Source organism: Dama dama, chromosome 15 (assembly GCF_033118175.1).
Source record: "Dama dama isolate Ldn47 chromosome 15, ASM3311817v1, whole genome shotgun sequence".
In the NCBI taxonomy this organism is placed as follows: Eukaryota; Metazoa; Chordata; class Mammalia; order Artiodactyla; family Cervidae; genus Dama; species Dama dama.
In genome coordinates, this window is record NC_083695.1 from 13,968,626 (window position 1) to 14,110,424 (window position 141,799).

General features: G+C 42.0%; 3 protein-coding genes and 1 pseudogene across 8 annotated transcripts in view; 3 read left to right on the top strand and 1 right to left on the bottom strand.

Annotated features, from left to right (window-relative positions):
• FAM89A (family with sequence similarity 89 member A) overlaps nt 1-1,592 on the top strand; it is a 19,700-nt gene extending 18,108 nt beyond the window's left edge. Inside the window, exon 2 of the mRNA XM_061161507.1 lies at nt 500-1,592. Within this exon, the coding sequence (XP_061017490.1) occupies nt 500-763 (264 nt within the window). The 3' untranslated portion in view covers nt 764-1,592. The remainder of the gene's footprint in view (nt 1-499) is intronic.
• Nucleotides 1,593-14,816: 13,224 nt separating this feature from the next.
• On the bottom strand, nt 14,817-35,161 carry ARV1 (ARV1 homolog, fatty acid homeostasis modulator). Its single transcript, XM_061161508.1, has 6 exons — nt 34,912-35,161; nt 29,120-29,239; nt 26,690-26,843; nt 19,223-19,447; nt 18,048-18,194; nt 14,817-15,262 (listed from the first exon to the last, which is right to left on the bottom strand). The coding sequence occupies exons 1-5, from the start codon at nt 35,116-35,118 to the stop codon at nt 18,052-18,054; spliced, it is 849 nt and encodes a 282-aa protein (XP_061017491.1). The 5' UTR covers nt 35,119-35,161; the 3' UTR covers nt 14,817-15,262; nt 18,048-18,051.
• Nucleotides 35,162-35,390: 229 nt separating this feature from the next.
• TTC13 (tetratricopeptide repeat domain 13) lies at nt 35,391-111,337 on the top strand. Of its 6 annotated transcripts, none has more exons than XM_061161509.1 (23): nt 35,391-35,667; nt 51,617-51,711; nt 55,063-55,138; nt 58,467-58,537; nt 68,113-68,178; nt 69,683-69,775; nt 72,448-72,564; nt 73,506-73,616; nt 78,932-79,014; nt 80,184-80,325; nt 80,632-80,806; nt 82,426-82,582; nt 93,983-94,113; nt 94,634-94,766; nt 95,278-95,370; nt 98,190-98,273; nt 99,098-99,182; nt 102,600-102,709; nt 105,250-105,385; nt 106,478-106,557; nt 108,637-108,715; nt 108,856-108,935; nt 110,564-111,337. In XM_061161509.1, exons 1-23 carry the CDS (start codon nt 35,400-35,402, stop codon nt 110,676-110,678), a joined length of 2,580 nt encoding a protein of 859 aa, XP_061017492.1. In that variant the 5' UTR covers nt 35,391-35,399; the 3' UTR covers nt 110,679-111,337. The 6 variants fall into 6 exon arrangements, with proteins under 6 accessions (XP_061017492.1, XP_061017493.1, XP_061017494.1 ...); XM_061161510.1 differs by having other exon boundaries at nt 102,603-102,709; XM_061161511.1 differs by lacking the exons at nt 68,113-68,178; nt 69,683-69,775.
• On the top strand, nt 87,427-87,694 carry LOC133070602 (ATP synthase membrane subunit K, mitochondrial-like; annotated as a pseudogene).
• Nucleotides 111,338-141,799: the final 30,462 nt, after the last annotated feature.

The following is a 141,799-nucleotide window of genomic DNA, read 5'->3' on the forward strand; positions in this document are numbered from 1 at the left end:
AGTCTGGAGACCCAGGTGATTGGAGGGTGGGTGCTCCAGGGGGCAGCGTATGACACTTAACTGCTGAGCTCCTGGTCCTGGCACACAGACTGTTGCCCCAGGAAGGAGAGACCACATGGGGGTCTTCTCTGAATCTGATCGTAGCAGGAAGAGATGACACCCTTGCATCTTGGTGTCCAAAGTGAAGCTGGCTGGGGCTTTCAAAATGTGCAAGGCTGTTTCGGCAGGGCGGGACAGATCGCCAGGTGATGTTCTATAGGCTGGGCCCGCTGCCTGACAGGTGTGATCGTTCCCTGACATGTTGGGTAACGTCTGAGGTGTGGGCATTGCATAATTAAGGTTTTCTCAAAACTGAAGAGCCAGAGCATTCGAGGGATGCTCTGAGTCGCTGGCCATGTGGAAAGAACATGCTGGCACGGGCAGATTGCTGACAGAGCACCGCTAAGATGCCCTTCCATTGCTGACTTCTCGCTTTTTCCTCCCCACCCCTCCCCTCAAGGTTGGCCTCCGACAGCTGGACATGTCCTTGCTCTGCCAGTTGTATAGCCTCTATGAGTCCATCCAGGAGTACAAGGGAGCCTGCCAGGCAGCGGCCAGCCCAGACGGCACTTACGCTCTGGAGAATGGCTTCTTCGACGAAGAGGACGAATATTTCCAGGAGCAGAACTCCCTCCAGGATGGGAGGGAGCGAGGCTCCCCGAGGGACCTGACGCTGCCTGTCTCCCCACTCCCCGGTGGTGACTGGATCCTGGAGTCCCTCTAAAGGATGACATCCACTGTCAGCACGGGCTTCTCCTCTGTGGACTGTCCTCAGGCCTGTGGGACTGGTGCTGCCAGCTTAATTTGCAGGCGGGGAGATGTGCCTGGGCGTGGGGGCTGTGGTCTGTTTGGAGGGCCACTTTCTGCTGAGTGATCTGGAGGTGCTCAGCCGTCTCCTCACGCCCTGGTCCTGAGACCCTGTGGCCAAGGGTTTATACTGAGAGAGTAACGAGAGGATCGGTGGAGAAGACCTCCCGTATTCTGGGCAAGATGAAACAACTTGTATGTAGCTAGTTACTTTTATACTGGTGGGGTTTGCCTCGAGTTTGCAGTGTGTGAGAGCTCATATTTCACTGATGCCCTTCCTCAGGACCTTCTGCTGCCTTTCTTGCTGTTTCATGAGCTTCGAAGCCACTTGGTTGAGCTTTATTTATTTGTGAGCTGCATTACTAATTGTCCAGGGGACTCAGTAAAAACACTGTACTGAGAAAGTAAACCTTTCAGGCCACACCAATCAAGAGACTTGCGTTCTCTGAACCCATCCAAATAGTTTGTGTCATTCTCTGTGCATCAGAGATGAATGGAAGACAGTACAGAGATACCTCGAGCTGGGGAACAAAACTGGGGCAAGCGATGTGTTGTATCTGTCACTGTAAGGTGGTGAATGTTTTTGGTTTTAAAGATTCTGGGTGTATGTTAGCTATATAGTATGTTAGAAAGCAAACTCTTCCACTCAGAACAGTGATCACCTGAAGCCTTACTATATTTATTAAAATCTTTTATGAACAACTTTACACTTTGTAGGTTAAAAGTAAAGATAAAAGGCTAAACTATCTGTGGTTGTATATTATTTTGGTCTGAGTTCCAACTCATCAACTTTCATAACTCAAACACATTGAATCCAATCAATGACTGAAAGAAAACTGCAGTTTCTTCACTTGCCATTAAGAATTTTGAAAGAAGCTTTGTTCCTCTGTTGGCCCATCCTTAAGGTTGTTTTATCAATAGACTGCAACATACTTAGGTCTCAGTGCTGTTCAGTCATTGCATACTCTGGACCCCTTGCTCCTCTTCTCTTTGGTGCAATAATTGCTTATTAGCACCTTTTTTTGGGTCAGAGAGAGGAAGGAAAACTCACCATTGTTAATTAGCCTGTTGACAGCCTGTTATGCACACAGCTCTGTGTCGGGAATTGGGGTGAGGGGCAGAGGAGGAAGAGTTCTCCCGCTCGTGTTTCTATGTTGAAAATAGTCCTTGAAATGAGGGGTGGCAGTAAATTGCCTTTAGCATGTGGCCCCCTGGTGGGGAAAATTGAAAGCGGTAAAGCCAGGTGAAGGAGAAGGGGGCGACAGAGGATGAGGTGGTTGGATGGCATCACTGACTCAATGGTCATGAGTTTGAGCAGTCCCTGGGAGATGATGAAGGACAGGGAAGCCTGGTGTGCTGCAGTCCATGGGGTTGCAGAGTGGGACACAACTTAGCGACTGAACAACAGCAACAAAACCAGGACATCTGGTTGTCTGCTGGAACCTCTTTCTTTGAGGCTGGTCCCTGCTTCACAACGAGTTGAGCCCGAGACCAGCTGACCTCAACCTTGACCACACTTGGGGGAACTTTTAGAACAATATTGTTTGTTGTCGTTGTTTAGTTTCTGAGGCGTGTCTGACTCTTTTGTGACCCCATGGACTGTAGCCCACCAGGCTCCTCTATCCATGGGATTTCTCAGGCAAGAATACTGGAGTGGGTTGCCATTTCCTTCTCCAGGGGCTCTTCCCCACCCAGAGATCGAACCCGTGTCTCTTGCACTGATAGGCAGATTCTTTACCACTGAGCCACCAGGGAAGCCCAGAACAATGTTGAGCCTGTATCAAGACTCCCCCTTGGCCTTGTCCCCTCTCCAGCATCGTTTTGATTTAATTAGTAAGGAGTGAGGCCTGGGCATCCCTATGGTTATAAAAGTCACCCAGGTGATTCTCATGTAGATCTAGTTGTGATCTAGAGTTTTAAGTGTAGTCTAGGGAACAGGCATCACCAGCAATGTGGTACAGAATCTCATCCCACCCGGCCTTCTGCCCCAGGTCCTGCATGCAGCTTGAGAAGATTCCTCCTGTGTAGATGATTCTTCTGCACAGAGTTCCAGAAGAATGCTGCTTTAAGTCAGCCCAGCACCAACACCGCTGCTCCGAGAGGGCTGTGGTGCCCCACTGCAGCACTAAAGAATTGGCTTGCCTGTCCCAAACCCCGGGCCACTGTCCTCTCAGAGAGCCAGGCTTGCAGGGCTGGGAGCCCTCTGATGCAGAATGCAGGTGTTCCTTTGTCTGCTGCCTCTGGCTCCTTCTAGACCTGTGGTGACTCATGGTGCCTGAGTTTCTGAAGGCAGGATAGTATGTCAGAGTTCAAGGTAGAGTGAATCAAGGTGAGCAAGGGGCCCTTCCCTTCCTGTTGGGCTCACGTGTTCCTTGCTCCTGTAGTGAAGTGGTGTATACACGTAAACCACTGCGGTGGTTAATGCTCTGCTTGAAATATATTAATATATAAACCACCCCAAACTTTCTCTTACTCCACAGGTAGTGTACTGCTGTAAGTATTGCTCAGCAAGGAGTATTAAAATTCCCCAGATCGTAAAATGTTTTCTAATAGACCCTTCTACAAAGGTGCCTTAGATGATTAGAAAATAAATTCCTTCAGTGTCCTTTTTTGCTACCTGACATAAATCATTACCTGTAAGTTCAGAGTGGGTCTGTCTTGGTACTCAGTGACCAGCGGAGAAATGTAGGTGATAAGGCTGTCCAATGTTACCTGATGAAGGCTGAAGAAATTGTGAATTACTTTGAAGGCAACATCCATAGTAGTTAAACACCTTTAGCTTTCTAGGCATAAGTGCAGCAAACTCAGAATTGTTGCTAGTGTAAGTCTTGGAATTCACAGATAATACAGTTCTTGTTAAGTGCCCAGTGGAATTCACAGTTAACCAACCTGGCTCCTTGCTTTCAGTTCTCTGTAACCTAGAGTGATGTCACTCATTCACCCAACATTTATCTAGCATTTTTCTGGATCACATTGATCCAGGTGCCAAGAGCAGATGAATAACGAAGAGCGTCTAGCAGTTGTTGCACTTCCACAAATAGCCTAGTACGTGATGGTTAAGTATTGTGACAGGACAAGTATCATGGACCGCTGAGTCCCAGAAGACTCAGCCACCACTTGAGGATGTTGGTGAAGATAACATCTAAGCTGGCTTCGGAGAGTGAGTGAGTTCTTCAAGAGGCAAAGAGTAAGAAGGAAGGTGTAAACAAATTCTCCGAAAACATTTATGTGCAGTACTGTGTGTGTTCATAAAACATTTTCATTTCTATAATTTAAATGGATTAAGCCACTTACTTAAGACCATGGCTAAATAACAGCAGAGCTGGAGTTCTCAGATACAGTTTGTGCTTTATGTTTAAGGCACAAACAGGTGCAGGTATAATGTGAAACCTAAGGAGATTGTCTGGTATAGCCCCTTCACCTTCATCACAGTCTTTATTATTTAATGATTTGTTGTGTAGTGCTTTCTGCAGGATCTTGGTCTAACTTCTACATGCACAGGCCATATTTCTTTCAGAGTCTGGTAATAAGTATATGCCAAGTGTATGTGTGACTGAAAGACTCTAGCAACCAGCTTCACTTCGCTGTAAGTAAGTTGGCAATTGAGTCCCTTTTTTTTTTTTTTTTTTGCAAATTAGAATTCTTTATATGTGTGTGTGTGTGTGTTACAAGGCAAAGACAAATGCTACTTCAATGTTTGTAACCTTGTGTGTGTGTATGTGTGTGTGCTCAGTCATGTCTGACTCTTTGCGGCCCCACGGACTGTAGCCCGTCAGGCTCTTCTGTCTGTGGAATTTTTCAGGCAAGAATACTAGAGTGGGGTGCTGTTTCTTCCTCCAGGGGATCTTCCCAACTCAGGGAACCTGTGTCTCGCGTCTTCTGCATTGGCAGGCAGATTCTTTACCACTGAGCCACCTGGGAAGCCCATATGTATATAAAATATACTAAAGTATATTTTATTTATAGTATTTTACTAAAATACTATATACTATAACACCCATGTGGTTCTGCCATGTTATTTGCTCTCAAGAAAGGGGCAAAGTGAAGAATCCTAGTGCAACTCGGTGGGCCCAAATGTGGACCTTCCCACAGACAATGGTGCGCTTGCCCCCACCCCCAGAGCACCATCCCTTTTGCTGTTCCCAACTCCCCGTTCCTGCAGCAGGAAACCCCAGTGGTCTGGCCTGGGCACTGGGGGAGTCGAAGGCACCTGAAGGGCCGACTGGGCGAAGGACACACGACCTTTAAAACGTAACAACACTGCAGCATGGGGAGTGGGCTGTGTGGCTCGGCAGCTGCCAGGACCCTGTCCTCTGGTACACATGGGTGTGGGATGGTCACTCCTCCAGAAGAGCGTGTTCCATCAGAGTACTTCTCAACATAGTTTTTGGTACAAAATAAATGCAAAGGAGCTGCGGGGTGGGGAGTGGCGCAGGCTGGGCCAGCACCCTCCACAGACCTCAGATCATGGCAGCGCTGTTGGGTTCAGTTGAGGGGGGTGGAGGTGCTGCTGCTCCGGAGGATTTGCAGGCCCAGCAAGTAAAAGCCCAAGCCTGTCCCATCTTGTCCTCATGGACTGTGCTTTCAGTTCACAGACATGTATCCGAGCCAGTTATATATGGAGGTAGTGGAACTCACGTTGGAAGATACCATCTGGAGGTTACGCCTGAAGAACAGCTGACACCTGCTGCGTTGGTGTCATGGGTGAAAATGCTCTGGGGCCTTGTGGGCCTCCCGAGCACCTAGTGGGGACTTTGGAGAGGGTGTCAACAGCCTGCCTGATGCCTTTGTGCTAATCAACTGTGATGAGGATGCCTGATTTTCCACCCCACTTCTCTGGCCACCAGTTAACTGAAAGACAGTTCCCTGGATACCCAGCTTCCAACCTGGTTCTCTTGACTCCTTGAAGAACTTGCACAAGCAAGTTAAGTATCTACGGAATGCTGAGCAAAAACCCTTATTAAATACATGAGCAAAGCAAAATTAACAAAGTAAAAGCAGGAAGCAGTCACAGGTAAGGAGGAGTTGTGATCCTAGAGAGGCAGGTGCCTGTAAGAGGAGAGGGCAGGTGGATGAGAGAATTACACACTGCCAACCTCAGGCAGAAACTCAGAGACCCTTCTCCCTGCTCTCCATTCCATCCCCAAGGAGGAAGCACTAATGAGAGTCAATGACCATTGAGGTCCCAGGAACACAGAATGCATTGATGATGGGAAGGCCGCTTTTGGTGGGAGGAGTACTTGTGTGAGACATACGCATGATTGTATAGGCTCTTAAAGCCTGTTGTACACAGTGAAGTGAGTCAGAAATAGAAAAATATTGTGGAATCTAGAAAAATGGTACTGACGAACCTATTTGCACAGCAGAAATTAGAGACGCAGACAGAGAGAACAAACTTGTGGATGCAAAGAGGAAAGGAGAGAGTGGGACAAATGGAAAAAGTAGTATTGAAACATATATATTACCATACGTAAAATAGATAGCTAGTGGGAAGCTGCTGCATAACAGGGAGATCAAACTGGTACTCTGACAACGTAGAGGGGTGGGATGGTGTTGGGGGTGGGAGGGAGGTTCAAGATGGAGGGGACATATGTATGCTTATGGCTGATTCACATTGTTGGATGGCAGAAAGCAACACAACAATGTAAAGCAATTATGCTCCAATTAAAAATAAAGAAAGAAATAGACATGGTTAAAGCACAGTCACCATATGACCTGAGAGCACTTCCCTGTCTTACAAGGGCACAGAGTCAGAGAAGAATTTGGACTTTGCTTTGGGGTTTAGGGGAGAGAGCAGCTTACCTTTCATCCTGTCTGTCCTGTCCTCAGGGTGATAAGAGGCCAGGGTGGGCGCAGGGAGAAGAGGCAAAGAGGAGACCACTTAAGATGGCCTCTAGAACATCATCTGTGTTAGAGAAAAGGACGCCCTGAAATTCCCAAGTCCAGCACAATGGTAGGAAAACCGTGGGGATCTGAGGTTGAAGGGCAGGCTGGGAAGAGCGCTCATTTATCTGATGTGTCCTGTGCAGGGATGCCCCAGGAATCTAGATGGAGGTGAATTTGCGGGATGAGGAGGGTGCTCACTCACGAGACTCCACCTGCAGCTACTGTGTGTCCCTAGCATGCCCACTGAGCACTGGTACTCTGGGCTGATCCCCATCCGCCTTCCTGGCAGAAATACTGAGTTGGCCAAAAGATTTGTTATTGGTTACCCTCCCCCTGCCCCCCACCCGCCCCATAGGCTGTTGTGGGGAAAACCAAAGGACCTTTCTGTCCAACCCAGTACTAGCGAAGATGTATTCAACTCATTTCCCCTGGGGTCATACACCATGTGACTTTTCTCAACAAGCTAGTATCAAGACACATCCTAAATGACCATGTCATTGAGCAGTAATTTACACCAGCTCAAGAACCCGGACCAGAGCACTTCCAGTGTGCTGGGACCTTGAGTTGGAAGGAGCCCAGTAGATGTGCAAGTTGAACTTCTCTCCCCCAGCTGTGGAAGGAGGAGAGGGAACATGCCCCCAGGGCAGAAGGCACACTAGTGCAGACACGTGCCACACACATTGATCATTTTCAATGGATTGATATGATTTATATATCACCTTCGTTTAAAGAACTCCTCTTAAGGTCTTCCCTGGTGGCTCAGTGGTACAGAATCTGCCTTTTGATGCAGGAGACATGGGTTCGATCCCTGATCTGGGAAGATCCCACATGCAGCAGAGCGACTAAGCCCGTGCACAAACTATTGAGCCTATGCTCTAGAACCTGAGAGCCGCAACTACTGAAGCCCAGCCTGAAGCCCATGCTGAGCCAGTGCTCAGCAACAAGAGGAGCCCATGTACCCACCACAACAGAGTAGCCCCTGCTTGCTGCAAGTAGAGGAAAGCCCTTGTGCAATGAAGACCCAGTGCAACCAAAAATGTGTACATGCTGAGTTGCTCAGTCGTGTCCAACTCTTTGTGACCCTATGGATTGTACCCACCAGGCTCCTCTGTCCAGGGATTCTCCAGACAAGAATATCGGAGTGGGTTGCCATTTCCTACTCCAGGGGATCTTCTTTACCCAGGGATCAAACCCACGTCTCTTGTGTCTCCTGCTTGGCAGGTGGATTCTTTACCACTAGCGCCATCTGGGAAGCCCAACCAAAAATAAAATAAGTAAAATTATATTTTAAAAAACTCTTTAAGACTGCTTTATAAAAATTCACACAACACAATACAAGCAATTTTTTTGAAAAGTGGGTTTAGAAATCAGTACAAGGGCAGGGAAGAGAAGATGAAGCCAGGAGTAGAATTGCACAATAAGCACCTGCTGTTAGACACATCCTTCTATTTGCCTGCAGCACATAAATGCAGGCGTTTCTGACCTTGAATTCAAATTGAGGCCATGGATCGATGGTGAATGCTCAACTCCAGAGCAGGTGTTTGCCTGGATATTTCCCTGCCAAATGTGTTCGAGCAAGGTGACTTCTGGAAAATACAGGGAGGAGTTAGAAGACATTCTCTATATGTCCTGAGAGAACTTCAGAGCTGCATGGAGTCCACTCCCAGCCAATGCAGGAAGTCCCTTGCAATACCCCGAAGACATGGGTTTGATCCCTGTGTCAGGAAGATCCTCTGGAGGAGGGCATGGCAACCCACTCCAGTATTTTTTTTTCCTTTGTTATTTTTAATTGAAGGATAACTGCTTTACAGAATTTTGTTGTTTTGGATAGAGGAGCCTGGCAGTCCATAGGGTAGCAAAGAGTCGGACATGACTGAGGTGACTTAGCATGCACATGTGTGAGTATGTGTGTTGGGTGTGGAGCTGTTATTAGCCAGATAATTTTGTGGTAGGCTGAAAAATGACCCCCCCCCCAAAGATATCTGGGCTAAAGATATAGTCTCTGGAACTTATAAATGTTACCTTATTTGAACAAAAAGTTCTTTACAGATGTGATTAAAGATCTTGAGATGATCAGATCATTCTGCATCACCCGAGTGAGTTCTCAGGCTACAGAGGCAGAGGGATGACTTCCCTGGTGGTGCGGTGGATGGGAGTCTGCCTGCCAACGCAGGAGACACAGGTTTGATCCCTGGTCTGGGCAACTAAGCCCATGTGCCACAATTACTGAGTCCGCGCTCTAGAGTCCAAGAGCCTCAACTACTGAGCCCCTGCGTCTAGAACCCGTGCTCCACAGCAAGAGCAGCAGCCGTGATGAGAAGCCCGCACACGGCAATGAAGAGTAGCCCCTGCACCACAGTGGGGACCCAACACGACCAAAAGTAAATAAATAAAACTGAAAGACGATCCTATTTAAAAAGAGAGAGGTAGAGGAGAATTTGACTCATGGAGGAGGAGGTGATGTGAAGACGGAGGGTGGACTGGAGTGATGTGCCCACAGGCCAAGAACTGGCAGAGTCAGCAAAAACCGGAAGTGGGGGGGGGTGTATTCTCCCTTAGAGCCTCTGGGGGGAGGGAGGTGGCTGGCTGTCCACCCTGCCTTTGGCCCAGTGAGACTGACTGACGGAGCACAGACTCAGTGGTTGTGGTACATGGGCTTAGCTGCCCGTGGCATGGGGAATCCTCCTGGACCAAGGATCAAACCTGTGTCCTCTGCATTGGCAGGCAGATGCCCATCCACCGCAGCACATGGGAAGTCGTCCTTCTGCCTCTGTCTTCTGAGGACATTTGTGATAGCATTTAGGACTCACTCGGGTACGCAAAGTGATCTGGTCACCTCAAGATCCTTAATCACATCTGCAAAGAACTTTTTATCCAAATAAGGTAACATTTACAAGTTCCGGGCTTCCCAGGTGGCCCTAGTGGTAAAGAACCTGCTTACCAGTGCAGAAGACATAAGAGACTCATGTTCAATCCCTGGGTCAGGAAGGTACCCTGGAGGAGGGCATGGCAGCCCACTCCAGTATTCTTGCCTGGAGAATCCCATGGACAGAGGAGCCTGGTAGCCCATAAGGTCACAAAGACATGACTGAAGCGGCTTAACATACATACATATAAGTTCCAGAGACTATCTTTGGCCTTCCTGCCTCTAGAATTGTGAGAGAATAAATTTAAGCCATAAGCTTGCTGTAATTGTTACAGCAGCCACAGGAAATTGACACAGATTTTCTGGGCACTCTTGTGTTCTTCCCATTTAGCTATTTATCTGTGTTGCAACAGGACAGCAGCATTTGATCTGCCGGCCAATACACTGTGCCCTCTTCCCTTTCAAAATACCCAGAAACATTTCCTGGTGGGCTCTTAGAGGCAGCTCCTAGGGTTATCACGAGGATTAAGTGAGTTAATGATTATAAAACCCCTGAAATAGTGCCTGGCACAAGATAAATAATAAGTATATATAAAACTTCTTAAATAGGAATGAACGAACAAATATAATCCTCTTTTGGGTACCGAGGTTCCTGCTTTTGCAGTGTTTCCTCTACTGGCTTCTCAGCCAGAGAACATTTTAACTTCATCTTGGGTTACTAACTTTCCCTTCAGAATGAACCACCAACTTTGTATTGTATGTTCAGTTCAGTTCAGTCGCTCAGTTGTGTCCGACTCTTTGCAACCTCATGAACCACAGCACGCCAGGCCTCCCTGTCCATCACCAACTCCCGGAGTTTACCCAAACTCATGTCCATTGAGTCAGTGATGCCATCCAACCATCTCATCCTCTGTTGTCCCTTCTCCTGCCCTCAATCTTTCCCAGCATCAGGGTCTTTTCAAATGAGTCAACTCTTCACATCAGGTGGTCAAAGTATTGGAGTTTCAGCTTCAACATCAGTCCTTCCAATGAACACCCAGGACTGATTTCCTTTAGGATGGACTGGTTGGATCTCCTTGCAGTCCAGGGGACTCTCAAGAGTCTTCACCAACACCACAGTTCAAAAGCATCAATTCTTCGGCTCTCAGCTTTCTTTATAGTCCAACTCTCATCCACACATGACTACTGGAAAAAACATAGCCTTGACTAGACGGACCTTTGTTGACAAAGCAATGTCTCTGCTTTTTAATATGCCGTCTAGGTTGGTCATAACTTTCCTTCCAAGGAGTAAGCGTCTTTAAATTTCATGGCTGCAGTCACCATCTGCAGTGATTTTGGAACCCAAAAAAATAAAGTCAGCCACTGTTTCCACTGTTTCCCCATCTATTTGCCATGAAGTGATGGGACTGGATGCCATGATCTTAGTTTTCTGAATGTTGAGCCTTTAAGCCAGCTTTTTCACTCTCCTCTTTCACTTTCATCAAGAGACTCTAGTTCTTCTTCACTTTCTGCCATAAGGGTGGTGTCATCTGCGTATCTGAGGTTACTGGTATTTCTCCTGGCAATCTTGATTCCAGCTTGTGCTTCATCCAGCCCAGCGTTTCTCATGATGTACTCTGCATGTAAGTTAAATAAGCAGGGTGACAATATACAGCCTTGACGTACTCCTCTTCCTATTTGGAACCAGTCTGTTGTTCCATGTCCAGTTCTAACTGTTGCTTCCTACCTGCATACAGGTTTCCAAAGTGGCAGGTAAGGTGGTCTGCTATTCCCATCTCTTTCAGAATTTTCCACAGTTTGCTGTGATCCACACAGTCAAAGGCTTTGGCATAGTCAGTAAAACAGAAATGGATGTTTTTCTGGAACTCTCTTACTTTTTTGATGATCCAGCGGATATTGGGAATTTGATATCTGGTTCCTATGCCTTTTCTAAAACGAGCTTGAACATCTGGTAGTTCACGGTTCACGTATTGCTGAAGACCTGGCTTGGAGAATTTTGAGCATTACTTTACTAGCATGTGAGATGAGTGCAATTGTGCAGTAGTTTGAGCATTCTTTGGCATTACCTTTCTTTGGGATTGGAATGAAAACGGACCTTTTCCAGTCCTGTGGCCACTGCTGACTTTTCTTAATTAGCTGACATATTGAGTGTAGCAGTTTCACAGCATCATCTTTAAGGTTAGGGTTAGATGTGTTCAATATCAGAAAGTAATGACACAACTCTTAAGGATCACAGCAATTCTGAGGAAAGAATACAATAAAATGCTCATCTTCTACAGCTTCTTCCTTGTAGCCAGAGGACCAATATTTAATCTGGTCCTAGGCATTTGAGTTCCTTATTTAAAACTCTCTTTTCTGTGTCCCTAACTGTATTTGAAGTACATTACCTTTTTTCTTAGCAAAGAAAGAATGACCTGGTTGCCCACCCCCATCCCCATCATTAGGTGAGGGGTGGAGACTAATATAGATCCAGGGACCCACCATTAGACTGAAAATGGAAACTAATATATATACCCAGGAATCCTTCATTAGACTATGTAGCAGAGACCAAGACAGACCCAAGGATCCCCCAGGGATCCTCCACTAGACTGCAAGTGGAGGCCAAGAGAGACCCATGGATCCTCTACTAAACTAGAAGTAGAGACCTAGGTTTTAGTCCCAGTTCTATCACTGTATGCTTGTGTGACCATAAGCATATCCCTGAACCATTCTAAGCTTCAATTTCTTCATGTAAGACTGATTTCTAAAGTATCTTCCACTTTTCGATTGATGTTTGCCTTGTCTTGTTGTAAACAGCTAAAAACATGCTTTCTTTGGCTCTCATGGACACTATGATGTTTTCTTCCTAATTTAGTTCGAAGGAATTCAAACACTCTGATAGAAAATCTTTTAACAGAAGACCACTTGTCTATTTTCTTTGTGCCTTATTCATCTATATTGTGCTCTCATAAACTGAGAATTTTTTTCTTCTCTGGTACTTGGTGTGTTGAAAACTCGTCATCAATGGGCTGGGTAGCCACTGTGACCATAACTGATCCATGATTGTGATTATAAGGCAATTTTCTAGAATGGCTTGGGTGCATATGCTTTTTCTTTAAAATTGTGGATATCTAAAAGTAATTTAACTTTTATACCTTCATAAGAATTTTCACATAAATACCTTTTTTGTTGTTGTCAGACCATGTTTCAGTGACTGGGAGAGAGGAATGGCTTGGAAAATAAACATCATTCTAAAGCACCAAGCATCACCCCTACCAGTATAACTACCCAGTATAACTACCCAGTATAACTCTTAAGTTCTGCCATCTCAGAAATTAGAGGGCAAAATTTAACAACTGTAAAATCTAGGTGGTGAATAGATGTTTTCACTGTACAATTCTTTCAATGTTTTTGTATCTTTGAAATTTTTCATAAAACATGTGGAAAAAGCATAAAGAAAGGATGAATTCCTGGGCTGGGCAGTGGGGCCTGGCCTGGGGATGGGAGAACTGATCACTCTCAACATGACCTGGAAGGCAGCCTCTCTGCCTTCTTCCTGGAGACTTGCCCTTTCTTTCCTCACTCCAACGAGTGATGTGATAAATTCACTGAGTGTGGAGAAGGAAATGGCAACCCACTCCAGTACTCTTGCCTAGAAAATCCCATGGCCGGAGGAGCCTGGTGCAGGCTACTGTCCATGGGGTCGCAAAGAGTACTCTACTCAATATTCTGTAATGGCTATCTAGGAAAATAATCAAAGAGTGGATAGACTTGTGTGTGTGTGTGTGTGTATTTGTGTATAACTGATTCACGCTGCTGTATACCTGAGACTCAAACAACATTGAAAATCAACTATACTCCAATAAAACATTAAAAAAATAAGTAAATACACTGAGTGGAGTCTAGGATCATAGCTGATGAGATGGGTCTGACAGTCCCTCCCACCCACCCATTCTGCAGCACTTAGCTATCTACTGCTCATGGACACCTCACTGGCACCCAGGAAAGGGCTTTTGAACACTTGTTTGTCTTTAAAACTTAACAAATACCTTTACGGTGATCAAGGCAGACTGGGGTGTATGGAATATAAATTCATAAATAGATGATGTAGTCTCTTTATTTATCTTAGCCAAAGATTTGAGAAGCTACGAACAGTGTATTTTTTAGGTCATCTCCCCTCATACTTGTTTTAGAGTTGATTTTTTCCCTTTTGGTTGTGTCTTTGAACCATGTTTTCTCCTCTGCTCCTTAAACTGACAGGCTCCATCTGGTGGTCAACAGTCCTCTTCATGCTGTGACTACTCTGATGTTATTCCCATTGATTTTGTCCTGTTTTTTGCTTTGCTGAGCTGTGTGTGCTAAGTCGCTCCAGTTGTGTCTGATTCTTTGTGACCCATCACCAGGCTCCTCTGTCCATGGAATTCTCCAGGCAAGAATACTGGAGAGGGTTGCCATACTCTTCTCTAGGAGATTTTCCTGACCCAGTGATCAAACCTGTCTCCTGCATTGGCAGGCAGGTTCTTTACCACTAGCACCACATGGGAAGCCCATTTTACTTTGGATTCTTCAACTTTGGTTTCTTCATCCTTGTGATAAATTACAACTCATGAGGCCCTTCTTAATCCGAACTGTACACATCTTCCATGTATCATTTGTGGAACTCCCACTGCTCACACTCTACCCAGTTGGACCATTTGCTTTCAGCCCCAGCCTATGCCCATTGGCACTCTGCCCTCCACGAGTCTGTGTGCATTGTCTTCTCTTCCAGGCTACTGGAAAGCTCTGTCCCTTCCCCTTTCCTTGGAAGACCTTTTCGACTTCTGACTGGAACAGCTGTTCCCACCCTGCCCTTCCCAAATAGCTTATACTCACTGCTTGATAAAAAGACACTGCTGCAGTTACCTACTCCTATTTCTAAATCCATCACTACTCAGTAAATGTCAAGAGGGCCAGGTCCCACGTCTTTTTTACTACTGTATCCATAGTGTCTGACCGTAACAGACTAGGAGCTAAGTATCTATGGAATGAATAAGTGAAAGAACAAATGAGTGAAGCAGGCAGAGAGAAAAGGAGAGAAGCGATGTTTATTTATTTAGTAACAGCTCTACTGAGATGTAATTAACTCTCAAGATGTTAGATGTACAATTCAGTTGTTTTTAGTTATTTATTTTTGGATCAGCTGATTTTAAAGAGTAACTTAGTTACAGGGGAAGATTCTGAATTAAAAATTCACAAAAGCTCAGTTTATTGTGACTTTATTGAGAGAAACGTATTTCTCTTGTAAGAACACAAAGTATTATTTTAACCATTAACATTTAAATAAAAAGATATAAATATGTCAAAGCCATGAACAAAGATCTTTTCTTATGTGTGACTCATGAATTCATGTTCCTTCAATTCCAGGGCTTACCTGAACTGTCTATAATGTATAAATCTTCACTAGTTGCATACATTAGTTCCTGCAGCAACATCCCTTGTGTTTGTGTGAGTGTTTCTGTATGTGGTTTAGCTATTTCCTACATGGGTTAGCAGTTCCCAATGCAATAACCGTTGCTTTCTTTTTCAGGAAGTATATCCAAATCTTTGCTTCATTTTACACAACAGTAATGAGAAGATTGGTTTGTATTTTTATGTCTTCTATTTTACAGATGCAACCAGTCATGCCACAGACAGTAAAAAATGAAACTGTGGATAATAAAAAAAAAGTATTTAGAGTGGCACATTCCACTAAAAATCAAATCAACAAATACTTATTAGGGCAGGCTCTGTACTACAGGGACACCGTTACCTCGGGCCTGGTCTGTCCTGGCACCAAACCAGGTTGAGGGAGTCAGACATAAATACACGGCATTTTAATGTAAAGTGTAAACAAGTATACAACATGAAGAGGATAATGGTTTTCAAATGGCTGTTAAAGACAGGGGACCTTCTCTTCACAGAAATTATACTGGAAAGCTCAAAAGGCAGAAGCACTAAAAAGAGTGGGGGCAAGGCCTTCAGCACTGGGGCAGTCTCAGGAGCTCTGGGAATGTGACTGAGCTGGGCCCTGGGGGCTCAATGGAAGGAGCGAGCGTGACAGACTCAAGTTTTTGGCAAGTCTTCATTCCACAGAGAAGCAGGGGTGACTGAATCTGGTTAGTGGAGAAGAGTGTGATATATCTGGAGATGAGGAAAGGGCAGTAGAGAACGTGGGCAGAAACCTGCCCGCAGAGGAGAAATGAGCACTAACGCTCAGAGAAAACTCAGGAAGAGAGTTGTTGCTCAGGAAGAGACTGAAACTCTGGCCAACAATAAGAAGTGGTGGAAAATCCAGAGGGGCACCAGAAGTGGTGCTCTGTGAAGATAGGCTGAAGGCTGCTGAGGAGGTTGTTACAAACTTTGAAGCAGGAGATGATGAAGGTTGAGCTGGGGGCTGAGTGACAAGATGAAAAGCTCGCAGAGGACTTCCCTGGTGGTGCAGTGGATAAGAATCTGTCTACCAAAGCAGAGGACACAGGTTTGATCCCTGGTCCATGAAGATTCCACATGCTATGGGGCAACCAAGCCTGTGTGCCACTACTTCTGAGCCTGAGTGCTACCACTACTGAAGCCCATGCACCTAGAGCCTGAGCTCTCAACAAGAGAAGCGGCCGCAGTGAGAGGCTCAAGCACTGCAACCATGAGTAGCTCCTCGCTGCAATCAGAGAAAGCTGTACACACAGCAGAAGACCCAGTGCAACCAAAAATAAATAAATATTAAAAAAGCAAAACAAAACCAAGAACAACAAAAAAAGCTATCAGGAAGATTCTGTTTTGGTGAGGGCTGGGGATATTGAGTTCAATTTTAGAGGTAACAGCCAGGCCATCCTGGAATGATCTTGAAGGCAGTGGAAGGGCATGAGTGACCTGGCAGAGGGGGAAGACTGGAGGTATTGGGTCTGGAAAGATCTGGAAGCAATCTGCCCTAGATGGATCAAGCCATGCTGTTGCCAAAGCCAAGTGTCTGCACAGCAGGAGAGAAAAGTGGAGGGCTGAGGCAAGACATGGGAGACAGACAGGGTCGGTGGACAAGGAAGGTCTGATGCCAGGAAGGGCAGAGGCAGCCTGTCTGGGAAGGCAGCAGCTTCCAGAGCAGAGCAGCGAGCAGGGCCCTGGCAGAGCTGGGGGCTGGCTGCCTTCTGTTTTCAGGAGCACCAGCTTGGGAAACTGGGCAGAAAGTGTGTTTTACAAAGAGGAGAGGCAGTGAAGAAATGGGCTCAGAGCAGCCTGTCTAAAGTAAAGAGCTGCCCATGTGTGCTGGCAGAGGGGAAGGAGTCACTGCAGAGGAGAGAGGGTGAGGAAGGAGCGGTGTCTCTGAGGACCCGGAGAGGAAGAGGGTGAGCTGAGCGTGGAGGGCAGGAGGGCTGCTGAGGCGCCAGGAGAGGCAGAGAAGGCTCAGAGCTGTGCCTGTGGGATGAGGAGGGTGCCCGAGAGCTGCTTCAGCTTACCCTGCCTGCTCCCTCCCCTCCTCACCAGCTGCCACTCCTTCAAGTCTACCCGATCACGCATCCCAACACAGACTGTGGGGGGCTGGCGGTGGTCTACAGGCAGTGACTACAGGCAGGAGGATACCTTCAGGCTGTACTCAGCTCTGGTGAGGAACAGAAGGGAGGGAAGGAAGAAAGAAAGCAGATGACCAAGCAAGTGCTGAAGTGGAAAAGGAAACTCAGGGAGTTTGTGGTAAGTCTCCATTCTCAGCAAAGTGAGAGCAGACACAGGGGGAAGTAAGGCGGGGAAGACTTCGGAACAACTGCCCCAAGGCCACTGTGTGTGTGGCGGGGGCTGGGGGAGGGAAAGGGGTCCATAGAGGTGACCTCAAGACAGAGGAGCACCCTCAGCTGTGCTCTGTGCAGACGCAGGGGCGACCTGCCAAGCTCAGCAGAGAAAAGAGCTGATGGACTCACCCCGAGAGCTCCAACGGGGATGCTGATAGAAGGGCAGGGACCCAGCTGTTTCAAGGCATTAATGGAGGGCCACGCAAGCTGCCTATAAGTTCCAGGCACAGTTAAGAGAGAGGCAAATGGGACAGAAATAAAGGAAAGTAAGAGGTTTGGGAGAGAGAGGTAAAAAAGGCAGCAGAAGGCAGGGGTGGTGGGAGGGAGGCAGCAGAATGGTTGGAAAGGGTGGTAGACAGCGGTCAGCGGGACAGACCTCAGCGTCTGAGGTTTTGGTAGGAGTGAGCTGGAATGGAGGTGTTAGAGAACTGTGAGAACAGGGACCCAGAAACAACAAAAACATAGCTGCTGATGTCACTGAGGCTGACAACAGAACTAGAATGCAGAACCCTAGGGTCCCCGAGGGAGAGAGAGGTGACCTCGAGGTACCCAGAGGTGACCTCAAGGTACCCAGGTGCTGGAGGGCGGGTGGGGGCATTATGTTTGCTGCAATGACATCTGTCTGGTTTGAGAAGGACACCTGTCTGGGTGCAAGAACACTGAGACATGCTCTGTACCTCTTCAAAAGTCTTGAGATTTATAGATGGCACAGTCACTTCCAACAGCCCACTCCATCCTCTGGAAGAAATAGACCATGGTGCTCTCCACCAGTAAGCCACTCAAGATGGCCAAGAAGGTGAGCTTACGGTTGATGTTCAGGGTCACTGAAAAAGAAAAGGCAACTGATAAGTTCTTAAGAGTTTAAATGATATTGGCATGTAAATTGTGTGGCAGTGTGAATGGAATGGTTTTGTAAAACTGTTTCTTAGAAAATCTATTTGTTCTTATTAATCTACGTTGTTACTTTTCCATCTACAAAGCTTTTGGGAGAACCAAAACATCTGCTGATAACAAAAACACCAAACTTCTCCTGCTCTCGTCAAGACAGATTCGCATGAATATTAAACAGGAAAATAAAAGCTAGATCTTAAGGTTATAAAGAGAATAGCAGAAAAAAATGGATACTCTTGGTTTTATGGTTTACCAGATGTTAGGCATTATAAGAAATATCAGATTAATACGTTCATTTACAATAGCACTTCTCACAATGTATGGGATAAGTGACAACATGCAGGGCTGCTCTACCCTTCGTCAATGTCGTAAGAATTCTCCTGAGCTGTGAGGCAGATACCTGGCATTCTAGCCTGGCTTGACAACTGCCTGGCCATGTAACTTTGGACAAGTCGCCAAGAGTTCACTCAAAAAGTGGAGGTAATAATAGTTGCCCTACTGACTCCTGCCTGGTGGCTCAGTGGTAAAGAACACACCTGCCAATGAACGAGACATAGGTTCGATCCCTGGATCAGGCAGATCCCTGGAGAAGGAAATGGCAACCCACTCCAGTGTTCTTGCCTGGGAAATCCCAAGGACAGAGGAGCCTGGTGGGCTGTAGTCCAAGGGGTTGCAAAAGAGTTGGATATGACTGAATGACTAAACAACAATGACTGACCCCACAGGATGGATGCAATGTGTAAGGGACCATTTTGAAAACTAAAAAGTACCATGTGATTAAACTGAACGAATATTGAACATGTGCCATGGATAAGGCACTATGAAAATGTTAGGCATTGTTATTATTCTACAAACAGTTCCAGTGTTTAATAGGTTATATAAAAACTGTACCCTAGAAACAAGGCTTTATAGATAGTATATGGGTTGAAAGCTGAGAAAACAGAGTAAGATGTAAACATACCTCTGATTGCCTGAAAGTTTGATGTAAGGACAAACACTTTAATGAGTCTGAGGCACAGGGGTGTGTAATCATGTTCCCAAATCACAGCTGGGATCAGCAAGAGTTTTCCGTAGCTAGATAACAATAATGCCTTCAGCAGCAAAGTGAAGTTGAGTTTTTCTTTCACTTTTATGGGTCGTTCTATCCACAGGAAAGTGAAAATGCCAATAAAATAGGCAGTCTGTTCTAAGGAAGAAATGGAAAAATAAAGATACAAATGTCTCAATCCAAACCAGAGGCCCCTAAAAACAAATAAACCACAATTCCAAAATACAGCCTATCAGCTAATGACAAAAGAAATGCTTTATCAGGATCAAATTTTCTGGACTTCCCTGGCCGTGGATAAAAATCCAGCTGCCAAGGCAGGGGACGTGGCTTTGATCCCTTGTCTGGGAAGATCCCACCTGCCATGGATCAGCTAAGCCTGTGTGTGATGACTCCTGAGCCTGGGCACCTGGAGCTTGTGCTCCACAACAAGAGAAGCCGCAGCAATCAGAAGCCCACATACAGCAACGCAGAGCGGCCCTCGCTTGCTGCAGCTCAAGAAAGCCCGCCAAGCACAGCAACGAAGACCCAGTGCAACCAAAATAATAGGAAATACTACTATTAATAACAATGGCTTCCCCGGTGGCTTACTGGTAAAGAATCTGCCTGCCAAAGCAGGAGACGTGGGTCTGATCCCTGGTCCAGGAAGACCCCACATGCCATGCAGCAACTAAGGCCAGATGCCATGACTAGAGCCCACTTGCTGCAGCTATTCAGCCCTTGTGCCCTAGAGCCCACGCTCAGGAACAAGAGGGGCCACTGCCACGAGAAGCCCACCCACACAGAGAGCAGACCCCGTCACTGCGATTAGAGAGGAGCCCGCATGGCAACGGAGACCCAGCACAGACAGAAGTTAAGTAATTAAATTTTAAAAACCAGTCATTAAAAAAATTAATAATAAAAAAAGAAACTTTCTTTTTCTTTTTTTAAATAACCCCTGTCTTTTGTGTCAAATCCTGCTGGTATCATTTCTGAAACATATTTTGGTAATTCTTTCATGAAGTACTTCACTCTCTGGAGAAAAAGTAATTCTGGGAGAATTGTAATCATCAACTTTCTGAAGTTCCTTTTAGGAAATCAGGTTGTTTAAGCATTTTCACTCCTAGAGATCTCCACAGAGAAAACAGGAGAATGGAAGCTTTTAAATCTGGAATATGGGACACAGCCTAGGAATTACATATGAAGGTGTTTTTCGTTGTTGATTCACCTACTTTTTTATGGACTGCCTCTTAGCCAAAAGACCTTGAATAGTCTGTTACCTAAATTAAAAACATCCCCTATTCATCTTAACAAACTTTTTGAGTGTAATTCCATATCCTTCCAGAAAGTATGCAGAGACAGAGTCCAGACTAAAAGAAGCAATAGTTCCCGTGGTATCCCACAGTCAGAACAGACTGCAATCTGTTCTGTTCCCAACTAGGAGTTTAACAATATCTTTTAACTGCATTATTTTATTAAGATTGTTATTAATAAGACTGTTAGTGCTCTGACTACCCAGATGCATACATTTTGATTGATTTGTCCCTAATTCTATTTTCTCCTATGTTGTTATTCAGTCGCTTAGTCGTGCCTGACTCTTTGCAACCCCATGGACTACAGCATGCCAGGCTTCCCTGTCCCTCACCATCTCCCAGAACTTGCTCAAACTCATGTCCATTGAGTTGGTGATGCCATCCAACCATCTCATCCTCTGTTGTCCCCTTCTCCTCCTGCCTTCAGTCTTTCCCAGCATCATGGTCTTTTCCAATGAGTCAGCTCTTCACACCAGGGGACCAAAGCATTGCAACTTCAGCTTCAGCATCAGTCCCTCCAATGAATATTCAGGATTGATTTCCTTTAGGATTGACTGGTTTGATCTCCTTGCAGTCCAAGAGACTCTCAAAAGTCTTCTCCAACACCACAGTTCAAAAGTATCAAAGTGGACAAAACATGGTCCACTGGAAAAGGAAATGGCAAACCACTTCAGCACTCTTGCCTTGAGACCCCCATGAACATATTATGAAAAGGCAAAAAGATTTTCTCCTATAAGCTGCGTTATTTAGCTTTCTACAGGATCACGTTTTTTTTTTTTTTTTCTTTTCTGGAAGACATGTATTGTATCATAGGAGAAATAACTGTATTCCTTCTAAAATGTTCTATAACTGAATCTAGCCAAAATAAAGAGGTTCCAAATATAGGTGATTAGGATCCATAATCCATAATTAGGATTCATATGGGTCAATTAGGGTCCTAACTAGGATCCCATCTTAGTGGGACCTTCTTGACTGTTTGCTTCCCTGATAGCTCAGTTAGTAAAGAATCTGCCTGCAATGTAGGAGGCCTGGGTTTGATCCCTGGGTTGGGAGATCCTCTGAAAAAGGGAAAGGTTACCCACTCCAGTATTCTGGCCTAGAGAATTTCAAGGACTGTATCATCCATGGGATCACAAAAAGCTGGACACAGCTGAGCGACGTTCACTTTCAGGATCCATAAACGTAATTTAGGATGGTTAGCCCCCATGGAATTTGATATAGTCTTCAGGGGAGACACACCATCTCCCTTCAAAATGACTGAAGGGCTCATCCACTGCAAGGATCAGTTCAAACAGGCAGATTATATAGCCTGGGTTTTTAACTGATAATAATGAGAATAATCAAAATAAAGAACTTCCTCACAAGAACCATCTAACAGTGGTGGGTTATTGTTAAATGACCGTCCTGTCACTGGAGACACAATCTTGCAGGAATCAAGAGAGAAGGGTTTCCTGCACTGGAGAGGACAGCAGACTACATCACACACCTTTCTAGCTTATAACTTGGGAGACTGAGGAAGCTGCACCTGCCCTTGGGCTCCACACAGCCTTTCCCAGGCAGGTGTTAGAGAGCCCTCGCCCTTAGAGCTCTCACACATCAGATGCGTTCAGGAGGAGCAGCAGTGGAGAAAGAGCCGCAGTGGGGAAAACAAGAGATGGGGCCCTGGGAGACCTTCCCCAGCTCTGCACTGAGGCTAACCTGCTGGGGGAACTTCAGGGAGACCATGGGCCCTTCCTGTTCTTGTGCTTTGACAACTGCAGATGGGGAAGGCAACCCAACCTACCTACCAAAGAGGATGGTTGTGAAAACTGAGTTGATGGTACTGTAAAAACAGTTTTTAAGTTATAAGATGCTGGATTTGTATAACACATTCTTTATAAGCTGTTTTAGGAATCTGCAACCTAACTAGGGATTAGATTAAGACACATATAAATGTAATAGGAGAAAAAATTTCTGCTCAAGTGTCAAAACAGCCACTATAGAGTTAAGTGCTACAGAAATTCCAAACTACTTGAAAACAAGCTTAGTTTTTTTTTTTTTTTTTTTAATTATACACACAAAGCAATTTTAAGAGGCCTTGCTTTAAAGCTTAAAATTATATTAGGTTCTAGCTCTTGGTTTAGGTGATTTGTTCAAGGAAGTTTTTAACATTATGTACATTTGGGAATTCTCAGCAGACAGATGAATTTTAAAACCACTGGGACTGGATGAGAGGGCCAAGGAAATGAGGGCAGCCAGAGAAGAACGAGGGACAAAAGAGGACACAGTCCAGAAATATGACAGTGGAGAGGTGTGCAGGTGGCACTAGTGGTAAAGAATCTGCCTGCCAGTGCAAGAGAAGTAAGAAACCTGAGTGCAGTCCCTGGGTTGGGAAGGTCCCCTGGAGGAAGGCACAGCAATCCACTCCAGTATTCTTGCCTGGAGAATCCCATGGGCAGAGGAGCCTGGCGGGCTACAGTCCATAGGGTCACAAAAAGTGGGGCATGACTGAAGCGACTTAGCATGCAGGCATGGAGACTTAAGTACTAAAATATTTCAATATAAGGAAAAAGATTTTAGAAGTAGAAAAGCATGGAAACCAGTAAGTAATAACATAGTCACAGAAATTAATTCAACCCAATTCTGACCTAAGTCACAAATTTCAAATTCTGTAGAAAAACAATTTCAGAACTCAAAGAATTCTGGGGAGTAGCCCTTTCCCTGCACCTAGTATATGAGTAGGTAATTAGTATAATAATTAGTTTTATTATAATTAGTAATAATAGTAATTAGTACAATACATTGAATAATGTCTGGCAGTTATTAATCTGTTTTAATAAAGATGAGATTCAAGGAATCTTCAGATTGGATAATCATAACTTAAAGTGAAGAATTTTACCCAAGATATTATGTCTCAAAATACTTTATGAAACACCTGCATCTGATAAGCATAATCATTTCCATGCCCTATGTGTGGTAACAAATAAAAGTAAGCTTGATAGGGATTGCACTGAATCTATAGATTCCTTTGAGTAGTATACTCATTTTCACTATATTGATTTTTCTGATCCATGAACATGGTATATTTCTCCATCTATTTGTGTCCTCTTTGATTTCTTTCACCAGTTTTATAGTTTTCTATATACAGGTCTTTTGTTTCTTTAGGTAGATATATTCCTAAGTATTTTATTCTTTTCGTTGCAATGGTGAATGGAATTGTTTCCTTAATTTCTGTTTTCTCATTGTTAGTGTGTAGGAATGCAAGGGATTTCTGTGTGTTAATTTTATATCCTGCAACTTTACTATATTCATTGATTAGCTCTAGTAATTTTCTGGTGGAATCTTTAGGGTTTTCTATATAGAGGATCATGTCATCTGCAAACAGTGAGAGTTTTATTTCTTCTTTTCCAATCTGGATTCCTGTTATTTCTTTTTCTGCTCCGACTGCTGTGGTCAACACTTCCAAAACTATATTGAATAGTAGTACTGAGAGTGGGCACCACTGTCTTGTTCCTGCCTTTAGGGGAAATGCTTTCAATTTTTTACCATTGAGGATAATATTTGCTGAGGGTTTGTCATATATAGCTTTTATTATGTTGAGGTATGTTCCTTCTATTCCTGCTTTCTGGAGGGTTTTTATCATAAATGGATGTTAAATTTTGTCAAAGGCTTTCTCTGCATCTATTGAGATAATCATATGGTTTTTATTTTTCAATTTGTTAATGTTGTGTACTACACTGATTTGCGAATATTGAAATATCCTTGCATTCCTGGGATAAAGCCCACTTGGTCATGATGTATGATCTTTTAAATATGTTGTTGGATTCTATCTGCTAGACTTTTGTTAAGGATTTTTGCATCTATGTTCATCAGTGATATTGGCCTGTAGTTTTCTTTTTTTGGTGGCATCTTTGTCGGGTTTTGGTATTAAAGTGATGGTGGCCTCATAGAATGAGTTTGGAAGTTTACCTTCCTCTGCAATTTTCTGGAAGAGTTTGAGTAGGATAGGTGTTGGCTCTTCTCTGAATTTTTGGTAGAATTCAGCTGTGAAGCCATCTGGTCCTGGGCTTTTGTTTGTTGGAAGATTTCTGATTACAGTTTCAATTTCCGTGCTTATGATGGGTCTGTTAAGCTTTTCTATTTCTTCCTGGTTCAATTTTGGAAAGTTGTACTTTTCTAAGAATTTGTCCATTTCTTCCAAGTTGTCCATTTTATTTGCATATAGTTGCTGATAATAGTCTCTTATGATCCTTTGTATTTTTGTGTTGTCTGTTGTGATCTTTCCATTTTCATTTCTAATTTTGTTGATTTGATTTTTCTCCCTTTGTTTCTTGATGAGTCTGGCTAATGGTTTGTCAATTTTATTTACCTTCTCAAAGATCCAGCTTTTGGTTCTGTTGATTTTTGCTATGGTCTCTTTTGTTTCTTTTGCATTTATTTCTGCCCTAATTTTTAAGATTTCTTTCCTTCTACTAACCCTGGGGTTCATAATTCCTCCTTTTCAAGTTGTTTTAGGTAAGCAATCTTGAGAAAGAAGAATGGAACTGGAAGAATCAACCTGCCTGACTTCAGTCTTTACTACAAAGCCACAGTCATCAAGACAGTGTGGTACTGGCACAAAGACAAAAATATAGATCAATGGAACAAAATAGAAAGCCCAGAGATAAATCCACGTACCTATGGACACCTTATCTTTGACAAAGGAGGCAAGAATATACAATGGAGAAAAGACAATCTCTTTAACAAGTGGTGCTGGGAAAACTGGTCAACCACTTGTAAAAGAATGAAACTAGAACACTTTCTAACACCATACAAAATAAACACTTTCTAACACCACAAAAATAAACTCAAAATTGATTAAAGATCTAAATGTAAGACCAGAAACTATAACTCGTAGAGGAAAACATAGGCAAAACACTCTCCAACATAAACCACAGCAGGATCCTCTATGACCCACCTCCCAGAATATTGGAAATAAAAGCAAAAATAAACAAATGGGACCTAATTAAAATTAAAAGCTTCTGCACAACAAAGGAAACTATAAGCAAGGTGAAAAGACAGCCTTCAGAATGGGAGAAAATAATAGAAAATGAAGCACAGACAAAGAATCTCAAAAATATATAAGCAACTCCTGCAGCTCAATTCCAGAAAAATAAAAGACCCATCAAAAAGTGGGCCAAAGAACTAAACAGATATTTCTCCAAAGAAGACATACAGATGGCTAACAAACACATGAAAAGATGCTCAACATCACCCATGATCAGAGAAATGCAAATCAAAACCACAATGAGGTACCATTACACGCCAGTCAGAATGGCTGCTATCCAAAAGTCTACAAGCAATAAATGCTGGAGAGGGTGTGGAGAAAAGGGAACTCTCTTACACTGTTGGTGGGAATGCAAACTAGTACAGCCACTATGGAGAACAGTGTGGAGATTCCTTAAAAAACTGCCAAAAAAGTAGAACTGCCATATGACCCAGCAATCCCAGTGCTGGGCATACACACTGAGGAAACCAGAATTGAAAGAGACACTTGTACCCCAAAGTTCATTGCAGCACTGTTTATAATAGCCAGGACATGGAAGCAACCTAGATATCCATCAGCAGGTGAATGGATAAGATATGGGAGAATGGCATTGAAACATGTAAATTATCATATGTGAAATGAATGGCCAGTCCAGATTCAGTGCATGATATAGGATGCTCAGGGCTGGTGCACTGGGATGACCCAGAGGGATGGGATGGGGAGGGAGGTAGGAGGTAGGAGGGGGGTTCAGGACGGGGAACACATGTACTACCATGGAGGATTCAAGTCAATGTATGGCAAAACCAATACAATGTTGTTAAGTAAAATAAATTAATTAATTAATTTTAAAAAAAAGTAAAGGAGGAATATATGCCATGCAAGCACTAAAAATAAAGAAAAGAAAAGAAAAAAAACAAATAAAAGTAAGAAAGCAAGTAATTTAGACAAACTTACCTAGCAGATTAGTGGCATAGCTGAAATTTAGTCTCAAATCCTCTAGCTAGCTCCTCTTACCAATGATTAAAACCATGCACCTTAATTTTAAAATCAAAATAGTCGGTCAAATAATATATGGCTTCTTCCTACCTAGAGAGGCAATCGCAAACATTCTGTAGAAATCCCACTCCTTAGCGTATCTGATAAAGTCATCAGGATCAGTGCTTCGGCTGGAGTCTTGGAGCTGCCACCACCTCAGGTACGCTTCACAAAGCAGACAAAATACACAGAGCTTTCCGTGCATCTGTCAAAAGACACTGCCATTCAATCAGGTAAAGAAACAACTACTTAATATCAAGAGGCACAGACAGAGCTAACTTTTGTGGGTTCTGAAGACTGTCCAATCTAGTAGCTTTTCAAATTCAGAAACTGCCCAGTTAAATGCAAATTGTATTCAGTCTATAACCACTAGGTCTTAATCAGCAGTGTTCAGCAGAAGCATCACATGGGGAGATTTTTCAAAATACAAATGTCTAGGCCCCAGTCCTGATTCAGAATCTGTGGAAGGAAATCCCAGGCAGGCATACTGTGTGGGAAACACTCAGGCAGAGGGTGAGCTGTAATGTGCACCCCTAGTTAAGAATCACTGCTTTAAATAGCAGTTCACTTCATCCTGTTATATTCTCAACATTTGTCTGATACACAGAATTAAGCAAGAATTTATGTGACTCAGGATGGGTGGAAGCGGCAATAAACACATTTAATCTGAAGATTTCATGACACCTCATAAGATACTATTAGTCTGAACATGAATTTTTAAAAAAATGCCTCTAGGTTGGATGAGTATAAACTAAAATAGTGAAAGACAGCAATTAAAGGTGGCAAATCTTCTGGAAATTTTAAAAAAAGAGTCTGAAATTTGGCAAAAACAGAAAATGCTAGGCAACAAAAACTGGCTTTTTTCTATATATTTCTCCTACTCATTGAAATTTATCTATGTAAAGTGGGGAAGAGAAACTGTGTGCAAAGTTGATGTGGTCCAGGGATATGCATGGTTGTGAGCTTCTAAGGCTACCCCATTTAGCACACTGGTTCTCCTGGCTGCACTTTGGCATCCACTAGGGAGATTTACGGAGAAGGCAATGGCAACCCACTCCAGTACTCTTGCCTGGAAAATCCCATGAACAGAGGAGCCTGGTAGGCTGCATGCAGTCCATGGGGTCACTAAGAGTTGGACATGACTGGGCAACTTCACTTTCACTTTTCACTTTCATGTATTGGAGAAGGAAATGGCAACCCACTCCAGTGTTCTTGCCTGGAGAATCCCAGGGACGGGGGAGTCTGGTGGGCTGCCGTCTCTGGGGTCACACAGAGTTGGACACGACTGAAGCGACTTAGCAGCAGCAGGGAGATTTAAGGAATACCGATGCCTGGATCCCATTGCCAAAGATTCTGATTTAACTGGTTCTGGGTGAGGCCTCAGCTTGGAATAATTAACTGCTGCCCCCACCCACTTCCCTAGGTGTTTCTAATGTGTAGTCAAGTCTGAGACTTCAATTAGATTACAAAACAGCCTGGGTTATTTAACTTGGGGGAAGGAGGACAGGGATAATAAATTGCACTGTTACTGTCCCTGTTAGCCCAAAATTAGGGTTGCCAGATTTGGCAAATAAAAATGCAGGACGTCCAGTTAACTATGCACTTCAGATAAACAACAAATACTTTTTTCGTGTATGTATGATCCACACAATATTTAGAACATATGCTAAAAATCAGTTTATCTGACTTCCAAGTTTAATTAATTGTCCTGTATTTTATCTGTCAATCCTAGCCAAATTATTAAGAGTATACAAGTCAATTCATTAAATTGTACATTTCAAAAAAAAAAAAAATTCAACTGTATCTATTAGGACTTTTCTGATTTTTCATCTCATGTATTTCCTCAACAGGCTTCCTGGTGGCTCAGTGGTAAAGAATCCACCTGCAATGCAGGAGATGTCGGTTGGATCCCTGGGTCAAGAAGATGCCCTGGAAAATGAAATGGCAACCCACTCCAGTATTCTTGCCTGGCAAATGCCGTGCACAGAGGAGCCTGGTGGGCTACAGTCCATGGGGTCACAGAGAGTCCAACAAGACATAGCAACTAAACCAATCAGCCATTCCCTTAATAGCAGAGTATACCATGCAATACATTACATTTTAAAGATATTTTTCTTTTAATGTTTGCTTACTTCTTTTAGGGATAATTCTCTCCCTACCAGGTTATATTTAATTTTATTCTGTTCAAAATTACTGATATCTGTTTCAAAAGGTAACCTACTAAAAAGGAAATCCAGGTGATGGTCTATCAACTTCCTGCCAGTGACCGTATTCTTAAATACACAATAGACATTGCATACCTTTTTAAAAAGCAATGCCTGCTATTTCCAGAAATTTCCAGACATTGTTGATAAAAGACTCACTCTTGTTAGAATGTCTTTCTTTAAATAATATTCTTTAATTCTGTTCAAAAGTGTTATTATTTCAAAATGCAAAATCATCAAGTAAAATTAGAAAATAAAAAAAATTATCACAACTTACGTTTATTTTGGTATTGAAAAGAATATGCCTGTAGGCCTGGGCTTTGCATAAAATAGCATTAATCAAGATGATTACAGGATCATACTCGATGTATTTGTCTACAGGTTTCTGGCAGGATTTCTGAAATAATGCAAGACAATATTAGAAAAAATATATTCATACATTCTGAAATTTTAGAGGATTTCAAAGCATCAGATTGTATTTTGGATTTATATAGCAATCAGGTGTATCAGCATTTATTTAGATGGCTTCCCAGGTGGCGCTAGTGGTAACAGAATTTGCCTACCAATACAGGAGACACAAGAGACGTGGGTTTGATCCCTGGTTGGGGAAGATTTCTGGGAGAAGGAAATGGCACCCCACTCCAGTATTCTTGCCTGGAAAATTCCATGGGCAGAGGAGCTTGGCAGGCTCCAGTCCATGGGGTCGCAAAGAGTGAGACACAACTGAGAGACCAAGCATGAGCATTTATGGAAACTTCCATTCAGATATAAAATGTTCATCTATGCAAGCCTTGGCTTCAAATGAGTAAATATAATCTTCTAGGGTAAAAATATTAATCTTTTAACCTCATATTAAAAAGCTAAAAAAGATATTTGATTTAAAGACATTTCAGGCAGGAAAATATCTCAGAAAATGCTACTTTCAGTTTGTAGGAACTGTTATAAAATAAATAAGTTCAGAATGTACTTTCATTGCCTGTTGACTAGATGGCCCCAACTTTGTGCTTCTTGAAATATGATTTGGAGAAAGGGGTTCAAAAAAGTAACCCTACACCTAGAACTGAGAGCTACAGGTGGACAGGAATCCTGGGATGGCACCTACCAAAAAGAGCCTGTCTTTTTCTTTTTCTCCATTGAGAACATGGCAAGAAAATGGTCTTTCTGGGCTACAGTAGACCCTGGAGACCGCTGGCTGTATGTAAGGAACTGCGTTGTGCTGCCTGGTTCTGAGTTGCCCAAATCAAGGCCCTTGGGCTCTCAGCAATTCCTATTAAATAGCTTTTTTTTTTTTTGGATACGTGATTACAATGTTATGAAATCCCAATGCCATTAGAACATACAAAATGCAGGTATAGGAACAAGCTCATTAGAATTGCAACATCTGAATCAGTATTAGCTACAAAGTTGCAGGGCTACTAGTCAAGGCATAAACTAATGGCTACAATTAAAAAAACAAAACAATTTCAAAACTCTGAGAGGATAAAAGAGAAATACAAGAAGTGATGTATATGCAAACATACTAGGAGGACCTTTTGATTACATCTAAGTGCTAGAAGAAAAATGGAGTGCACTGAAGAATAGTAACCCTGCACTCCCAGTGTTATAACGAGTTAGATTCAATTCCAATTTCAAGTTTCTCCGTTTCACTCACATCATTACAAGAAGTGCGTATGTTTGTCTAGTCATCATGTGAAACAATGAAGGGAGATGTGCTATTACCCCAAATTTAAATGCACCTAATAGATCTGAGGTGTAACAGGTTAGGCTTTTTAGCTGAGCAAAGAGAAAGCCAGTGTCTAAACAGAAGCCACAGAATCAGAAATTATACATACCCAACACAGCAGTTTTCTAGATCTTCTCCCTGTGCTACTCACGTGGAGAACACGTCCTGTCTTTATACAAATAAGAATGGAAGGCCAGAGATGCTACTTCATTTCAAGATGAAACCGAGACTGGTCAGGGACCTTCTCTCTGTCCTTTAAAAATTCTTTGAAACCCATCTCCTGACAGCATCAAAAGTCTAAGATGGGATTTGGACGTATTTTAGAAGGAGGGAGGCAGAAACCAGCAGCAGGGGACAGCGCAGCGTGGCTATTCCTTCTGCAATCACTTACCTGACAAATGTGTTTGGAATGACTATTACACTCAGAGCAATAGCTCTCTTTACTTAGCCATTTCTATGGACCAGGCATTTCCACAGTGCTGGATACCTACCCTGAGACATAAGCTCTAATCTCAAGGACCTTACAGTTTAAAGTGAAAGTGAAAGTCGGCCAGTCAACCAACTCTATGAGACTCCATGGACTACAGCCCACCAGGCTCCTCTCGTCCACGGAAGTCTCCAGGCAAGAACACTGAAGTGGGTCTCCATCTCCTTCGACAGGGGATCTTCCCAACCCAGGGATTGAACCCAGGTCTCCCACACTGCAGGCAGATGCTTTACCCTTCGAGCTATCCAGGAAGTGCTGCCCTGGTGGCTCAGACAGTTTAGAAGAGGAAGGCAAATAAACATGCTACTAAAAGTGCTACAGTGGAGTAAGCAGGTGACATAAACCGAACAGAAGGGGCGACTGCTGGTATCACGTGACATGCTATGTGCTATGCTCAGCTTCCCTTCCTAGCATGCTGAGGATTTTAGAAATACTGAGAATTCATTAAAGTCTGCTGGTTCCCTCCCTATCAGTTTAGGCTGAATTTTTTCCTTGTTCTGCCTCTATTATTTGCTTTTCATTTGAGTGCTTCCTTCACCTTGAATGTAATGAGTAAAACCACACACACACACAAATGTAGTAAAACATCTTATGGGGAGATAGCTAAATTGAGTAAATACGTTTTCTTATTTCTGGAAGAAAAGCTATGACCAACCTAGACAGCATATTAAAAAGCAGAGACATTACTTTGCTGATGATGGTCCATCTAGTCAAAGCTATGGTATTTCCAGTAGGCATGTATGGATGTGAGAGTTGAACTATAAAGAAAGCTGAGCACCGAAGAATTGATGCTTTTGAACTGTGGTGTTGAAGACTCCAAGGAGATCAAACCAGTCCATCCTAAAGGAAATCAGTCCTGAATATTCAGTGGAAGGACTGATGCTGAAGCTGAAACTCCAATACTTTGGTCATCTGATGCGAAGAAGTGACTCACCGGAAAAGACCCTGATACTGGGAAAGATTGAAGGCAGGAGGAGAAGGGGGCAACAGAGGATGAGATCGTTGGATGGCATCACTGGTTCGATGGACATGAGTTTGAGCAGGCTCTAGGAGTTGGTGAAGGACAGGGAAGCCTAGCATGCTGCAGTTCATGGGGTGGCAAAGAGTTGGACACGACTGAGCGACTGAACTGAACTGAATGATTCTGGCAAAACTGCTCCCTTCTATATCATTATTAATAGTCAAGTATCCTGAAAGAGAAGTTTGTCCTCTAAGAAATCCCTATAGCACAGGGACCATGAACACCCAGGAAACTCAAATACTGCTTCCACCAGCTCAGTCTTCACATGGATATGACTTAGTTTCTGCTGCTATGCTCTCTAATTCTACAATGAATCACATCTCTTTCAGAATATGAATTGGTCACTTTTTTTTCCCCCCATGAATATTCTTGCTGCTTCTTCCTTCCCATCATCTCCAGGACAATTCCCTTCCCCACTCATTCTCAAATCTCTTTAACTTTAGCTCCACAATAAGCAAGCACATATCTGAAAAGTGAAACCGATGAAACTTTACATTCCTGCGAGGGTAGTGCTGTCTTATTCATCTTTGCACCCAGCAACCAGGGGTGAAAGCTGCCTCCTGTTGTCCTAAAACTTGCGACAATGTCATAGGAGTCTTGTTTTGTTACCATAATGGATTTAACAAATATCTGAGCAGTTAAAATAGGTCAGGCTCTACAGGATATTAAAAGTACAGTATCTTTAACATAACTATAATAAATTGTGAGATGCTGAAGCAGAGAGAGTGACTGAAAGCAAGGGACATGCTTCCGTTAGAAAAAATTAGAGAAACAGAGATAGGCAAGCTGGAAGGAATGGCAAGAGAAAAGCAAGAAGAGCAAAGGGAAGGGAGATTAGAATGAAAAATACTGGTAGGTGATCAGGTTGAGTATACTGCTGACTCCAAACTCAGCAGAGAAGAGACCAAAGTATTAGTATTAGTTACTGACTGTAACCACCTAGAAACTGGATACTTTTCCCACAACAAATAGCATGATATTAGACTTCTCTGGCGGCAGAGTGGATGAGAATCTGCCTGTCAATGCAGGGGACACAGGTTCAATCCCTGGTCTGGGAAGATTCCACATGCTGCAGGGCAACTAAGCCTGCACACCCCAACTACTGAAGCCCAATCGCCCAAGAGCCTATGCTCCATAAGAAGAGAAGCTGCCGCTATGAGAAGTCCGCTCACTGTAATGAATAGCCCCCATTCACCGCAAATAAGCCCTCATGCAGCAATGAAGACAAAGTGCAGCCACAAATAAGTAAAGAATAAAAATTTTTTTAAAAATCTGTAACTTCATCATATATAAAAAACAGCATGATATCTAAAACTCTTTTACTTTTAATCTCAGGACTTTTGGACATCCTTTAAAAAATTAATTATTTTATGGTTTAATTTTCAGAGTCTGGCACCAAATGAATGATTTTTCTGAGTAATGCAATTATGCATATTACTAAGCATTAGTAAAATATAAACAAGGTTAGCACAAACTCCATCTCATTATGGAATGACTGTGTACAATAATTCAAAATGTATAGTACCACCATTCAATATTCCAAATATTACTCTAAAATCTGTCTCCTGGGTGAGAAAGTGTAATCCTGGGGGTCTGGGGGTGGAGGGAAGTGGGTGATAGTATAGCTGTTGACCTAAATAGCTATCCAATAATTATCTTTACATAAATAAAGGTATAGAGAAGCCAGCGTCTGATGGTTTGAAAGGGATTTTGTTTTTGTTAGCCTAATGCCAGATGCATTTCAAACAGTAGTACTGGGTTTATGTGGTTGCATAATTTGTGGAAGTTCTCTAAGCGAAGCAGGAGAGGATATATGTGAAACTTGAGGAGAGACAGGGTATTGTTCAGAGGAGTGGGAACATGAATGGACTAGTGAAGTGTATCATGATGAACAGATGGTATCAAGGCCTACCTGAGGTTAGCGGTCATGAATTTAAGGTGTTTTCTCCCCAGCAAAGCTCAGCAGCAAGGGTGCAGGGTCAGATAGGCAATATGTTTCAATTTTGCCAAATGAGAGAAACAACTTGAAAGAAGAGCAGGAAATTGAGAGTGCAGTCACAAGAATGATTATTAACATAATGGTTGACAAGAAACAGATACACATTCACACTGTTGACTCCCTTGCAAATTACTCTTGCCATGTTTTTGAAATGAGAATTATTAAAAAGTCATCAGGAGATCAGAAAGGGGACAAAAATGTATTGACTGCCTATATTGTGACAGATTCTTTCCTAATGGCCCCCCAAAGAACCTCCAATTGTGTGTTTTTTAAAAACATATTCTCTGTAAATAGACTATGGAACACCTCGAAAACAGAATTTTCACTTCCTCGCTTTTGGTTTTTATATCATCAACGTCCAGCATAGTGCTTCGTACATAATAGTGTACATTCATGAAACCTGAAAAAATATTCTAGGAGAATTTACTGTAGGTGATGAAGTGTTAAGACGGTAACATCTGTCTAATCAAAGGGAGAATAAGAATGAAATAGTTTTGACGGGAGCCCAAATGTCAGCCTAATCCGATCTTTAAGTTTCTCTGCACAACGCATGCATCCATCTCCGTCGGAGGATTTGTTCGCCCGGGTCAGCAAACACGAGCCGTATGAGAAAAGTGCTGTAGGTAGCACTTCTCTACCACTACAGGTATTCACGCAAAGGTTCGACTGAGCCGGAACGGAAATGTCAAGCATCGAACTCAAGTCTGTATTAGAGCACTCTGAAACTCGTTGCTTTTTGATCGCCCTAGAAAGCTGGCAAAGATTCCACGGCATCTCACGGCCCCCAGATCTCGCTGCGCCATTTTTTCCCCAAGGACACCCCACACCTGACAACTCACACAAATGGTTATCTTCAACACGCCGTGGTTATAGTCTCGGTACAGCTCCTTGGCCTCTTGGTTGCATTCGATGCACCTGTACTGGCAGGAGGCCGAGGCAGCAGTGATCGAAGTCACTGTCGCCTCATCCGTCTTCCCCTTTCCCGCTGTCACCCTTTCGGCGTTCCCTTTGCCAGGCCGAAGCCCACTCCGCCCACCGGTGCCCATTTCCACGCAACTGCCAGCCAGAACTTCCGATTCAGTGGCGGGGGAAGACGTCAGACGGCAGACCGGAAGTCTTGCGCCGGGCGGTGCTTGCTGGGACTCGCAGTCCCAGCACCGAAAGGGGGCTCTCAGGCTAGGCTGAGCTGGGACTACAACTCCCAGCGGGCAGTGCTGTGACCACCCCTTCTCCCGCCCCCTTACCACAGCCCACCTGCCCGCCGCGGGTTAAGGCTGGGAGGGCGCCGCGCGCCGTGAGGGCCGCCGCACATGCGCCTTGAGGGAAGATGGCACCTGCCGGCTGCTGCTGCGGCGGCTGCTGGGGCGGCGCTGTGGCCGCCGCGGACGCCGCCCGGCGCGTCTTGGTGCTGCTGCTGCTGCTGGGGGTTTTGTCTGCCGGGCCGGGACCCGGCGCCTTAGCCACCGAGCACTACTCGCCGCTGTCCCTGCTCAAGCAGGAGCTGCAGCACCGGCAGCAGCAGGAGGCCCCGGCGGGCGGCGGTTGCAGCCCGCAGTCTGGGGACTGGGGGGACCAGTACTCTGCCGAGTGCGGCGGTGAGTGGGGGGCGGCGGGCGGGCGTCGGGGTTGCGGCGGAGCGCCGGCGCGGCTGGGCCGTAGGGGCTGCGGGCCCTGGCGCCGGTGCTGGCCGCCCTGGCCTCGCTGCAGCCGGCCGCGGCGTGTACCCCTGCGGGAGCCGGCTTCTCGAAATGTTGCACCAGGGCCGCTTCCCGCCGCTCGCACCCACGCCGCTGCGCGCCCTCCTCCCGAGGCCGCCTTGGGGAGGGCAGTGAATAGTGAAAAAAGCTGGCAGCATTCTCCCGAGGCCGGGGCGGGCTCTCTGCAGCCCTAGCAACTTTTGAAAGGGTGGAGGAGGAGATGGCAGGTGGCCCGGGGCAGCCTCAGTCTCGCTCCGGCCCCCTGCGGGTGCTGTGTGAGCGAGGGAAGGAGCAAAAAGGGCCGGACCCGCGCCCGGAGCGGGGATGTCTGGCTCATCTTAGGTCTGGAAATCAGATTTGCTGACCTCCCTATTGATGTTTTGTGTTATACATAGCCTCCGAGAATTTGATCCCTGGGGAAAAAAAAAGGAGGGAACAGAAGAGTAACCTCGTTGTATCTGTTCACTGACATCTTGCTTCCAGTTGTTTAAGACTGACCTGTGATCTCTCCGGTGTCTCACAGAGAGTAAAAGTAGCCCTGCGGGCGCCCGTGTATGTCAGAGCAGTGTGTGTGTGTGTGTTGGCACCGGGCCAGCTCATTCATTTACATTGGGCACTATTGGCCTCAGTTTATTCCTCAGAGGCAGGGTACATATGTCCATTTTTTGAAGTTCTGTAGTGGGTCCTTTTTGGGTTCCCTGGTGCCTGTAATGCAGGAGACCTGGGTTCAGTCCCTGGGTTGGGAAGATACCCTGGAGAAGGGAATGGCTACCCACTCCAGTATTCTTGCCTGGAGAATCCCTTGGACAGATGAGCCTGGTGGGCTACAGTTGTCCATGGGGTGGCGAAGAGTCAGACACAACTTAAGCAACTAACACTTTCACTTCGTGGGCATTTTTACCTTTCAGTCCCCTCCCTTCTCCTTCCTCTTTCCTCTTGGCCTGTGTGAGTTCCCTTAAGGGTTGCTTTTGAAACGTCAGGGTCTGCTTGACTCATAGGAGCTGGCTGGTTGGTTTTATGGTCTGACAGCAGTCTAGCATTGTGTACCTAGGAAGGCCATAAGTATTTTTGGTTGAGATGAAATGTCGAGATTAGCACAGTGTGATTTCCTTTCAGCACAATCTGACTTCCTTGAGGAAGTCTTACTCGCTGAGGGCTATGTGACTTCTGTATTTTGTAATAGGCCATGGCCAGTAACAGCATAAATGCACAGTGGAAAGAGAATAGATTTTACCTCTGTCACTTTCTGTGACTCTGATCAGGTTAATTGCCTGTCTTTGCATAATTGCCTCCTCTGTAAATTGAAGACTGTTCCCTAATGACAGGGTTTCATTTTCTTCACAAGGATGCTGTGAGGAAAATGAGGAATAGCTGTCATGCACGTATGCAGTGCTTGCTGTGTGCCAGGTGCTGTTTTAAGAACTTTAAGTTGGTGAGACAATTCTCTTAGTCTGTTAGAGTGCCGGTAACTATGTCATTGGATGGTAGCTCCTTTTCTAGGAGGAGAAAACGGAGGCACAGTGAAATCATCACTTTCCTGAGGGCCCACAGTAGGACAGGGAGGAGCCCAGTTAGTCAGACTCCTGACAGAGTTTGTCTGAAACACTCAGTGGTTAAACACATTTGTAATATTTACAGGCATAGAGAAAGTAGTGTATAAACCTTCCCTTCCTTTCCCTCCTGTATTCATATGGTGCTCAGTGACTAAAGGAGACCGTGATTCTAGGCAATGAAGGCTATAAATCAATTTAATTATGAAATCAGTTGATTTTGTTGATCTGGGTGACACATTTTCATTTTGTAGCATCAGGCTCTTTCCAATGGATAAGAGTCCTCGTTGGAGCCAACTCTGACTTGTATTATGCTTATCCCCCAAATAATGATAAATGTCGGTTTTCAGAACCAGGGCACTTGGAAGAATCCTGTTCATTCTCCATGCCTTCACATACAGAGCCTAATGTTCTCTGCTTCAGAGGATGAACAGAGGCTTTAAGCATTATTTAAATGTTTCAGTTTTCTCTTTATCTCCTCTGTGTAATACTTACTTTCTCAATCTTCCAGACAGCCTCCCCTGGGCTGACATGAATGTTCCAGTAGCAGCTGGAGTGGCGTGGCTGCTGCCGCTGTCACCCCAGGAAGTAATTGCCGGGGTCAGCTGATTATGCTCTCTGGGTCCCCAGGTGTTCCCATTAGCGTTACTGGCTGCAGTATGTGACAGAAGCCCTCTCTTTTGTGGTAGCAGCTCGCCCAAATGTTTCTCTTATTTCTCCATCCTTGTCCTAGACAAGCAGGTAGAAGCAAGTGAAACCTACCTCAGTCCTTCTGTTGCGGGAAGAACAGATGCAACAACAAATTCAGGATTTAGAGTGAGCCAGATCATAGCCTGAGGGGCTCATGCTCTGCATCCAAAGCTCCTAGATGATCAGAATCAGATCTAAGCAAGTGCCAGGATCCAGAACTAATCAGTTATTCAAAATCAAGGTATGACCTCACCAACTATTAATCATGTCGCTGGACTATCCAGCCCCAAATGAAGCTAGCCCCTCTTCAGAAGGTGGACACAGCCACACATTGGCTTTTCAGAAGCCTTCCCACTACTGCTAGATAAAAATAACTGAGTTGGTGGCTGCATGAGCCTGAATCTGCACACCTTTGGATGAGCTGTGTATGTATTCTTTTAAGACAGAAATTTCAGTGACTGTAGGGCTGAGGAGAGCTGTCGGTCTGGAGAGGACAGTGGCCGGAATCCAGGCCCCAGGGAGCAGCCTCAGGAGGCCCGGTTGCCCAGATGACAAGCTTGAATGGCCTCAGTGCCATGGGACTCAGCGTGGCTTTCCTGTTCCACAGCCCCCCTTCAACTTTTTCTCCTCTAGCACATTTTTACATTTTGCATTTTGTTTGAATAGCATGTGTAACCACAAACTTGATACTCTGTTTTCCTATGGTGAAAATCATCTTACTCTTTTAAAAAATGAATACTGTAATGTACATATTTCTTAAAATAAAAGTAAATGCTCCTCCCCTTCCTTGTTATCTTTGCCCTGTTTGTAGTTTGGAATTGTGGGAAGAAATAAGGAACAGAAGTTCACCCCGAATTGTTTCCTCTGGTTCTGTACTTGTCAACACTGCATCCTTATTTAACACAGTGCTTGACACTGAAGCAGGTACTGTTTTTGTCTCCATTTTACATAGGGGGAAACCGAGGCAAAGAGAAGTTAAGAATGGTTACTCAGTAGAGGGTCAAGCCAGGGTTTGAACCTGGCTTGTCTGTGAACTACTCGTCAGTAACATTTGCATATTAGTATAATTTGTGTGGGTTGCTTCAGTTGTGTCCGACTCTTTGCAACCCCATGGACTATAGCCCACCAGGCTCCTCTGTCCGTGGGATTCTCCAGGCAAGAGTACTGGAATAGGTTGCCATTCCCTTCTGCAGGGGATCTTCCCCACCCAGGGACTGAACATGTGTCTCCTATGTCTCCTGCATGGGCAGAAGTATTCTTTGCCACTAGTGCCACCTTCTTACTAATATTATTGATAAAGTCCCATGCCCTTTAGCTTTGTTTGTTGAGAGTTACATTCTTAGGTGGCTTGTCCTGGAATTTTACGTTTACACATGTGCAGGGTTGCTCCACTGAGTCTAACGTTTTGGACTATAGAGGGGACTGGTGTGCTGTTTAACTGAAAATCTGCGTGTTTGCCTCCTGGGTGCTCCTCAGTGTCGTAGGTGCTGGGGTTACAGCACAGTTCCCCGAGCTCCTCCTTGGAGCCTGTGTTCTGCTGGAATAAGGAATCAGCATGCGATAGGCCTGGTGAAAAGTGCCTCTAGGAACAGAGTCGTGTGGGGATGCTTCTTTGAGAAGCCCTGGGAAGGCCTCCGCTAAGGTGACAGGAGCAGAGGCTCAGATGGAATGAGACTTGGAGAAATCTGAAAAGTGTGTTAGTCGCTCAGTCCTATTTGACTCTTTGTGACCGCATGAACTGTAGCTTTGCCAGGCTTCTTTTGCCTGGCAGGGATTCTCCGGGCAAGAATTCTAGAATGGGTAGCCATTCCCTTCTCCAGGGGATCTTCTAGGGATCAAACCCGGATCTCCTGCATCGCCAGTGGATTCTTTATCATCTGAGTCATCAGGGAACCACGGTATCCTTAACCTGACACCCTGAAGTCACAGATCTGGTAAAGTAAGGTCTAGTTAAATTGTCACTTGTCCATTGATTCAAGAAACCAGGTTTTCATTTCTGCGCTTCCAACCAAAGTTAATCTGCATCTCATTCCAATGCGGCATTCATCTGTATTAAATATGTCTTTACATGTTCTTTATAGAAGGTCCAGGTGTATTTTACTTCAAACGTATACATTTCTAGTACTTATTTCAAAAATACTTTTGTTTTCCTTATTTGAAAATGTATTAATAGAACAGTAAATTTATGTGACTTTTTTTCTTGCTACTGTCTTCTTGAGAGTTTTTTGTCTACTCCTAGGTGAGGTGGTTTAGTACTTGATGTCTTTATGGTCATTTTCAGATAGCCACCTTCATCCAACTGGTGGTGTTAGCAACTATCCATGCTTAATGCCTCAATCAAATCCAGTGATTAATTTACAACCTGAAGTAATTTTCTTTAGTTTGTTGAAATTAATAATCCCAGATTTGAGTTTATTTCATTTTCTCACTGTTCTTTATGGAGAACTGAATATTAATGTCTGTCTGATTTGGGAGTTTTAACTGCCAGATAAACAAGGAAGTAGCTGTGAATATAGCTCTGTGTTTTCAACAGTCAGACAGACTTAAAGATTGTCAGTATTTATGATCTCTCTCTTAATTGAGGAATTGGTTTTTTAAATACATGAAATTGATCTTATTGCTCACAGCCTTAAATTATGGCTGTGTCTTCAAGGTGGTAAGGAATCAATAGAGGGAAGCTTCTATAATGAGAGCCGTTTCCTCTTTTATTCTGGCTGCGGGGAAGTTGAGAGCCAAGTTTTATGCCCAGTCATGGCAGCTGTAAGTAACTCTTTCAGTTGCAGTGTTTCCTTGACCCCTTCTTCCCTTGGCCCTGATTTTCAGTGTTATTTATCATACACAGTTTTTTGGCTGATCTCTTCATCTTTTTAAAGCACACAAACAAGTTTGCCAGTGTAAAGGAGCTAGTTTATTTCAAGCACAGAGGTTGAGGCTTGGAATGATGGAGAGATCCGTGTATTGTTACCTCACCAGCCCAGGCCACTGATCACTGGGAGGGTGATTTTTTTTTTTTGAAAAAAAATTTTTTTTTCAGAAAATCATCTGATTTAGGGGTGGTTCTTTGTAGTGAGCACCCAGTGAAGCTGATATCCTATGGTATTTGCATTTGTTGTTCAGTTGCTCAGTCATATCCTACTCTTTGTGACCCCATGAACTGCAGCTATCCTGGCTTCCCTGTCCTTCACAAACTCCCAGAGTTTGCTCAGACTCATGTCTGTTGAGTTGGTGATGCCATCCAACCATCTCATGCTCTGTCATCCCCTTCTCCTCCTGCCTTCAATCTTTCCCAGCATCAGGGTCTTTTCCAATGAGTTGGCTGTTTGCATCAGGTGGCCAAATTATTGGAGCTTCAGCATTAGTCCTTCCAATGAATAGTCAGAGTTGAATTCCTTTAGCATTGATTGGTTTAATCTCCTTGCTGTCCAAGAGCCTCTCAAGAGTGTTCTCCAGCACCACAGTTCAAAAGCATCAATTTTTCAGAGCTCAGCCTTCTTTATGGTCCAACTCTCACATCTATACATGACTACTGGAAAAACCATAGCTTTGACTATGTGGACCGTTGTCTGCTAAGTATTGTCAGCAAAGTAATGTCTCTGCTTTTTAATATGCTGTTTAGGTTTGTCATTGCTCTTCTTCCAAGAAGCAAGCATCTTTTAGTTTCATGGCTACAGTCACTGTGGTATTTGCAAATGGTGTTTTCATACTTACTAGGTTTTTCTTGTAGAGCTGGTGTCATTAAGAACTACTTTTATTTTTTACAAGTTTCTGTACGCTGGTAGATGTGTTCTGCTTTGAGTGACCTGGTGGCTCAAACAGTAAACAATCTGCCTTCATTGCCGGAGACCCGGATTCAATCCATGGGTTGGGAAGATCCGCTGGAGGAGGGCATGGCAGCCCACTTTAGTATTCTTGCCTGGAAAATCCATGGACAGAGGAGCCCGGCGGGCTACAGTCCATGGAGTCGTAAAGAGTCTGACACAACTGAGTGACTTAACATTTTCACACTTTCACTTTTGGATGACAAGGGTTATTTTTTTCCCCTCTGGATGCCGGCAAAAAATACATGGCCTGGCTTTTAAACTCTAACTGCGTGGAGCATGACTACGCGAAGTGGCAGAGCACTTTCTCTGTAAAAACTTGTCAAAAAGTGTCTTTGACAGTGTGTAGAGACGGCTTGGCTTGTTTGCACTTGATAGATACTTGGCTGACTGACCAACTTATACAGCATCTCCTTTTCATAATGTAGTGTTTCCAAGAGGTCATCTTTTCTTTTTGTTTAAGCTTGTTATCTTGCAGACAGAATATGTACAAAATTTATCAAAGCAGAATTTTAATACTTTTCACTTTGGGTTAATGCTTTCCAACATTTTCCGTCTGCTATCTTTTTTATTTTCACTCTTTATTGAAATATGACATATGCAGAAAAATGCTTCTATCACAAGTATAAAGCTCCCGAAGTTTTCCCAAACTGAGTAATGGAGGTCATCAGATAGGACCCCAAACCAGTAACTGCTATCTGTTCTTAAGCATGTTGATAGTCTTATTCTGTGTCACCCTGGTTTTATTGGGAAATATTTGCTGTGGCTTCATCTCTGACTCAGGAACTGTCACAGTGCATGGACTCTGCTCGGTGCTGGCGTTCTTCACATGGACACCAGGGATCCTGTGTAAGGAGGTCTGTCCTCTACTTGGCACCACTTCTGCACAGGAGATCAGCTGACTTCTCTTGTGACTTTTTTCTGCCTGTGTTTGGGATGTTCTAAGTGACACCATGTTTCCTTGTCAATAATGGTTTCACATTACTGCCTAGATCTGCTTCAGCTTCCCCAGTAGAGATGATGATGTTTGACAGTAGGTGTGGGCTTATGAACAAGTCTTCAGCTCATAAAAGTACACTTTGAGCATCGGATGCGTTTTCAGTCCAGCTTAAGCTCCAGGCTAAATGATCAGCCTTGGCGAGTGAGGCCAGCTGCCCTGTTGGTGGCCTGCAGCACCCGCCACCCAGTTCTGTTCTCGAGTTGGTGCTGCATAATTTGCTTCCATGCTTCTTTTTCCATTATGTGCAGCTGACCAGCTCCTTTTCTTTTGGGTTTATACATTCAGTACATGTGTTAATACTTTTATGTGCGTTAATACAGCTTCAATCAGATTATATTCATGTTTTGCTAAAAAGTCATTGTCTCTTTAAGATGGCTTTTTCAGATCCTTGTTCTAGAGGATTAATTATATATGTTGACTTTGTAATCTAATTCTCCGTGGGCAGCCTCTATTTTCAATTTGTTTTATGATAACTTACACATCTCAGGTACTGATAAATAATATTCGAATAAAAGAAACATATAAATTCTTGAGGAAGAGAATTTTCCCAGTTACTACTTTTCCTGTTATTACAGTCTGAAAGAAAAGTACCACTGGGGACCATCCAGGAAGTTAATATACAGCATCTCTGATACTGAACCGAACTTGAGTCTGCTTGCCCCCAGCACAGCAAAGCTGATCTGCTGATACCGGGTTGTCGTGAAGGAAAGTTCAGTGTTTATTTGCAGGGCACGAAGCCAGGAAGAATGGCAGCTTATGCTCAAAAAACCCAAACTCTCCATAAACTTTCAAGGAAGAGTCTTAAAGACAACATTTGGGATGAGAGTTATAGGCTGTGGATTTTCTTCTGATTGGTTGATGGTGAGGTAATTAGGTGATGTTTTGAGAATCTTAATCATCAGCCTTCTGGTTCCAGCCAGCCTGGGGCTACAGGCTTGTGGTCAGCAGGCAGTCACCATCCTCCACCTGGGTGGGCTCTCCCCTTCTGCAGAACATCTCCAAGATATGCATCAGATTGTTATGTATATCCCTTCAGGAGGAAAACGGACTTTTATTGCTGAACTATTATTTAGGCTACCATTACTTTTCTTGCTTTGAATTGACGCTTTTGAATTGTGGTGCTGGAGAAGACTTCTGTGGATCCCATGGACAGCAAGGAGATAAACCAGTCAATCCTAAAGGAAATCTCAGTCCTGAATATTCATTGGAAGGACTGATGCTGAGGGTCCAGTACTTTAGCCATCTGATGTGAAGAGCCAACTCATTGGAAAAGACCCTGATGCTGGGAAAGATTGAAGGCAGGATGAGAAGGGGGCCTCAGAGGATGAGATGGTTGGATGGCATCACCGACCCAGTGGACATGAGTTTGAGCAACTTAGGGAGATAGTGGAGAACAGAGAAACCAGTTGCTGCTGTCCATGGGGTTGCAGAAAGTTGGACACAACTTAGCAACTGAACAACAACAACTTTCCTTGCTTGACTGCTTTTCGTTAGTTTCTGTATTCCCTCACTTCCCTACATGGTTGCTGCTTGCATCTGCTCTTTGAAACTCAGGGAAGGCCTAGGGAGCTAAAGCCTTTTTTGTACAAACAAGAAAAAGGGGCTATCGAGGGGCTTTTGTACCTGGTTTTGTACTTGGTTTCAACAATTCCCACTTTTCTTTGATGCTCCTCAGTCTTGAGGGGAACAGGGGCAGAATGAGAAAGAGAATAAAGTTTTGAATAGAAAGGTTAATCATAAACTTGGCAGGACAACTAGGTGTTAGGGGGACCCAATTTCATCCTCAACAGTGGTTGTCTTACAAATGTGGAAATTGATAAAAGCAAAGGTACTCTTAAGTTAATGCCATGTAGCACCTGCTTGGCCTTCAGGAAGCTCCTCCAGCCACAGGTCACCCTACAGTTGGGACTACAATTGTCAATAAATGTCTGGCACTTGACTTCCAAGTTCTAGCTCCTCCATGGGAAAAGCCCAGTCATCCGCATGTTCAGGTGAACCAGGCCCACCATCTGTTACACCTAGAGTGAAGAGGTCAAGTGATGAGCACGGCAGCAGCTGTGGAATTCCTTATAAAACATTTTCCTGCAGGGATCGGCCGTGGGGTTTGCTGTTGGCACACTTTCAGTTTTTACTTGCAGGACGGGAATGTGTGCCATATGCGCTCTCCTTCCAGTGACACTGCTCCCCTCAGCAGGAGGTAACGCTCTCCTCTTACTGGATTGAGAAGGAAGTGATCAGGAGAGAACTTTCACACTTTCCCACCGTCCTAGCTGTGGTCCGGTTGTCTTGGAGGGTGCCTCTACCTCGTGCAGCATTCTCCACATCTTCCATCAGCATACAAATGGTTATAATAGCTCCCATCTTGCAGTAAAGACAGGACCACCGAGTCCTTCCAGCCATCACCTCATCTCTTTGTTTACTTTCACTGCAGAATTGCTCACAGAAGATGTTTGTATACACTGTCTCCCTGTCCTACAGTCAGGTCCCGTATCTTCACCAGAGACACTCTTCTTAAAGTCGGCTGTGTATAAGGTTTAGGAGAAAAAAGAAAGAAGTTGGATGGCATTGCTGCAGTAAATTATTACTAGGACCCTGCATTGGTATGATGAGTGATGACAAATGTGCTGTGTACCTCTGTCCATGGAGTATCCTGGAGCGTAACTGTAGCAAATCTTTGTCTCACTGTTTCTCTGTTTTGTGACCTTGAACGTGTCCATTAACATTGATCGTCATTCCGCTTGGGTACAATGAGCCCAAAATATGTTCTACCAGTTTCAGAGAGTGGAGCATCAAAAAACAAAAAAAAAGTTTGTGAAATTATTTTGAAAGCTGTAAAGTACTGTGGAGATCAAAATAACTTCAGGAAAGCAGGAGGAAGAAATTTTCAGGAAAGAACCAGCAATTTTAGCCTAGATGTACATACTAACATTTCACAGTGATTCTGTGAACTGTATGCATTATGTCCATTCCTCACAATTGCCCTATGAGGGTATGTGGTGGTACTTATTCCTGTTTTACAAATGAAGAAACTGAGGCTAAGAGAATTTCAAGAACCTGCCCAAAGTCAGACAGCCAGTTAGGCATCTAATCTGAGTCATCCTGTGCTCTGAACCACTCTTACTTTGCTGCCAAACTAATTAATTACATTTGATGTCAGGGAAAGAGTAGATTTAAATATTAAAAGAAGAGCTGGTTCTTTGAAAATACAGGCAGTAATTAGACACTAATTTAGCAAGGCTAATCAAGAAAAATGAGAAGAAACAAGTGCAGCTGGCCCTTGAACAATGTGGGTTTGAACTGTGCAGGTTCGGTTACACATGGATTTTTTTTCAGTAGGAGATGCTGCAGTGCTACATGATCTGTGGTTGGTAAATCTGACTGTGGAGCTGCGGATTCAGAGGGCTAACTATAAGTTACACACACATTTTTTAACTGCATGGAGGATCAGCACCCCTGACCCAATTGTATTTCCCTTTAGGAATCATTGTAACTCCGTATATCTTTCTGACAAAGATGTAGAACAATTCTAAGAAACAATTCTAAGATCCCTCCTCAGAAAAAGGTAAATTACCAAGTTTATTTTCCCTCTGCCTCTTAAACCTCTTGTCTCCATCAGGGTCAGCTCTTTTCTTCTCATTGAACTTAAGCTTCCTAAGCTTTCTTAGAGATCCCACCTGCTTAATCATCCACCGTTAATGATTATCAAATTTATATCTGTAGCTCTCTTTCTCTGAAATCTCCTTACTACATGCAAGACAGCTGCTGGTTTAGCATCTCATGAACACTTGCTTAAATCCAAAGTTAGCGCCTTACTCCCCTCTAAAAGCACTCCTCCTCTTAAACTCCCAACTTCAGTTCCTGGCACAGCTCCGCATTTCTAGCTGCACAAACTGGGCGTAGTGCCTCTTTCCTCTTCCCGAGCCCAGTTTTACTCAAAAAGCCTTGTCCTTTTTACTTCCTATCTCTTTAGACAATGACCCTGTTTTAACCCAGTGGCCTCTATGTACGTTGGGACTTCCCTGCTTTTTAATTGGTCGCAGCCTCCACCTGGCCTTCCTGCTCCAGTCTCCAGGCCTCCTGTCACCACCATCAGAGATCTTCCTGCTGAAGCTTTCTGTGGCATCTTAGTATTAAAGAGGAAAGGAAATAAATGAACTGGATACTAAGCTTGAGAAACTAGAAGAGAAAATAAGGGGAATTGCAGGACTGAAAAAAACATAGCCAGAATAAATGAATTAGAGCAACAGTGAAATTGATCAATAGATCCAAGAGCTGCGTCTTCAAACAAAGAATAAGATGGATCAATCTGAGAAGGCCAACATGTAAATAGGGAGCAGATGCAACTGTAATGAATGAGGGGGATATGTGCACCACTGGAGAAGCCATTAGAATTAAGAGACAACTGCATAGAAATCTCTGCTAATAGGTTAAAAATATGAAGCAATAGAGAAATATTCAAAATATTCTAAAGAAATAGAGAAAATTATGTAGAAGAAAACGATGAGATTCTGTAATGTGTTTTGAGAATATTTCTGCAGTAATCACAATTCAATTACTTGTATGACCTGAACAATGAGGAAAACAGACATTTCCTAATTTCATGGAAATCTATATCATTTAAATACAGCTAGGTTATTATTAGAAGATAGTTGACTCCATAGTGAATTAAATATTTTTAAATTAAAGAACAAATTTAACCTCCTAGGCCAGACAACTCTAGTTAAAACTAGAACAAATTATTTTCCTATCACAGACCTTACCAAACCACCAACACTGATGCCAGAATCCGATAAAGTTGGAAAGTGGGGGAAGGAAAGAAAGCTGTTAACATAGTTATAAAAATCCTGAGTAAAATATTAGTAGACTAAAGCCAGCAAATAAAAGAATAATCTGCCTTGATCAATTAATTTATTCTAGAAGTACAAAAGAATGTTCCACTTTGATCACTTGATAGATCAGAGAAGAATCATATGATTAACATAGAGAAATATCCAAAAAAACCCCGATAAATTTCAGTCACCTTTCCGGATTTAAAATTTTTGGTGAAGCAGAAAATTCTTCCTTTATATGGTAAAATATATCGATCTCAAAATAGCTACATAGAGCAGCTTCCCCCTGGATGTTTAAAAATGTTAAATGAAAAAGTATTATTGTCAGAAGTTGAGGAAATTCTGGGTCATCAAATGACGTGTTAACGTCAAGAATAATCTGGCGTGCCTTTTATCACTAGTGTTGTTGAGCACTTTGGGGAGGTTTTACCCAGTACAATAAGATGCTAAGTGAGTATAAATATTAAAAAGACTTTGATACAATTATGTGTAGTTGATATAGTGATCCACTGTAAGACATTAATAGAGCAGTTAAAAGTTCAATAATGTGGAGGTAAAATATTCACCTCTAGTCAATTAAGAAGACGAAAGATTGACAGCATGCTGTATCTCTGCCTGGACCGCTCTCCCAGTCCTGCCAGTCTCCCATGGACCTTCACCTGTCAAATCCTTAACTTTGTTCAGATCTGCCTGTACTCTCAAGCTCTGGGAGTTGGTGATGGACAGGGAAGCCTGGCCTGTTGCAGTCCATGGGGTCGCAAAGAGTCAGACACTACTGAGTGACTTTCACATAAATCATCTCAAAGATTTTTTGTAAAAAAGAAGTCTAGAAATAGATCCCTGGGCAAGGAAATGGCAACCCACTCCAGTATTCTTGCCTAGAGAATTCTGTGGACAGGGGAGCCTGGTGGGCTGCCGACTATGGGGTGGCATAGAGTTGGACATGACTGAAGCGACTTAGCATGCATGATGCATTGGAGAAGGAAATGGCAACCCACTCCAGTATCTTACCTGGAGAATCCCAGGCACAGAGGAGCCTTGTGGGCCACTGTCTATGGGGTCACACAGAGTTGGACATGACTAAAGCGACTTAGCAGCAGCACTGGTCTAGAAATAGATCCCAGTGTCTACATGTCTTGTAAAGATGGCATTCAAATTGATAATTTCATAAGTGACCCTGAAGCAACTGGCTAACCATTTGGAAAATAGATAATTAGAAATTATTCCCTATATCTTAGGCCAGAATAAATCATATGACTTACAAATTAGCAAAGGACATATACAATTTGGACTTCCCTGGTGGTCCAGTGGTACAGAACCCACCTATGAATGTAGGAGGTGTGGGTTCAATTCCTGGGTAAGGAAGATCCCCTGGAGAAGGAAATGGCAACCCACTCCAGTATTCTTGCTTGGGAAATCCTGTGGATTTCATACCTGGTGGGCTACAATCTATGGGGTTGCGAAGAGTCAGACATGACTTAGTGACTAAACAGTAACAACAACAAAAGCAATTTACAAAGAGCTACAAATGGCCAATAAATCAAAAGGTTAATCTTACAAGTACTGTGTTCAGATTGGAAAAGATAAAAAGAATGGCAGTACTCTAAGTAGAGAGAGAGAGAGAGATGTTATACACTGCAAATGGGAATGAAATTACTTTTAAGTATTGGGATGGAAATGGAGCAATATAATGGAAAGTGTTAAAATTTTTGCCTTAGCAATTACACATGTTATACTTTAATTGCCCAGTAAATTAAATTTGCAAAAAATATAGCCCAAGGATACTCACTGAAACAGTATATTAAGGAAATAAGAAAGGACATCTTAAATATTCAATGTGAGGAGCGTGGTTAAATTCTATGCAATGGAATGCTGTATAGCTGTTTTAAATTATATAGATGTTTCTTTGTTGAAACTGAAAAGAATTCTGCAAAGTGGAGGGATTGTTAGAATACACCCATTTTCTATGCAGTGCTTTAGCACAGTGCTCAGTGGGTGGTAAGTTCTCAAATTGTACCTTTTTTAAAGGGTAGGAGAGATAGATTATAAATTAATGCATATTCAACTACTGACCAACAAGCATTACTGCTTCTTCATTCTTGTCAGACTAAAGTCTTTCTCTGGGTCCATTACTTAGCCTAGTCTGACCACTTACCTTTTAAACTCATATTGTTTTATTTTCCAGCAGCCCCCTCCTAGCTAAGGTTGTCAGTCCACTGCCCCTTTGCATTTGCTTGCCATTGTGTTTTTGTATACCACTCCTTCTGCCTGGAATACTCCTCCCCTTTCTGCACCCCAGTCTGAACCCATCCATCCTTGAAACCCCACTGTGATTTGTGAGACAATATTCCGGCTTCAGTCTCCGCTCCCCACCAGGGCTCATGTGAGATTTCAGCTAAATTGGGTCCTGTGGTTCCTTGAACATGACTGCTGAATTAGAGCACATTTTAAAAAATAATTTATTGAAGCAAAATTCACATAACAAAATATTAACCATTCTCTAGTGAACAAGTTCAGTGGTATTTAGTACATTCACTGGTTAGTGCAGTTACCCTAAGACATTTCCCATAATTCCAAAGTAAATTCCCACGTCATTCCCCTCCAAGGTGCAGTCTGTGTCTGTGGATTTGCCTATTCTGGGTATTTCGTATAAATGGGATCATACACTACGTGACCTTTTGTGTCTAGTTCCTTTCACTTAGTTTTTGCTTTGGAGGTTCTTACATGTTGTAATATGTATCAGGACTTCATTCATTTTTAAGGCTGAATGATATTCCATTGTATGTATATATCACAGTTTGTTTATCCATTATCTGTTGATGGACATTTAGGCTGTTCCCACCTTTTGGTTATTGTAAATAGTGTTGCTATGAACATGTGCATATGTGTACTTGTTTGAGTCCCACTAGTCAGTTCTTTGGGGTACGCACCTAGGAGTGGAGTAGTGGGACTAGGTGGTAATTCTGTTTAACTTTTTGAGGAACCACCCAACTCTACAGTGATCACACCATTTTACATCCCCATCAACATTGCACAAGGGTTCAATTTCTCTATCTTTGTCAACATTTGTGATTTCCCATTTAAAAAAATTATAGCTATCCTAGTGGGTGTGCCGTGATACCTCATTGATTTGTATTCACTGATTAATAATGATGTAGAGCATCTTTTCATGTACTCACTGGTTGTATATCTTTGGAGAGTTGCCAATTCAAGTCCTTTGCTCATTTTTAAATAGGATTGTCCTTTTTGTTGCATTAAAAATTTTTTTTATATATTCTAGATACTAGACCCTTAGTATATATCTTTTTAAAAATTTTTAAATTTATGTATTTAGTTTCTTTGTTGCACTGAGTCTTCATTGCCACACGTGAGCTTTCTCCGGTTGTGGTGAGTGGGGGCTCCTTTCTCGTCCTGATGTTTGGGCTCTATGGGCTTCAGTAGTTGCAGTACACAGGCTCAGTAGTTGTGGCTCCCAGGCTCAAGAGTGTGGGCTCAGTTGTGGTAAATGGGCTTAGTTGCTCTGTGGCATGTGGAATCTTTCTGGACCAGGGATAGAACCTCTGTCCCCTGCACTGGCAGGCAGATTCTTAACCACTGGACCACCGTGAAATTTCCTTAGCGCATATCTTTCAACGTTAGGTCTTCCTGGCTTAACTTTGCTCTCCTCTTGGTAATTTTTTTTTTAACCTCTGGTAAATGCTGCCAAATAGTGGATTTTCCATGTTAGAATCTTAACCATTGTGTTTGTTGTGAGGACAATCCTGATGTGTGTGTAAGATTCTTGGAAACTATAAAATGTTACCCAGTTGTAAAGATTTTGAAAGATGGGATGCTCCTTTCAATGTTTTTTATGCTTGTCATTTTTTTGGTTTTGGATTCTTCACATTGCAGTGCATAGTTAAGTGCTTAAGAGCCATACGTCTAAAGTGAGGAGAATAACAAGGACTGTTTGCTTTTCAGAGTCATCCTTTTTGAATTTCCATGACTCCGACTGTGAACCCAAAGGATCACCACCCTGTGACTCTCTGCTTTCCCTTAACACTGAAAAGATTCTGGTACGTATCTTTTGTGCCTCCTGTTTTGGAAACACAGTGATACTAGTTCCATAAGGCAAAGGTGGCCTCTGTTTATCAACCAGGAGTTGAATCCAGTTGGATAAGATAAAGATAGGTCATCTGTTGTTTAGTCACACTGAGTCATTGTGTCTTATGACTTGGATGGTTGGTCATTCTGGACCTAGGACTTTTTACCTTTAAGTTCCAAGGAATAAAAAATAAATAACCTTATTTCTAGGAGCCTTATGATTTGCAGGTGTCGTATGATTGTGGTATGATGTAGTATGTAGTAGTATGTAGTATGTATATAGTAGTATATAGTATGTAGTAGTATGATGTAGTATTATTTTTCTAGCCTTTGCCTGTGTATCTTTTATGTCTGTTTTTTATCAGTACCAACCAACCTATACAAGAGGCTCTCCGTTCCGGAGATGAGCCCCTGGCACTGTGCTAGTGTGCGCCCCTCCAGCCCGGCGGCCTCAGGGCTCAAGGGGTATTCGTTCACTCTTAGTTCTGGGCGGCTGTTCTCCTTTCAGTGCCCAAGGTTGGCATGTTTCCTCCAGACTTTTTCCTTCAACATCCACATAGATTGTTTGCTTATTTTGCTTCAGAATTTCCCTTTAGTATACTCTTTATTTTCCAGACAAAGCTCTGGAAAGAACTATGGAAGAACTGCAGAATATGGGTAGAAATTGCAAATTAGTGAATGGTCAACTGATTATACCTAACTCATTGCATAGCTGTCAACTTGATATAGGAAAAATCATGTCCAAAATTAGAGTGGGCTAACTTGTGAAGTAGTGAGTTAACAATCATTGAAGATGTTTGAGTAGAAACTGGTTAATCCCCATCTTGGAGAAGTGATTAGATTATGGGTTATTAGGGACCTTCTTGCTGATTCAAATATTATTTACTAGTTGCATTTCCAGTTTAAGACGGCACTAGCTAGAAACCTATGGGAGAAAGCTTATTAATCTAGGCCTTTTATTTTCCCTAGGTTGAAAATATGGGAGTTAAACTATTCATTTATTTGTTAATTTTTCAATATTTATTTTGTACCTATATGTGCCACGCATTGTGCTAAGTAAGCCCAATAGCCTTGGCCCCAGGACTTAGGGCTCCTGTAACTACTAATCAAATAATTATACAAATAAACATAGAAATACAATTGTGCAAATCATAGGAAGAAAAAAACAAAGGGTCAGTATTCCTGAAGATATCAAGGAAATCGGGCAAGACAGCTTTCAGGATTTGAGAGATAAATAGGGACCTGAAAGGTGGATTAAAATTAACCTACTACAGTGTGGGGTTGTGTGTGTAAACTACTTTGATCATAGCTGCCCACTTTGTCCACAGACGATATCTATAGGTATGATATTAAAAGTGGGAGAGAATTCTTTTTTGATCAGGAAAATAATTTGTCCATATTACACTTTTCCTGCCCGCTTCTGTTATAGAATAAAATAGAAACACTTTAAACTCAGATATGCTCTTCAGTATAAATATATATATATATATATATATATATATATATATATTTTTTTTTTTTTTTTTTTTTTTTTTAATTCCGGTTCACACAGTGCGCGCCCCCATCGCCGCTCCACTGTGCACACTTCAGTATATTCAGGAGGTTGCTTGGTAAATGATTTACTTTCATGAGATTTCATTTCTGTTCTCATCCCATCTTTTGCATGAAAGCTTGGCAAATGGTAGACCCTCATTGAATAATGGATGAAATAATAAGGCTTTTAAAGTATTAAAAAGCATTGTTTATAGACTGCTTTCCTTGACCCTACACAATTTATTTATTAGAGAAATGTTTTACGCCTGTGTCTGTCAGCAGCTTTGAGGAGGAAGGGCTTGTGTCCGGGCGCACCTGGCCGCACATGCAGCTCTGTGCTGCCCTCGCACGGTGCTCAGCCTGTCGCTTCTAAAAGAAACGGAATCTGGTTCCCATGGATGGGAGCTCCCAGCTGTAGAACAAAGCCAGAGAGAGCTGACAGAGTTCCTCTCTAGTCCTCAAGCTTTTACTGGAAGAAATAAAGTGTAAATGTTCCCAAAGGAGCAGAGTTTTTTTTTTCATTTTGTTTGGGGTCCTGAATGGAATGAAGTCCCGAGTCCTCTGAGGTGGGATGCTTTTCTGACCTGTATCTTCTAGCTTGTGTTCTAAGTAGAGGTAGCTTATTCTTGACCTGTTTTGTAGGCAAACCAAAAGCCACTCTGTATCTGAACATCAGTCTGGACTTCAAGAGTATAGGGAAAATAGGTGGAAATGCCTGTTATTCTGTAGAGTCAGTGAAGCCCAAGAGACTACAGCTGATGAGAACCAATCATTAGCTAAAGAGCATAACCATCAGTCAGAAGAGTCACCCATGGGGAATTATTTGACTGTCATACCTGCCTGTAGGCATCAATATGATGGATTAAAAAAAAAAAAAAGGAATTCAAATAATTGAGATTCGCTGAATTCTGATCCTGAAGTTTTGCCAAAAGCAACATCTTTAGTTTTATCCTAGCTTTTCCTGTCTGTCTATGTGTTCAAGTTTTAATCATGTCTTAGATGAATCTGGTATGAAGTTATCATTTTAATCTGTCCTGTAGGCCAAGCATATCATACCACAGCATCGACAGTAAAACCTTCTGACAAAGTGACGGCTGTTTGCATCATCAGCTATGATTTGTCTCCAAAGCACAACAGAGCCATCATTTTTATGTTGGACCATTGCTGCCTGTAAAATCACTCCATTTACTAAATTAACTCTACTTAGTTTTCCCTTAGTTTCCAGTTTTACTTTAGCTGTTCTGCCAAGTGTGCATATGTTGTGTCTGCGTGACTTCTTGTACTGTGTCAGGCAGGATGGTTATGTTCGTTGCCTGCTGTGCATTGTTTAAGCGCATCTTGCTTCTTGGTCAGATTTTACTGGCCCTATTATGGCATCATCCTTGTGCAACCTGTGTCTCTTACTTCTAAAGAGTTCTTTACAGTTTACAAAGCAGTGTTCTGTTGTCAAGCCACTTTGGAGACCAGTCACTAGAATGTGATCTTTGTAACGTGATTGATGTCATTGAATGGTCTGTGGAGGGAGCTTTGAAACAACCAGGAAGATGAATCCTCATGAAAGTAAAAAGATAGGTGTTCCTGGAAATCGAAAACCACTCATGATAAGGGGAGGAAGCAAGTCGGTTACAGCACAAAATGTGTCTTAAAGTACATCATGGATATGACTGAATGTCAGTGTTTTCTTGCTTCCATATAAATTAAATATAACTTTAATTTTTTTAAATACAGGTTTCACTCTAAGTTTCTCTTCATTTGAGATAAGCTAAAATGTATGTTTGTCTTTATTTCAGAGCCAGGCCAAGTCTATTGCTGAACAAAAGAGATTCCCATTTGCTACTGATAATGACAGCACAAATGAAGAGTTAGGTGAGACTTGACTTGGGGACTTTTCTTGGGGCATTTGCCTAGAATTTATGATTAGATGCAGAGTGGGTAGGCAGGATGGTGAGGCAGAAAGGACACAGAGCCTGGCCCTGCCAGCATGAGCAGCTTGACCCTGGGTAGGTCATTCAGCCCTTGTGAGGGTTTGATATTTATTATGTCATGAAAGGTCTGGATGGAATCAGTGTTTCTATGGAAATTAATAATTATGGTATGAGTTCTAACTATTAGCATCCATTAAAAGATTATTTGTGTGCTGTCATCAAATATGAACGATAAAGAAGTGAAAGCAGAAGAGAACCACACCTTTAGTCTTCTGTGTCATAACATCGCTAGGTTTAATTAGTTTTACTCATGAGGCCAGTCAGTTATTGTTGGTCCAAACTCATGGGTGTAGAAAATTGAGTTCATTCTGATCTGCAAATGGGTCATGCTGTTTGGCTTGTTCAAGGCATGTCTTAAAACAGCCTGGTTTCGCCAGTGTCTGATATGCTTTGGGTGTGTCTCCATCATTGCTTAATCAGCTCGCACTTGAACGAGTGGAAGCAAATTGAATATAGGACTGAAGAGTGCGGTTGGACAGATTTCACAGAAGGGTGTGCTCCTGGTAGCCCAAAGCACCTGAAGAAATTTTTCTCTGTCTGATTTACACATAATTAGTTTTATCCTTTCTGCTGCCATATCCATTTTATATTAAGGTTGAGCACTATTTTGAAAATATTGATCACCTTTTATTTATATTCTTTGAGTAAGCTTTGAGAATTAATTATCCTTTAAGGCATCAGATTTGGTCTCCTTTGTAATCCTTGGATTCTACTCAGTCTTCTATTCATTTATTACATAATGAATTAAGAGCGTAATATGTACCAGGCCTGTCCTGGTACTCTTAAGAGTAATCCTAGTACATCCTGGGATAGTATAGGCTCTAAGCTGGTTTAGGATCTTCTGCATGTCAGTATTTATTTTTTTTTCTTGGAAAAATGACCTCTGTAAGCATACATGTTACAAGGAGATGTGGAATTGCTGGTTAATAACAATTTCTGGGAGATTCCATTTATCCTAGTTTTCACTTTATGTCTTTCAACTCCCACAACCAAATTTAGATCCTAGTAGAAATTTTTTGTATAAGATTTAGATTACCTTTCAATGCATATATATGTGCTAGTCATGTCCAACTCTTGCGACCCCTTGAGCTATAGCCCACTGGGCTTCTCTTGTCCGTGGAATTCTACAGACAAGAATACTGGAGTGGATTGCCATTTCCTTCTCCAGGGGATCTTTCCAGCCCTGGGATCAAACCTGTTTCTCTTTACGTCTCCTGCATTGGCAGGCAGATTCTTTATCACTGCGCTACCTGGGGTTTTCTCAAGAAAAAAAAAAAAATCTACTTTTAGATGGAAAGATTTGAGAGCTGCATTTGATTTTATTTGAAAGGAGTTCAACACCTTGGCCATGAGAAACAATTTAAGCATGTTCCTAAGTGTAATATTTATCCCCTAAAGCTGTATTTGTTTTTATGGGTCACATTCATTTGTTCATTCAATAGATTATGAAAAGATAGAGAGGAAATTCTGAAATTTTTAGATCTGAAAGAATCTAAGAAAATTTTCTACAGGCTCGTTAAGCAAGACCCAGTGAGGACAATTTCCCCATGGTAACACAGCCAGTGAGTGACAGGGCCAGAGTCTGAGCCCAAACCCTGGCTTTCCAAAGTATCTTCCTGCATGCAAAAAAAATAGTTTTCTGTTTCAGTCCCTGTTCATCCAGTCTCAAGGGATTCAAACCGTTTTTCAGTCCAGCCCAGTGCACAGTAGTTTCAGCGCAGCCTTGATTTTTCAGGGTAGCATGTTGGTTAGGATGGTGGTCTTGGAGCCAGGCAGCCTGCTTCCCTTGTCTCACTGCATGTTGTCGTTCAACAGTTTAAATGCTTCACTTCCTTGTCTGCCAATGAGGGTGACAGTTGTACCTATCTCACTGCAATTAAGGAGTGCTGAGTTACAATACATGTAAATGGTTAGGATTGTGCCTGGCACCTATTAAGAATATAATGCATGTTAGTATTACTGTTATTGTTATTTTTACTATTAATGCTCCTGATTCCCACCAAAGAGGTCTCTGGCTAGCCCATTATCTGCTACAACTATCTGAATAGTATCCACTCCTGTTATTCTGAATATGAGTTTGACTTTAATTATCTTTTCAAAGAAATTAGGATGAAAGCAGACCTCTTTTCATGTTGAAGAATGCACCCCAGAGCTTTTGTATTATTATGATGCTCAGTGTTTTGAACTTTACTTTTCTGAGGTTAGTTATAAAATCTCTTTCTGCATTTAATGTATTTACTGCTTTTTACTTTCAGGGAATTTAAACTGAATGACATTAAAAGTTTCAGTTGCCCATCTTCTTGAACACTTATGTCCTTAAACTAGAGGGTCACAATAATGCTTTTTATTTTTTGCAAAGAAATAGATCAAATATTGAATTAAGGATATAATTTTTCAGAAATATTTGGGGCTTTAGGGAGTTAGGGCAAATACTGCAGATGGAAATATATTCTAGAATATTAAAATTTATTGGTTTTTTTTTTTTTTTTGGACAGGTAAAGTTTAGTCAAAATACTGCCATGTTTTAACAGGTTGTCCTGACTCTAACTTCAAAATACCACTGACATAAGCAGTTTGATTAAAAACTGTTATGATCTTTAGAGTATATTTTGAGTAATGTTTCGACTATATTTTGAATAGAAGAACTAGGGAAAAGACTGTAACTGCATATTGCAGTGGTGTGAATTATACCTACAGTTAAGCATTATATTAATACTTATATATTGCTATAGTAATTGGAACCTCTCTTTTTGTTCTTAATGGGTAATTGGCAGTAAATTGAGCACCTGCATATATCGAGATACATGATGCTCTTTGGGTATTTCTTCTAATGTTCATAGTAAAGTCACATTGCTGTGTTATATGGATATTATGCAGGCTTATTACTAGCTCTTTTGAAATATAGATTGGAAATGCCATAAAGATTATTTGGTATTTGAAAGTGAGTGATGGGCTTAGACAAAGATAATTGCTTTTTGCAAGCAGATGTTTTATAGATGGCTTTAATAATTTAAATCTAGATAGAGCAACACTGACTAGCAAATACCAAATGGTAGGAGAATTCAGTTACATCATATTAAATCTAAGTTTCCTTTAACTGCTTCTAGTCCTTGGAGCTGCCTTTTAAGATTTGGTAAAGAATTTAGTTGCCTATTTCAGTCTGAGATCCTTTATTCATTCCTTTAATGTTTCTGTATTCTTTATCCTAGCTATTGCATATGTGTTGATTGGCAGTGGTCTCTATGATGAAGCAATAAGACATTTTTCAACAATGCTTCAGGTAATTTTTCTTCTTAATCATATAACTGCAAGTTTATAGTAATGACAAAAATATGGACTTATGTGTAACTAAAGTGCTGCAAAAAAACATAGATTTTAAGATTTTACAGGAAAGTAAAGGAAATCAGTCCTGACCGAGCCCCTTCTTGGTGGTGCAGGCCTCATAACATGCTCTCATTTAATCTTTGCAGTGTTACTTTATTTTAAAGGACATCAGGCAATTTGCTTGAAGTCTCCCCACCATCAGCAGGCAGAGATGAGATTCAAATGCAAGTTTCAGAAAGACGAACATTAGCTTCAGTTCATTTTCCTCTCTACCTTGATATCTCTCATGAGATACAGACACTGGAAATTCTTAGAATTACGGATGTTTACTCTCTGTGCAGGTGCTGATCTGCATGGTTAAGTCCACTCATGGATTTGTTTCTCACCGTCTTTAAGACTCTTCAGTAGGAGCATTGGACCTCTGCTGACTGATGGTTGTGTTAAAGTCTGGTTCAGACCAAGTGCTTAAATACCTCAGTATAAGAGCTGCATAGGAGACCTGTAAAATGCAGCCTGACATTATTGTCCGTATATCTTGGGTCATTATTTAACTGTATTCTGGTAGATGCTTGGCTATTATCCATTATCTGTTCAGGACGGTCAAGTAAGGTTAGAAATATGTGAGTTCTAATCTATCTCTGCTGCTCACTAGAAAGTTATTCAACCTCCTGGATTATGGACATATAATAATAACTACCTCCAAAAATATTCTAGTTCAGTTTTAATGAAATATCTTAAAGAGTACTTTACTAGATGCCTGGCATATATAGTACGTGCTGAGTTAATTTCTGCTACTCAAAGTACCATTCTGGCATATTCATCTGTGCTAATACAGTAAGAGTCAATAGAGAGTTTACAGTTCAGCAGGCAGATTAAATTTTAAAACATCAGTTTTGAAGATTTTGTTCTTCTTTTCTCTCTTTTTTTTTTTTTGCAGCTCATCTGAATTTTATCTTTTCTCTTTTTAAATGTAGGATTAATTATGTTGATAACTTTGTCTTCACTCTCAAATAATCAATAAGATGTTTTTATAGTTATTACATTAAAGTCCTTGCATCTAAGCGCCTGTGTGTTTGAGTGGTCGTATAGGGTAATATTCCTCAGTGGAGTTTAAAGTACAATGGGTAGATTATAAAGTTTAAAAAATCATCCTTTTGTTTAGCACTGCAGTATTTTAGAAGGTAAGAAAGCGCTGGTTTGAAAGGGGGACTTTGATACATTTATAAGAGCACATATCAGTAAATTTATGATAGCCTCCAGAAGACAACAGCGTGAGCTTGCAGATGTATTATCAGTTCATTCAACTTTTTGGAAAATATTATCTGTCTAGTTGAAGGCAATATAACAATGTTAAATAAAATACTTTAAATAATAAAAAATTTCTTAATTCTGCCACTCTAACATTATTTTTTTGTTTATGACCTTTTCAAAGTATGCATTTGTTTTTATATAATCTGAATATATATACTATTTTGTATTACTTTTTCACTTAATTTTATAAATTTTTTCAATGTTTCTCTACAGTTATTATTTTAATGACTCTATGTCTGGTGTCCATTTATTACTGTAAAACTTCTCTTGCAGTTGTGTTCAGAAAGAGATCAGAATTTTTTTCTTTGTGCTAAGAAAAGATATTAGTATACTGAAGTTTGATATGGTGTTTTCATCAAATCTACATTGGGTTGCTTTCAGCTGATAGATTTTTCTTTGAGAATGTGTGGAGTATAAATTGGACTACTGATTCTGGTGATCCAAACTACTGATGGGGCAGGAATGGAAGTCAGGGGAGCAGCAGAAAGTTCAGATTCTCCAGGCCCATGGAAGACAGGCCTGGGTGGGTCATCGTTCATAGCACATCTTTACACAGAACTCAGTGCCCTTGGCTTTCCTGCTGGTGCTCTTCTTGGTGATGTCTCTCTTCCCTTTTGTTTTGGTTCTTCCCAGTCCTTTCTGCATCATAAGACATGTGGAAAATCATATTTTCATGACACTGGAATAATAAGTAGGAGCAAATTTAGAGGCATCCAGGTAGAGCTTGGTGAAAATCTGTCACATTTTCTTTATGTTATATGACTGTGATAAACATATAATACCAAGATTTGATATTAAATGATAAAATTCTTATTTAAATTTTAATAAGACTTGATCCTGCTTTTCTGGAGGTAGTTTTTCTATATTAGGCCTTATGTTTGAAACTGATGCACATAATTCCTACTAAAGAGTTTTTCATTGATTTCTTCAAATTCTTGATAGCCAGTCTCATCAAGGAACTGTACAACAAGGTGGGAGTGAATGTCCAAAGAACAGTTATTGGTACTTCTCTAATTGACCGAAACTCTTTTTCTTACCATGAATCAGAATTTACATGTCAGTCTCTTTAATTGTATTTTTACAGTATGACCATTCTTTAAGTGCTCTTCCTTTTCTTTCTTTGGCAAATATAGCAATACTTTGTCTTGCAGTCATGAAATTGGTTTTCAGCCCAGCAGTCCTTTTTATTTTTAATGTCCAGTATTCAGAAAAGTATTTCTTCAAGCATGGAGAGTTGCCTCCTTAGGACTCAACCCAGAATCACTCGAGGGTCATTTCTGTCAATACATTGTGTCAACTATTAGATGTCCATCTGTTCCTTGCAGGACCTTCTACATGTGCAAAAACCCTGTATTTTTTTTTTGGCTGCATCACGTTTTAGTTGCAGCATGTGGGATCTAGTTCCCTGACCAGGGATTGAACCCAGGTCCCCAGTGTTGGGAGCACAGAGGCTTAGCCACTGGACCACCAGGAAAGTCCCCTAAATTCTATATTTTTAACCCAGTACACAAACATACCTTAACAAATCTTCAGTGATAACTGTTCACAGACAAACTTTTCCAGTTTTTTTAGTTTGTTGTTGTTGTTTAGTAGCTAAGTCTTGTCTGACTCTTTGCAAAACGATGGGACTGTAGCCTGCCCACCTCCTCTGTCTGTGGGATTTCCCAGGCAAGAATACTAGAGTGGGTTGCCATTTTCTTTTTAGCTCATTAACTCTTGACAAAATGTTTCTCTCGGACAGCCTGCAAGCTCCAGTATGAAGCAACAATGCACGGAATCAGATTCCATTCATAGAAAGCTGAAGACAAATGGGGCCATGGTGCTGGGATTTTATTATATTTACCGTGTATATAAGATCATTTAATGTGAAATTTGGATCTGTGTACGAGGATGCTTGTATTCCAGAATGACCTTTTTATGTAAAGCTTTTATACCTTCTCTCTGGCTTAGTTGCAGTAGTAAAGAACAAACTTATGGGGTATTTCCTTAATCTTTATTGTTTCAAGTGTTCACTTTAATATTTATCTAAATATGGATTGTTTGGCACATTTCTAAAGGAAGACAATATTCCCTGAGCATCACAGTTTCCAACTGAACACAATTTCAAGATGCATTAGATCTGTCCATCTTTGTTGGAAACTCTTGATTTTAAAAGCTTATCAGTCGGTGTTGTCTCCATGCCCATGTCTTTGTGTCCTTCCTACATGTGTTGGTGCCCCCATCATCGTGTTCTTGAAAGCAGGAAACTCTCCTGATTTCTGTGCTGCTTCGATGCTCATGCAGGGCTGGGTGACCTAAGTGCTGTGATGATGTTCGATGAGGCAGTTGACCTTTGCTATTAGTTGTGTGACTTTGAACTCATCTGATTCTGATCTGATTGTAATGGAACTGAATTCATGAAAGAACTTCATTTGCTTTTTAACATTAGCAGACAAATGTAAAACATTCCTCTGCTCATGACCTTGTAGCCTTACTTTGTGTACATACGCATGTGCACCTGCCACTTACACAGAACTCAGTCCTCCTCACTTGCTGTGCAGTGTCATGTTGACTTCTTTGTCTTCGATCCAGTGACTTGCAGGTTTTAACAAAAAGCCAACCTTGCGGTGGAAAAATGAGTATTTGTAAATTTTAAAATCACTATGTAAATAATATAATGAAGACGGTAAATTAGACCTTTATGGGTTTAAAAAAATTTATTTTCTTGAGATTTGAGACATCTAAGTGGACCTGACTCCAGTAAGCTAACTATCTTATTATACCATGATTTTGTATTTGCATAAAGTAAATAATATTGGACAATTGAAATATTAGTTTAATTCATTTAAAATTCTGAAAAGGTTATAAAGTGTAAATATTATTAGATATGTGCATTCAAAAATACTTCACAATGATATTCTGAGCTCAATTTGTTTTTAGAAATAAACTTTTTTAATTTGAAAAAAGTTCATTGTGACATTTCATAAAGAAAGAATTCTGTCTTGTTGTTAACATCCAAAGCCCGTGATAAAATAATAAAGTTGTATCAATCAAAAAAAGTAATAAAATCTACCAATTAAATTTAGGAACCTGTTATACTAGACTGTATTGTGGTATGACAGCGGCCACAATAATTATATGATGCTTCCCAGGTGGCGCTAGTGGTTAAAGAACCCGCCTGCCAATGCATGAGACATAAGAGATGCGGGTTAGATCCCTGGGTTGGGAAGATACCTTGGAGGAGGGCATGGCAACCCACTCCAGTACTCTTGCCTGGAGAATCCCCATGGACAGAGGAGCCTGGAGGGCTACAGTCCATCGGGTCGCAGAGTCAGACACAAACTGAAGCAACTTAGCACGCCTTACACAATAATTATATATTCTTTTATGTTGTTGGAAGAGAATTCTAAAAGAAAAATATAAGTTGAATATTAGAGGAAACCTGAGTAACTTGCATCTGTAAAGTATTTAGGTTTTCTCCATTCAATTTACAACAACATAGAGGATGTTTAGTTATTGTGATTGTTATCATAGTTATAGTCTAGTATTACGGGTTCCAAATCAACTGCATGCTCTCCCCTGAACCTGCCACATCCCCCCACCCACAACTGAAAAAGAGTCTCTAGTCGTACCCTTGTGTCGCCCAGCTCAATGAATGGCAGCCCTCCATAGGGTTACAACATGCTTCACACATATGTGTGTTGCTTACTTCATCACCAGCTCTGTCTGTATATCTCCTAAGTATCTCCTTCATCCATCTGCTGCTCCCAGCTCTATTCAAACCATGGCCAGCCACTTTGATCTGCCAGATGACAGATGGGGCCAACGTTTCCTGGCTTCTCTCCTCACACCCTCCACACACATGCACATGTGCACACCATACAAACATGTACTTTAAACACTTGTATACTTTGCTGTTGGTTTTAGGTTAGAGCTAAAAATCTTTAATATGGTTCCTACCTGCTTCTCCAACCTCAGCTTGGAGACGCTGTGTTCCTTGCTTCCCTCAGAGTCTTTACACCATCTGGACCAGTCATTCTGGGATTCCCCTACCCCCTAAGATCTCAGTCCAGGTATTTAAGTCTTTATACATTTTATAAAGCACCATTTATCTCTCTCACATGTATTGAGGGTGTAACTTTACATTTACATTTGTGGTTCTTCGGCTGTGCTCCAAGAAGGCAAGAATCTTTTGCTGTCTGTATTGGTTTTTCTTACCGTGGTATTTGTAGCACATGGGATGGGGCATGGCTCATAGCTGGCCCTGAGTAAATATTTGTTAAAAGAATGATTAACATCCATATGATATATAGGGAAACAGAGGAGAAGAACATACCTGTTTTCCAGGGGCATCTGTAAGGAGTTGGAGAAGAGGGAATGTTTGAGCTGAGACTTGGAGGATGGAAAGATTTTCCTGGGCATAGAGACAGGGGGTGGATGTTTCAGGCAGATGAGAGCATTTGCAAATGCACCCAGCTTGGGAGCCTGTGTTGCATCTAGGGAACTATTAAGTAATGCCAATTTTTAGAGTACGAACTGGGAGTGGGGGAGTGAAAGGAGGTGAATGGTGATGCAGAAAAGTGATCAGTGATTTTTGCAAAGGCGTTTAGATGTCACCTCACTGTGTTTCAAATTCTGAGGCGCTACCCTCTAGTAGGCACTGAAATTAATTGGTGAGTCAAGACTAACATTTTTTAAATGAAATATACCTGATAAGGAAATATCAGATAACATTGTGTACAGCAAGGCTTGATGAGACTTAGTGAAACTTTTGTTTCTGATGTGTTTGTGTGTGTATTTATGTATATATGTATGAGTGTACTGGGTTACAGTGTAAAATGTATTTCTTAAAGGAAAAATGTTTGAATTTTGCTGTTGTAGGTGTTGGGAAGCCAATGAATAGTTTCAGCCAGGGAAGTGTCATGATCAGTCTTAGTGTTAGTTAACTCTGAATATGGGCCTGGAGACTGGTGGGAAGAAACGGGAAGTGGTTGAGGCCGTTGCAATAGCCACATGAGAGGAGGTGGCTGCTGGGTCAGGAGATGAAACTGCCAGGATTTCTTGAGTAGGTGTGTTGGCGGGGAAGATGAGGATGACTCCTAGAGTGGCTGGTGTGGCCACAGGGTATATGGAGATGTCAGTCAAACAAGAATAACTATTTATTTTTCATTTTTTTCTACCAGAGGGTAATTGCTTCACGGTGTTGTATTGGCTTCTGCTGTACAGTATGAATCAGCCATGTGTGCGGTGCTGTGCTTGGTCATTCAGTCATGTCTGACTCTCTGCAACCCCATGGACTGCAGCCCACCAGGCTCCTCTGTCCACGGGGATTCTCCAGGCAAGAGTACTGGAGTGTGTTGCCATGTTCTCCTCCGGGGGATCTTCCCAACCCAGGGATCGAACCCACGGTTCCTAAATTGCACACAGATTCTTTACCATCTGAGCCACAAGGGAAGCCCAAGAATACTGGAGTGGGTAGCCTGTCCCTTCTCCAGCAGATCTTCCCGACCCAGGAATCGAACTGGGGTCTCCTGCATTGCAGGCGGATTCTTTACCAGCTGAGCTACCAGGGAAACCCAAATCAGTCATAAATATACATATATCCCCTCCTTCTTGAGCCTCCCTCCCACTCCCCATCCCACCCCTGCAGGTCATCACAGAGCACTAAGCTGAGCTCCACGTGCTATGCAGCAGCTTCCTGCTAGTTGCCTGTTTTACACATGGTGGTATGCATATGTCAGTGCTCCTCTCTTGATTCATCCCCTTCTTCTTCCCCTGCTGTGTCCACAAGTACATCCTCTATGTCTGTGTCTCTATTCCTGCCCCACAGAAAGGGTCATCAGTACCATAACTCTTTATTTAAGCGTACTTTTTTCTAATTTACCTCTTGTCATTTGTTATAAACGTTTTCTCAGTTGAGGAGAAAAGCTTCTTGGATGGTGTGTTTTGAGACAAATCTGAAAGTGGAGTTTCCTTTCGCTGGAGCCTGTCCTCAGTGGGCGTGAGCTGCATGGGATCATCAGCTGCCCCCCGCTCCCCAGCCTGGACGGGGAGCTGCTCTGTCACTCTGCTGTCCTCTGGCAGGTGCTGGTCCTAGGGAAACATGTGAAGACTGTCTCAGTTTGATTCCTCAGTGGGGAACTCTCTTTCCTGCTTCTCTTTACCCTCTGGCCCTGGATCCCACTCCCAAACTACTTGCTCTGCCTTTCTTTCAGCCAGGAAGAATATTCAAATGTTGAAGTTTTATCTCCAGGTGACAGAATTACAGGGTGCCCTTTACATTCTTTTTTGTGCTTTTCTTCATTTTCTAAATTTTCTATAATTTATAATAAGTTTTCTATTTAATTTATTTAAATACAATATTTTCAACTGATAGTAAAGTTTTCTGTTACGTTCTGTAATATGTTTTACTTAACATTTTTTTTTCTGATTATAAACGTATGTGTGTGTTAAATAATTAAAAGGAATGCATCAGTGTATTAAGCAGAATAGGAAGATAACTAGTAATCCCACTTCCCAGAGAATATTACTGTTAGTATTTTGGAGAGCATTTTTCTATGCACATCCTGACCCACATAATCATGTACAAGCCTTATTTATAGGAGGTGACTACCATTCTTCTGTCGTTCTGTAACTCATACATTTCTCCATTTAGTGAGTAGCATGGGCAGCCTTTCATGTCAGTTACACACATGTCATAAATCAGAGATCCAAGACCATGTGGGAGCCAGAGAAGCAAATTAAATGAGCAAAGTGACTTGGTGGAGTGTAGAGGCTCGTGGTAAGCCGGTGAATACATATCCTCCTCTAAATAGGCGACCAGTACTTGGCGCTAGTTGGGTTTGTTGTTGTTGTTGTCATTTTCTCACATTCTCATGCCCAAATGTGAGTCTGTCATTGTTGGATTTTTTATTTTCCAAGAGAAGCTGGAAATCTGTACTTGTTTACGTGACTTTTTTCAATGCCTGTGAGGCCCATCTGCTGGCTGGGTTGTAACCAGTGATGCTTTGTGTGTGTTAGTCACTCAGTCGTGTCCCACTCTTTGTGACCCCATGGGGTGTAGCCCGCCAGGCTCCTCCATCCATGGGATTTTCCAAGGCAAGAATACTGGAGTGGGTTGCCATTTCCTACTCCAGTGGAATCTTCCTGACCCAGGGATTGAATCCGAGTCTCGTGCATTGCAGGCAAACTCTTTACTGTCTGACCTACCAGGGAAGCCCCAACCAGTGATGCACCAACTTACTACTTAATGTGGTGTACCTGATTCTGTTTATGGTAGCCTTTCTTGGGGGGCGTTGTTTTTCCATGAATAGCATCTTATCCTTTGTTTTTTCCCATTTACTCATCATTTAAGTTGATGTGTCTTTTTCTGCAGTACTGGCAGACACTCAGTCTCAGATTCGAAACTGATTATAGATTGGTATGCAAGATACATCATCTGATATAGTCCTGTTAAAGTCTTCAGTCAGGACCTGATAGCCGGAGGCCATGTACTCTTCTTTCTCAAATGTATAGGAAAGGGTTCAAAGAGGAGGGTAAGAGTGGCACAGGTTACGTGCTGACAGGTGGTGTTTCCCTCTGCAAGGGAGGGAGTGCGTACCGCTGGCCGGCGTCTGGGACTTGATGGAGGGGCAGCAGATGCCCTGTCCTTGGGCCCGAGAGGCGTTTTATCCAGTGCACACAGGAGCAGGCTGCAAGAAAGGTTTGGTTCTTATTCTGACCCATTAGAATAAAGGATTGTGTTATATTAATACCTGATAGGTTGTGGAGCCAACTCATCTCTTGTTCCTCATTGAGCTGGCTCTGACGGCTTCTTTCCTTCTCAGATTATTTCATGACTATTTGAAAACAGATGAACCAGGAAGAGGCATCACCCAGTCCATTACTCCTGTCTCTGCTTCTCTGAGCATCCGTTTTCTCTCTGGCCTGTGGCTGCTGGTATAGAGTTGTTGAGAGGATTACATTTTAAGTAAGATGACTGTTTGAAAGAGACTAGCACAAAGCTCAGTAATATTGGTTTTATTTTTTCAGTGTTTTAAAATGTAAAACTCTTATTCATGCCTCATTCAAATGAGCTTTAAAAATGTAGACCCTTTTGGTCGGGGACTGTGTATTGATCGACACGAGTGATGGTAGCATAACATAGAGCTGTCACTTGCAGCATTAACGTGCTTTAAGCAGAAACTGATTTGTTTTGTTTTGTTTATAGTTTTTGACGTGTCTCTGTTTTGGTCTGACTAGGAGGAGCCTGATCTGGTTAGTGCAATTTATGGCCGAGGGATAGCCTATGGAAAGAAGGGACTTCATGTGAGTATGGAATAGTCACGCTTGCCACAGTGTCTACATGACTGGACTCAGACCAGGGTTTCCATGGAGCCCCTCCCTGCTCTCAGAGCTCTGATGGGACAGTGGTGGTGGTATCCCAGTGCACAGATGAGACAGTGGCCATAGGGGGCTTCCTCAAGGTCAAGTGCCTGGAAAGTAGAGGGCTGGGGGTTTCTGCCCAGGTCTTCTGAGGTCAGTTTCACCTGACTTTCTGTTCTAAAAGGACAGCCTTTGCCAGCCTAAACTTTATTTCATGATAAACTGAACATAAGCCAAGAAAAGCATGAGACCTTGACAGAATCCCTGAGAAATACTCATTGGTATAAGAGAGAGACTGGGTATCAACAGTTTACAGTACTTAGAATCTTTCAATTTTTAAACGTCGAATAGAAGAACAGAAGTTTTTTTGTAAAATATTATAAAAAATAAATTATTTTAAATTTGTTATATATTATTCTTTCTTAGATATATCTTTGGAGCCTTATTCCACTTATTTCTCTGAGGAGTGCGGGAAGAAGGTTATAATAAGTATATTTTTGGGTCAAACAAAGGCCCTTTGGTGTAAAAATGAAGACTTTCCTGAGATTATATAGTAAATAATGAAGTGGTCTAGGTCAGATGTCCAAATTTTCAGTCTTGAACATTATATATGAACCTTTTTCTTTTATATTAAAAATATTCAAATGAAATTATGCTTTGAGGGAGAAATGTCACTTTGTATTTTTGTGAATTAAAAAGCAGTTGTCCTAGTTGCCTGATGGCCTATTGGAGAAATCTTGTATAATGTATACTTCTGAGACATGAGAAAGCAGACTGCACAGGAACACAGATTTGGAAATGACGAAGATGTTTAGGAAGGGAGCATCAGTAAATAGCCCTACTTAGGTTCAGGGCATCAGTAAATGATCAAAGTTACCCTAGTAAAGGTTAGAGATAAACTGCTTCTTCCTCATTCTCATCTCTTTTCATTTTATATCTTGATGTGAAATTTGCTTGTATCTTTAATGTACTTTTAATGTAAAAGTAACATCCTCATGTATGTTTGATATGAAAGTAATATGTAAATTTTAAAGAGAACAGGCTTACCTAGGCTTCTCTAGGAGTAGGTGTATAGGCCTAGAGGGGTTTTGACTGACACTAACTTGGCTCCTCTGTTCCCACATTGCCACTAGTTAGCACACTGGTGTCCACATGCCCATCCCTTAAAATGGGCTGATGTACTGTTTAAATAGGTTAAATTGAGAAAACATCTTGCCACCTGTGGAATTTGTGCTAAGTAGCCAAGTCCAGGGTGGGTAGGTAGACTTGAGCGAGTTAAATGATTACAGCTTACTTAACTTGGCAGATCTCTTACATAGAAGCTAAGTTCCTGTTTATTTCTAAGTAAATAGTTATGTCATTACTAAATTATTAGTTTTTTCAGAAAGTCTGTTCAAGCTGGTTTTGAGTAACAGTGTATCTCATACTGAGCTAATGCCTTTTCAAGGACATTAAGAATGCTGAGCTTGCTCTGTTCGAACTGAGCCGAGTAATTACCTTGGAACCAGATCGTCCAGAGGTATTTGAGCAGCGAGCAGAAGTGAGTGTGGTTTTCTTTTTCCCTCTGTTGTTATTGGATTTTAAAAACTCTCAGATTTTTTTTTTCCTTTTATTTTATTGCTGATAAATTTTAAGCCTCCCGTATACTTATTGTGTTTTCCTCCATAGGTACATAATGCCTTTAAACAGTTGAAATTACTAGAAAACTATGGGCCGAGTGATACTCTTTCCTGATTTACCATGTTAAATCTTTGCTGATTTAACATGTAATAGTAACATTTAGTATTAAAAATATAGTTATGATGTGTACCACCACTGTCCATGTTCACTGAAAAATATGACATACGTGTTTACTGTGTAGATGACATACTTTATTTGGCAAAACAGTATGACAGTATGGTCAAACGAGGCCTTTCGAAGCGTGCTTGTGTGTGTGTGCACTCACTTGTACCTAATTCTTATGGATACACCTATCTACATAGAGATGTAGACTAGGGAAGGGTGACCATAGCCTGAACTTAGGACTCAAGGTGGAGACAGTTCCAGGTAATATGTGTGACAGTGGACACCACGGGAGAGGGTGCTTGTTCAGGAGCAGAAAAACATGGTCTGCTGGATCCCCGGGACAGATTGGCAAGGGGACAGGCATTGGCGGCATCTGCAAAGGCCTCGCTGAGGAGGTGATGCTGGAGCTGGGTAGGAACCATGTCCTGGGGAACAAAGTGGAGAAGGGTGTTCAGGCCAGAGAAAGGACTGTGTGCCAAGGCACCCCTTCTAATGTTTTTAAAGGAAACATGTCCATTTTACCATTTTCATTAAACAATAGTAAACTGTCCAAGTTTCATATTGTATTTATTTTATTGCACATTTAACCATATTAAGAGCTTTAGAATTTACGTTAATATTTTCAATCTGATTTAGAACTTAACTTTTAATTATCTGTTCTGGTGGGATTTCATAGTTGGACTAAAGGGACAAATGACTTTTCCTCCCTCTTTTGAGGGAGAAAGCTTAACAAGCAAAGGGAAGGCTAAATGTTTTAGTATTTTTAAAACTGCATTTGTGATGCTTTTGTTCTCAAAATTATAGTGTGTTAAATTACAATTCAGTTTCTTAAAATGAGTTTTTTTGTTTTATTGGGGATTTGGCTTTCTGAAAGAAATTCTTTCTCAAATAATGAAAGAATTCATTATCTCTTGTCTCTTTTGGATTGCTACCCTAAGGGTTGAATGACTATAATCTGTTCACTGCTGCATGAGAGGCCTGTTGGTTTTTAGGGTGAGCATTGGGCAGCTCACTTGGTGATACTCTGCTCCAGGGAGTGGGTGCTGGGTTTTTCCCTGCTATCACACTGATGCTCTGCTGAAATGTTATGATAAAGCATGAATTTAATTAAGTGCACTTAGAAGACTGATTTGGCAGCTTTGGAAAATTTTTACATCTAATAAAAAGCTAATTGTATACCCAGAATGATATTGGTAATCAGAAAAGTGATTTCCAATGATCTTAAAAATATATAGCAATATCCCCTTTTCATATTATCAGGCAATAATATGATACAGTGATTTTTCCAGCTAAATTACAGTATACTGTTTGTTTGTCAGAAATTGTTTTATGAGAAACTTTTCACTTTTATACTTTCTGAAATCGTCTATATTTAGTGAATGTGATTTAACCTTTTTTAGTTACTCTGGTCATTATTATGCATATTGATTTTGTGCTGGGGTGCAATAATTCAGTTATGTTAATACTAATATACTAGGTCAGGATTTTTTCCTTCCAAAATATAACCCTAGACCACTATGCTTCTTGAATTCTAAGGGCACATATTCCATTTCTTTCCTCTCTCTGAGCTGTCTCTCTTGCAAGTGGTGGTGTGCCTGCCTCAATCTTCTCTCTTGCTGGTTTTTAAGTCCTGCAGAGGAGGAAACCAGTTAGTAAAACTTGATGGAAATGACCTGTTATAAGAACAGATTTAACCGTAGTTTAAGAACATTTGTTCCGGATGAATTGCTTGAGCTTGATTGCATGAATACTGATACCCATTTTGGATTATCTTACATCTTTTGGGTGAACTTTTGCATTCTGAGCTGTCTTCTGTGTTGTCATTGTTGCCTGAACACAGCTGATTGCTGGATCAAAAGAGTGTTCAGAACAGGCCTGCAGATGTTTTTTCACTGCCTTCCAGATCATAACTGATGAGTTGAGAGTTGTTCACATCAGAGGGCTTACACAACACCTGGAATCCCAGAAATTGCCATTCACCACTTAATACCACAGATGGCATAGCTAGATACCATGGGGGACTCCAATCTGTGTTTATCAATTCCTCTATTTTAATGGTTTAGAGTTAACTTTCAGATTAATTTGACATGCCAAATTTTGTTCCGGAAGGTAAAGGATAGGTTAGGGAAAAATGGTCACACTTCAAGAAAAGCAACATCTATTATGATACAGAACATGAAACGGTGACAAGGCAATTGCCCTGGTCACAGTTCTTCAGCATCCCCTTGACTGGACAAGGTCAACAGCCCCGCAGCTGTTGACTTTGAGTCTCACTGCACAGGACGTTGAGTCAAGGGTTCTAGGCTGCTGAGAGAGTCGCACTGTAAGTGTGGGGTGGTGAAGCAGACTTGAAGAGTCAAAAGCATTGGCAGTTGTAGGGGCAATCACTGGGGCTTTTCTCCCCTAATTACGTTTTTGGGTTTATAGATTCTGTCCCCTCTGGGACGAATTAACGAAGCAGTGAATGATCTCACTAAAGCTATTCAACTTCAGCCCTCAGCACGGCTGTACAGACATCGTGGGACCCTCTACTTCATATCAGAGGTGAATTACTTTTGCCTTGAAATGTGTCCTTTCATGGTGGTAAAAATTTCAGCTTTCCTTCTACTTCAGAAAGCTACTATTTGGTAGATTGGGGTTTGGGGCTGTAGATTAATAGTTTGTGATATAAGACAATTATGAAAGCATTTTCTGTAGCTGAAATTGAACCCAGTGGAGAAATATTAAGTACCAGAAACACATTTTCTTGCTTGAACTGTCAGCAGTAACTAATTCTGGGCTAGGGGAAAAAAGAAAGAGTGGGAACAGAAGAAGAAAAATTGGGTTTAAAGATTATACCTTAACCTTTCTCGGGAATGTCAGCGTAGAGAAGCAGGTGTGCATGTTATCAATGTGATCATTAAACTTAGGGGTACAGTTTGAATTTCTTTGGGTATCACAGCCCAAGAATCATCACCTGAACTAATGTGGCTTCCCAGACTGTAGCTTCTCAACCTAGCAAGATTACCTTTTATTATGCGTGGTATTTATAATTGCCATAGCTATTTTTGTTGGTTTACAGTCATTTCAATAACAATTTTCTATTGCAAAAGAAAATTTTAAAAAACCTCAGTATAACACATTTTAAGGTTGATCTATATCATAATTATTTTAGACTTCAAAATAATGTAATGTTAGTACTAAAATAATTTGTAAAGTATCTATAGCAGGTTATGACTTTAATAGTATTTAAAATAACATTCTTTTGTGGTTGAGACAGTATGCTTAAATTAAACCTTTGTGAGTTTCTCTCATCAATTAAAATCAACTCTTTCAACAGTGTAAGCATGCTTCTAATATTGGTAGTCATGAAATGTTTTCTTTAAAGCCAGAAAGGGCACAGAATAAATTGGGATTTTTTTTTTTTCCTCTATCAATCAAAAGTAGGACATGTCCAATATCTAATGAATACTACTTTATTTTTTTTTTCATTCTCCTTTTTGTAGGACTATGCAACAGCCCACGAAGACTTTCAGCAGTCCTTAGAACTGAACAAAAACCAGCCCATAGCTATGCTATACAAAGGTTTAACTTTCTTTCACAGAGGACTTCTGAAGGTGAAAGTGCTGTGCAGTATGTGTACCTACAGTGATGCTAGATCTCCCTCGTGGTGGGAGGAATTGAGCCGGGGTTTAGTTTGGCAGGTTTTAAAATGACATCTCACATGTCCAGTTGGTTTATTTTAGAAAGTAGTTTGAATCAACAAATTTATTGAGCTCCTACTGTCTGATACGTACTTAGAGGAAAGTGTGAAAGGGGAGAGGATGAAAGGTTATAAGGGAGAAATAATGCTTTATACTTAGGACAGACACAGTTTACAAAGCCCTTCTCCACATATAATTTATCACATGGTGAATAAATCAAAGAAAGTAATGTCAGCAGTGTGCTTTGGAAGCCATGGTGAGAAGCTCTCATTTGAACTCAGGAGTTAGGAAGGTCCAGAGAATAAGTGGACATCATCTTGACTTGGAAAGCAGAGCACGGCTGGGGAGAAGGACTCTGAGGCTGAGAGGAAGGTGTGAGTAATGACCTGGGAGACACACCCACGCATGTGAGGAACTGGGGCTGGGCCCCCCGCGGGAAGAGAGTCCTGGAAGGTCAAGAGTGCTCTGCTGAGCATTTTGACTTTAGCTGGTAGGCCTGGAGGAGTTCTGAAGTCTAGATTTTGGGGAAATAGACAGTTGAGATTCAATTTGTACTAAGGAAGTGGTTGCTGACATGGCGGTGGCTGAAGAGGGTAGGGACGGGGACTGACCAGGAGATGCTGCCGCATTCAGGTCAGGAGTGGCCTGACGGCCTGGGGGGCCTCTGGGGGCTGCAGGAGGGGTCCCAGCACTGTTGCTTGAAGACTGCTGTCGGGAGGAGGGGTCGAGGGACAAAGGAGATGCTCTGTCTCAGCTGAGTGGGGCTGAAAGTCACCACCAGCTGCCCGCCCCTCCTCTGGCTGGGACTCTGCCTTCTCCAAGCCTGTTCCAGGAGCCTGTCCTGCAGCAGCTTCCCTCTTGCCAGGGCAAGGGGCAGAAACACAGCTGAGGGTGGACATCTGGCTCTCACCCCAGGCCTGGCACTTCCAAACTGCCTGATTGAAGACAGGTTGGCCTGAGAGCCACAGACAGTCCGCCCGGCTAGGTGAAGACACTCATTCTGACGAGGAGGTGGAGAATTCAGAGTAGGTTGCACTTAACCTGAACTTTGGAAGGTGGGAAGAGCTTCAGTAGCACATAGCAGAGAAGAATACATGGATGTTACTGAAAATAGCTCTGAGGATCTGATACACACATAAACACACTCACTTGGAGGGTGGGGAGAAGGTTTACCTTTTAAAAGGCCACAAGTTGTAAATCCTCTATGTTACAGACAGTGCCTGTCACATAGTAGGTGCTCAATAAGTATCAGTGGGGTAAATTTCAAGGGCAGAGCGTTGAATTGGAAGGTCGTGGTCTGAGCTCTTGCTCTGAATCTTATTATCTGCACGGCTGGACATGCTGCTTCAATTCTTTCAGCCTTTCCTTCCACATTTATCAGGTAGAGATGACGCTACTCTCTGTCTCTTGAAGTGGGAGTGAGAATTACATACAATAAAATGTGTGAGAGTCCTTTATAAACTGTAAACATGAATCTGGTATTACAGATTATTTTCCATGTGAGGATTTAATCTAAGTCTTATAGACTCTAAAAAAAATAACTCCCATCCATTAAAAACCAAACTAGAAGGAATTAATTTTACAAATCTTATTTCATATACTTCATCTCCATTTTTGCAAGTGTGTAGAGGTGGTCCTAACAAGGACCCTTTCTGTCCCCTCAGGATTCAGACAGGCAGTGCAGGCTTTGAGTTATTTAAAATGTGCTTTGAGCAGCTGCCAGATGATTTCTTCCAGTTAATTTTGTCTCTGCCCTGTATTCCTCTCATATTCTCTTCACCTTCAAGTCACCTTCAATTAAAAAATTCAGAATTAGAATACTGTGTTCAGAATCTATCCCTCAAGTATCACATGAAGGAGAAAGAAATTTGGAATAGAGAAAAATGCCAATTATCAGTACTGAGAGGGTAAAAATATTTTTTTAAAGTAAACAAATGTAAACAGTTGATTTCGTTTTTAAGCCACATTTAGGAATGTAGGCAAGAAGGGCCCTTTGTGTTATTTCAAAAAGAATTTTTCCAGAAAAGAGTGGTAATAGAGACACTGAATAGAAACTGAACATGGACTAAAATTCAGTTTGGTTTATTTCACATCTACCTGATGAAAACCTAGAAGCAATGCTTTCGTTCTCTGAGTGTTAGAAGCCCCTCTAACTTGGTGATCCAGTCTCACCAAGTGATTTGGGCTCTCCTCCTTTTCACCACGTTCACCAACACAGCTGTGATGTGTGTAATAGATGGGAACTTTCTTTTTGCATTTTGTATATCTGCTGTCCGAGGAAGTCAGAGTGTTTACGTATTGTCTCATTCATCCCAACAGCATCCCCATGATGTATAGAAGGAGCAGAGGGTGTCCCCGTTAAAGAGATTGGAAAACTGAGTGGTGAAATGCCTTAATTAAATTAATGAACCTAGTTTAGATATGTCTTTTTCTTGTTAAATGTAGAGACAAAGTATTAAATGGACCAACCAGTCTGAGCTGTTTTTGTATCCTAAGGGTGGTCTCTCCAGGTCAGTAGTCCTGAAATTCAGTGGACAGTTGCTTATTTGATGTATGATTATACATTAGAAATATATTAGGGTATATTACATGACAAATTTCACGGTTGTCCAATTCAGTAAATATATCAGACATTTTTGATATTCCTAGGTAATAAAAACAGCAGAAACTTTTCTGTTGAATTCTACTCATTTTGTAAGGATGTTTCAAAAATGGTATATTCTGAACACACATTTTTATAAGCCTTTACTTTGAGGGTTACCTGTTATGGTTCTGTTCAGTTATGCTGAACGGTCCCAGCTAGTAAGGAAGATGGCGACTTAAATGGTGATGATTGCATTTGCTATGCAGACGACTTCAGAGCCAGTTCACGTGCTTAGAGATAGGTTCAACAAACGTAGTTTCTTTGTTCCCAATGGCTTAAAATCTTGATTCTGCTATGTCCCCTCTTTGGCAGAATGAGGTAGAGAGCTGTGCAGTGATTAGACAGGAACCCCGAAACCAAAGACTCTTAAAAGCTGAAGAGAAGTCAGACTTTGAAGAACTGTGGCGTCCAAGCATGCTGTAAGTGCAGTGGGCAGCAGATGTCCCCTGGGCATCTCCAGTAGACGTCCACAAATGCTCCAGACTTCACACATCCCAGTGGACTCACACCCTCCCCCGCCCCACGGCTGTCCGTCTTCCGAGACTTCCTCACACCCGGGCTCCCAGCCTAAGCTCTTCCTGCCCGCTCTGCTCCCTTATCCCCAGATAGCCACCACATTCTGTCTTAGTGTGCCGTTTTAAAAATCTCTCCTGAATCCGACCCTCCTTTTCTCTCCTCAGAGACACTGTCTCAGTCTGAGCTTTGAGTCTCTCTTGCCTGGACCACTGCAGGCGCCTCTTACCTGGGTTCCATCCTCCCACCTCTCCAGTGTGTCTTTTCTGCTTTGGCCAGCAGTTCTCATCTCTCTGAAGAGTAAACGTTGTGAGGTGGCCCCCTCCTCACCGCCCTCAGTCCTTGTTGCTTCCGGGCAGCACGCAGACTGCGGAGCAGGCAGAGGCCCTCCCTTCTGGCCTCGTGCACCCCGCGCCCCTGCCCCTCTGACTTTCCCCGCCTCAGCGAGCGCCCTGTACCCCTGTGTGGTCCCACCGCCCCTGTCCAAGATGCTGTCTTTCTTTACCAAGCTCCTCGTGCTTTGAGACCCAGCTCAGCTGTCACCTCCTCCCTGTAGCCTCTTCTGCCCTCCCAGGCTCGGTCAGTTGTTTCTTTCTTTTTTTCCCAGAGACTTTTACTCATATCGCTGTTGTAGTTGGTAGTTTGTATTCTAGTAACCTGGTTACATAGTTGGCTTTCTAATGATACTGCGAGTTCTTAGAGGACAGAGAGAATGACCTGCCCATCTTCATGTCCCCTTACCTCCTGCTGTCCCTGGCACATAGCAGGCGCTCAATACATGTTTGTTGAATAAAAAATGCAGTTGTTAAAATCCTGAAAGATCAAGACTATGTCACAGCAGGTAGCCTAATTAAGAGTGGTCTTTAACATTTCTTCAGTGTTAAAAAATTATCCATTTTCATCTGTCTCCCAAACAGAGCTATCCAGTGAGATTCCTTAATGAGGAGGTTTTGTCACCACTATTGCCTTTGAAGAGTTTCAAAGCCAGTCTCTCTTGCCCTGATGGCCACCCCTGAGAAAATCAAGAAGCAGGGGATGAATGACTTTCTGAAAAGACTCAATATTGTATAACTTTTGCAAAACTATTTTGTGTGCCTACCAGGGCATTAAATATTTATTGAGTGCCTACCATGTGCAAGGCATTTGATATCTTTCATGAGTTTCTGCTATGAATTATCTAATTGGGTTGAAATGATCGATCCCAGAGGTTTTAAAGTTTTTTCTCAATTAAAGCTCTTAGAAGTTGTGATATTTTACAGCCTTTAAGTAAAATATGTCTTTTCCTTGGGAAATGTGTGAAATATCTGTGTAATTTTTTATTACAATAAATAACATAATAATGAAAAGACATTGAACACCCAGTGTAAGCCTGGGATGTTTATTCTGAAACAGTGGCATGTTTTATCACCGGTTTCCACAGAGAGTCCCTTTGCAGCCAGGGCTTCCCACAAGAGCATAGTATGGGCAGTTCTGGAACCTCAGTGCCTCCTGGAGCTGTGCTGGGAGGAGCCGTGCCCCCCCACCCCCAACCTGAAGGTTTCTCTTTTATTTTTATGCTTTCTTTTCCCTTGTAGATCATGGGAATCCTTCAGTAGCTATCCTAGGAGCTTGTTTTCTTGTTTTATCAATAATTTCGTGTTGGGCTTGCGTTTTTGTCTGTCTTGTTGGTTTAATTTCAAATGCTGTCAGTTGTGATCATTTTAGATGATTTCATGGAGCTGTTAGGCTTACTTTTGTTCCATAGAGTCTTTATCAAGTAAATGATTATTAAAATGAAGGTGTTATTGGTAGTCAAAGTTCTAATGAGAAACAGAAGCTGTTTTCCCATTTTGAAAGGAGAAACTTAAGGCTCTGTTGGTGTTCATAGTAATGTATTTGATTACTATTGAAATTAAATCCTCCTGACTCATAGTTTATTGTAGTTTCTATCTCTCTTTAAGTCCTCCTATTTTGAAAAATTCATTCAGAGACCATGTATTTTATATATACTGTATTAGTCCTTTAGTAATTTGAGAGAAACTCAATTTTAACAGTTAAGCAAATGAAATAATTTTCTGTGTTCTTTTTATAGGAAGCTATTGAATCCTTCAAAGAAGCTCTGAAGCAGAAAGTTGATTTTATTGATGCGTATAAAAGCCTGGGACAGGCCTACAGGTGAGTAAAACACTAATAGTTGGGGTAGGAGGGAGGGTGTATAGTGGGATAGCCTCTCGTAATAGGGATCTGGTTTTTAAAAATGCGCTTCTTAGCCGAAAGAGATGGTTGTTCTAAATCATATAGGTGTTCACATACTTGTTGAGATTTTCTCTGGGCATAGAAAAAAACATGAGTAAGAGGATACCATAATGCATGTTACTGTGCCCTAAAATAGCCTTGGTCTGTATATATTGGCTGAGAAAACTTCAGTCCTTCAAACGTAGGTGCTTTGAATAATGGCATTCTAAGGTGTTGAGTTACAGATGATAACTTCTTTTTTAAGGCAGTAACTAAGGTTAATACCCACATCACTAGGATCTGTTTAAAGATCCTAGAATTGTGGGATGGAAATGTTACAAGTATGTTGCATCTCTATAAGCAGCAGTGCTTGGCCTCCTTACTACCATCAAAGCTATTCTGACTTTTGGTTTAAAAAATTTTTTTAGCATTGTGACCTGTATAAAGGTACTATAAATGTTAGGAAAGAGAAAGATAGTGACAGAAATCTCCTGTGAAACTGTTAGGTGCCTTACTCAAAAAGGATTTAATTCAAGAGCTTTTTATCTGACTCCATAGTTGGAAAAAGTCTCTTATACTGACTTGGAGAAAGTGTGTTTGGATTCATTCTAGATTTAAGGGATGGTATTTATCTGTCCTGTCCCATGGAATTGTTGGGAATATAAGTTGAAAACAGATCTGGAAACACCTAGCAAATAGTAAAGTGGGTATAAATGTAAGTGGGTGTTATATATATATTTTATGTATTTATTGTTTATATAAAATTGACATGGGATATTTTAAAGCTTCTATTATTTATAAAATTTTTAATATATGAAATAAGACAAGGCTGGTCAGTAATAACCATTTCACTCTGAAATAACCACAATTCTAAAATATACTTCTTATTTCTAAATTTAAATTAGATAATGATTTATTCGATTTTAAGTGAAGTAACTTAAACAACAGAAAAAATAAATTTTAAACCTAAGAATTTGGTAAAATAAAAAAGCAAACACCCACATTAAAGTATCTTATTTATAGATTGGATCATAATTCTGAGGGTAACTTAATTCTGTATGTTGACTAAAACGCCTGTATTATGTTCATCACTGTTGTTAAATACCTAGGGAACTGGGCAATTTTGAAGCAGCCACCGAGAGCTTTCAGAAGGCTCTGTTGCTCAACCAAAATCACGTGCAGACCCTCCAGCTCCGCGGAATGATGCTTTATCACCACGGCAGCTTACATGAAGCCCTTAAGAACTTCAAGGTGAGCATCCATAAGAGAGAAGCACTGGAACTGCAATTTTGTATTATTCTTCTACAAAGGTTCATGAAATGAATGGAGTCATTGGGGGCAGGCAAGAATAGTGCTTAGACTTCAACAAAAAGAAAGAGGAAAGAACCATTGCCTTGACCAACAGACTGATTTACAGAGTATGTATTTGGTCTGATTTAACCTGGAGGGAAAACTTTCCTAATTCCAGTTTATAATTCCAGATTAAAGAGTAAAGCACTTTAAGGGTTCCTAAACTGTCTGGATTCTAATACAGCCTTTTTTCCTTCAATGCCTCAGCGATGTCTGCAGCTGGAGCCATATAACGAGGTGTGCCAGTACATGAAAGGACTCAGCCACGTGGCAATGGGACAGTTTTATGAAGGGATAAAAGCGCAAACTAAAGTTATGCTAAATGACCCTCTCCCAGGCCAGAAGGCCAGCCCAGAGTACCTTAAAGTGAAGTATCTCCGAGGTAGGTCCGACAGCTGCAGTCGTTGACTCTGTGAGTGCTCAGAGCTGCAGGAACCATACTGCTCATCTCTGGTCTTACCTGTTAGGCAGTTGAGTCTCAGGGAAGCTGGGTGACTTGCCCCCAGCCACCCTCTGGTTAGTGGTGGTATCTGGACTAGAGAGAGCCCATATCTCTTAAAGGCCAGTCTTGGTTTGTTTGTTTGTTTGTTTTTTGCCCTTTCTCACATTTTTTCTTTCTAAAATTAAAAAATTTTACTTATGCCAAAACAATGTATTTTGAACTAAATATGACAGTCATCTGGGTATCCTTGTCTTGTCACATCTCATCCAAAAATATAGGAATGACAAGAAAGTAATCTTAAGTTTTCACTGTTAAATAAGAACTTAGTATCTTTGATCTGTCATTCCTTATATCAGAATTCTCACATATTTTGGAGAATTTAAATTGAGATGAAAAAGAAAGCAACTCTTTGAGTTATCCTTTTATTAGTCAGTCTTACCCTTTTTCTGCTATACATAGACATTTTTATTTCTCATATAAAGCTCAGATATTTACTTTTATTTCTTCTCTTTCCTTTTTCATTAGCCCTCTATTATAGTACTGTCCAAGTGAAAAAATTGCAAGCCATGTATATAATTTTAAATTTCTAGTAGCCATGTTAAAAAAATAAACAGGTGGAATTCATTTTAATAATATACTGTCTTATTTAACTCAGTACCTCTACAATATCAGTTCAGCATATTATTATTATTATTATTATGAAAACGCTATTTATTGACTGTTTTACATTTCCTTGTACTAGTCTTTGAATACAGTATATATTATAGTTCATCTCAATTTGGATGCTAAATTTTCATTGGAAATACTTGGTCTGAATTTAGATTTAATAAAATTTAAAATTAGAAAAGTAGACTGATACATGCAAGTTATTCCAAACATACTGCAGTTTTCTAATAATTGAATAAAATATCAGTCTTAAGTTTAAATTTCTAATTAAGTAAAATTTAAAGTTCAGTTTCTCAGCCACATCTCAAGATCTCAATAGCCAGCTGCTAGGGGCTACCTTTTGGACAGCACAGCTCTTTACTCTTAAGTTGTAATTCCCTCATTTTTCCTGGTTTAGGAGAACTTGGACTTGTGAGCTATAGACTGAAGATGGGGGCGCTCGGTATCCTGGTTCTTTGTACACTGCTTCCCTAGAGATAAGCAGCAGTTGGTCAGTCAGTTGATGAAATTGCATACATAGCCATTACATCTATCAGTTGACAAGGAACCAGGCTTTGTCTAACACTGAACTTGCATTCCCACATTCTGGAATTGAATAGTGAGATCTTTCGTATTGCTTATGGAAAAGTGGTTAAAATTTAGGCAAAGTGGACCCAGATGGACTGGTTTGTATTTGCCCCTGGTAATAACTTAAGTCAGCGGCAGGCTACCTCCATTATCATATAATAGTGACTTCTTAAAATTTGGAGATTCCACTTAGAATTCTTGTAATTAAATAACAGTTTGTTATGAAGTATTTGTACTTTGTACAGATTGGCTATAAAAAATTATAGTTAGCTGTAAAAACTGTGTCAGCATATTTGGGTGTGTCAGATCTCATTTCCTATCTGCAGAGTATTCTCGATATCTTCATGCACATCTTGATACTCCCCTAACGGAATATAACATTGACGTGGATCTGCCTGGAAGCTTTAAAGACCACTGGGCTAAGAATCTGCCTTTCCTCATAGAAGACTATGAAGAGCAGCCAGGGCTGCAACCCCACATAAAGTGAGTTATTTAAATGAAGACTTTTTTTTCTTTTTTAACACCAAGCTGTTAAGTTCATCATAACATCTCTTGCTCGATAATAGCTTTCTATCCATGTTTCTGATGAATTTATTTTTGAATTTGATGTGTCTGGAAATATTTCTTTCAGTTTACCTTTGGATATATGATTTCCTTTTTAAAAAAATTTTAAATTTTTAATTGTAAGATAATTGCTTTATAATGTTGTATTGATTTCTGCTATACAACAATGTGAATCAGCTGATATATACGTATATCCCCTCCCTTTTCAGCCTCCCTCCCACCCCCTCTCCCACCCTTCTAGGTCATCACAGAGCACCAAGATGAGCTCCCTGTGCTATAATAGCAACTTCCCACTAGCTATCTGTTTTACACATTATATTGTATATATGTCAGTGCTACTCTCAGTTCATCCCACCCTCTTCTCCCCACCCCACTGTGCCCATAAGTCCTTTATCTACGTCTGTGTCTCTGTTCCTGCCCTGCAAATATGATTTCTTTTAGCCCAACATTCCATGGTAATTTAAGGTACTTTCAGACTTCAGATGCACTTATAATTCTTCGTAGCTTTTGATATGCATTATTTTTTTTTTACCATATTACTTTAAAACAAATTTCTTAACATATTAAAAGTTTGAAATTAGAGTGCTGGCCAATACTGCTGCAGTGTGGCAGAACAGATCTGCTAAAAGGCTATCTCATTTTAGAACAATTAGATTTAGAATAGAAACTAATTCCTGGGAGTCTAGCTGCCTTAAAAATTAGGAAAAATCTGTAAAGATCAGCCCCCTCATTGCTTAAAAAAAAAAAGAGAAGATATCCAGACCAGAGTGATGGGTGGTAAACACATATTAAAGGGAAAAGATATCCTATCCAGTGGAGTGCCTTGAAGCATGAGCAGGATAGGTTTGCTGACCTTCCAGGTGCTAAAGTGATCCAGTATTGGAGGCATTCCCAGGATCTCAGTGGGAGGAGATACAAATCCTTCCTGGGGAGAAATTGGTGCCAATTTGTGCCCTCAAGTATTCCCACAGCTTACGATCATTAGTATGAGAATCAAAACCAAGATGGCCAAAGCCATTTGTGAGAATCAACAGAAGCAACAAACAATAGACGTTAACCATTACGGACTTCACATATTGAAATTGTTAAATACAGACTCTACAATAACTCCAGATGACGTGCTTAAAGAAATTATGAAGAATCATAAACATGAGCAAGAAACGTGAGGTTATAAAAGACCATATTAAAAAAATAGTTAGATGCTCTCAGAATAGAAAATACAGTTATTGAAATGTAGAATTCAGTATACAGACTAAAAAGCAGATTAGCTATAGCTGAGAAGAAATTGCAGGATTGGAAGATAGAACATTAGGAAGTATCCAGAGTGGGGCACAGAGAGTCCAGGAGTTAGAAAACTTGAAAGAGAGAAGGTGTGTAAAATGTAAGAAGGGCTAACATGTATCTAATTGAAACTTCAGAAGGAGAAAATAGAGGAGAGGCAATGTTTGAAGAAATAATAGCCAAGAATTTTTCAGGACAAAGGAAACTTATTAGTAAATCTATAGTTTTTTTAAAACATGGAGTAAATACAAAGAAATCCATTCAGCTACATGATAGGTAACTGGAGAACACCTAGGGTAAAGAGAAAAACCTTAAAAACAGGAAAGTCGTATCACCTAGGGTCAATTATTAGACTGATTGTAAACCTTTCAACACCAATAGTTTTTACAAATTAAAAAGTAAAAGTCAAACAACCCATTCCAGTTAAAAAAAAGCGCAAAAGACATGAGCAGGTAGGAGGGAGTCAAGATGGTGAAATAGAAGGACATACAATTTGTCGCTCCTGACAAGTGCATCAAGAATACATCTACAAATGGAACAGTTCTCACAGAGCACCTGCTGAACATTAGTGAGAGACTTTGGACATCTAAAAGAACAGGAAAAATGCCCTTACAACCAAGTAGGATGAAAAAACAAAGAAAAAAAAAAAGAGGAATCAAAAAAGGGACTGGCAACCCTGGTGGGAAGCTGAAGGTGAGGGGAAGTCCCCACACTCCGACAAATTTCCTCATGGTGGGGAAATCAGCTGGGAAGAGAAAGAGACCTCTAGGGGATCAAAGGAGAAGACAACAGATGGTCTGTCGAAGAGAGGACAAAGTAAGAACTGTGTGCGTGGCCTGTGCTGCAGCTTTGCACCTCCCAGCCTGGGTTCTGAGCCATGCATGCGGTAAAGTAGGGTTTGGAATGCAGACCCAGGGAGGGGACAGCTGCTGTCTTTGAAAAGACAGCCTGTAGGGAAAGGAGTAACGGGCTCCAAAACTGGGAAAGCTTGTGGAACATGTCCAAGATACCATAGAAGTAAGGCTTCATTGTTGAGTGGTGTGCAAGGGGTGGGGGCTGCCATTACAACCCCCTTTCGTACCTGCTGGCTTATGCCTCTGCAGGCACTGGAAGGGGCAGCCATCTGAGCAGGCTTGCCCACCCCTTAAGCCAAGGCCTCCTCTGCCCAGGTAGGCTCTGGGGTCTGAAGCAGTACCCTTGTCAAAGCCTCCTTGGGTGCTCCTACCTGAGACAAAAATCCACCAATGCTGGCAGAGGCTGAGTGCTAAAGGTTGGAGTTAAAAAGAGAGCAGACCTGGGGAAAGGAATACTGTTGGCTGAGCAGATACAACAGGGGACAGAAGTGAGGGGCTCCATCGCTGGGAATGGCCGTAGTGGAAGCATGGTCTGCCTAGGAAACAAGGCATCATTGTTGAGAGGCATGGAAGAAGTGGGCCTGCTACCTCCCCCCACATGCCAGCCCCTGCCTCCACCAGCACTGGGAGAGACCCCCACCAGAGTGACTGCACCCTAGTCTGTGGCAACTGCCTTCTGGTCCCAACCACTGTAGGCAACTCATGCAAACCCTAGTTTGCTGTACTCCTCACCAGCCTGAAGGAGTATGTCCCAATCAGCCAGTTTTCCTTCCTTCTCACCTAGGCGGGAAACAGATGTGAGAGGGTGGCGCAGGTTCAGAGTTGGGGCCAAAACCAAAACTGAGCCCCAGGGGCGGGGCAACTAAGGCAAAGGAGCAGAAATCTCTCTGTGCAGATGCCCAAGCCGCAGATTAAATTCCTGAGATCAGCTTGGTAAATCCTGTGTCTGTGGAGCACCTGAGTAGACAGCAACTCCTCCCACAAATGAGGTCAGTCAGCAGTGGACTTTGGGGGTAAGTACATGTAGGAGTCAGACCAGGTCAGAGTCTGAGCTAGCCCCACAGTGCCCACAGCAGGTCCAGAGACCTACCTAGAGGTATTGGAGGGCCTCCTGGGGAGGCGGGGACTGGGTCTGGCCCACTGTTAGAATAAGGATACTGACAGAGGAGGCCCCAGGAAAATATTCTTATTACTATTATTCTTTTTTTGTTTGTTTCATTTTGCTCAGTTGCTGGTGATAGTGTTTTCTTTTTATTTACCAATTTTTCTAATATATACTTTTATTTTCCATTTTTACTTTTTTGATGTTTTGTGTTTTTTTTCTTTTTGTTCTTTGGTTCTTTGTTTATTCCTTTATTTTTTTCCTCTTTCTTTTTGATTGTTTTTATAGGTTTCTTTTATGTTATCTTCACTTTTTTGTTTATTTTCTTTCTATGTTTGTTTTCTTTTTCTGTTTTTATTAGTTTAGTCCTTATTGATTGTTCTCGTTTTTTAATTCTTTGTTCTCTTTTTTTTTTCCCCTTTTATTCTTTTCTGTCTGCCTCTTTGTTTCTGTTTGGTTTTGTTGTTATCATTTGTCTTGGGTTTGGTGTGTCTGTTTAATGGTTTTCTTCTATTTTTTCTTCTGTGTGTGTGTTGTGTTGTCAGTACTGTGTGTTTGGTTTGGTTTTGGCTATTTGTCTTGGGTGTTCTTTGTTTTCTTCTTTTTTCTTTCTATTTTCTCTGGCTGCAGTGTGTAGCTTGCAGGCTCTTGGTCCACTGGTCAGGGTTCAAGCTTAGGCCTCCGGAGTGGGAGTGCTGAATCCTGGATGCTGGACCACCAGAGAATTCCTGACCCCAGGGAATAGTAATTGGCATGCACTCTCCAGGAGGTATCCATCTCAATGCCAAGCTGCCTTCAGGCTCCAATGCTAGATATGCCAAACAACTGGCAAGACAGGAACACAGCCCCACCTATCAGCAGACAGGCTGCCTAAGTAGTACTAAGCTCACAGACACCCCAAAACACACCATCTGACATGGCCCTGCCCATCAGGGGGAAGAAAACTCAGCTCTCCCCACCAGAGCACAGGCTTCAACCCCTCCCACTAGGAGGCCTGCACAAGCCCCTGGACCAGCCGCACTCACAGGAGGGCAGACAGCAGAAGCCAAACGAACAGCCACCCTGCACAGCAGGTTAGACAAAATAAAATGGCAGAGAAATATGTTGCAGACAAAGGAGCAAGATAAAATCCCAACAGACCAAATAAATAGGAAAAGGAAATAGGCAGCTTACTTGGAAAAGAATTCAGTGTAATGATGGTAAAGATGATTCAAGATCTTGAAAATAGAGTGGAAGCACTTATTGATAAGATACAAGAAATGTTTAACAATGATCTATGAGAAATAAAGAATAGTCAGTGATGAATAACACAATAACTGAAATGAAAAATACAGTAGAAGGAAACAATAGCAGACTACCTGAGGCAAAAGAATGGATAAGTAAGCTGGAAGATAGAGTGGTAGAAATAACTGCCAGGGAGCAGAAAAAAGAATGAAAAGAAATAAAAACAGGGCAGGGTCGAGGGGCAGCAGCATACGGTGAAGGACATAGGCCGTGGAGTTTGAACCCCTTGAAAGATTGAAATCATGTCAGGTCCAGAAGCTGATGCCCAGTTGATTTCACTGGTATCAAAAAATATTTCAACTCTTACACTCTCACAGGGAGAATGAATTGTGTGCTGGCCACATATGGAAGTATTGCTTTGATAGTCTTATACTTCAAGTTAAGGTCTAAAAAAACTCCAGCTGTGAAAGCAACATAAACAGATTCTGAACTGTACATTATCTGTTAAGTTCCCATGCCTGAAGAAGCTAATGTCAACTCATCATGTGATATTCAATTTGTACAATAAATTTTGAACCTGGAAAAAAAAAAAGAAATAAAAACAGTCTCAGAGACCTCTGGGACAACTTAAACACACTAACATTTGAGTTATAAAGTTCCCAGAAGAAGAGAAAGGGAAAGGGCCTGAGAAAATATTTGAAGAGACTGTGGACAAAATCTTCCCTAATATGGTAAAGGAAATAGTCACCCAAGTCCAGGAAGGATAGAGAGTGTCATGTATAAACCCTAGAAGAACCCTAGGAGAAGGATAAACCCAAGACACGTTAATCAAACTAATAAAAATTAAACACAAAGAAAAAATATTTAAAACAGGAAGAGAAAAGGAAAAACAACATACAAGGGAATCCCCATAAGGTTATCACCTGATTTTTCAGCAGAAACTCTGCAAGTCAGACAGGGGTGGCAGAACATATTTAAAGTAATGAAAAAATAAAATATGCAATCAAGATTACCTAGTAAGGATCTCATTCAGATTTGACAGAAAAATCAAATCTTTACAGATTAGCCAAAGCTAAGAGAATTCAGCTCCACCAGACCAACTTTACAACAACTGCTAAAGGAACTTTTCTAGGTGGGAAACACAAGAATAGAAAACCTACAAAAACAAACCCAAAATATTAAGAAAATGTTAAAAGGAACATATAGATCAATGAATACCTTAAATGAGAATGGATTAAATGCTCCAACCAAAAGACACAGACTGGCTGAAGGGATACAAAAACAAGACCTGTGTGTGTGTGTGCACTCTACAAGAGACTCACTTCAGAACTAGGGCACATACAGACTGAAAGTGAGGGAATGGATAAAGATATTCCATGAAAATAGAAATAAAAAAAAAAACTAGAGTAGCAATACTCATATCAGACAAAATAGTCTTTAAAATAAAGACTACTGCAAGAGACAAAGAAGGACACAGCATAATGATCAAGGGATCAATCCAAGAAGAGGATGTAACAATTGGAAATATTTTTACACCCAACATAGGAGCACCTCAATGTATAAGGCAAATACTAACAGCCATAAAAGAGGAAATCTACAGACAGTAACATGATAATAGTGGGGCACTTTAATACTCCACTTGTACCAATGGAAAGATCATCCAGATAGAAAATTAATAAGGAAGCACAAGCATTAAATGACACATTAGACCAGGTAGACTTAACTGATATTTGTAGGGTATTCCGTCTGAAAACAGCCTATGCTGTCTTCTCAAGTGCACATGAAACATTCTGCAGGATAGATCACATCTTGAGTGACACATCAAGCCCCAGTAAATTTAAGAAAATTGACATCATATCAAACATCTTTTCCAACCATGACACTATGAGATTAGAAATTAATTACAGGAAAAATTTGTAAAAAACACAAATACATGGAAGCTAAACAATAGCTTCCTACTAAATAACCAAGAGATCACTGAGACATCAAAGAGGAAATAAAAAATACCTAGAAACAAATGACAATGAAAACACAACTGCCCAAAAGTATGGGATGTGGCAAAAGCAGTTTGTGGGAAAGTTTATAGCAATACAGTTCTACCTCATGAAAGAAAAATCTCAAATAAACTACCTGACCTTACATCTAAAACAACTGGAGAAAGAAGAAGAAATAAAACCCAAGGATAGTAGAAGGAAAGAAATCATAAAAATCAGAGGAGAAATAAATGAAATAGAAATAAAAAAAATAGCAAAGATCAGTAAAACTAAGAGCTGATTCTTTGAGAAGAAAAACAAAATTGTTAAACCTTTAGCCAGACTCATCAAGAAAAGGAGAGGACTCAAACCAATAAAATTAGAAATGAAAGAGGAGAACTGAAAACTGACATCACAGATATACAAAGGATTAAAGGGACTACTATAGGGAACTGTATGCCAATAAAATGGACAGCCTGGGAGAAATGGACAAATTCTTAGAAACATACAAGGCTGAGCCAGGAAGAAATCAGAAAATTATAAATGGGCCAATCACAAGTAATGAAATTAAAAGTGTGATTAAAAGCCTTCCAACAAACAAAGTCCAGGATCACATGGCTTTACTGACAAATTCTTTCAAATATTAAGAGAAGAACTAACACCTATCCTTACTCTTCAAAAGAACTGCAGAGAGAGGAACATTCCCATACTTATTCTACAAGGCCACTATCACCCTGATACCAAATCCAGACAAAGATGTCACACACAAAAAGAATGTTACATGTCAGTATCACTGATGAACATAGATGCAAAAATCCTCAATAAAATACCAGCAAGCCAAATCCAGCAACACATTAAAATGATCATACACCATGATCAAGTGGGATTTATCCTAGGGATGTAAATCAGTGTGAGACACCAAATTGAAGAATAAAAACCGTATGATTATCTCAATAGATGTAGAAAAAGCTTTCGACAAAATTCAGTAGTCATTTATGATAAAAAAAAAAAACCTCTCTAGAAAGTGGGCATAGAGGGCACCTACCTCAACATAATAAAGGACGTATATGACAAACCCAGAGCGAGCATTATTCTAAATGGTGAAAAGCTGAAAGCATTTCCTCTAAGATCAGGAACAAGACAAGGGTGTCCACTCTTGCCTTTATTTTTCAACATAGTTTTGAAAGTCCTAGCCATGACAGTGAGAGAAGAAAAATAAAAGAAGTCCAAATTGAAAAAGAAGTGAAACTGTCACTGTTTGAGATGACATGATAGTATACATAGAAAAACCTAAAGAAGCCACCAGAAAATTACCAGAGCTCACCAGTGAATCTAGAAAAGTGACAGGGTACAAAATTAATACACAGAAATCTCTTGAATTTCCTGTACACTAGCAATGAGAGGTCAGAAATGATGGGAACAATCCCATTTACCATTACAACAAAAGGAATAAAATACCTAGGAATAAATCTACCTAAGGAGGCAAAAGATGTATATGTAGAAAGTTATAAGATATTGATGAAAGAAATCAAAGATGATACAGAGAGATATACTGTGTTCTTGGATTGGAAGAATCAGTATTGTGAAAATGACTACACTATTCAAAGCAATCTACAGATTCAAAGCAATCCCTATCACATTACCAATGCCATCTTTCACAGAACTATGAAAAAATTTGCAATTTGTATGGAAACACAAAAGATCCCAAATAGCCAAAGCAATCTTGAGAAAGAAGAATGGAACTGGAGGAATCAACCTTCCTGACTTCAGACTATACTATAGTAATCAAGACAGTATGCTACTGGCACAAAACCAGAAATATAGATTCAGTGGAACAGAACTGAAGACCCAGAGATAAACCCATGCACTATGGGCACCTTATCTTTGACAAAGGAGGCAAGGATATACAATGGAGAAAAGACAGCCTCTTCAATAAGTCGTACTGGGAAAACTGGACAGCTACATGTAAAAGAATGGAATTAGAACACTCCCTAACATCATATACAAAAATAAACTCAAGATGGATTGAAGACCTAAATGGAAGGCCAGACAGTATAAAACTTTTAGAGGAAAGCACAAGCAGAAAAACTCCTTGACATAAGTTGCAGCAAGATCTTTTTTGATCCACCGCCTATAGTAATAAGAATAAAAGTAAGCAAGTGGGACCTAATTAAACTTAAAAACTTTTGCACAGCAAAGAAAACCATAAACAAGATGAAAAGACAACCCTCAGAATGGGAGAAAATATTTGCAAGTGAAGCAACTGACAAGGGATTAATCTCCAAAATATACAGATAGCTCATGCAGCTAAATATCTAAACAGCAAACACCCCAATAAAAAAATGGGTGAAAGAACTAAATAGACATTTCTCCAAAGAAGACATACAGATGGCCAACAAATACACGTAAAGATGTTCAACGTCACTAATTATTAGAGAAATGCAAATCAAAATTATAATGAGATACCACCTCACACTGGTCAGAATGGCCGTCATCAAAAAATCTACAAACAACAAATGCTAGAGAGGGCGTGCGCTGTTGGTGGGAATGTAAATTAATATAGCCACTACAGAGAACAGTATGGAGGTTCCTTAGAAAATTGAAAATAGAACTACCATATGAACCAGCAATCACATTATTGTGTATATACCCAAGAAAACCATAATTTAAAAAGACACATGCACTCTGATATTCACTATAGCACTAAATGTCAATCAAGAGAAGAATGGATGAAGATGTACATATATACAATGGAATGTTACTCAGTCATAAAAGGAATGAAATTGATTCATTTGTAGAGACTCATACAGAGTGAAGTCAGAAAGAGAAAATATCATTTATTAACACATATATGTGGAATCTAGAAAAATGTATAGATGATCTTATTTGCAAAGCAGAAGTAGAGACACAGACGTCGAGTATGGATACCGAGGGGAAAGCAGGGTGGGATGAATTGGGAAGTTGGGATTGACACACATATACTATTGATCCTATGTATAAAATAGATAACTAATGAGAACCTACTGTATACCACAGGGAACTCTACTTAATTAATGCTCTGTGGTGACCTAAGTGGGAAGGAAATCCAAAAAAGAGGGGATGTATGTGTACATACAGCTGGTTCACTTTGCTGTACAGTGGAAACTAACATAGCTTTGTAAAGCAACTAATAAATCCAATAAAAAAAAAAAAAAGACATGAATAGGTATAATCTTACCAAGGGGAAAACATGAATGGCAAACATAAGACCACATGAGATGTTTCACCCGCTTAGGTAAACAAATGTTGCAAAGTTTGATAATAGTGATATTGACCAGAAGCAGGATCAAGAGGAAATTTTATATACTTGGCTATAGATTACTCCATTCAGTGCCAGCAGCACTTTTCATTATCATGTAAAATTGAATATTTGCATATCCTACAGTCTTTCCATTCTGTTCCTGTGTATGTTCAGGACAGAACCACATGCTTGTGCACATAACTACTTGGAGACCTGTTGATAGCAGTATTTGTTCACGATTGGAAACCAAATCATCCCAAATGCTTATGAGCAGAAAAATGGGCACATGTGGCAGTGTCGCACGGTGTGGTATTCTACAGCAGTATAAACAAATGACCCGAGTAAGAGTGTGGACTAATTTTGCAACATAATGTTGAGTAAGAACAGCAAGTTGGTACATTGCAATGTCACATCATTTTTTCCATAAAGCTCATAAGCAAAACTATTGAATAAAGATATACATATGTAACCTATCTTTTTAAAAGGAAATGGTAAGGAAATTGTGAACAGAAAATTCAACGTAAGTAACTTCTTGCTGGGGGGTAGGAGAATAGGATAGTAACGTGACGTACACATATAGGTGGAGCTACATAATTATTCTGGTTCTTCGGTTGACTAATAAGGTTGTATGCTTTTGTAAGTTTCAATAATCAAGATAATAAAAACAAAATAGATTGCTCAAAGGGCTATATATGTTCTCCAGCACCCCCTTTTAGAGAAACACACGGTGCAGGAAAGCAGCAGGTATGAAAGCCAGTCAGCAAGCTGGCCCCAGGCTGGTGTCTGGAAACAGGGATTTCAGAATCTCCTCCCACCCTAAGTGCCCAGAGCTAAGAGTGGCTCCCCAGTGCCTGCGTCCTGTGTGTGAGCAGTGTGGTTCACACTGAACATCTGCTCTCCTCTGGGGACTCGGGGTACCTGCCGGGCAGGTGTGTTCACATGATCACTGCCCGGTACAGAGTATCTCATGAGTATCTCACTCGGGGAATTAGCGCCCTGTGTCTTCCCAGGGTCCTGAAAGTGTTCCTGGTTTCCTCTAACCTTCATTCCTGGTTCTCCCTCTCCATGGCTTTTCCCTCTGACAGTTGCACTGCGTTCTCACAGTGCCCGGGAGTCCTAGTGAATTACTGAACCCAGGGAGGTCTTGGAGACCCCAACACAGCCTGTAACTTAGAATTGCCAACTTTGTTAGAAAACTTCTAGCAGGTTGACAGTTAAACAATAGTAGCCACATACACCCTCAGGTACACTTGCCATAATATAACTTGGAGCCCAAGTAGGGGATGGACTTAGTCGGGGTTGGTTGGTTACTTGTCAGAAGAGGCAGTCCGTGCAGGTTATGTGTTCTGGAGCAGTTTACAAAATAATTAATTGATTGCAAACTAGCTACCAGCATTACTAACAAGCTTGTGACAGTCACCGTGCACACACTGTCATAAAGAGTCCTTTTAACTTGTGTCTGGTTGGGTACTGAGCACTGAAGTAAAGATGATGTGGTCAGAATTTTCTCAATTATGTTTCCACTGGAGCAAATGACTGCTTTTCAAATGAAATTGGATAACCAGGTATCTGTTGTCTTTATCGTGTACATTACGTTTCTTCCAGAGATGTGTTACATCAGAATTTTGAGAGTTACAAGCCTGAGGTCCAGGAGTTGATTTGTGTGGCTGATCGTTTGGGATCCCTGATGCAATACGAAACTCCTGGTTTCCTGCCAAACAAGAGAATACACAGAGGTATTTTAAAATGATCTGAAAATGGAGCAAGGATGGTTAAACTGTGTTGTACTTTTGAAAAAGAATCGTTTGTTGTGCTTACTCAAAATCTCCATGTGACAAGAACAGAAATGAGTAGATTCATTCATACTGAATTCTGAGGGAAGAATGCTTCTGGCTTTGGCTCTTAGGCTGTTGCTTTGGTGTAGGTGTGGAACGTAGGTCGTCAGTTATTGCTTTAAGTCAGACAGCTCATCCACCAGAGCCATCTCCTTCCTGTAGGGTGAGGACGGGTTTGAACCTCAGTTCCTTCAGGATTGAGAGGATATAAGTCTGCAGTTGTCTCCAGTTTCCTCTAATAGAGCTGAGTTTTAGTTAGGCTGTCATGATGGTAATGCATCTCTGGTCTTGTTGAACTACCAATACTTGTGATTCTCTTTTAATATAATGATTCCTGAGTTGTTCATTGAGTTGTTGGTGAAGATCATTCCCTCTAAAGGGTACTTACAAACTCTGTTTTCCCCATATTTCCTTCTTTTAGCCATGGGTTTGGCAGCATTAGAAGTCATGCAAGCTGTACAGCGTACGTGGACAAATTCAAAGGTTCGAATGAATGGGAAAACACGGCTGATGCAGTGGAGAGACATGTTTGACATCGCAGTAAAATGGAGACGGTAACTGGCATTTAAATGAAAATAAACCAGAAGTCTAATCAATGTAGTATGATGTTAAATCTCCTCTAGTTAGTGGATTCTGAATCCCATTTTATTAACTAATGTGTGTGCATGTGCATTCAGTCATGTCTGACCCTTTGTGATCCCCCATGGACTGTAGCCTGCTAGGTTCCTCTGTCCATGGGATTTTCTAGGCAGGAATACTAGAGTGGGTTGCTATTTCCTCCTCCTTTATTAACTAATAGTAGACCTTATAAGTTATATTTCCTGCTGTTATTCATTTTCATGAGAAAAACACTGCTCTACTGGTAAACCTGCAATGACTTCTTACTTGGTCCAGTTGGAATATCTTTGAAATTTGCAGGTTTGTGTTTCATAGTTTTAGATGTAATGGGCTGAGAAGTTGTTTTCTCCCCACTTTCACAAAGACTTGTACATGTTTTATTTTTAATGCTTTTGAACATTTCTAGGTTTTATGAGGTCTTCATTTTTAATAAACTCTATTTTATAGGATTGCTGACCCAGACCAACCAGTGCTGTGGTTGGATCAAATGCCAGCACGAAGTCTCAGCAGAGGTTTTAACAACCACATCAATTTAATCAGGTATGAACATTCTGGTTATCTTTCCTATTTTCGTAGCAGTTTTTTAAAAATTAATTAGTTTAGTCTTGGCTGTGCTGGGTCTTTGTTGCTACATGCAGACTCTCTCTAGTTGTGGTACCCAGGCTTCTCGTTGTAGTGAGAAGTGGCTTCTCTTGTTGCAGAGTACAGGCTCTAGGTGTGCGGACTTCAGTCATTGCAGCAAGAGGGCTCGGTAGTTGTGGCTCGTGGACTTAGTTGCCCTGAGGCGTGTGGGATCTTCCCAGACCAGAGATCAAACCCCTGTCCCCGCATTGGCAGGCTGATTCTTAACAGCTGGACCACCAGGGAGGCCCAAGGAGATTATCTTAAATAATCACTTTACAGAGACTGCAGGCAACCCGTTTCTCCTTTCTTGGTGACCTTTGGACACAAATTAGCCCTGTACCTGCAGGGTCCTGCCTGCGTTCCTTTGAACTGGCCTGGGTGCAAAAAGAAATGTTGTGCCCCTTTTCCAATCTCTTTGATGCAGAGCTCAGTTGAAGGGTAGAATGCCAGATTTTTGCCTAGATGTCCATCTTTAAATGGTCCTAGAAAGTTATCTATTGTCATAGAAAGTACTTAGATGGATGACATTACAATACCATTATATTATATACTTATAATATTGTGGCTCAAAGAATTGTTGGAGTGAGGGAAAGGCCTCCCCCTTGCGCCACCCTGTAACACACAAAGGGTTTGGTTCAAAGACAACTGGATGCTAAGCTGCCTTCTTGGGAGGTTGAGCCAGGTTAACTGGAGAGCTTTTGTTTTGTCCAGAGGCTTCTGACAAGTTGGGCATGTGGGTGAAGTGTTCACCCTGTTATCCCACCCTCTCAATAAATGATGAGCAAATATTAAAGAGCAGCAGTTCCAAGGGGACCCACTGAATTTAATTTTAGCTAAATTTTACACGTATGGTAGTTTTATCACATTTAAAATGCTTCTAATTCCAGAAGCCTGAATCAAGAAAATATTCTACTACACAACTTCAACATTTGAGTTTAATGGAAATGTTATTAGGATATTTATTGTTTTGATTTCTAGAAAATAAATTTCCTTTCCCCTGTGACTTGTGTATTCATGTTTCTTACAGAATAATCTGTAACGTCTACAGGTAGACTCAACTAGCTTTAACCGAAGGCCACTCCCCATGTGCTGTGCTGCATGGCGGTGATATGGCAGTGAAGTACAGCTCCTGACTTCAGAAGACTCGTAGTTTAGTGAGGAAGGCAGGCCAGTGAGCTGCCTTTAATGCTGAGATTGTGCTGCTCATGTGTACAGGGTCCAGGGGTCCCAGTCCAGCCTCAGGTGATGCTGTTTGGATAGATGGAGAACAGAGAGAGGTGGATGACACGTGAACAACCACCCCTCACCACCAACCCTGACACCAGTGAGTTAGGCATAGTCAGGGAAGTACAACTGTGATTAGTTTATGGTTAAGGGGACTGTCAGAAATCAACCCTAGAAAGATAGGCAGTAGCCAAAACATAAATAGCTTTTTTTCCTCAACAAATAACTAACATACCCATGCAAAGTCATTTTCTGTCTGGAAGTGATAGCCATTCAGAGCTCAGAAGCAGAGATGTGACCTGAACAGAATCGTACATCTGGATGATCATTTTGGCCACAGGTGGCAAAGGCAGCGACTTCCCTTGGAGGGATAGGGAGTGGTTAGAAAGTTGTGTAACGTTTGGGTGCGCTGGTGCAGAGGTCTGGAAAGCTCTGTGAAAGTGAGCCGGAGGGGACGAGTGAACACGAGAAGCCAGGGTTGGAGCACTGGTGGTGGGTTAGAAGTGGGGGTGAGCATGCAGCTGCGGGGATGTGGTTGCCCCAGGAGGCCAGGAAGCCCCAGGGCAAAAAGCAGGTGAACATGTTTGGGAGCTGGAGTGAATTCCTGAACCTGATGTTTGATGCGCCAGTGGGGAGCCCAGGGAGCTGTGTCCAGGGAGTAGTTGGCTCTGTGTGCTGTTGGACACATGCGTCAGCGTGTTGGCCCTACATGAGGTTCTGGGCAGGTTTGTTGCTGCTGTTTTTAAAATAATTTATTTATTTATTTTTGGGGCTGCGCTGGGTCCTCATTGCTACAGGCTGGCTTTCTCTAGTTGCAGCGAGTGAGAGCGACTCTAGTCGCAATGCACAGAATTTTCATTGCAGTGACTTCTCTCGTTGTGGAGCACAGGCTCAGTAGTTGTGGCACACGGGCTTAGTCGGTCCGCAGCATGTGGAATCTTCCCAGACCGGGAATCAAACCTGTGTCCCCTTCATTGGCAGGTGGATTCTTATCCACTCTACCACCAGGGAAGTCTTGGGATAGTTTTGAAAATGGAGGTTGGGGTAGAAATGGGAGGAAAACACTACTTAGAGTGGTGGAGGGGATGAAGACAGTTAGTGAGTTACATGGTCAGAAGGAGTGTTAGCAGCTAACGCTGTCAGGAACACTGAGAGCAGTGATATGGCAGGACGGGGGGGGGGGGCATGTTGCTGGAAAAGGGGAGGGATTCTTAACGGTAAAGTGCCAAATAAGCCTGAGCCTCATTGAAGCACTTGAGAACTTTTCTTCTTGCTTTGGCATCTCGGCACTGAGTTTTTTTACCTTTCTTCCAGAGTACTTTCCGTTGCTGACCATCAGTTTTGCTCAGACAGGCGTTTGTTTCTCCCATTCTTTGACTGCAAGCAAACCAATGCCCCAAACCTCTTGGCTACATTATTCTCACAGCTCTCTTACTGTCCTTTTGAGTTAATGTTGCAATGAACATATCTCAATGTAAAAACATTCTCAACGTATATTTTTTTCTTAACAGGGGTCAGGTGATCAACATGAGATACCTGGAATATTTTGAGAAAATTCTTCATTTTATTAAAGATAGAATTCTAGTTTATCATGGGTAATCTTTCAATTTTCTTTTTCATGGTAATGGATAGATTTTATATATTTCTCATTAACTATATTTATGAAACTTGAAAACTATGCCTATTGACAGACTGAACAAAATATATCACATTTTTACATCGTGTTTAGAATCATAAAGCCTTTCATAATCATTTATGAACCTCCTTTTTAATAGCTTTACAAAATCCATGGACCTCAACTGAGTGTTTTTAATCTTGAAGTGCTGTGGCTTTTCTAGCCTCTCTCCTGTCTTTGAATTCAATGAAAGCAGAGTGTTTCTTTAAATTTCTTAATTAGGGATTAAATGGTGGATTTCCGCCTTAATACTCATTCTCCCTCAACTGAGAGTGTGCAGTGTAGATGGGACAGTGGACAAAAGGCCGGGGAGAAAGGATTCTGAAGGTTAGTTGTCACCAAGTAAATATAAAATTGGCATAAAAGCCTAGTAGGATACTTCCATTTGAGCAACTTTAGGAATAAAAAAAGTATACTTCTAATTTCATAGTCGGAATAGGAGAATCAAAAGTTTTCTAACCAAGCCCAGACCCATGTGTGTCCACATAGACACTGGCTGTCCATCCGTTCTGCTTTTCCCTGTTTCACGTCTGGACAGACTGCTGTTTCCCTAATTCTCATCTGTAGCCCAATACTTATTTGATTAAGCTATTCCATTATTTCGGTACTTTGGTTGTGGTCCACCATTTTGAATATTGAGCCAGTTGTAATTAAGGATTTATCTAAATTAAAGGTAATAGCATAATTAATTACTGATTTCTGTGTTAATTTTAATTGCTATCTCTCTCTCTTTCCCCTTTAAAGAGCTAATAATCCTAAAGGATTGTTGGAAGTTAGAGAAGCTCTGGAAAAGGTCCACAAAGTGGAAGACCTCCTTCCAATTATGAAGGTAAATTTATCATCAAAACCACAGTAGATGTTTTTAGGGGAAAGAATTAGTACTCTTTGAAAGAAAGAACTCATTATCATTAGAGGCATATTTGTTAATGTTATTAGTATTTTAAGTTTTATAAAGTGTGCCACTTAAAAACACTGATAAAAACACATCCTGAATAATAACCAAAATTAAAGCAGACCCTAGAAGGTAGGAAAATGCAATAAAGTAAACAAAGTCAGTTCAACTAAAGGTTTACAGAAAGAGAAGGAAGAAAATTAAGATAAGGAGGGAATGTGTGTAATGGGTGATGTGTCTTGAGTGACTGGATTCCCTCCCTGAAAGAGCAAGCATCTCAGATCCGTGTTTTAAAACCCAGCTGTGTTCTGTTCACTGGAAACACCTGCAACAAGATGATATTCAAAAAGTTTAAGGCTGAAAGGTCGGCCAGGTAAATGCTACTGGAGAAAAGCAGGTGTGGCAATATCAGTATCAGAAGTATTTGAATTGAAGATAAAGGGCCCATCAGGGGGAAATAATTATATTGTTTTAAAAGTATAATCCATTAAGAAATTAGAACTTTATGAACCTTTTCTCCAAACTACCCAAAATGTGCCCACAGCAGGTACATTTGATTTTTTTCAATTAATCAATTGACCTTTAGCATAAAACTTGAATAAATATTCTCCTTGTAGCTATAGTAGATAAGACTGATGTACATCGAGTGAATGTTAAGAAATTTCTATGAGTGACAAGGCTTACACATTTCTAAAGAATAACCAGGAGGCATCACGTCATGGACAAAGCCACGAGCTGACCCCGAGCCCCGGGTGCAGCCTGCTTTCTGGGCTGGGTAGTCTCTCCTGCTTCTACTCCAGGTTCTTGTGTGCTGATGAGCCTTGTTTCTGGCCGACGTGGTTATTTTGAGGGTCTCGTGAACTGAGGTGTGGTTCTCAGTCTTCTCAAAGCTGTCTTAACTCAGCAAACATGTTCAGATGGCCCCTTTACTGCACTAAAATCAAATCCATAAGAATGTATCCCACATACTCAAAAAATCCTTTGGAAAGTCACCACATGCTGTAAAGGAGTTCTGGAAGGTAAGTTGTTTATAGGCAAGAAGCAGTATGTCGGCATTCAGGCGTGTCTTCATGAGAAGCCGCAAAGAAGTAGCCCGTTGCTTGCACATGTGTGTGAAGTCTTGGTGAGTGTGGCGGCTCCAGAGGCAGCCCTGTAGCTCTCTGTCATTTGCTGACTCAAGTACCATGAGCTGTGACTTTGGTGATATGGTTTTCCATAATGGTAAACCACACTTAATAAAGTTCTGTACAATATACAGATATACTTTCCTCAGTTTATATGCTGTTTGCGTTTCTAAAAAAGTCAGTGGGTATTTCAGCTGTAACAAATATTTAGCGTTTGAGTGTAAAATGGAGTCTGATTCCAGGCCTAGGTAATTATTACATTATAAACAACTTCATCCATGTGCAAATCCAGTGGGAGTCATGCCCGTGTGACTGTTCCTTGCACCTTGTAACCACACTCTCCCCTGAATTCCCCAAATGTCCCCCAGGGGGCAGAATGGTCCCACCAAGCACTGCTAGATGCACCAGACAAAGAAACTGGAGCCTGACTCAGATTTTAGTCTTTAGCTTTCCCATGGGTATTTTCAGCATTTAAATTTACTATATTAGGCAGAATACAGAATCTGTTCAGGGATATTTTAACACATATATATGAAAGTGAAAAGTGAGAGCGTTAGTCTCTTAGTCATGTCCCACTCTTTGTGACCCACCAGGCTCCTCTGTCCATGGTATTCTCCAGGCAAGAATACTGGGGTGGGTTGCCATTCTCTTCACCAGGGGATCTTCCCAACCGGAGGACTGAACCCAGGTCTCCTGCATTGCAGGCAGATTCCTTACCGTCTGAGCCACCAGGGAAGCCCATAGTATGTATGTATGTATGTCTCTGTGTGTGTGTGTGTGTGTGTGTGTGTGTGTGTGTATTAAGAAAAGCATAATGCGCAAACGGCTTCAGTTGTGTGGAGAGCTGCTCGGGGCCCAGCATCACCCGCCCACCCAGTGTCTGGCTCCCAGCGCAGTCTCTGCCGGTGTGGCTGTATCTGGGAACGGCCATCTGACTGTGGCCTTGCACGCCGTGCCTCCACCCAGGCTGCGTGTGTCCTGGTGCTCCTAAAGGCACACACAGAAGTAAATAAAGATATGCCTTTGTGTTTAAAGTGCTTGTTGAATGTGATGCCCTGACAGGTTCTTCTGAGATACACGATGTGCTTCTGCCAAACAGCCAAGTTCAGAGGGACCTCAGTTCCCCTCTGGGCAACTGGTTAGTGAGTTAGGGGACTGGATGTCCTGAGGGCCTGGACCCCTGTTTCCATGTGCAGCTCAGGCAGGACCTCAGCTTGCCTCATCTCACCACCTGGGTTTCCTCACCTGTGAGGTTGAGATCGTGGCCTGTCTCATAGGCATGCTGGGAGCATTAGAGAGAATTGACGCACACCCTTAAGTGTTAGCATGTTCTGCTGCTGAAAGCCCTTGTCCCCATACAAAGATATCTCTCTCAGCCCCTGCTGCCAGCCGTCCTGCCCACATCCACACATCGTCACCCTTCCCTGCACCTTAGTGATGCCCGCTGGCCGCTGTTTTCAGACAGCCTCTGCCTCCAGTGTGTTTTGTGAAGCACAACCTGTTTTTATTTTACCATCGATTCTCTTACTCAAGTCTGTCAATCCTAAAAACTGTTGGCTACACTCAGTAACCGAATTTGGGGAGAGTGTCTCTGGAGCAGTGACAACACCTATTTATTGGCTTTCAGTTTGTCAGAAGTGTTTTAAACAGAAAGCTGTGTTCATACTCATCACCCTTAAGAGCCACTGTCATCTCTCATTCCTTTAGAATACTCTGCTTTGTTACTCTGTGGTCTGCACAGTTGGGGTATGTGCATGTGTGTGTATAAAATTCTCGGTTGACAAAATTCTGAGTACTTTTCAGACAGATAGGAGTCTACTTGGAGGAAGCACTAGCAAAAATACATGGTGCTATTTTGAATTGTAGGATGTTGAATACGGCTATTCTGCTAAGTGTCAAAAGTTTCTGCCAATTAAGATGAACAAGAGAAAAGACCCAAAGGGAGCTCTCAGGAGTGAGAGTTGCCATTGAAGGAAGGCTATGTGCCTTTTGCTCTGAGGTTCTCTTCTGGCCTCTGGCAGGGGCGGTGGGGAGTGTGACTTGGGCTGAGAGAGTGGATGGGGGCATACGGGCAGGCGTAGGCATCCTGGACACTAACTGCCAGGACAGAGGACACGATGTCTTGCATTCTCTGAGCCTTCTTAGAAACATCAAAGTCAGAGTTGGCGCTGCAGATTGGGAATTTACAATGAATCTCACTAGTAATGTGAATTTTCTTTTTCCTTGAAAGCAGTTTAATACTAAAACAAAGGATGGGTTCACTGTGAACACCAAAGTTCCCAGCCTCAAAGACCAAGGGAAGGAATATGATGGCTTCACGATTACGATTACAGGAGACAAGTACGTGTGCTTCCTAAGTGTGGGTGTACGGGGGCGGCAGGCATCAGAAAGCGTGCAGACGCCTGGTGTTGCCAGAGGAGGTTTGACATTCTGGGCTTTCGCTGTCTCCTGAAATGGAGATTATCAAGGTCCAGTGTATCACTAGAACCAGCTTTTTTAAAGCTTGTTGTGAGGAAGACTTTTACCAATTAAGTGAAAAAAAGATGAGAGATTGGCAGATTGAAGGCTGTTATTCGAATTTTAAGTATAGTTTTAATTCATTGTGGGAGTATATTTTATTAAAAATTTAGAATATAGATAAGCAAAGAGAAAAAATTTTAAATCATTGTTTCCTTTAAAAACTGAGATTATACTGTACATATTGTTTTATAACCTGTTTCTTTTCTACCCTTGCTATGAATGTTTTCCCATACCTTATTCTTAAAAGCATTTTTAAAAATTGCATAGTATTCTATTTTGGGGATACTTGTCACTGATCATTTAGGATGTTTCCCACTCTTTCAGCTTATATAATAGCACCAAAAGAAAATTTGTGTTAATAATCATTTTATGTCCGTCTGAAATACAGACTTCACCTCGGAGCCTCCACATCCTTGAGCTTGGGTGGAATGATCTTGACCCTCCCCAGTCGTTGCCCCCTCCACAACACGCGTTCCTCAGTTGCCGCCCTGAGCTCCAGCACATCTGCCTCAGGGGTGTCTGGCAGCTCAGCATTGGTCCCCATGTCCTCTCAGCCCCTCTGCCTCCTGGCCTCTTGCTTCCTTGTCAAAACTCACACCAGCCTTCAGGGAGAAACATCATTTAGCAAAGATGCTGTGACTCTCCCATTTCTTTGAGGTCTCCATCTCTACCCCAAACCACTTATCAAAGCACCTTCCCAATAAAGATGGTTCTCCTCACATAAAAGGAATTCCAGGGTTTTCTACTGATGTAAAATTATTTTCTCCTTCCTCTTCACCCACCCATGATGAAGTTCCCAGCTGAAATGGAACTACTAAGTTAGAGTACATAAATCCTTCCCCCAAACATAGCATCTTCCTCAGCCATCTCTTTTCATTCCATTTGTTGTCAGTCTTGCTTGGGGCCTCTGACCCCCACAAGGACTCATGACTCGTATCTCCATCCCTGGTCTCCTGGTGCCTGACCAGTGCTTCAGTGGGCTGCACCCCACTGGGTGTTTCCCTGGATCCAAAAATCCCTCCCTAGTCCGTACCCTGCCATTGCCTGTTAACACTGAAATCATCTCCCCTGCCAGACAGGCAAATCCTTTTATAGTAATGGCCTCGAACAATAACTTCCTGCTTTACCTGAAGCACTTTCCTGCCAGAACCAGGCCTGCCTCGATGACTTATTCCCCGAGGTCACCTCCTACCTCTTGGGTCTCTTTCACTCACATCCTCATCTTGAAGACCCAAGTTCTGGCCCCTTTTTCCACAAAGCATTTTCTGTTTTCTTCCACATCTTCCAAATTAGATCAACTTTCTCCTCTGAACCTCTGATCAACTGTTATGGCCTTACGCATGGACTGCTAATAATCTGTGACCTTGTTTCCCCCTCCTTTCCTCGATAAAGACAGCTGCTTTGCCTGGTTGTTCTTCAAAGCATCTAAGGACTATCTTCAGCATTTTGGTACTGGTGTTATACAGTAAATACCTGTTGCATGGAAGTTTTATCCTCCACAGGGCCTCACATGGAGCTGCACATGCAGCAGAGCTTTAAACAATGAAAGCACGGAGGCCCAGAGCTTGTTTTCTGTGCACAGCCCCGGCTCCTGCTCTTCTGATGTAATAGGGTGATTGTCTGATAAAATTGAAACACATTGAAATATGTTGTACTCTGTGTAGTTATTTCCTCCTCCATTGGCCTAAGCTCGTAAAAGACGTACATATGAACCTAGAGCCTATTATACAGATTGAAGTTAAGTCAAAAAGAGAAAAACAGCTGTCTTGTTTTAACACACATATATATGGAATCTAAAAAGGTGGCACTGATGACCCTGTCCTCAGGGCAGGAACAGAGACACAGACATAGAGCAAGGACTTGCAGACACGGCAGGGGAAGGAAAGGGAGGGACGAATCGAGAGGGTAGCATTGACATGTCTGCATCAGCGTGTGTAAAACATGGCTGGTGAGGAGCACAGGGGCCTCAGCTCAGCGCCATGCGGTGACCTGGGGGTGGGATGCGGGTGGTGGGAGGGAGGTTCAGGAGGGAGAGGATGTCCGTATACTTATGGCTGACTCATGTTGTTGTATGGCAGAAACCAGCACAACGTTGTAAAGCTATTATCCCCCAATTAAAAATTAAAATTAAAAACATGTGTTTTTTAAAAAATACATATGGTTAAACTGAGCAAAACCTGTTTGTGAATAGGCCGCCTGTTAGGAGACACGCCTCGGCAGTCTGCTCAGAAAGGCGCCGACATGCCTCGCGTGTCCTGCCACGTCCCCGAGTGCCACCCTGCTGCTCCCCCACACCCTGCCACCCCCTGTGTTTATAATTGTATAATACATGCCTCTGACATACATTCTTGTATTTTTAGGGTTGGCAATATACTATTTTCTGTGGAAACTCAAACCACAGAAGAGAGAACACAATTGTATCACGCCGAAATAGATGCACTTTATAAAGATCTAACAGCAAAAGGAAAAGTACTGATTCTCTCATCAGAACTTGGGGTAGGTTTCTGTTTGTCTTCATTTTATCCAGGCTGCTTATGATTCTTTTGTCCTCTTTCATTGGAATCGTACATTTATGGTTGAAATCAGCTTTAAATAACCTTTATTTAATAAGAAGTAATAAGAAATAAACTTTAAACATTTCTTTTAACATTCTTATAGAGACAATTCCTGTATTTAATAACTACAGAAACTGAGAAAGTGGAATGTATGTAGTTACTGTGTTATACTATCATAAATTAGAGCCTTGTCAATATTTAAGTGTATAGGTTGTCCGTGATGGACGGGACTGTTTCCTGGACTGCAACCTCCTCCACCATTGCTTTCTGATTCAACGGGGAGCTACATCCTGCTCCCAAGGAGCTACAATGTCACTTGCATGATTGTAGCTGTCACTGTGGAGAGTATAGTGGGGTGCTCCATCCACATTCTGGAATGGAGGCCCATGGCTTTTGGAAAGTTCCTTTATTTCTCTGGACTTTATTCAGTTTATACATATAATTGGAGGCAACCCACTCCAGTTTTCTTGCCTGGAGAATCCCACGGACAGAGGAGCCTGGTGGGCTATAGTTTATGGGGTCACAAAGAGTCACACACAGCTTAAGAGATTTAGCACGCACACATACATATAATTAAGTATACTGATCACCTAAATTTCAGTGGCGGGAGGTGGGTGGAGGGTGGGGGGAGGGGTGATGCTAATCAGAATCTTGGAGTAGAGAGGCATGTAGTTTGAGAAAGTATATACAATATTAATAAGCACTTTGTTTTATTTTAATCCTAATGTATATTTTGACTTTGCAAATAATGTTATAGACCAAAACAGATATCTACCTTTATCAGAAAAAGGTTGCCGTTTTGAAGGCAGCTGGGAGCATACTGCTCAAAACTAAACTGTACATATATCCTTTCATTAGAAAAAAATGATGTGAAAGAGTATAAAATGTTCAGGGATATGAAAAGTAGGTCCTTGCAGGAGAAGAATGAAATAATCCTCTTCCTAATCAATGATTCTGCTGTGTCTTGTCACCTCATAAAAATGAGTTTATAGTCTATTATTTAAGTTCACGAGCACATATCTTTTTTTCCTAGGAGGCTGATGCTGTTTGCAACTTAATCTTATCCTTAGTTTACTATTTTTATAATTTAATGCCGCTCTCTCGTGGATCCAGGTGGGTGATAGCCTGTAATCTGACAGTTTTGTAGTGAAGAACACTCGCCTTTTGCTTACATTTGCAGTGGGTATGAGTACAGGTATCCTAGCAATGGCGAGAACCCCCCTTTGTTTTTCCAAAGTCCACCTGAAAGTGATGTCCTTGATCTACTGCGTCATCAAGGATTCTGGAAGGTAGTTCTGGTAGAAGGTTCTTGGTGTTTACAGGCTGGAGCTCATTCATTCACAAAAATGTATCCAAATCTCACTCTGTGCACACATGCGCTCACTGTGCTTTAATTCCTGGTGTTTGCCCAGACTGTTACCCTGCCGCCCCCATATTTTGGCCATTAATTGACCTTTAGCCCTAATGTGTAATGCTTTTGCATCACCAACCATCCCAAAGTATTATTACTGTTATAAATGAATTCTACTTAGCAAATTCATCAGGAGTCTTTCAAGTGTCATTCAAACAAGGGTGTGTCTGTAGAGCTTTCTTTTCATTCTCTTTTATTTGGTACCATGTACAGCGAATCACGTGAATGGCGTATGCTGTTGTTAGCACATGTTTGAATTTAAGATGTTTTGGTCAAAATCATATACTTAAGTGTGTTGATCTCTGACTAATACTTTAGAAAGTAAAACTCTCCTAAATGTGGTAGTAAGTTTTCTTATACTATTAAAAAAGCACTGAAAGTTGGGCACCACTCTGTGGTGATGGATGGAAACTAGGCTGGTGGAGATCACTCTGTCATGTAGACAAGTGTGCACCTGGAACTTACAAAATGAAAGTGGCCTTGAAGTAAAATCGGAACAGAAATATTGTACCTTCAGCACAACTGTTACAGGAATGCTAACTAGATCTATAACGTGCAGGGGCCTCCGTGTGCCCTGTTCATCCACCACTTGCAGACACTGTGCGTGCATGTGTTCACACAGCAGCTTGTGGGCTTCTGTGTCACCTGAGAAGGAGGTCCAGTCATCCCCGTCTCCCCCTCAGCCCCCGCACCTGTCCAGTCCCTGACTAAGTCTCATTGACTCTGCCTCCTAAACCTCTCCTTGGCTCAGGTGCCAACCCAGTGGCGTGGTGCACAGTGCCAGCTCCTCCCGGCCCTGGTTTACCATGGCCTCGTCACCTTTCCTGTCATCTGCCCTCTCTCCATCCTGACTCTGGCCCCTCCACCACACCCCCTGCTTGTCCACACACCTCCTGCCCCTCCCAGCCAGCCCCCTTCCTGCCCTCTCTCCGTCTGTTGCCCTGCCCACGGCCTTCAAAGACAGAGTGCATGTGTCCATGGCCTCTGTGAGGGCTTCCCTGATAGGTGGCTGCAGGGCTGGTGGCCACGTGCAGAGGCGAGAGCTCTGTCTTGGCTGTCTCCGTCCTGGGGTGCCTCTCATAAAGCACACAGCTGGCGTCATAATAAGAATGTCAGAGCCCAGAGTGAGTCTGGACATGCCAGGAAGGAAGTGCACATACCCAGCCTTCAGACCAGTCTGTTAGTACTTTCTGAGATGTGTTCTTTTTCTTCTTTGGGGCCAAAGTTTTTATTGTTAAACTCTAATAATATGTTTGCATTTACAAAGCATATTATATATATGCATTTTAAATCCAAGCCTCATGCAGTTAAAAATAGAAGCAAGCAAGGACTTCCCTGGCAGTCCAGCTGTTAAGACCCCGTGCTTCCAATGCAGGGGGCTTAGATTCAGTCCCTGGTTGGGGAACTAAGATCCCACATGCCATGTGATGTGGCAGATAATGAATTTTTTAAAATAATAGAAAGAAGGCACATTTTCTAATTCAGTGTTTCATAAGAATAGGAAAACCAATTTAAAAAAAACTCATCATTAAAAGAAACTTTTTGTCTCAGAAAAATATTATTGTTATACATTTACCCCTAAATTAGTAAACCAGTAAATATTTTTCTTAGTATATTAGCAAATATTTTTAGAACAAATGAAAATATTCTTATGTTTGATGTCCAAAGAATTGTTAAAAGAAATACAATGTCATCTTTTAGGATGGGAAATCCATGGTGAGCTCTAATGTGGTAACCGTCTGTGGCCTGGACTGACTGGTAATTGTTCTCTATCTGAATAGTGTGATCGCTTACTCAGTGATTGTGGGAGCGCTGATGGCAAGTGGAAAAGAAGTAGCAGGAAAAATTCCCAAAGGGAAGGTATGTTGGAGCTGGAGCCAGAAGGGAAACGGTTTCAATCCCAGTCTGTGGAGTTTTATGTTAAGACACACAAATGAACTGAATCCCAAAGGGACCCTCCCCTCCATCTTTAACCACATTCTTAAATCTTTCTTTTTCAGTTGGTTGACTTTGAAGCTATGACTGCCCCTGGTTCAGAGGCCTTTAGCAAAATAGCTAAAAGCTGGATGAACTTGAAAAGGTAACTGCTTGATAGGGGTCAACAAAAGGAAGTGAAACTGGAATTGTGCTCATTTTTATGGGCTATGATTATATAATGAATTTAATCTGCTTTTCAAGGTTACTGTTTTTTTGTTGTCATTTATGGCCCCTTAACAGGTGAGTGTATGGATAAAAATGAATAATGAATAAAATAAGGGAGCCAGTTTGTGAAGGAAGGGTTACAGATGTCTCATTTATATAGTCAGATATTCCTGTCTCTTGGCTCATTGGTCCTTTGTCCCAGACTTGCAGGGTCAGTATTCAGGAGTGATTTTGAAAGCTGAGCTGGGCCTGACTCAGAGTTCCCTGGGTGGTGGCCCCTGCCTTTCAGCTGCATTTTTCCTGTGCTCTTTGTTTGGGGAAGGTGGTGCTTTACTGTGATTTAGGTACAAAATACATAGGAGTCAGGGAAAGCTGCAAGAAATTACCCCTGATGGTTACCGTGGGAGGGCCCAGTACTACAATCTTTCCTGACTCTTGTTTTCAAAAGCACCACACCATATATATGTATATATATGCTGAAATTAAACTCACAGGTGCTTAATTTTGTTGTTGTTCAATCCTAAGTCATGTCCAGCTCTTTGCAACTTCATGGGCTGCAACACCCTAAGTTCCTCTGTCCTCCACTATCTCCTCGAGTTTGCTCAAATTCATGTCCATTGAGTCTATGATGCCATTCAACCATCTCATCTGCCGCCACCTTCTCCTTTTGCCTTTAATCTTTAAGCACATCTCACTATTTAACCTTATTGACTCTTGCTCCTTCTCCATGTTTTTTTTTAATATCATAGAAACTTCCAGTTTTAGTTTTCCATATCTGTTCAACATAGCAACCACTCTAAAAATCACTGGATAATCTGTGCTCTGTTTAAAACGGAAGTTTGTCTCTGTAAGATACTTTGGTCCCATTTGTAAGTATTCCATTAGCTTTGTAATAAAAACTCCTTTAACAGTTATACCTCCTTCTAGTGTATTTTTGTCTCGGGTTTACTAGTTTACATATGTTTTAGTAATATGACCATAAGGTCAAAGGCCTTGCCTCTGTTTCCTGCATAATTTTACAGTATTGATCTTTCAACAACTCTTTGAGGAAAAAATAGCAACGCCACCTTACATTATGCAGCTACAGGTTCACAATGTAATTGACAACCATTCCATACTCCTTACCAGGAGTAAGTAACTCTGGGAGTTAGGAATACCGTCCTTCTTGCTGCAAATACAGGGAAGTGGGTCTGAGAGGAACCACTAAAGCCGATAAGGATCAAGGCTGGACCCAAAACATGTGTCTTCAGGTTCCATGTCTAGCGTGCGTCTCGGAGGGATGTGTGTGGGCAACACTCACTATGTAAGTCAGAGATTGATTTTCTTTCCGAAGACTGGTTGAATTTACCTGCATCTCGTGATGGGAGCCTGCTAATACCCCAGTGACTGCTGCAACAGGATCTGCTGTGCTCACAGGTCCCCCTGATATGTGATGTTGTCTGATGTCACACATGTGGAGTACTGCAAAGTGAATATTGTAATAGGAATTGATATAATGTAAGCTTTGCCTTTTTTGGTAAAATTGTGTTGATTTTCACACCCTTTCTTTGCATTTTTCTCTTTCAGTATTTCACCTTCTTATAAGACTCTTCCGTCCGTGTCAGAGACGTTCCCAACATTAAGATCGATGATCGAGGTGCTAAACACAGACTCCTCTCCACGCTGTCTTAAGAAACTCTAGTTACGCTGTGGTATTTATACAAGTAAAGGGCCGGGCCTCTTGCTTCTTAAGTTATTTTTTAAAACATGGAATTATAAAGAAATTAGGTCCTTTATTACTTTTGATACCAATTTTTGATAGGAATTGAATACTTGAAATCATTTTATTTACCTTTCTGAACCATAACAGAAATCATGAAAGAAGGTTTTGAGGGGACAGAAGAGCTCTGTGTCTGGGAGGGGAGGCATTTGCCTTAGCCAGTGGCCTCTTGGTTTCCACTTACAAAGTCATACGACTCCTTCCTCACGGCGAAAAAAGTTTACTCCAAAAATTAACAATTAAAGGGAACAAAAGCTACAACAAAACAGGAGTGTTTTCATTCCTTTAAAGATCTGAATATTTTTCAAAGACCTTTTTATGCACACTGTGATAAGGCATCTTGTTTTCAACTGACATCGTCCTCACGTGTGGGCTCTCCGTTTTGTTTGAACCGTGGAAGATTCGTGGCCGTCAGCATGCCTGGAGCTCATGACCTGGGACACTTACGTTGAATGATACAAACAGTATTTGCCAGTGACTCAAACACTGAATTATTGAAACATGTTTTATTTGTTTTTTTCCTCTTTATTGGAAGAAATAAACGGGGTGATTTCTATAAATCACCAGTTTTTGACACTGGATTATGTATGTTTTTATTTTGTGAACGAGTTTCACTTTGAGGTATAAGAACAGTCAGAAAATTGCTGACTTTCTTTTGCAGGCAGGGTAAATGACAGTGCATAAATGGGTTCAGTTAAACACCATTTCCAGTCATTTTCATTTTTCTTTGTTCTCTGTTAAAAAGTTAAGCTAGTCACTGCTTTCTGTTCTTTAGTTTCTGTCTCGCAGACTCTTGTGAGCAGGACACAGCAGTGTCTGCATGTCTGCAGGCGTCCATGCTCGGCAGAGACTCCACACTGGCACTTGCAGCGTTAACAGCAGAAGGCGGCTCTTTGGACAGATAGGACCTGCCCTTTGGACAGGTGCTGTTCTGGGCACTGACGTGCGCTTCAAAACATCGAGATGTGGCTCGTGTTCTCCTCTCATCTGGATGGTGATACAAATCGTCAGGCACACCTCATTTTATAAAGAGAGCTCACACCCACAGTCAGCTTTCCCAGGGTCTTTGTCTTCATTTTACACATATGAGGGTTGAGGCTCTGGGAGCTTGATGACTCTCCCAGGTGCCCCCAAAGCCAAGGTGCTAGGATCCAGCCAGGCCTTTCTGGCCCCAAGGCCTGTCCTGACCTACCGCAGTCTCAGGGCACCAATGATTCATTCCCAGGTTCTTCTCAAGATTCAGCATACTTAACCCTGTTCCATGCAAAATCTCCATCGATCCATTACATTGCTCTGCACTCTCAACTTCCTGCTGTTTGACCTCCATCCAGATATAGCCTACAGGATTGCAAAGTGAGAGGGGGATTGTAGAGATTCAGCAAAGGAGAAATGAGTAAGTTTTTAAATTTTTCCCTCTTTTTGCCTATCATCCCAAAGTCAAAATCTTTCAACTTCTTCGAGGGTTTTCCTTCACTTTATCACCAACTCTTCAAAATTTTTAATTGTGAGATATCCATTTTTCAGTTAGGGAAATGGTCCAAATAAATTAACTGACTTTTCTAAAATTTGACAATATGTCCAAACCCCAAAGTTAGAATGTAGTTTTTCCTTAAAACTTAGTTTACCAACTCCAAATTACTACATTTCAGTTTTTATGTAAATAGTTTGTTTTCTCCTCATGAAAGTATTAGAACTCTTATGTGAGGCTTCCCAGGTGGCTTGGTTGTAAAGAATCCACCTGCCAGTCAGGAGATGGGAGAGATGCGGGTTCAGTCCCTAGGTTGAGAGGATCCCTTGGAGTAGGAGTGGCAACCCACTGCGGTATTCTTGCCTGGAAAATTCCATGGACAGAGGAGTCTCGTGAGCTGCAGTTTATGAGGTTGCAAAGAGTCAATCATGAGCGAGCATGCACGCATCATTAGACATACTGAAATGTTAAATTCTGTGATTGCAGGATGTTCTGGGAAAACCTTCCATCTTCTGCCTGAGTCCCAGAATACTTGAGCCGACTTGACTGTGGTCTGAACAGAACATTATGAGCAGGTTTGTTTGGGGGCTGAGAAGATACTGTCTACTGGGCTCCTCTTCCATCGCTGAGGGTTTTTGTCTCAGGAAAGCCATGAAGTTTTGGCATGCATTTTTATGTCATAATACTTAAAATTCTCTCATCACATCTTCTGTTAAATTGCACCTAGGAATCTGAGTTCCATCATACAAGTTGTCCTCTGTTTATTTTATTTTATTTTACTTTATTATTTTGGCTGTGTGGGCTCTTCATTGCCTCGCAGGCTTTCTCTAATTGTGGCATACAGGCTTCTCTTGTTGTGGAGCGTGGGATCTAGAACATGCAAGCTTTAGTAGGTACAGCGCATGGGCTCAGTAGTTGTGTAAGAGCTCGATTGCCAAGTGGCATGTGGGATTCTAGTTCCCGAAACAGAGACTGAACCCATGTCTTCTGCATTGGAAGGCAGATTCTTAACCATTGGACCACCAGGGAAGTCCCTGTCCTCTGTTTAAAACTTAAAAAAAAAAAAGTTTTTAAAATTAGAATCAGGTTTGCCTTTATCCTTAAAATTTCATGTTGCAAAACTTCTAATCACACTGAAGACACGAAACTGCTCTTTGTCTTTTGTCTGTGTTTGGTTTTTATCTCATCAGATGCCCTGATCCTTTTGATCTCATGGTGCAAAAAATCAGGCTCTCCCCTGCTAGGTTTGTGGTACCTGAGCCTACTTCCCCCAGCCCTTAGCCTAGATGGCAACCGGAAACACCAGATTTGAGGGGCTTCCCTGCCCCTGGTCAGATTTGAGTGTGAGAGGCTGGGTTCCCACTGTTCTGTGGGTTGGTTTAATTGCAGCCCTGAATTTTAGTTCTCTTGTATTGCAACTATTACCATTAGAAATTTGTCACATATTAATCATTCATTTGCCTACTAGTTGTCGATCTTAGTATCCCTTTACCCTCAGATGACTTGAAGTGTGTGTTAGAGGGAACTGTGGATTGGTCCAGAAACGTCATCCAGGATACAGTCCATTAACAAGCCAGCTCTTCTCTCCCTCTTACAAGATACCCTCCCCGCATCGCTCCACTTCCCCCTCAGCTCCACTGCTCCCTCCCCCGTGCACTGTGATCTCTCTCGACCACTTTTGTGGTTTCCGACTTTTCTTCCTGCTGCTGGTCTGATTAAACCCCTCACAGCATCTCACTGCCCTGAAACAAAACCCAGTTTCCTCCAGTACTGCCACCCCCCCCCCCACCCCCAGTGGCCTCTGTTTCTCCAGCCTTACCTCTCTCTACTCTTCCCCTCATCTGCACACTTCAGCCAGCTCCCCTTGTGTACCATCAGCACTCTGAGGCATTTCCTTCCACAGGGACCTCACAGCTAACTCAGCTGTGTCCAGTGGGACTATCTGCGATGATGAGGATGTTCTGTATCTGCCCAGTCCAGGATGGCAGCCAACCAGCCACACGTGACTGCTGAGCACTTGATTGGGGTTAGTGTGACTGAGCAACTGTTTAATTTAGTTTTAATGAATTTAAATTTATGTAGCCATACATTGTTAGGGACTACTGCATGGGATAGTACAGCTAGAGAGTTCTTAATTAGATTTTAGAATAAGCTTTTTCACAGGAATAATCCCAACTGGTGACAATTAACTGTATCATGAGCTGGACATGGAACAACAGACTGGTTCCAAATAGGAAAAGGAGTATGTCAAGGCTGTATATTGTCACCCTGCTTATTTAACTTATATGCAGAGTACATTATGAGAAACGCTGGGCTGGAGGAAACACAAACTAGAATCAAGATTGCCCTGAGAAATATCAATAACCTCATATATACAGATGACACCACCCTTATGGCAGAAAGTGAAGAACTAAAGAGCCTCTTGATGAAAGAGGAGACTGAAAAAGTTGGCTTAAAGCTCAACATGCAGAAAACTAAGATCATGGCATCCAGTCCCATTACTTCATGGCAAATAGATGGGAAAACAGTGCCAGACTTTATTATTTTGGGCTCCAAAATCACTGCAGATGGTGACTGCAGCCATGAAATTAAAAGAAGCTTACTCCTTGGAAGGAAAGTTATGACCAACCTAGACAGCATATTAAAAAGCAGAGACATTACTTTGCCAACAAAGGTCCGTCTAGTCAAGGCTATGGTTTTTCCAGTACTCATGTATGGATGTGAGAGTTGGACTATAAAGAAAGCTGAGCGCCAAAGAATTGATGCTTTGGAACTGTGGTGCTGGAGAAGACTCTTGAGAGTCCCTTGGACTGCAAGGAGATCCAACCAGTCCATGCTAAAGGAAATCAGTCCTGAATATTCATTGGAAGGACTGATGTTGAAGCTAAAACTCCAATTCTTTGGCCACCTGATGCGAAGAGCTGACTCATTTGAAAAGACTCTGATCCTGGAAAAGTTTGAAGGCGGGAGAAGAAGGGGATGACAGAGGATGAAATGGTTGGATGGCATCACTGACTCAATGGACATAAGTTTGAGTAAACTTCGGGAGTTGGTGATGGACAGGGAGGCCTGGCTTTCTGCAGTCCATGAGGTCGCAAAGAGTCGGATACGACTGAGACTGAGTGACTGAACTGAACTTGTTATAGACTTTTCTGAATACCTCAGGTCTGTTTGTAAAATTGCTCCTATCAACAAGATGTTTAAACTTTCAAAAGACTAAAACATCCTCTAGGTAAAACCTGTTAGCAAACTAGGAATTTTTTGTGGAACATTTCTAATGAGTTAAGTGTGAGGGTTCACATGTTGCTGAAGCCTGGCTTGGAGAATTTTGAGCATTACTTTACTAGCGTGTGAGATGAGTGCAATTGTGTGGTAGTTTGAGCATTCTTTGGGATTGCCTTTCTTTGGGATTGGAATGAAAACTGACCTTTTCCAGTCCTATGGCCATTGCTGAGTTTCCCAAATTTGCTAGCATATTGAATGCAGCACCTTCACAGCATCATCTTTCAGGATTTGAAATAGCTCAACTGGAATTCCATCACCTCCACTAGCTTTGTTCATAGTGATGCTTTCTTTCTAAGGCCCACTTGACTTCACATTCCAGGATGTCTGGCTCTAGGTGAGTGATCACACCATTGTGATTATCTGGGTTGTGAAGATCTTTTTTGTACAGTTCTTCTGTGTATTCTTGCCACCTCTTCTTAATATCTTCTGCTTCTGTTAGGTCCATACCATTTCTGTCCTTTATCAAACCCATCTTTGCATGGAGTGTTCCCTTGGTATCTCTAATTTTCTTAAAGAGATCTCTAGTCTTTCCCATTTTGTTGTTTTCCTCTGTTTCTTTGCATTGATCACTGAGGAAGGCTTTCTTATCTCTCCTTGCTATTCTTTGGAACTCTGCGCTTACTCCTTGGAAGGAAATTTATGACCAACCTAGATAGCATATTAAAAAGCAGAGACATTACATTGCCAACAAAGGTCTGTCTAGTCAAGGCTATGGTTTTTCCATTGGTCATGTATGGATGTGAGAGTTGGACTGTGAAGAAAGCTGAGTGCCAAAAAATTGATGCTTTTGAACTGTGGTGTTGGAGAAGACTCTTGAAAGTCCCTTGGACTGCAAGGAGATCCAACCAGTCCATCCTAAAGGAGATCAGTCCTGGGTGTTCATTGGAAGGACTGATGCTGAAGCTGAAACTCCAGTACTTTGGCCACCTGATGCAAAGAGTTGACTCATTGGAAAAGACCCTGATGCTGGGAGGGATTGGGGGCAGGAGGAGAAGGGGACGACAGGGGATGAGAGGGCTGGATGGTATCACTGACTCAATGGACATGAGTTTGAGTAAACTCCGGGAGTTGGTGATGGACAGGAAGGCCTGGCATGTCGCGATTCATGGGGTCACAAAGAGTCGGACACGACTGAGCAACTGAACTGAACTGAACTGAAGTGTGAGGGACAGGAAATAACCTCCAGCTCACTATTGTTTGCCTTCCAAGCAAGATGTATGGAGAGAGCAGAGATCAGCAAAATCCCCTAAAGAAACCTACTGTGTCCCAGACCAGCAAGACTTGGCTGTATTCATGAGCATTCTTGCGTCTGGCCCGTCCAGCCAAGTTTACATCTAAAACGTCCCAGATGTGCTCTTTCCAGCCATTATCACTGTCACACTGAAATTTAAATCTCAAGTGGTTGAATAAATGAAGGTACACACTTGCACCTACTCACACTTGTACCATCCCAAGTGCTCAGAAGCAGTTGGTGGCTGCCATATTTGACTGGGCAGATATGGCCATCATCACAGGAAGTTGTACCTGGACGGTGCTGCTACCCTGAAAACAGACCACCCCTCCACACCTGTGCATCAGACAGTAATTAAGAGTGGGAGTCCATGTGGTTTTAAGCAAGAGTACTGGTTTTGAGGCATTTAGGGTAAAGACCACAGTGTTTAATTGCCGTGCAGGGAGATAAATGGGAGAGAGGAGAAAGGAAATCACCAGCACCAGCTTGAAGAATCCACTGATGACTGCCTCTGGGGCCTGGGGAGAGGCCTGAAGTCAGGGTCCTTCCCCAAGAGAGTCACACACTGGTGGTCCAGGAACCACACGAGAAACAAGCTAGGACATGAAAACCCATTTTGCTGCCTTGGGAGTTCTTTTTATCCCCTTTATGAAACTCCATAGAACCAAGTATCTTCTTGAATAATACTGTAATTGTGATGAGAATTATGGTAGTTCTTTTGTTCTTCAAGCCATGTTCCCACAAATATAAAATCACTTTTGTTCTACAATTTGTAAGCTTAAACTTTACCAGTATTGTATAGTTGGTAGTCCATGAACGTTGGGTATGCAAATATATATGTAAGTGATTGAATACAACTCTGTTCAGAGGCTCCAATTTCTACCAATAATGAAAAGTATAAACCGTCCCAAATCACAGTGACTGTGCGTTTCCAGTTTCAAATTGCCTTGTTCTGCCGGCGGCTCAGCTGCCACCCTGTGGTCAGTCCCCACTGGGTGCAGGGTGCCCTGGGCTCTGGGGCAGCAGCTGCGTCTGCGATCACTGCTCTGGCCGGCACTGGCTCGCATCCTGGGCTCTGCCCCCACCTCTGCTTCCCTTCGGTGGCCACTGGAGACTGTGATGAGCATGCCAGATGGGGCTGACCTGTCCACTCACTCTGGAAGCTCCCCTGAGCGCTGTGGCTCCTCTGCTCTCCAGCCATGCTGGGCGGGGCCTTCTCCTTGGGGCTGGAAGCACCTGCGGGGGAGGAACCCGTGGAAGCTAACAGATCCTGAGCACTTACTATAGTTGACGTATTTCTAAGTGTTGTACATAGCTCATTTAATAGCCTTAAGAGCGCTAGGACATAAGCACCGGTGTTATCTCCACTTTGATGGCTCAGATGGAGTGACTTAGCTGATACAACTCCTGAATTTTGCTCAAGTGCTTACCACTTATTGGGGAGTAGGGCAGTGGGGATGGGTTCCAGCACCATTAACCTTAACCCCTAAACATATGTCTACTTATTAAGTCGATCAGATAAATAAAAATAGGGTTACTATATGATGCATCAATCCTACTCCTGGGCATATATCTGTAAAAGATAGAAACTCTAATTGAAAAAGATACATGCATCCCAGTGTTCATAGCAGCACTGTTTGCAGTAGCCAAGATATGGAAACAACTTAAGTGTCCATGGACAGACTAATGGAAAAAGAAGGTGTGGGGCACAGTGCTTGAGAGAATGTCATGAGCGCTTTGTAACTTGAAAAAGTTTGGTGCTTAGCTAACAAAGGAGAACCTGTCTGCCTAACTATTTCTTTGGAAATTTATGTGGTTAGCTGGCCAGCTGTTTGCAATCAGCTGATTATCATGTTCAGAATATTTGTATTTTATCATAAAGGTAAGAAAGCTTAATTTTTTAAATAATGGGACAAATAATGATTGTCAGCCAAAATATACTACTCCAAAGAGTTCCCTTCTGTTTCTGTTTTACTTCTAGTTTAATTGTGAATGAAAGTTAACTTTTATTGAATACTCTTCCATATCTATTAAAAATAATCAGATGATTTAGATATAGTAAAGTATGTTGTCATATTTCTTGCTATGGATTATCTTTAAATTCCTAAAGTAAAAATATTTTATCAAAATGTAAAAAAAAAAAAGTGTGTACCTATACACTGTGGAATATTACTCAGCCCCAAAGAAGAATGAAATAATGCCATTTGCAGCATCATGGATGGACTACAAATGATCACACTAAGTGAAATAAGTTAAAGACAGATATCATATATCACTTATATGTACAACCTAAAATATGAAACAAATGAGCTTATTTACAAAACAGAAACAGACTCACATAAATAGAATACAAACTTACAGTTAGCAAAGGGGAAAGTAGAGGGAGGGACAAATTAGGAATTTGGGATTAACAGATACACACTCCTGTATGTCAAATAGCTAAACGACACAGACCTAGTGCAGACTGGCACAGGGAACTATATTGAATATCTTATAATAACCTAAAATTGAAACTACTCCAAAAAAGCACACACACACACACACACATATATATATATATATATATACACACACACACAGTGTGTGTGTGTAGTTGAATCACTGTGCTCTGTACCTGAAAGATTGTAAATCAATTATACTTCAATTTTGGCAAAAGTCATAAAAGGAAATAAAATGTGAAAAATACCATGCTTCACTGAAAAATAAAATTGACTTGAGCATAGCAGGCCCAGGGATGAAGGGATTTGACCTGGGTGGAAGAAAGGAAGAGAAAGTTGTAAAGTGCACCAATTGCTTCCAACCATATACCAGGTAGAAATTTCACTGTGTTTTTTGAGAATCTCAATGGTTAAGAATCCACACTACCAATGCAGGGGCACTGGTTTGATCCCTGGTCAGAGAACTAAGACCCCACATGCTGCACGCTGTGGCCAGAAATACAGATATAAATAGAAACTATGTTCCTATCTGCTTTCTGCTGTTGAGTCACTTGGTTGTGTCTGACTCTTTACTACCCCATGGACTGCAGCATGCCAGGCTACCCTGTCCTTCACTATCTCCTGGAATTTGCTCAAACTCATGTCCATCAAGTCGGGATGCCATCCAACCATCTCATCTTCTGTCATCCCCTTCTCCTTCTGCTGTCAGTCTTTCCCAGCATCAGGGTCTGTTCCAATGAGTCAGTTCTTCACATCAGGTGACCAAAGTATTGGAGCTTCAGCTTCAGCATCAGTCCTTCCAATGAATATTCTGGACTGATTTCCTTTAGAATTGACTGGTCTGATCTCCTTGCTGTGCAAGGGACTTCTCCAGCACGACATCTTCTCCAGCACAGTTCTGTGCTCAGCCTTCTTCATGGTCCAACTCACATCCATACATGATTACTGGAAAAACCATAGCTTTGACTATATGGACCTTTGTTAGCAAAGTGATGTCTCTGCTTTTTAATACGCTGTCTAGGTTTGTCATACCTTTTCTTCCAAGGAATAAGTGTCTTTGAATTTCATGACTGCAGTCATCATCTACAGTGATTTTGGAGCCGAAGAAAATAAAGTCTGTCACTGTTTCCATTGTTTCCCCAGCTATTTGCCATGAAGTTGATGGGATCAGATGCCATGGTTTTAGTCTTTTCAATGTTGAGTTTTAAGCCACATTTTTCACTCTCCTCTTTCACTTTCATCAAGAGGCTCTTTAGCTCCTCTTCACTTTCTGCCATTAGGGTGTGTCATCTGCATATCTAAGGTTATTGATACTTCTCCTGGAAATCTTGATTCCAGCTTGTGCTTCATCCAGCCTGGCATTTCACATGATGTCCTCTGCATGTAAGTTAAATAAGCAGAGTGACAATATACAACCTTGACATACTCCTTTCTCAATTTTGAACCATTTCTGGTTCCAACTGTTGCTTCTTGACCTGCATAAAAGTTTCACAGGAGACAAGTAAGGTGGTCTGATATTCCCATCTCTTTGAAGAATTTTCCAGTTTGTTGTGATCCACACAGTCAAAGCCTTTAGTGTACTCAGTGAAGCACATGTTTTTCTGAAATTCCTTTGCTTTTTCTATGATTCAGCATATGTTGGCCATTTGATCTCTGCCTTTTGTAAATCCAGCTTGTACATCTGGAAGTTCTCGGTTCACATACTATTGAAGCCTGGCTTGGAGAATTTTGAGCATTACTTTGCTAGCGTGTGAGATGAGTGCAATTGTGCAGTAGTTTGAACATTCTTTGGCATTGCCCTTCTTTGGAATTGGGATGAAAACTGACCTTTTCCAGTCCTGTAGCCACTGCTGAGTTTTCCAAATTTGCTGGCCTATTGAGTGCAGCACTTTCACAGCATTATCTTTTAGGATTTAGGAAATAGCTCAGCTGGAATTCCATTACTTCTACTAGTTTTGTTTGTAGTGATGCTTCCTCAGGCCTACTTGACTTCACACTCCAGCATGTCTGGCTCTAGGTGAGTGATTGCACCATCATGGTTGTCTGGATCATTAAGAGTTTTTTGTACAGTTCTTTGTATTCTTGCCACCTTTTTCTTAATATCTTCTGCTTCTGTTAGGTCCATACCATTTCTTTCCTTTATTGAGCCCACCTTTGCATGAAAGGTATATCTAATTTTCTTGAAGAGATCTCTCATCTTTCCCATTCTATTGCTTTCCTCATTTCTATGCATTGTTCAATTTAAGAAGGCTTTCTGATCTCTCCTTGCTATTCTCTGGAACTCTACATTCAGATGGGCATATCTTCCCTTTTCTCCTTTGCCTTTCACTTCTCTTCTTTTCTCAGCTAGACAACCATTTTGCCTTTTTGCATTTCTTCTTCTTGGGGATGGTTTTGGTCACTACCTCCTGTGCAATGTTACAAACCTCCATCCGTAGTTCTTCTGGCACTCTATCAAATCTAATCCCTTGAATCTATTTGTCACTTCCACTGTATAATCATAAGGGATTTGATTTAGGTCATACCTGAATGACTTAGTGGTTTTCCCTACTTTTTTCAATGTAAGTATGAATTTTGCAATAAGGAGTTTATGATATGAGCTCCCAGTCTTGCTTTTGCTGACTGTATAGAGTTGCTTTATCTTTGGCTGCAAAGAGTATAATCAATCTGATTTCAGTATTGACCATCTGGTGATGTCCATGTGTAGAGTCATGTCTTGTGTTGTTGGAAGAAGATATTTGCTATGACCAGTGTGTTCTCTTGGCAAAATCCTGTTCGCCTTTGCTTGCTTCATTTTGTACTTCAAGGCCAAACTTGCCTGTTACTCCAGGTGTCTCTTGACTTCCTACTTTTGCATTCCAATCTCCCATGATGAAAAGGACATCTCTTTTTTTGTGTGTGTTAGTTCTAGAAGGTCTTGTAGGTCATCATAGAACCATTCAACTTCAGCTTCTTTGGTATTAGTGGTTGGGGCATAGACTCGGATTACTGTGATATTGAATGGTTTGCCTTGGAAACAAAGCAGGATCATTCTATTGTTTTTAAGATTGTACCCAAGTTTTGCATTTTGGACTCTTTTGTTGTCTATGAGGGCTACTCCATTTCTTCTAAGGGATTCCTGCCCACAGTAGTAGATATAATGGTCATCTGAATTAAATTCTCCCATTCCCATCCACTTTAATTCACTGATTCCTAAAATGTCAATGTTCACTCTTGCCATCTCCTGTTTGACCATTTCCAGTTTACCTTAATTCATGAACCTAACATTCCAGGTTCCTATGCAATATTGTTCTTTATAGCACTGGACTTTACTTTCACCTCTGGACACATCGACACCTGGGCGTTGTTTCTGCTTTGACTCAGCCTCTTCATTCCTTCTGGAGCTCTTTCTCTACTCTTCCCTAGTAGCATGTTGGACACCTACTAACCTGGGGCATTCACCTTTCAGTGTCATATCTTTTTGCCTTTTCATTTTGTTCATCTCCTATCTGCTAGAAGCCCACAGATGTGCAATGATGTCTGAGGGGTCACAGAAGGCATCTGCAGAGTCATTGTATTAACAGGGTTTCTCCCCTGCAAGAATTCATTCACTAGTATCTAATAAGCTGTGACTTTTTGTGGAGGGATATTCCAGCTTCACTGTTTCTCTCTTGTTTCTCTCTTGCCTGTGTCCTCTTGTGTTTAACCAGGCATGGCATGTGGGAGAAAGCTTTCCTACACTCATTGCATCCATAGGGTTTCTCTTCCGTGTGAGTTCTTCGACGAGAGTCGTCTTTGTAGTGAATGCTTTCCCACAATCACTGCATGCACTGGGTTTCCCTCCTGTGTGAATTCTCTGTTTAATGCGTCCCAATGTCTGCAAACAAGATTTTCCACGGTCAGTACTTATATGTACTTATATCTTGACTGTATGAAATCACTGATGTCCCATGAGGCATGCCTTCTGACTGAAGCTTTACCACATTCATTGCATCCATAGGACTTCTCTTCAATGTGAGTTCATTGATATATAATAATATTGCCCTTTTGTATGAAACCTTTTCCACATTCCCACTACATATATACGATTTCTCACTTGTATGTACTTTCTAATGCAAAACTAGCACAATTTTCTGGAGAAATGTTTCCCATGCTCACTGCACATATGGAGTTTTTCTCCTCTTTTGTTTGGCAGATGTAACATAGCTTTGCCTTCTCACAGAAGGCTTTGCACATTCAGTTCATTCATAGGGCTTCTCTCCTGTATGAGTTCTCTGGTATTCAATTAGCTTGAACTTTCTGAAGAATTCTTTGCTACATATACTGCATACATGAAGAGGTTTATTTCCCATAGAAGTCTTTTGTTCAGTAAGCTGAAATTTCCTGAAAAAGATTTTTCCATACTCACTGCACATGTGGGGTTTCTCTTCATTGTGAGTTTGCTGGTGTTCAGTGAGCTTGAACTTCTTGGAGAAGGTTTTCCCACACATACTACATCCATGGTGTTTCTTTCCTGTATGAATTCTCTTATGAGCCAACACTTCTTGAGGAAGGCTGTTCCACATTTGGTACATTCATGGGCATTCTCTATTTTGTGTATTTGCTTACATTTAATTTCAGTATGAATTTGCTCATGATTAGCAAGGAGAAAGGCTCTCCCATCTCCAATAAACTTGGCAGGCTCCCTTTTGTTACATCTCCTACTCTAGTTGACTACATCTAAGTATGATTTCAAAGTTTTCCTGTGTAAATGAAGCGCATCATGATTTGGCCTTAAAACAACTTTTGCTCTGATGAATAATATTCCCAAATCATTCTGTTCATAACACTGTTCCATCCTCTTCAGCATATTCGGGATTTACCAGTGTGACTGCACATGATCATCGACTTTCTCAGTTTCTGGGATGGGGTGACTTCATCTTCGAAGGTCCATGGTGATTCTCTTTGTTCCAGGTTTGCTAACTTGATACCCCACTGATACCAGGTAGTTTTCCCTTCTGAGCCGGGGTCAGGAGCTACCACTCCTCCCAGGTAAAGTCAACCCCACATCCTCCAGAATCAGTCATCCCTGAATTCCTCTTGATCCCACTGATCTCCTAGTGGCTATACTTAACTTGTGAATTCTTTCATTTCCAGTTCCCCTTAATAAGTGATTTCTTATTAGGATTAATCCAATGATTGCTGGAAGAAATATCAATAACTTCAGATATGCAGATGACACTACTCTTATGGCAGAAAGTGAAGAGGAACTAAAGAGCCTCTTGATGACAGTGAAAGAGGAGAGTAAAAAGCTGGCTTAAAACACAGCATTCAAAAAACTAAAATTATGGCATCTGGTCCCATCACTTCATGGCAAATAGATGGGGAAACAATGAAAACAGTGATATATTTTGTTTTCTTGGGCTCCAAAATCACTGCAGATGGTGACTGCAGCCATGAAATTCAAAGATGCTTACTCCTTGGAAGAAAAGCTGTGACCAACCTAGACAGTGTATTAAAAAGCAGAGACATTACTTTGCCTACAAAGGTCCATATAAGTCAAAGCTTTGGTTTTTCCAGTAGTCATTTGTGGATGGGAGAGTTGGATCATAAAGCTGAGCACTGAAGAAGAAAGCTGAGCATTTTTGAACTGTAATGTTGGAGGAGATCCTTGAGAGTCCCTTGAACTGAAAGGAGATCAAACCAGTCAATCCTAAAGAAAATCAATCCTATGTATTCATTTGAGGGACTGGTGCTGAAGTTGAAGCTCCAATACTTTGGCCATCTGATAGGAACAACTGATTCATTGGAAAAGACCCTAATGCTGGGAAAGATTGAAGGCAGGAGGAGAAGGGGATGACAGAGGATGAGATGGTTGGATGGCATCACTAACTCAATGGACATGTGTTTGAGAAAGCTCTGGGAGTTGGTGATGGACAGGGAAGCCTGGCATGCTGCATTCCATGTGGGCATAAAGAGTTGGACATGACTGAATTACTAAACTGAACTGAACTGAATGAGAAAAACTGTATAATATCTCAAGCTTATTCTAGGCTTCATGCTGCCAATTTTTAATTCTGTCATTATAATAATTGGCATTATATATTTACTTGTAATTTTTATTTTTTTAATTAATTTATTTATTTTACTTTACAACATTGTATTGGTTTTGCCATACATTGACTTGAATCCGCCATGGGTGTGCATGTGTTCCCCATCCTGAATCCCCCTCCCACGTCCCTCCCCATCCCATCCCTCTGGGTAAAATTAACACACAGAAATCCCTTGCATTCCTATACACTAACAATGAGAAAACATAAAGAGAAATTAAGGAAACAATTCCATTCACCACTGCAACGAAAAGAATAAAATACTTAGGAATATATCTACCTAAGGAAACAAAAGACCTATATATAGAAAACTATAAAACACTGGTGAAAGAAATCAAAGAGGACACAAATAGATGGAGAAATATACTGTGTTCATGGATCGGAAGAATCAATATAGTGAAAATGAGTATACTACCCAAAGCAATCTATCGATTCAATGCAATCCCTATCAAGCTACCAACAGTATTTTTCAGAGAACTAGAACAAATAATTTCACAACTTGTATGGAAATACAAAAAACTTCGAATAGCCAAAGTAATCTTGAGAAAGAAGAATGGAATTGGAGGAATCAACCTGCCTGACTTTAGTCTCTACTACAAAGCCACAGTCATCAAGATAGTGTGGTACTGGCACAAAGACAGAAATATAGATCAATGGAACAAAATAGAAAGCCCAGAGATAAATCCATGCACCTATGTAATTTTAAAAATATTTGATCTTTGAGTATTTGCAGCTTAAGTGCCTTTCAGTTCAGTTCAGTCGCTCAGTCATGTCCGACTCTTTGTGACCCCATGAACTGCAGCCTGCCAGGCCTCCCTGTCCATCACCAACTCCCAGAGCCTACTCAAACCCATGTCCGTTGAGTCAGTGATGTCATCCAACCATCTCATCCTCTGTTGTCTCCTTCTCTTCCTGGCCTCAATCTTTCCCAGCATCAGGGTCTTTTCAAATGAGTCAGTTCTTTGCATCAGGTGGCCAAAGTATTGTTGAGCTTCAGCTTCAACATCAGTCCTTCCAATGAACACCCAGGAAGTGCCTTTATTGACTAGTAAAATCATGTCTTCTGCAATTGATTCCATATCAAGAATGTCCTCATTAAAGCTATCTTCATCAATCCCCATGTTATTTACCGCTCTACTCTCCCTTTATATATCTTCTTCCTCTCCACCTTTGGATCAACTAACCTGTATTCTAACACTGGTGATGCACACATGTGGTAGCCCAGCCCCAGCTCCCCTGGTGAAACCTGGACTGGTTCAGCCTGAGCAGTCCCAAGCTTCCCAAGACCCTGGTGGCACAGGATGAGACCAGAAGGCACTGAGATCGCACACTGCTACATTTCTCCTTAACTTTTATTTATTTAGTCTGCACAGGATCTTCATTGCTTTGCATGGGCTTTCTGCAGCTGCAGCGAGTAGGGGTTACTCTTTGTTGCAGTAACAACTGAGGTGAAAAGATGATTTTTCAGGCCATCACACAGTAGACAAGGGACACGATGTCCACCAAATGGCTTGTCATTGTGGTGGCTTCTCTTTTTGAAGAGGACAGGCTCTTGGCGCATGGGCCTCAGTAGCTGAGGCTTGCAGGCCCTAGAGGGTGCAGGTCTCACACATTGCAGGTGGATTCTTTACCAGCTGAGCCACCAGGGAAGCCCAAGAATACTGAAGTGGGTAGCCTGTCCCTTCTCCAGCATATCTTCCTAACTCAGGAATCAAACCAGGGTCTCCCAACTCAGGAATCAAACCAGGGTCTCCTGCATTGCAGGTGGATTCTTCACCACTGAGCCACCAGGGAAACCCTGTCGAGGGTGTGGGCTTCATTAATTATGCACACTGGGCTCAGTAGTTGTGGCTCACAGGCTTAGTTGCCCCACAGCATGTGAAATGTTCCCCCATCAGGGATTGAACCCATATCCCCTTTATTGACAAGCGAATTCTTATCCACTGAGCCACCAGGGAAGTCCTCTCCTAAACTATTTCGAACAATCAAAATGCCTTATATAAAAGAGAAAAACGGTCTTGTCAAATTCTTTCCTTCAAACGGTATGAATGCAATGAATTTAGGTGAGATGTTTTTTCCTAGTAGCACTGAGCATCTTTTTGTTTGTTTTGTGTCCTGATTTCAGATGTTCTTATGATCAATATAGTGTATGTGAGTCGACATGGTAACTGCTGGGCACAAGATATGGGGAGCAGGATGCCAGTTCTTTATATTGGCAACCAAATGGATATTGAATACTAGTATTGCAAATGATTTTTACAGTTAAACTTGAACTTATATTTTAAAACGGAATGAAAAATTCTGCTTTATTTAAAGACATTTGATTTTAAGTTTGATTTTAATTTATATTTATAAATTATAATTGGTATAGTTTTTAATTTTATTAGATAATCTTGAGCATTTTAGAAGAAAAACTTAGAAACAAAATTTAAAGCATTTTTACATTAACTTTAATTTACAATAAATTTATAATTTATTGATTATAATTATAAAATAAATTATAATTTAATAATAAAATATATCCAAATTTTGTATACATTGACTACAATTACATCTTATTTTTTAATCCTTTAGATTATTGGTGTTAGATTATTGTTGTTTAGTTGCTAAGTCATGTCTGACTCTTTTGTGACCGCAAGAACTGTAGCCCGCCAGGTTCCTCTATCCATGAGGTTTCCCAGGCAAGAATACTGCAATGGGTTGCCATTTCCTTCTCTAGGGGACCTTCCCAACCCAGGAATCAAACTCATGTCTCCTACATTAGCAGGTGGATTCTTTACCACCGAGCAATGAGAGAAGCCTTTTAGATTATTACTAGAACACAAATTATTGCAAATCCTGGCTATAAAAACGTAATGACTTTGCTCAGTTGAAGTCAAGAAGGATAATTTGTGGATTTAATGTGATTTATGAATCATGTTTATCTTTCTTACTCAGGCAGACTTCACAGCCTATGGAGAACACCCAGACATGCAATAATGATTAAACTCAGCTATCTTTGGTATTTTGCCAACTTTGAAGTATATAAAACCTGTACCCTTACATATATTTATCCTTTTTTGTTGTTGAAATGTACTAAGATAAAAGGACACAATGTATTCTATTTGACAATAGATTTATAACTTCCAAATATTTAGCCATATGAAATGTGGGCTTCTGTCTATAGCCTTGTTTCAGGCCCTCAGAATATTAGGGCTGGGCTGGGAGGTGCTGTTCTCCTTCTCTTCTTCAATAGCTGTCTGCAAACCCTCGTTCCCCACATGGCAGGCTTGGGGCTACTGCAAGCGCCAGGCTTTGTGTTGGGGACCCAAAGACACCCATGACTCGCAGTACTACTTGAGGATGGTGTCAGGGAAAGGACTCTGATGTGCCAGGTGACCACTGATAGAGGAACTATCATCGGTGGCCACAGAGTAGAGTCCTGTGATGACCATGTAGTAACAACAAAAAAGGGGATGGGCATTGCTGGGCTGAAAATCTGCAACTTGTCCAATATGCTTTGACAGAATGTAGTTGTTTAATTTTGTTCAGCAGACCTTTCTTCTTCGTGGTTTCAAGTCATACCTTTATCTGTATTTAGAATAATTGATCTTTCCTATCTGAGCATTATTTCCAGAGGTGAAACTTTCCAAACCTAAGTTACAAGATGGGTGGCCATACACCCCAGTTTGCTCAGAGCCATCTCGATTTATGCCTGTTGTCCTACTGTAATTATGAATGGTGCCCCTTTTCATTCAAAGATACTCTGATTTAGATGAGAGTTCATACAGTGCCTCTGATGACAAGTGACCTTTTGTTCGGTGAACATGAATGTTAATTTACATTCTTGTTTGGTCCACATGGTGACTTCCTTCCAGACCCAGTTGGCCATCATTTGGTCCCAGCAACTATTAGAGGCCAAGCAGTATCCTGGATGCTAGAGGTGGAGTTGAGTAAGAAGCTCTTTCCTGAAGGAGCCTGTGGCTCTATTAGGAGTGAGAACACAGATGAGGTCACAGCCTATGAAATGTGGTGCCAACAGAGCCTGGGAGAAGCTCTGCTGAGGAAACTGGGACAGACCTAGAAAGGATGAAACCTGACCCCATGAAGAATGGACCACTAACGTGAACCTCCACTTTATTTTCATTGATTTGATATTGGGACTCTATGAATAAGTTAGTTTTGAGGGCTGGGGAAAAGGCATCCTCTGACTTGCTAACTTTGGGCAACGGAAAGATTATTTTCTTAAAATAACTTTTATTGGAGTATAATTGCTTTACAATGTTATGTTACTTTCTGCTATACAGGAAAGTGAACCAGCCACACATATACATATAATTAGTCCTTCTTTAGCAATGAAGCGAAAGCCACTCAGTCATGTCTGACTTTTTGCGACCTCAAGGACTGTACAGTCCATGGAATTCTCCAGGCCAGAATACTGGAGTGGGTAGCCTTTTCCTTCTCCAGGGGATCTTCCCAACCCAGGGATCGAACCCAGCTCTCCCACATTGCAGGCAGATTCTTTACCAGCTAAGCCATCAGGGAAGCCCTCTTTAGCAATCATTATCATTTTACCAATTCATCCTAAAACAAATCCCCATCCCTTATTTACTCTAGTGCAACAAGTTGTAAAAACAAACTATCGGTGTCACTTTTGAAGATCTTTATACATTTTCATATCATTTATTTTAAAAAAAAATTTTTATCTTTATTTGTAAAATGGGACGTGGTTCTTACCAGCTGTCAGTTGACTGATACTTGAGGGCCTAAGAGCTGCAGGGGAATTTCTCCTTTCAAAAGGAGGTCAGGAAAGCAGGCTGAGCTGTGTGGTCTAGCCAGTCTCCCATGAGGCACGTAAGGCTCTTTCCATCACCTTTCTCCACTATGCCTTGGTTTGAAGTCAGAGTGTCCCCTCACTAAGCAAACAGTGGGGTTAGAAATCACGAGAAGCAAGAGGTGGCAAGCCAATAAAAGAGCAAGTCATGGAAGTTTTGGCTATGAGGACTCCAAACACCAGGGTAATGACATCCATGGGCCGTTCCATGGGTATGGCCAACAGAGGCTGTCTTGCCTTTCCTAGGCTTCAGTCCTCCTCTGGAGAGACCCCCTCACCAGAGAATGAGGATTTAACCTTTAGTTGCTAAAATGAGCTTAGATGACAGCTCAGGCCCCGCAGTCTGCAAATGGGCTTTGATTACTGCAATTCTCAGGAAGGGTTCTTGGATTCAGATGAGTCAAGAAAATTACCCCAGCTTCAGCCTCTCACAAGGAAAATTCCACTTGTACTCTGGGTCCTGTGCCTACACATGTCCAGTATGATGACAGCATGCATCCCTGGAAATGCAGTTGAGGCTCTGTTGACTTCTTGCAAGTGGATAAGCTTCCTACTTTCCCTTCGGTAGCACTTAATATTCAACAGTGGACTTGCTTCCTAGCAAGAACTATATCCAGTAAAGATCCTCTGTACCAAAATTCAATAAACATACAATATAACTTTTCTGGAGGAAAGCTTGACAATGTGTCATATCCTTAAAAATGTTTACTCTTATGTCACTTTGCCCTTTGAATGCCAAGAAGCAGAAACTTCGGGGTGGGAGGTGGGAAGGATGTTGAAGACGGAGGGGACACATGTATCCCTAAGGCTGATTTGAGTTGATACACGGCAGAAACCCTGGTGGCTCAGATGGTAAAGAATCCGCCTGCAGTGAGGGAGACCTGGGTTCGATCCCTGGGTTGGGAAGATCTCCTGAAGGACGGCCTGCAACCCACTCCAGTATTCTTGCCTGGAGAATCCCCTCGGACAGAGGAGCCTGGTGGGCTACAGTCCATGGGGTTGCAGAGTCTGACAAGACTGAGCAACTATGCACAGCACAACACAGCATGGCAGAAACCAACACAATACTGTAAAACAATTACCCTCCAATTAAAAATGAACAGATTAATAAAAATAGAAAAAAGAAGCAGAAATCTCTTTAAGATATCCATAGGTGAAAGGGGCGAGTTTCCTACAAGGGCAGAAGCCTGTCCTTGTGCTTCCTACCACTAGGCCTTAGGAAAGGCCCCAAAGAAAGGGGATGGCTGCATAGAAGGCCAGATGTTTACGTTCTCTTTCTCAAAATCACATTTTTTTTTTTTTTCAAAATCACATTTTGAAAGAATAGGATCCCCCCTCTCTCTGTCAGTCTCTGCTGCCCAGAGATTGTCTGGCCTGTCTGTGAGTCCCAGTTTCAGGTTCCTAAAAGCAGTCGTCTGATTGGCCCTGCCCTGCTGCCAGTCAAGGAGACAGGATCACAGGTACAAAACCCAGCTACCCACAGGGGCAGCAGGGGATATGGTTTCGGGAAATGAGTTTTACTGAGGACCTTCCTTCTGGCATTTATAAAAGTCCCAACATATGGGTTTGATTGGATAAATTATGTATTCCCTAATTTAGAAATACTATTAAATCATTTTTCAAAATATTTGGCAAAATTAGAAAAATGTTCCTAATATTGTTTAGTGAAAGGGGCAAGTTACAGAGTAACATTTGTTTTTTATTATATAATAAAAATAACTATTACATAACGGAAATAATTTTACTATTGTTTTTAGTATGTACACAGATGCATGGAGAAAAGATTACTGTACAAAAGAAAATGTTCATATATACATTGTGTGTATGTTTTCTCTATTTTAAAATATATTGTGTTGATATTTATGACTTTTATAATCAAAGTAAATTTATTAAATTATTTGACAAATTAAATTAATTGACTTACCTGAAATGGAAATTTTAAAAATTCAACTTATATCCTGAGTCAGATATTTACAATTTCTAGAATCATATAAGTAAATGCAATAAAAGGTTACCTAAAAGGAATAAGTAATAGTTTGGGGAAATAATTAACTGCTTTAAAATTTTGTGATGTTCTATTTAAATGCTTCCTTAAATTCAGTGGCTCAGCTGGTTAAGAATCTGCCTGCAATGCGGGAGACCTGGGTTTGATGCCTGGGTTAGGAAAATCCCCTGGAGAAAGGAAAGGCTACCCATTCCAGTATTCTGGCCTGGAGAATTCCATGAACTGTGTAGTCCATGGGGTCACAAAGAGTTGGACACAACTGAGAGACTTTCACTTGAAGTCAGTATTTTGCAAAAGTTCCTGGTCTGAAGTCACATTGTTTTAGAAGTCAAGTTTTTAAACATCTTTTTTAATGTATAATTTAAATACTGCATGCAATTTAGGAATAACAATAGCTCTACTATTAAGTATGATTGGAAAATGTGGACAAGTCAGAGAGAGAGAAACATTCAGTGGGAAAAAGATGATCAGATTGTTCCATACACACCACTGGTGCTTCTTTCTTTACAGTGAAGTGAGAGAACTGCTACTCTGATTTATAAAATTTGCTGCTCAGACATAGGGCACATGACCCTCTGCCTGCCCTGCTGCTCCAGCCCTTGAACATCAGGGTGGCTGGCTGTATACTCAGCACCTTCTCCTGAACCAGAGGGAGGGGCAGCAGTAGTGGGGGCCTTGCCGTCTACAAATCATGGTTGGAACACTCTGCGGCTGTTCTCAATTGTCTCTTCCACATGCCTTCCCAGCTCCTCCATCCCCATATTCTTTTTTTTTTTTTTTTAATTATTTATTTTTGGCCATGCTAGCTCTTCGTTGCTGCTCTTGGACTTTCTCTTGTGGCGAGTGGAGGTTACTCTCTAGTTGTGGTGCACAGGCTTCTGCTTGCGATGACTTCTCATGTTGTGAAGCCCAGGCTCTAGGGCTCATGGGCTTCAGAAGGCGCAGCACTTGGGCTCAGTAGCTGTGGCCTGTGGGCTTAGTTGCTCTTTGGCATATGGGATCTTTCCAGATCAGGAGTCAAACCCGTGTCCCCTGCACTGGTAGGAGGATTCTTATCCACTGTACCACCAGGGACGTTCTGGTTTCCCCTCTTAGAAGATGCTACAAGGAAACCCCAATGCTCATTACATCATTCAGTGGGGACTTTAGATTTCTGCAGGGCACTTTGCTTTTTAGACCTTTGCTACTCAAAGTGTAGTCCACAGGTCCCCACTCTCAGCCCTGGATGTGGGGTGGAAATGAAGACTTCCAATTGCCTGAGGGACAGCATTGACTTACTATTGCTTGGAATCCTAAGGAACACATTTGCAAAGGGCTGGAAGAGAGGTGGTCATTGCTATAGGTGATCCTCAGGCAGGGAAGATGAGAACAGAAGGCCTGGACTTGGGCCTTGGAGAAGAATAAGAAAACAGAGAAGGAATGGTGAGAAGTCTGGGACAGCAGCACAGCAATGGCAACCTGAGAGACGAGTTTCCCACCATGTCCAGAGCCACTAGGCCTGGCTGTCTCACTCAGCAGGAGGACCCTGAGGCTTGGCATTTAGGCGACAGAGTACAAGGTGTGTGTCTGGTGGGGGTGGGGGTGGGCATTGCCTTATAGGGACAGAGGGCAGGGGAAAGATGACATGAATCTGAAAGGGGTGAGAAAAAGGAATGAAGTAAATAAAGAAATAGAGAGGAATTGAATCCACTTTCAAGAGATGAAACAGCTAGGAGACATTCCACACGCATTTGAATGATAAAGGGACCACAGAGGCAGCATTGCAGACCCTGTGCTTTTTGGGGACACACAGAAGGACCTTGGGCAGAGGGTGAGAGCAAAGCCTAGGTCAAAGGAAAACCAGAGCAGGACAGCAGTCAAAGCAATAAAAACATATTTCATTTGGGACTAGCACAATAGGTTGTCGAGTTGTGTTGCTGGAGAAGACTCTTGAGAGTCCCTTGGACTACAAGGAGATCAAACCAGTCAATCTTAAAGGAAATCAATCCTGAATATCCATTGGAAGGACTGATGCTGAAGCTGAAGCTTCAATACTTTGGCCACCTGATGCAAAGAGCTGACTCATTGGAAAAGACCCTGATGCTGGGAAAGATTGACGGTAAAAAGAGAAGTGGGTGGCAGAGGATGAGATGGTTAGATAGCATCACCGACTCAATGGACATGAATTTGAGCAAACTGTGGGAGATAGTGAAGGACAGAGGAGCCTGGCATGCTGCAGTCCATGAGATCACAAAGAGTCAGACATAACTTAGCAATTGAACATTTCAACATTAAGTAAGTTCAGTTGCTCAGCTGTGTCCGACTCTTTGTGACCCCGTGGACTGCAGCACACCAGGCTTCCCTGTCCATCACCAATTTCAACATTGCTATAGGGGAAAAGATATCTCAATACAGAACAGGGCTCAATTCCGAATAAGACATGCGCAAGTGGGAGTTAGTAGCTGAGGAGCCGAGTGGGGAACAGTGGATGGTAAATTACTAGGAGGAGACATCAGGGTAAGTTGGGGAGAGTGTGTCTGGCCAAAGAGGTCTAATAGAATTCTAGTTGAAGGCAGTTCAGGGTGGTCAGAGGTTATCTGTGGGACATGGGGTGGGGGTGGTGAGAAACCCTATCAGATATTGAGGATGGGGTTCTTGTTAAATTGACTTAGCAAGGGTCTTGCTGAAACTGAATTTTGCAAAGAAGTACACAGATGGGCCTAGGAGAAGGTTCAGGAGAAGGTTCAGGAGACTGCCTGACTGAAGTTTGGCCAACAAAGAATCCTTGTCCCTGGAGATGGAGGGGCAGCTTTGGTCCCTCATAAGGGACCAAAGAGTTGACAGGTTATTCAACTCTCCTGGAATAACCTGTGTACCCCACTCCCCTCCCCACGGCAAGCTACCATGGTCATCAGCTCTCTTCCATCAACCCAGGCTCAGCTCCCTGGCCTCAGAGGTGCTGCCGGCTAAGTCAAAGAGGGCCTCCTCCTTTTCAGCCTCCTGGGCTAAGGACATTCCTGGTCTGGATATAACAGGAGAGGCTCCACGGTAGGAGTCTGCACTGCCTGAAGACCCATCTGGATGCTATCTCCCTTGCCTACGGTTCTGAGACCATGGGAATCCTGGCAGTAGTGGCTCTTACCAGGCAAGCTGGGGTCTCCCCTTGGACCACGGAGGCCTCTGTGTGCCATGTGTCCTCCCCAATTCTAGCTCCTCCAGGCACCCAGATTCTGCTCCCCACTCCCACCCTGTGACGGCAGCCCTCCTCATTGACTGGTTTCCACCCTCCCACAGTCACCCTCCCTTCTTTCCCACTCTTTGCCCCATGATCCCAATCTCTTCCTGCTCCTTCCTTCACAGCTTCTTTGTGTTTCAGATATCTCTGAAATGTGCCCACTCCTAGAGTTTCTTCACTGGACCCCAAGGGTGGAAGAAGTCTCTCCATACCACATACCTCATGAACTTGTACCATCCAGCCACCTCCCACTTGCTCTGGTGATGGAATTTAATTCTGAGATCCTAATAGCTTTGAGATCCTAATCTGTGCCTGGTGCTCTTTTAAGTACTCCGTGTGCTGTGCATAGTCGGTCAGTCTTGTCCGACTCTTTGCGAGCCTGTGAACCGTAACCCACCAGGCTCCTCTGTCCATGGGGATTCTCCAAGCAAGAATACTGGAGTGGGTTGCCATGCTTCCTCCCAGGATCTTCCCAACCCAGGGATCGAAGCCAGGTGTCCCACATTGCGGGCGGATTCTTTACCGTCTGAGCCCCCAGGGAAGCCCCTAAGTACTCTATGTATGTGGAAATGTGTCGATGTCACACCGCATGAACAGTGGTTGGCAACACCGGAATGTGGGCAGCCTGGCTCCAGACTCCAGCCTCTGTGAAACCACGCTTTCCCTTCCCAGCCCATCCCTCTCTACTTGGGGGAGACACAACCTTCTGGCTGGGGAACATTTAGCCCCATGAAGTTGTTCAGTCGCTCAGCCGTGTCCAGCTCTTTGCGACCCCATGGACTGCAGCACATCAGGCTTCCCTGTCCTTCACTATCTTCTGGAGTTTGCTCAAACTCATGTCCATTGAGTCAGTGATACAGGGAAGATGCAAAAGCACCCAGCAGAATGAAGGGCCAATCATCTTTTGTCAACACATTAAAAAAATTATTTATTTTTGGCCTCTCTGGGTCTTCATTACTGTGTGAGGGTTTTCTCTAGTTGTGCAGTGAGTGGGGGCTGCTCTCTTGTTGCGGAGCATGGGTTCTAGGTGCATGGGCTCCCGTGGTTGCTGCACATGGGCTCAGTAGTTGTGTCTTGCAGGCTACAGAGTGCAGGCTTGGTAGTTGTGGCATACAAGCTTAGTTGCCCTGCAGCATGTGGGATCTTCCCAGATCAGGGATCAGACCCATTTACCCTGCATTGCAATGCAGATGCTTAACCACTGAACCACCAGGGAAGCCCTGTCGTTTTCTTAATAGGGGTGTTACCAGGACCTAGGTTGTGCTAATGTGCCTATAGCACTCAGAGCTTCTTAGATGAAGGTTTCTATTAAACAGATGAGATAACCTTCAGAAAATCCCTTGAATTTGCCCCCAAATATGTGATAGACAGCAAGCCTAGTTTTTGCTTCTCTAACTCTAGTTTAGAGGCGAGTGCAGAGCTTGTGCAATATTTTGTCCCATCCAGCTCTTGGCTATTGATATAAAAGCATAACTAGTATTTCTGTGATGTAGTTTTCTTGACATCTCTGGTCTCTGTTTTCTGAAGTTTTCAAAACAGTTTAATCAAAACTGTCTATATTACTGGGGTTTTAGCCTAACAGTTCTTCTAGGGACCGAGGGAATTCACTGAACAGTGACAGCCTGTAGGTGCTGGACCAGAGGGAGAGGGATCAGCAGATGAGGTGGACAGGGAGGCTCCCAGGGGATGGCTTGTCCATAGGTGGGCATGTAGCCACCTGTGTAACCACTCTGGCCTCCTTGGAGGGACTCAGGTCAATAACTATGATGTGCTTTCTATGATATGCTTGTGGGCATGGATGCCACACCACCAGAATGCAGTGAGAGGGGACACAGTGAGGTCAGTGAGATGGCATTTAAACCAAACTTTCAACAACAGGCAGAATATGGACAGGTGATCATGAGGAATAAAGACTCTGTAACCAACTAGATTTCTGGACACAGAGCTAGGAATGAGGATGATGGTGATATGCTGGGAAGGAGGAAGGCCAGGGAAGGCCAGAGAGAGTTTGGGCCTAAAGTCATAACAGAAAGGGAAACACCCAACTGGAGGTGTTGTGAAGGAGGAGGAGGCTGGCAGAGTCACAGAGGGCAGTTTGGAGGGCGTGGCTTGGAGTTGGGAAAGCCAGGCATAGCCAGGGTGGATGATGACACCTGGAGTATGGAGGGAACAATAGAACAAGGACAAAGTGATATTTTGAAGACCATTACAAATATGATACACCTTGTTTACTGAGTAGACCTCTAGGATGAAGTTGTGAACTCTATCACAACATGATGAGGATCAAGTTACTAGTGAGATTTCCTCTTCCATCCACCTCTCATCCATTTGAAAAGTGTTTACGAAAGGCAACCTTGGGCACAGGCCAGTGACTGACATTTACTCAAAGGTGGGAGCTGCTCTCCTTTGCTTCCTGTCTTACAGGTTAGACGGGGTCAGGTTCACTGACAACAGAATACATGTTTCATATTTTCAGTGTTCAGTAGCATCTCTCTCGCTGTTTGGAAATGAGAATGACTCATAGCACTTGACAATTTTAATGTATCTATTACACTAAACAATATTTTCACAGAAATTAAAAAATAAAATACTATCACAGAAACTTAATAGACAACAGTTTCTATTTTTCCACATTCATTTCCATTCTTCACAGCATCTTGGTATGGCATCACCAACCCAATGGACATGAGCAAACTCAAGGAGATGGTGAAGAACAGGGAAGCCTGGAATGCCGCAGTCCATGGGGTTGCAAAGAATTGGACATGATTTAGCAACTGGACAACAAATTTTGATAATATTTTAAGTTCAAAAGATTCAAGGACATAGATCAAATTCAAGCAGTCACAGTAGAGTGAAAATGCCGTGGTTCCTGAAAGTCAGTGTGTTTAGCTTCATAAAGATTTAGCCAAGTGCCTGCAGTCTGGCTAATGATAAAAGAAACAAGGAGCAAGCTGGCTCACATCTCCTGTTGAGCAGAGACGTCCAGCTGGTTCCATTGAACTCCACCAGGGAGCTTGGATGACTATCTACAGATCTCAAAGGAGTGACATTCACAGTGCAAGAGCCAGGGGCCCATTTAACAAATGTCAGGGCAGCATGAGGAGAACAGCAGAAGGAAGAAAGGCACATCCCACATCTGGGAGTGTGTGGAAGTTGGGAACAGATTATTTAGAGGAAGACAGAGAGAGGAATTCCCTGTACTTCTCAATCATCGCCACATACTTTGAAAAATTTGTTTATTTACTTATTTTGGATGCACTGGGTCTTTGCTGCTGTGTGCAGGCTTCCTCTAGTTGCAGAGAGTGGGAGCTACTCCTCGTTGCGGTGCGCGGGCTTCTGGGGGGTGAGTTCTCATGGATGGCTTCTCCTATTGCGGAGCACAGGCCCTCGGGCACGTGGGCTTCAGTAGTTATGGCTCACAGGCTCTAGAGCTCTGGCTTTGTAGTTGTGGTGCGTGAGCTAGTTGCTCCCCAGCAGGTGGAATCTTCCCAGACCAGGGATTGAACCTGTGTCCCCTGCATTGGCAGGCAGATTCGCATTCACTGCACCACCAGGGAAGTCCCATTGCCACACTTTCATCTCTCCTCTCCATCAGACATTTTTATCTCCTTCATCCTCTAACTACATTTATACATTCTCATTAAGCCAATGGTTTTATATGAATTTGAAGCCATTTTCACATTATCTGAGTTCAGGCTCCTATAACAATGATACCATGGACTGGGCAGCTTGAACAACAAACAAGTATTTCTCATAATTCTGGAAGCTGAGAAATGCAAGATCTAGGTGCCAGCAGATCTGATGTCTACGCACCTCCTGGTTTGCAGATGGCCACCCTCTCACAGTGTGCTCACAGGGTGGGGGGCAGTGGGACAGGCAAGTTCTCTTGTATCTTCTTATCAGGGCACTATTCTATCACAAGGACTCCACCCTGGGGACCTAATCAGCCCCCAAAGGCCCCACCCCTAAATACCATTCCACTGGGGATTAGGGTTTCCACATATGGATTTGAACTATAACCCATAACACACACGGTAATGCCAAAAACGCTGGCATTGTTCTTCCCAGGACACCAATGTCTATCTGAGATCAACTTACAAAGGAGACACTCTCTTTTGTGCCCACCTGCCTTCTTTTTGGTGTGATCATGAGGATTTCATTTGGGCAAGGCCTTTTTTTTAAAATCCTATTTATTTGTTTATTTTTGGCTGCGCTGAGTCTTCCTTGCTTCACACTGGGTTTCTCTAGTTGCGGCAATTGGGCTACTCTCTAGTTCTGGCGTGTGGGCTTCTCAATGTGATGGCTTCTCTTGTTGCGGAGCGTGGGCTCTAGGCTTCCAGGCTTCAGGGGCTGGGGCATGAGGGCTGCAGAGCCTGGGCCAGCAGTCGTGGTGCACGGGCTTAGTTGCCCCGCAGCATGTGGGGTCTTCCCTGATCAGGGATCGAACCCATGTCCCTTGCTCTGGGAAGGCAGATTCTTAGCCACCAGACTACCAGGGAAGTCCCTGGACTAGGTTTTAAGGATCGAATTTCTATAGTTGGAGATAATGGGGTGGGAATTTCCGATGAAGGGGGGAAAAGTGAACAACTGCTTCTAGACCTATATTCTTACAAAGGACGAAAAATCTCAGAGGCTTTTCTAAATGTAAAAATTCACACAGATTCTTCTTCTTGTTTTCAAGAGGGCTTTTTAGCATTTTTCACAGAGCAGATGAGCCAGTTGTCTTTGCTATGTGAAGTATGGTGCTGACAGGCAAGGGCCCAGGTTTGAGCCCCATGCGAGTCCTGTGGCTTTACCCAGAGAAGGTGATTCTGTTCCTACAGGCACAGGGAGTGCCTCACACCTGCCTGGACTTAGTGACAGACCGTGGTAGTTTCCATGAAACCTCCCCCCAACTGGAAAAATAACCCACCCCCTCAAAATAGTCAAAACACATTTCCTGCCAAAAAGTAGATCTGTGAAACCACCTCCTTGTCGTTTCTTTCTTTGTCTTGATCATGAACACTGCCCTCTAATCATACATGGAGTCGGTCTTCTAAATACACGATGAAGACTGTCTTCCAACGCCTGTTCTTTCTGGGTGTGGGAGTGAAGAGCAGAGAACTGTCCTCTTTCAGGGTAGCATCTGGAATAACCAGTAACAGATGCAGGAATGAATCATCATCCTCAGGGAGGCTGTCTGCCTCCAAGCTGAGAGCGTCAGTCAGGAGGGCTGGCTGGATCTACCAGCTGACTGCCTGCTATGTTGCCAATCGAGTCCCTTCCCCAAAATGTCAGCTGTTTGCCACAGTGCCTGGAATTTCACCATGAGCTTCAACAACTGGCTTGTGAGAGCTGGTTACTTGACTCTTAGCAGGGCTAGAATGCTTGCCCTATGGTTTTCTATGACCTGGCAGGGTCTCCAAGGAGGGAGTGGGCTCACAGATTATTTACTTGGGACAACAAATTCAACAGACATCTGAACTAACAGCATACTTGAGAGTCAGCTGTGAAGAAGGCACTTTGTGGTGGTTGAGAGAAAGAAGAGGAAGGAGCCCAGCCCTGAAACACCAAACATAAAGGGGCCTAACCTGTCCAGAGCCATAACAGGTACAGGCCAGGTGGATGCAATATCAAAAGGCTGGCTTCACTGGCACGGTGGAGAGAGCACTTTTCACACGAGTCACCCTCCCTCTCTTGACATGCTACCCCTGAAGGCTGGTATAGCTTTCCCCCTAGCAAAAGTGAAGGAATTTAGGCTTCACCAGGCTTTGAGCACTTCTGTGGTGGCCAGGTGTCTGACCACAGCGTCCCACTTCAGGTGCACCCGACTTCAGTGCCTCTGGACTTTTTCCCAAAGCCGCTGGGTCTTGGTAGCCCCCAGGTGTCCCAGAAGTGCCCCTAGGGCAACCTTGAACCTTGGGGGATAGCCTTGCTGTTTGTGTCTCTGTTAATAGTTTTTAAAGGAAGGCATTGACCTGGGGAGAGGAGCCCCAGGACAGCAACTGTTAGCCAAGATGCCAGCTGTATAATGGAAATATTGGTGATCATCTTGGGTATTCAACTATTACACTGAAAAAATTAATGTTGTGTTTTACTAACAAGTAATTTTAATAAATTATAGCCATAAACCCAATTTATTATCAATAACCCAGTGATTAACCTTAGATACATTACTCTAATGTTAAGAGATAAAAAGGCAAAGGGACCACTGTTCTGTGTCTCTATTCTATCCCATGGAGGGTGATGGGGGATAATCTCAGGAAAGTTTTTTTTCCTTTGATGCCCCTGTATCTTTATCTGTAAAGAGGGGACAATAATGTAAAATATGTAACATTGATTCATTTCTTCATTCATAATTCACTCAACAAATAGTCACTTGAAGCCTTACTCTGAATCAGGAGGCATTATTGTTCCCAAGAGTAAACAAGACAGATAAGGATCTCCCTATTGTGGAATTTACATTCTAGCAGGGACTCAAGAACCCTTCTGAGAAATCAGAAGGCATGCACCAAGAAAGAACTCCACAGTTCAAGACATTG

Coding starts and splice junctions, on each gene's coding strand:
- ARV1 (XM_061161508.1), bottom strand. CDS start 35,118: ATGGGCACCGGTGGGCGGAGTGGGCTTCGGCCTGGCAAAGGGAACGCC. Junction 29,240..34,911: donor TGTTGAAGATAACCATTTGT/GTGAGTTGTCAG, acceptor GCATTATTTCAG/AAATCCTGCCAGAAACCTGT. Junction 18,195..19,222: donor AAACTTTCAGGCAATCAGAG/GTATGTTTACAT, acceptor TTTCTTTTTCAG/TGACCCTGAACATCAACCGT.
- TTC13 (XM_061161509.1), top strand. CDS start 35,400: ATGGCACCTGCCGGCTGCTGCTGCGGCGGCTGCTGGGGCGGCGCTGTG. Junction 82,583..93,982: donor GGGCTGCAACCCCACATAAA/GTGAGTTATTTA, acceptor CGTTTCTTCCAG/AGATGTGTTACATCAGAATT. Junction 98,274..99,097: donor AGAATTCTAGTTTATCATGG/GTAATCTTTCAA, acceptor TCCCCTTTAAAG/AGCTAATAATCCTAAAGGAT.